The following is a 144179-nucleotide window of genomic DNA, read 5'->3' on the forward strand; positions in this document are numbered from 1 at the left end:
TTGGTACAACGCTATGACAAAAGTCTAAGTCAGAACGGCGACTACGTAGAGTACTAGCTGAAAGGTGTAGCTAATTGTTACAAGTAAAACATTTCTGATGTTCACTGTGGTTTCAATTTGGCAATCAATCGGAGCTTACTTTCTGAACAGGCCTCGTATTTGTATGGAGTGTATGACTGATGACCTCAGAAGTTAAGTCGCATAGTGCTCAGAGCCATTTTTTGTAGCCATGTATGGAAGTGAAACATGGACGATAAATAGTTTGGACAAGAAGAGAATAGAAGCTTTTGAAATGTGGTGCTACAGAAGAATGCTGAAGATTAGATGGGTAGATCACATAACTATTGAATAGAATTGGGGAGAAGAGGAGTTTGTGGCACAACTTGACAAGAAGAAGGGACATGTTGGTAGGACATGTTCTGAGGCATCAGGGGATCACAGATTTAGCATTGGAGGGCAGCGTGGAGGGTAAAAATCGTAGAGGGAGACCAAGAGATGAATACACTAAGCAGATTCAGAAGGATGTAGGTTGCAGTAAGTACTGGGAGATGAAGAAGCTTGTACAGGATAGAGTAGCGTGGAGAGCTGCATCAAACCAGTCTCAGGACTGAAGACCACAACAACAACAATATCGTCGAGTAGACATCTATTTTAGAAGTTAAGCATTTTGATTACTACTTCACAGTATACAGCGTCTTCATAAATTAGTTATACGCAAGTAACCCTATAAATTATTTCAGTATCATTTCAGAACAGCCTTTTATTGCACTACTCTCCACCTTACACAATATAGTGGCTTGCAGAGTATATATGTTCATGCAGAAGTAGATGAAAGCTAAGATAAGAGGTAACTCCTACACCAGTCCCACAATACCGTCCACTCGACCGGCCGGCGCGTCATCCCCTGCCGCATGACGACAGCATTTTTGTGAACCAAATCGAATTAAAAACACAAGTTTAAAGACGCTGGCATTTCAGTGTCTAAGGCCTAGTTATCTACCGCAGCACCACAAAATCACTTGAAAATGCCTTAGAAGGCTGAAACTAGTTGTGAACAAATAAAAACAACAAACGTGGCAAATGACAATTTTTTTAATAAATGAAGAAAATTATCTACTTTTGTAAAATTTAATCTAAAAATCAGAACCTAACTTGAATGAGCACAGACCACTCTATGTCCAGAAAAAAAAAAGAAGCCAATGAAATTCTTACCAGTTCTTTAATAGCGTAGTGCAGACAACAACTTTCAATAATTGTATAATTATCCAATTTTCCTTATTGTACAATTTTTCCTTTTTACTCTTTCCACTCGATTTCTTCTCTTTGTGTTTGCCACATGTAACTTTCATGAAATAAATACGAGAAGATTATAAGAATGTGACAGTACACAGATTTTACTTGTCAAGAAAGTGTATAAGGTCATATCACCGTGTGGTGAATGTAATGTATCGCCTTCAAAATAAAATAAGAAATGTGACTGAAATATAATGAATGTACTTAATTGCTCTGAAAACTAATTGTTCGGAATCTGGATACATCACAGCGACTGCAGTAGGAGCAGAACAAGGAAAGAGGTCGCATAATGAGTTCAATTTTGATTAAGCTATCATAGTGTTGGCCAAAATAAAACTCCTCCGTAACCTGATTTCGTAAGGGTTAAAGAGTCGTTGTTGGGGAGCAGATGAGCTTGATGACGACGAACTATGATAATATGAAGGAAGTATGATCAGTGGGGGATTTAAAACTCTCTCTTAGGCACACCATAATACAAGCGCCCCTCCAAAAATATGTTTTAAATAAAAATTATATAGTTTTTAAATCACAGTGAGTGTGGTCTAAGTTGTTAATAAAAATTACATAATAACCGGAATTTTTTAAAACTAATATGCACGCGCGTATTGACCGAAAAAGTATGAGAGAAAGGCAAGAACCTGGTCATTGTATTCCGGGATATACAAAAAGCCTATGATAGTTTTATAAGAGATAAGATCTGGGAATGCCTGAGGAAAAACAATGTGCCTGAAAGACTAATAAGAAAAATTCAGATGTTGTGCAAAGACTGTACTAGCTGTGTACAAATAGGGGATGGACGATCATCATTGTTTGAGACCAAGAGTGGAGTTCAGCGAGGAAGTGCACTGTCCCCACTACTATTCATCACTGTTATGGATACTATAATGAAGAACGTCAAGGAGAAGTCAGGTGAACTGAATGCATTTGCCTTTGATGATGACATCATGATATAGGGTGAAACTGAAGAGGAAGTACAGATCAGACTTGATGAATGGAAATCTCAGTTCCAGAAATATTACGTCAACATCAGCAAGACAAAAACAGTGGTGATAGCAGTCAGCAAAGATGGACGACTAACAAGTGTAAAACTGGGAGACCACCAACTAGATTGTGTGGACAGTTTTCCTTGCCTTGGAAGTGTCATCTCCAGTGATAATTTAGTCAGAAACGAAATCACCAACAGAGTCCAAAAAGGATCTGAATTCTACCAACAAGTAAGATCACTTTTATAGGATGACTTGATTCCAAAACCCGGCCAAACTGATCATGTTTAATAGCTATTTCATACCAATATTGACCTATGGTATTGAAACATGCGCCCTCACAAAAAGAGAATCATCAAGGCTGCAAGCATCAGAGATGAAATTTCTTAGATCCGCCATCCAGAAGACTTGTTAAGGGATGACAAGTTGAGGAAAGAAACCGGAATAAAGACTTTCCTATTGCCGCATCTAGACTTCGATGGCACGGGTATGTGATGAGAATGAAGCGAACTAGAGCAGCCAAAAGAAATTTGGAAAGACAGGTGGATGGGAAAAGACCTCAAGGAAGACATCGAACCCAATGGATGTACTTGATTAAGGCTGATCTAGTGACCAGAGGATGGACAGTGGATGATGTTCTGTGTGAACGGGTGTGACAGGACAAAGTGGAAGTGGCTCATTACCAGTACCTGGGCAACTGGAACTGTTAAATGACGATGAGAAGGAAAGTTGCTACACACCATGTAGCTGAGATGCTGAGTCGCAGATAGGCACAACAAAAAGACTCTCACAATTATAGCTTTTGGCCATTATGGCCTTCATCAACAATAGATGACAAACACACGACTGCAGTCTCAGGTAACTGAAACCACACTGCGAGCAGCAGCACCAGTGCATGATGGGAATGGTGACTTGGTGGGGGTGAGGAGGAGTTGGGGATGGGATTGGGGGGGGGGGGGGCGAATAGCAGAAAGAGAGAAATAAAAAGACTGCGTTTGGTGGTGGAATGACAGCTTCTAAAAGTCCTGTGTCTTATATTGATATTCATGACATGCTCTACAAATTGTTTATGTAATGACGAGTGTAATGTTGTGGCTTAAACAATTTTAACCCTTATCAGTGAAGATGGTCCATGACTAAAACCGGTCGATATTTGGGTTTAAAATAAAAGCAGCTGATGGTCAAACAAGCATTATATACATTACTTGACGGCTGTTGTAGTCACCTTCCAGAAATGTTCGCAAATAATTTTTATCGTTTATAGTCATCGAATTACGGCATCCACTTTGTCTTTTCCTAATGGAACTATATACTTTTTTTGTGGCATTTGAAAGAAGCTTCTGAGAGAATTTCAACGACACAATACACGTATGTATGGCGCTTGATCGAATAGTATTAACATAACGGCACCACAAACATTGTCTCGCCGTCAGGAAAAGAGGTTCACAAACGTCTGCATTGTTATACCAAATGTAAGGAAACACGTAACGCAGGTATGGTTCATATGTTTATTATCACGGCTGTCAAACTAAGTCCTCAAAATGATGACCTTGACCATGCTACAAGCTGTAAAGTGATTCTGGAGGAACAATACTGCATGTTGAATTTCATGACGAGTTAATGGCAGCACAGGCCCGAGTTACAAGGCATTTCATGTCTTCAGGAATAATCGATGTTTCCTAATACACGTCTTGTATTAATTTTCGCCATAGATAAAAGTATAGAATTGTTAAGTTTGGTGAGGGTACAGAACATTTTGCGTTTCCTGAACGGCCGTTCCAATGCTCTCCAGTAGACTCCCATTCGGGAGGACGATGGTTCAGACCCGCGTCCGGCCATCGAGATTTAGGTTTTCCGTGATTTCATAAAACACTCCAGGCCAGCGTCGGAATGGTTCCTCTGAAAGGGCACGGCCGATTTCCTTCCACCGTCTTGGCAGGAAAAGTACTTGTGCCCTATTTCTAATAACGTCAATGTCGACGAAACTAACTCAATCTTGCTTCCTTCCTTACTTTTTTTTTTTCAATGCTCTCCAAATATTCTCTTAAGACGCTCTGCCATTACGTGGTACCACACTGACTGCCGAAAGTCCAGTGACATGTCTTCCAATAACTGCAACAGAAGAGCTCTGTTTTTATCCACTTCCTTGAGTATGCGTGTATTCTAGACTGACGATTACTGTATATTGGGAAGATTAACTTGACCATAGTTTGTAAACGAAGCTTCTTCCTTAACCAACATTTTGCATATACAGGGTGGTCCATTGATAGTGACCGGGCCAAATATCTCATGAAATAAGCATCAAACGAAAATACTACAAAGAACGAAACTTGTCTAGCCTGAAGGGGAAACCAGATGGCGCTATGGTTGGTCCGTTAGACGGCGCCGCCATAGGTCAAATGGAATCAACGGCTTTTTTTTTTTTTTTAAATAGGAACCCCCATTTTTATTACATATTCGTGTAGTACGTAAAGAAATATGAATGTTTTAGTTGGACCACTTTTTTCGCTTTGTGATAGATGGCGCTGTAATAGTCAAAAAAATGGTTCAAATGGCTCTGAGCACTATGGGACTCAACTGCTGTGGTCATAAGTCCCATAGAACTTAGAACTACTTAAACCTAACTAACCTAAGGACGTCACACAACACCCAGTCATCACGAGGCAGAGAAAATCGCTGACCCCGCCGGGAATCGAACCCGGGCGCGGGAAGCGAGAACGCTACCGCACGACCACGAGCTGCGGATAGTTTACTAAAACCTATAAAAGAGTCTGACAGTATTTTATATCTTTCCTTCCTCCTCACTAATTCAGCGTACAAGTTGTCGAGGACTGGAAAAATGTTTCGACTCTGAGTTTCTCCCAACTACTCAGAAGAACTTCTTCCGTGTCTGCTTCTTCATCACCATGAAATTTGCATTTCCTTGATCTTTTTTAAGTGCATTCGTAGTCCATATCAATCATAATCCCCATGGATTAATTTTCATAATAGTCGAATATGCCACGAATAGCAATAAAATCTTGAAGTGATTCATATAATTAATGCACTATTTCAGTATCAGTATTTATACTTTTCAGTTTCACATTTACATTGTTAAATCTCTGGAGCATGTCCTTCCAAACTGTCATCATGATAACTGTTTCTAGTCTACTGAGTTGATGTACTAAAACTGAAGCTTCATTTCGGGCAAGTGGTTTCTCACGGGTGTATTGGTAACTTGCTGACCAACGCGTTTTTGATAAACGTTTAACTGTTTTGCTTCCTGGTTTCACGAAAGAAAGAAGTTGATCCCGGCGTTGTGTAGAACCAGAGAAAAAATTAAAAACATATTGCACTAAATCGAAAAATGAAGATACTTCCTAGCATCAACTTGCAGTATTAGTACCAACTAAATTCAAAGAATGTAGTAACATCAACGGAATTTGTAGACAGGACTTTCAAGACGGCCGCAGCAAGGTTTTCAGGCTTCTGTTCCTTGTTTGATAAAAACATAGAGAAACGTTCAACAGACTCACCATTCTCGTTCCCATATCTTAGTGCGAAAGATAATTGATCAATATGTGAAATGTTCGAAGTAGAATATGCTATTATACAAAAATATTTGGCCTGTTTCATATCACTTTCGGTAATTCTTTTTCTTCGTTCAGAAAGCGGCTCTATTATTTCATCACATATTATGAAAGACAGATAATTGAGTGTTCCTGTCCTGGATTTTCAAATCGTTCAGTGTGCTCTGGGACAAAAAGAGACATCATAAATTGTCCGTTATGTAATGAATGGAATTTTTCAACGTGTCCAACGAGGTATAATCCGCCACTTGTTAGCTTCTTCACTACTGCAAACATCCTTTTCAACACACTGCGTCAGTAAATTTTATTCTGTCTCAACGTACAATTCGAAAATGGTTTTCTACCGTTCCAAGACCCCCATGGACCTTGCCGTTGGTGGGGAGGCTTGCGTGCCTCAGCGATACAGACAGCCGTACCGTAGGTGCAACCACAACGGAGGGGTATCTGTTGAGAGGCCAGACAAACGTGTGGTTCCTGAAGAGGGGCAGCAGCCTTTTCAGTAGTTGCAAGGGCAACAGTCTGGATGATTGACTGATCTGGTCTTGGAACAATAACCAAAACAGCCTTGCTGTGCTGGTACTGCGAACGGCTGAAAGCAAGGGGAAACTACAGCCGTAATTTTTCCCAAGGGCATGCAGCTTTACTGTATGGTTAAATGATGATGGCGTCCTCTTGGGTAAAATATTCCGGAGGCAAAATAATCCCCCATTCGGATCTCAGGGGGGGGGGGGGGGGGGGACTACTCAAGAGGATGTCGTTATCAGGAGAAAGAAAACTGGCGTTCTACGGATCGGAGCGTGGAATGTCAGATCCCTTAATCGGGCAGGTAGGTTAGAAAATTTAAAAAGGGAAATGGATAGGTTAAAGTTAGATATAGTGGGAATTAGTGAAGTTCGGTGGCAAGAGGAACAAGACTTCTGGTCAGGTGACTACAGGGTTATAAACACAAAATCAAATAAGGGTCATGCAGGAGTAGGTTTAATAATGAATAGGAAAATAGGAATGCGGGTAAGCTACTACAAACAGCATAGTGAACGCATTATTGTGGCCAAGATAGATACGAAGCCCACACCTACTACAGTAGTACAAGTTTATATGCCAACTAGCTCTGCAGATGACGAAGAAATTGAAGAAATGTATGATGAAATGAAATAAATTATTCAGATAGTGAAGGGTGATGAAAATTTAATAGTCATGGGTGACGGGAATTCGGTAGCAGGAAAAGGGAGAGAAGGAAACGTAGTACGTGAATATGGATTGGGGCTAAGAAATGAAAGAGGAAGCCGCCTGGTAGAATTTTGCACAGAGCATAACTTAATCATAGCTAACACTTGGTTCAAGAATCAAGAAAGAAGGTTGTATACTTGGAAGAAGCCTGAAGATACTGGAAGGTTTCAGATTGTATAATGGTAAGACAGAGATTTAGGAAACAGGTTTTAAATTGTAAGACATTTGCAGTGGCAGATATGGACTCTGACCACAATCTATTGGTTGTGAACCGTAGATTAAAACTGAAGAAACTGCAAAGAGGTGGGAATTTAAAGAGATGGGACCTGGATAAACTGAAAGAACCAGAGGTTGTACAGAGTTTCAGGGAGAGCATAAGGGAACAATTGACAGGAATGGGGGAAAGAAATGCAATAGAAGAAGAATGGGTAGCTCTGAGGGATGAAGTAGTGAAGGCAGCAGAGGATCAAGTAGGTAAAAAGACGAGGGCTAGTAGAAATCCTTGGGTAACAGAAGAAATATTGAATTTAATTGATGAAAGGAGAAAATATAAAAATGCAGTAAATGAAGCAGGCAAAAAGGAATACAAACGTCTCAAAAATGAGATCGACAGGAAATGCAAAATGGCTAAGCAGAGATGGCTAGAGGACAAATGTAAGGATGTAGAGGCTTATCTCACTAGGGGTAAGATAGATACTGCCTACAGGAAAATTAAAGAGACCTTTGGAGATAAGAGAACCACTTGCATGATCATCAAGAGCTCAGATGGAAACCCAGTTCTAAGCAAAGAAGGGAAAACAGAAAGGTGGAAGGAGTATATAGAGGGTCTATACAAGGGCGATGTACTTGAAGATAATATTATGGAAATGGAAGAGGATGTAGATGAAGATGAAATGGGAGATACGATACTGCGTGAAGAGTTTGACAGAGCACTGAAAGACCTGAGTCGAAACAAGGCCCCCGGAGTAGACAACATTCCATTGGAACTACTCACGGCCTTGGGAGAGCCAGTCCTGACAAAACTCTACCATCTGGTGAGCAAGATGTATGAAACAGGGGAAATACCCTCAGACTTCAAGAAGAATATAATAATTCCAATCCCAAAGAAAGCAGGTGTTGACAGATGTGAAAATTACCGAACAATCAGTTTAATAAGCCACAGCTGCAAAATACTAACACGAATTCTTTACAGACGAATGGAAAAACTAGTAGAAGCCGACCTCGGGGAAGATCAGTTTGGATTCCGTAGAAATACTGGAACACGAGAGCAATACTGACCTTACGACTTATCTTAGAAGAAAGATTAAGGAAAGGCAAACCTACGTTTCTAGCATTTGTAGACTTAGAGAAAGCTTTTGACAATGTTGACTGGAATACTCTCTTTCAAATTCTAAAGGTGGCAGGGGTAAAATACAGGGAGCGAAAGGCTATTTACAATTTGTACAGAAACCAGAGGGCAGTTATAAGAGTCGAGGGACATGAAAGGGAAGCAGTGGTTGGAAAGGGAGTAAGACAGGATTGTAGCCTCACCCCTATGTTATTCAATCTGTATATTGAGCAAGCAGTAAAGGAAACAAAAGAAAAATTCGGAGTAGGAATTAAAATCCATGGAGAAGAAATAAAAACTTTGAGGTTCGCCGATGACATTGTAATTCTGTCAGAGACAGCAAACGACTTGGAAGAGCAGTTGAATGGAATGGACAGTGTCTTGAAAGGAGGATATAAGATGAACATCAACAAAAGCAAAACGAGGATAATGGAATGTAGTCGAATTAAGTCGGGTGATGCTGAGGGAATTAGATTAGGAAATGAGACACTTAAAGTAGTAAAGGAGTTTTGCTATTTGGGGAGCAAAATAACTGATGATGGTCGAAGTAGAGAGGATATAAAATGTAGACTGGCAATGGCAAGGAAAACGTTTCTGAAGAAGAGAAATTTGTTTACATCGAGTATAGATTTAAGTGTCAGGAAGTCATTTTTGAAAGTATTTGTATGGAGTGTAGCCGTGTATGGAAGTGAAACATGGACGATAAATAGTTTGGACAAGAAGAGAATAGAAGCTTTCGAAATGTGGTGCTACAGAAGAATGCTGAAGATTAGATGGGTAGATCACATAACTAATGAGGAAGTATTGAATAGGATTGGGGAGAAGTTTGTGGCACAACTTGACCAGAAGAAGGGATATGTTGGTAGGACATGTTCTGAGGCATCAGGGGATCACCAATTTAGTATTGGAGGGCAGCGTAGAGGGTAAAAATCGTAGAGGGAGACCAAGAGATGAATACACTAAGCAGATTCAGAAGGATGTAGATTGCAGTAGGTACTGGGAGATGAAGAAGCTTGCACAGGATAGAGTAGCATGGAGAGCTGCATCAAACCAGTCTCAGGACTGAAGACCACAACAACAACAACAACCATTCCAAGCGATTTTTTTCCTTGTTAAATGTGGTAACTCAAAATTTTAGTGTTCAATTGTATTTTCATGATGAGATAAAATACGAGAAATATTTATCCAATGTGAAATACCAATAGTAGTAATTGCGGTCTTCCATCTGAACAACTTACATTATACACAAAAAATAGCACCAGTGCTACAGGATTATACTAAGTAAATACTATTTAGTTAACGATAAAATAAGATTTTGTTTACGCATCTGCTTTTAACACCTATTGACCTTCGTGAACTAGAAAACTCACCGTTACAATTTTGATTAATGCCATGGCGTAAAAGAAAGTCGATTGTTTATTCATTAACACACCATTCCGCAAGATCATCACTAACCTTTTTTTTTGTAATATCTGATTTGATATCTCGGTTTTTGTGAGACCCCAACTCAGGAACAATTTGTTTCTCTTCATTTTTAAATTTACTTCTTTACTTCTTTTATAACTGTAGTGCTAGACTCATCATCAACACTTACTTGAAATCGAAATCGAACCAGCAACACCGTTTTTTGAAGAATATGTCTACTCTACCAAGTGTTTTTAGAACATTAGCTTCTCGTTCTCGTTTTTGCTCCGCTAATTTCCGATAGACCACCCCACTTAATTTTCCAATTTTGTGTTTGTCACTATTATACATTTTAAAGATACTTAAAGAACCTGGCAACCAACACAAAAGAAAATAAGTTTGTAAATAAAAAGCATCGAGTACAAAATCATACCACACGTCACAAGAGTACAAAGCTTTTTACTTTAAACACGACAGTGATCAACTGACTAACTTAGATTACTTGACCGAACTGAGCTACGAAATGAAATCGTAGAGAAGACCAACAATGCAGAATAATTTAATTTCATTGTCACCTCTTTCTCTGTTCTCGATGAACAGATATTAGAAGCCGACTGCATTCTCAAAGCTCGTATTGTCATCCTGATAGCTAACTTTGAAACATTACTCAGTAATTTCACAAACACGACTCCATCCGGAAACTGAATTTTCAATTTCCATTCAGTGTCCAAGTAGACCAATAACACTTCATAGCTTGTATTGCCAATTGTCGTTCTCAGGGCTTGTTTAAACTACCAAGACATTTCACAATATTAATGATTTTTATCATTTGTAAATGCAGTTATCTTAAAACGTAGAATAAATAGAGTGCAAGAAATGCCGCCCTCTAAAGCTGCATCCCCTAAGCCCTTAACTAGTGGGCCCATATGTTACTCCGCCTCTGAACATAATATGAAAAAAGTTTTGCATTGTCAAAAAACATTGATCGGACCTTGTGACAAAAAATTTACACTGCAAGTTTCGACTTACGGAATCTGCGTATAATGGTGCGCGGAGCGGATGGCGTGCATATCGACACATCACCAAACCAATCGCTTCACAGCGTTATTAGAAACTGAAAGAGAGAAAAATTTCTGGACGTAGCATTAGTTACAGGAACTGTATTCGATGGTTATGAAATAAAATATAAATTCATTAATATATGATCAGTATTACTGTCGTAATTACATATAACAAGAAAGAGTGCCCTTACAGGAGGCTATATAGGCCTTGGTTATTCTTTAATTGGAAATTTGTGGTAAGATCTTATGGGATCAAACTGCTGAGGTCATCGGTCTCTAAGCCTACACACTATTTGATGTAACTTAAAGTAACTTACGGTAAAGACAACACACACACACCCATGCCCGAGGCAGGACTCGAACCTCCGACGGGGGAGCCGCGAGGACCGTGACAAGGCGCCTCTGACCGCGCGGTTGGTTATTCAAAAAAATGGTTCAAATGGCTCTGAGCACTATGCGACTTAACTTCTGAGGTCATCAGTCGCCTAGAACTTAGAACTAATTAAACCTAACTAACCTAAGGACATCACACACATCCATGCCCGAGACAGGATTCGAAGCTGCGACCGTAGCGGTCACGCGGTTCCAGACTGAAGCGCCTTTAACCGCACGGCCACACCGGCCGGCGGTTATTCTTTAAGTCGAAGATCGAAAATATTGAGTGATCACAGACATGTATGTAATGTATGTTTGTGAGTGAAACAGGTATAATGTACAGTTTTATCTTTGAAATATAACAACAAATTAATTAATTACAAATCGCTTTATCTCTTGCATGTAGTGCCTGCGTTTGCTAAGATACCGCTACCTCTTTACGTTTGAGCGTAGAATCTGTTCTAAGAATCTGCAGCAGAGGGATGTCAGTTCTATTTTGTTGGTCGCTTCTACTACTCTTCTTGTACATATGTGTGACCCGTGCTTTCTTACAGCCTCTGAGTACAGTTTTTTTAATCGTGGGACCTACGATGTACTGTGGTTCTAATGGGAGTTAACTCAGCTGCAAATTATGTAGTGTCTGACTGGGATTCCATTGGGCCCTGGAGTCCTGTTTAATCCTAGCGATTTCAGCTGTTTCTCAGTACCAGTGTGCACTAAAGCCACTAATGCCTATGTCGTTGAACTCTGTAGTGATACGAGAATTAATCTAGAGCACAACCTCTGAAACTCTGTAAAGGAACATTTGAAAACGGAGATTAGCATTTCTCCCCTTGTTTTGGTTTGTGTATCATCCATGCTTCTGACAATATTATTAGAACTTCGAAGGGTTTCATGGGGTCTTTTGATAATAATTTGCTAATCATTGAAAGCATTTCACTTTAGACAATCAAACATGTTTCGTTTAGTTTCTCTATATGCTCTGTTTTACAGCTATTGTGCAGTACGCGATTTTTTTTTTTAAGATTGTAGTCCATGAAAGATCTCATCCATCGTGAACTGTTCACCATGAGAATGAATGACATCTGGTGGCATTGTGTGCACACTGGACATGATGTTGTAAGGAAAATACAGGTTACAATAATTATAAGGTTCATGAAATATTTTTGAAAACTGGTATAAGTAAATGGCTAAACGCAACATAACAAATGATATCAAATGTGCAAGACAAGCTCTCAAAGATTTTGTTTCTTTAATGTGTTGCTGGCAAATTAGTTCAGAAAACTACCGAAAAGGATGCCGCCAACCTAAGTTGCTGAAAATGGCGGCGAGCCAGGTTAGAGTAAGCATTTTGTTGGGAGCAGCTAGAGACACATTCAGAGCTTGGTGTGAAGTGATGTAAAAATGACATGTCGCTTGATCCGACTATGAAACTTGATAGCAGTCGACAGGTGCAGAACTTTGTGCACGCCATATTGAATTTCGCCGTATATCAGGTATTATACCTCCATGTTTCTGACAGTATGCCATTCCCAGAAAACAGTGCATTGAAGATTTATCGCAAAGTTCTCTCTCATGAGGAACTGTTCTATAGGTTCAAACACTGATGAACCAAGACATTGTTACACCTAAAAGTCAGTTAATGACGCATCAATGGTAAAAGACTTCCGGAGATCCTAACATCAAACACACTGTTGCCAAAAGTTGTATACGTTCACACAGTCCAAAGTTCTGCCCAACAGGGCTGCCCCATATCAACGATACTGTTTGTCATTTGTTTAGAACCATTTACTCATACAATCAGCACCTGAATACCAGGTTAAATATCGTTGCACAGCGATTCATCGTGAACGCCCGTGCTGATGACGTTACCATTATAATTACAGAATCCTAAGAAACTGCAAAAGTACCAGAAATAACGGCCTATTGTAAATAAGCTGCAGGGGAAACGATAAACAACAAAGCTCTTGTAGCTAAATGGAAGTACTCATCCCATTCCACATCCCTTCTCTGAAGTGTTGAAATGGAAGTGTTAGAGCGAAATTGAGAAAAACAAAAAATGAGTTAACTGATGTCAGTTCCAAAGGAATAGTAGAAAAAGAGTGAATGTGTAAACATACTGGTCCTATCCAAATTGTGTTATGTTGCACACATTATACCTGTCAATAGAAAATATATCACACAAATCAAAAAGTCCATTGGCTGGTTTATTCAGAAAGTTGTGTTGTTTCAGGTAACCAGAGATCAAAACAAGTGCTGTATTTCTAGACTTAACATCTGCATATGATACTGTTTGGAGAGATGGAATAATTTACAAACTCTTAAGAGTGATTCCTTGCCAGACTTTAACATCCTTAATACGTAATATGCTGAGTAACAGAACCTTCCAGGTCACCGTAAACGGAAAGACAAGCAAAACAAAACCTATTAATAACGGGCTTCCGCAAGGCTCCGTATTGGCCCCTCTTCTGTTTAACCTCTATATAGCAGATCTCCCAAACACAAAGTCAAGAAAATTTTGCTATGCGGATGACATAGCACTGGCTACCAGAGACAAGTATCTCTTCAATACAGAGGTAGTCCTTAATAATGACGTCCAAATACTATACAATTATTTCAAGAAATGGAGACTCAAGCCAAACCCTAACAAAACTGAAGTATCTACATTCCATCTTAATAACAAAATGGCAAATGAAATTATCAACATAAAACTCGGAAACACCAACCTCAAATATAATAAGTTTCCAAAGTATTTAGGTATAACATTGGATCGCACTCTTTCTTACCGAAAACATCTGGAGAACACCACTGCAAAAATTGGAACACGGAATAACATCATTCCAAAACTTAGCGGTACTACTTGGGGAGCTAACGCAAAAACATTACGCACCTCATCTGTCGCCTTAGTGTCCTCTGTGGCTGAGTACTGCGCTCCAGTCTGGATAAATAGCTCTCACACCAAACTTATTGACAGGCAATTAAATAACACAATGAGGTTGATTTCTGGAACTGTTAAATCAACGCCCAAATACTGGTTACCGGTGCTATGTAATATCCTGCCCCCGGACCTGCGTAGAAAAGCGGCCCTACTGCACAAATTCAGAAAGATTGAGACAAAACCAGAACTACCAATTAAAGAAGAATTCTCACAACTGCGACACACTCGATTGAAATCAAGAAAGCCACCCATACACACAGCTGAGCAGCTTCAAAATAATAACTGTGACCACATGAAGCAATGGAGACTAGATTGGAACCAAGAGACAAATGACCAACTACAGACCTGGTTTGAGAGCTGTAACTGCAACATCTCTGGAATGGATCTAAGACGGAAAACATGGTCCGCATTAAATCGAATACGTACTGGACATGGCAGATGTGCGGATTCACTACACAAATGGGGAAGAGCGATGTCACCAGAATGCGACTGCGGTGCCCCTAGACAGACGATCCAACACATCCATGGTGAATGCTCCTTGCGAGCATATGCAGGGAACTGGTCCGACTTCCTGGAGGCATCCCCACCGGCGCTAGAATGGATCTCAAACCTCGATATAACCTTTTAACTGACCAATATAAACATAAATTATATTCATGATTGTTATAAGATTTTAATATCTAACACTTGATGTATTAATGTTGCATGTATAGCCATACGCTAAATAAAATAAAAAAACCAGAGATCAACTGACAAAACCACGTATCGAAGGTGGCATAACCTTAACAGGTTGTGAGGTAAAATGTTCAACCCTCATAGCGAAAAATCTCATTAATATCTTCAAATCAGCAGTTGGACTTACTAAAGGCTGGGTAGAGTATTCTGGCAGCAAATATAGCTAACATGAGTATGCCAGCAAGCTGCAACGTATATTTTAGAGAAGACAACCAAGTAAGATTCTACACAATGAAGAAAATAATCGAAATCACTTGGGAGAAAAACTCCATGTCCCTCAGTAAATAAGATTAAATACAAAAACTTAAGCTAGAAAATAGTCTGGTCTAGTTTTGCAGATACATCCATAAGTTCAAGGTTGCATTCAGCTACCTACATTTTTATTAATGATATAATCCCAACAGCTGCATGACACCATAATAATACAGTAAAGCTGACTTGTCATCCATAGTGTGAAATGGTTCATACTGCCATACACCAAACAGTAGGCCTAGGTTGCTCGAAAATTACAGGTATGTGAAACAGATAAGATTTAAATCAGCAAGTTTGCCATCAGTGACTGTCAACAAAAGAAACAACAAGAAAATAATGTACATGGTTGTCAAAGCATTCCCAGCATCCAAGACAATAACACTTGTATGATTCAGATATTGTTTTATAAACTACTTCTTCAGTGAGGGAGGACACACTATAAATGACTTTGACATGTTGACTGCCATGGTCTGGTGGCGAAGCATCCCTCACTGAGCATGTGGCAGTGAGTGTGTTGAACACCACATGATGAATGAAAAGGAAAAAATCATCAACGATAAATGCAAAAGGCAAAAGATTTTACCAATTATACATCTTACTTAAATTCTGGGTTTAAAATTAATGTTGTTCTGTTTAAGAGGCACTTTCAAGGGCTAAACAATGAGTTGCGAACAATGGACTCATTTGACTGTGCACAGCATGCTGGACTTTTACACAAATCGGAGCATTGTGGAATAGCTGGCAAACGGGAGGCTACCCTCTATCTTCAGCTAGGAAAGAGGTTTGAATCTGATTGGGGTTCTGTAGAGTAGTGGGACACGGGTGTGCCACATGGTCCTGTTTTAGGTCCACCAAGTTTCTTAATACATAAGGGGCAATCAAATGAAAATGAGACAGATGGAAAAGTCTTTCTTTTTTTATATGTCAGTCAATGACTCAAAGCCTCTGCTATTCAGTGAGTGGTGTCTTTTTACAAGACGTGAGATGTAATGAAGATTATTTAGCAAATAGGGTAGTGTATAACATAAGCTTGTAATTTACAGAGAACAGATTTTTTGCTCAAAAGCAATCAAATGCAGTACATGCACAGAACAACAAAATATTCACTAAAGTCACACTTTTTAAATTCTAAACGTTCCAATTTGGTAGTTTCCATTCTTATGTCTAGTTTTTGAGCAGTAGTTTTTGTGGAGAGCTGGCACAGAAAGGTAGAGCTTTATTTAAACTCCTCCAGTGTAGGGATTATTTGTCAAAAGAACAATTAAATTTTCAAGAAATACTAAAAGTACACTGATCAGCTAGAGGTTATGACCACTGACCTACTATCAATACAAACCCATCCAGGTGATAACGGCATCTGCTAGTCACACACATACCTGGTGCATGAAGTGTCAGTGAGCTTGCTTTCCATGTATAGAATAGGGATGGCGCACAATCAATCTGTCTGACTAAGAGCAGAGTGTGATGGCCCCAAAGCTTGGTACAAGCATTTCAGAAACTGCATGACTTGTCAGTTGTTTGAGGAGTGCTGTGGTGAGTGTCTTCAACACCTGGTGAAACCATATCCAGACATCATGAGGTTGGGCAGCCAACCCTCATTACTGGTACTGGAAGTTGTAGGCTGGGCTGACTGGTGGAACAGGACAGGCAGCGAACTGTGTGGAACTAACATCAGACCTTATTGCTGCACAGTTCACAAGTGCTTCTGAACACACAGTGCACCGAACAGTCCTAGCGATAGGCCTCCACAGCCGATAAAAGATGCACGTGCCAATGTTAACACCATGACATCAGCAACTATGGCAAAAATGGGCGCTTGACCATCAGCACTGGGTGTTGGCACGGTGGCAGAGCATTGCGTGGGATGAATACCAATACTTTCTTCATCATGCTGATGGAGGGTGCGACTCCATTGTCCTCCAGGGGGACAGCTCCTTGACACATGTATGATGGGACGGAGACAAGTTGGCATGGGCTCCATTATGCTCTGGGGAATATTCACGTATGACGATCACATTTCCTGATAGGAGCTGCATTTTTCAACAAGACAATGCACCATGGCAGGTGGACACCACCAGCTGTTAGGTAGGCGGTCATAAAGTTCCGAGTGATTACATTTAAGACATCAATTAACTTTCAGTGTGGTGTAATTTGATGTAATCTTCAAAACAAAATCCTACATTGCAAACTTTTCCCGAGAGTTTCCAGTAGTTCCGTTACAAGAGACTGCCTGAAATTTATGTACACCATCCTTTGTCTTTTCAGTGACTGACACAATGTGCCGGAATTATTAGCGGCATGTATGATACAAGCTCAAGGGGTTTGTGGTGCCCACCATCATCGAACATGTAAAGATTGATTGTAACAAGAACTACTGTGATGGACTTCATGATTATCTTTGACTCACAAGGGGAGGCCGCCAATTGCGAAATTCAGATTCGATTCATACTGCGCATAATAAAAGCTCATGGCCAGAGGTGTAATGTGGCAAAGCACCAGGATGCACTTCTCAGCCGTTGTCGAGAAAATCGACAGTTAAAAGAAACCGTTGCAGTGAAATACTCTCTACGACTATTAATTCCACGACAAACGACTTTCAACAACTTATTATATGCATAATTGTTGCAACTGATTGCCGGGAATTATATATATATTTGAATTATAAAAAACAAATACTAAAAAAAAAAGTTGTATAGCGCGAGAGATTCGATCCGGCGACCTTCGGATTACGAACCCGAGCGCTTACTGCTGCACCACGACGCTGTAGAATATTACTAATCGTCGAGAGTATTTCACCACAACGGTTTCTTTTAACTGTCGATTTTCTCGACAACGGCTGAGAAGTGCATCTTGATGCTTTGCCACATTACACCTCTAGCCATGAGCTTTTATTATGCGCAGTATGAATCGAATCCGAATTTCACAATTGGCGGCCTCCCCTTGTCAGTCTGGTTTCAACCAGCACTTTATGTGTATGTTATACCACTTATTGTAATGTGCTAACTTCAATAAAAGTGCTTTCTCTGTACATTGGCTCTTCACTTGGTGATCATTCTCCATCAGTTCGCCATGGGAACAGGAATAGCCACATTAGTGACCACTGATGCATTCCGTTGAACTGTGTTTGTGTGTGACACATTTGCATTTTCACGCCAAATCCTGCACAATGGACAGGCACCAGTATTATGACTTGGATTCCGCTGTGGGTGCGCAGACAGTGTTTTTAATAGTGACACTCCTACCTTTCAACGTATACAAATTCCGCACTCATGTGTGCCTACCAGCTCGCATCGGATGTGAATGTGAACTCTAACCTCTCCAGCTTGCAGCCACGTTGGCACGAACTGCACACAGGACATGTGCACTTTTACAATGTGCCGCAATATCCTGACTTGCAACACCATTGACCAGTAAAATGTGCATGCAGCTCTTGTTGTGACTATAAACTGAAGGTAATGGACCAGTGTGTCTTGAGCAGACTTGCAGGGTGCCTCGCAGATGTATACGCAAACCATTCCATCAAATTAGTGACTTTGAAAGAGGGCACATTTATGGCATGAGAGAATGTGATGCATCCATCTGGGAAATTGCTGCTCGTGCAAGACGAAGTGTTTTGGTAGTGCAACAAGTGTGTATAGATTTTTCACATAATGCTGTAGAACATGACAAGATGGGTCAGATCGATACCTCCTCCTAATGGCATTGCAGGATAGATCTGCATTCTCCTCTTAGTCCTGGCACAACAGTGGAACAGTATAACACATCGTACACTATCAGGGGTGATAGTCCGTGGCCATTTATTGTGGCACTGGTTACATGCACATCGGCCACTTCTCCACCCACTTCTGACAAATATGGAGAAACATGCTAGACGACAATGATGTATGGAAGGATGTCACTGTGGACAGGAATAGCATCAGATAGTGTTTTCGGATGAATCCAGGTTCTGTTTGTTTGAAAATAATGGCCACATTTTGGTTAGCCACAGACAGGGGAAACAGCATCAGAGTGACTGTATTTGCAAAAGACATACAGTGCCAACTAGAGGCTTTATGGTGTGGGGTGCTATTGGGTACAACCATAAATCACAGTTGGTGCATGTCCGGGACACGGTGACCGGTGTGACCTACATGACATCCTGCAATCCGTAGCCATACCCTTTCTCTACAACACCCCAGACGTCATCTTTCAGCAAGCCAATGCACGATCACATGTTGCCGTATGAACACATGCCTTCTTGGTGTCACAGGATGTGAGTCTTTTGCCCTGGTCCATCAGATCACCAGACTTGTCGCCGATCAAAAATGTTTGGGATATGGTGAAACAACAGGTGCAGCACTGTGGCCCAATGCCGGCCACCATAAATGAATTTTGGAACCAAGTGATACAGAATGGGTAGCTATGCTACAGGACGCTATCTGTGCCTTATACGTGTTGGTGCCATCACACATGTACTTTGTGCCTACTAGGCAACAGGGTGCATGCTGAACTGAGGTGACAAGAATGCTATCATTTCTGCAGCACATACATTTCCTGTTAATATGAATGTCCTGTCTCTAGTTATTCAAGGTGTTCTGTTTTTTTTTCTGAAAGTGAGTGTAATTGGTTCATCTTTGACAGGGCATTGTTTGCAATATACAGGGTGGTCCGTCACTTTCATGAGGACATAGAAGGTCGATCTGTAATTATCACAAAATACTTGCGGATGCCATCCGTAATCCTGCTGAGTTGACAGCCAGCTACTTTCATAGCATGTACCTCATTTGCCAATATACCACTGATGTCTGTTGTATGAAAGGAACAAATAATGTCATCACTGATTACATGTTGCTTGTACACACCGTTTCTTCACTTTTGGACTTGAATGAACTGGTGTGCCTGTAACAAGGTAATCTGGATATCTGCCATTTGCAACAAGATGATGCTACCACACTGACTACCAAGCCATGCCATCTCCTTTGTGCCCTACGCTATGTAACACCTCCACAGCTACCCTCCACCCCCTGTTCCACAAAGTCTTCTCGGCAGTTCAGACCTCCCTCATTCAGGCCTAAAGGCTGCTACTCACCTTGTCACTAATGCTTCATTTGGATAGGGGTTAAGTCAGGCTGTTGCTCCTGGATGTGCACATGCTTACCATGTCAATGTTGTAAAGTTTGATGCCATGCACAACCTCCACTGGGTCAATTCAACATCCCCAAAGGACAGTTCCAACATGTTTATCTCGACTTCAATGGTCCACTTTCACCTTAGATGGTTGAAAATACATACTTCTATTATCAACTGCATCGGCAGATGGGTCGTGGTTGTGCTGCTCCCAGACATTATCACTGACACTGTCTCTCATGCATTTTGTCACTTCTTGAACTGCTTGCTTCAGTTGCACATACTGGAAGCAAGATTTACATGCATTGATGTGTTGATACTCTTCTAGATTATATGGGCCAGAGTGGGTTTCATTACAATGACATTATTGTTGCAAGAAAAATATGAAAAAAAGGACAGATCTGAACTGTCACACCTAATCAGTAGTGATATACAAGAGGCATGGGCTAAAATCTTGTCTCACTCCCTTCTGAAGCACTTCTTCCCTTTCATGCCCCTCAACTCTTGTAACTGGAGTCTGGTTTCTGTACGTGTTCTACACTGCCAGGAAAGAAATGCGACACCCTCAAGGACAAGATCATTTTATGGACAAGAGATGCCATGCAGTTCATAACTGTAATAGTAAATGATAAATTCAGACCAAATGAAACACACATCACAGTAAAGGGTACCCAATCAGTTCACAATGTATGCCTCTCTGGTGGCAATGCAGGCATGTATTCTTGTATGTAAATGATGATAAAGGTGCCGAATGGAATCCAGCAGTAGACTGTCCCAAGCATCTTGCGTCTTTTGTTGCAGTTTGGCAATGATCCTTACAGATCGTGGAGAATGAGTCAGTTTCCACTTCACCATGTCCCATATATGCTCAGCTGATAGATCTGGTGGTCTTGCTGGGCAGGGCAGGGCAGTCGTACACCCTGAAGAGCACAATGTGCTGGAGGAGTCATATGTGGATGTGCATCATCCTGCTAAAAAAGCACATCACCTTCCTGTTGAAGAACCAGCAATTGCAATGGGATAAAAGCCTGTACAGTGTAGCGGGCACTGGTTACTTTGTCCTACATAAACACCAAATGTGACTGCGAGTTGTAAACTGATTGCCCTCCACGCCATGCAAGCCTGGGGTGGTATCCGAGTGTCAAGAAGAAATGCACTCCAAAATTCACCAGGTCTATGCCATATACGAGTATTCCATCATTTGTATACAGAAAGCACTTACTTATTTTCATCACTGAAGACAACGGGCCACCATTCCACTCTGCAGTCAACTCTTACATCTGTTTAACTTCCCGCAAGACCAGTATGCTCCCATTCATATGGTTGAAGCTGTTCAACAGAAGCATGTACTCATCTGTGGGGGCCTGGTTGTATCACAGAATGAATAATACAAACACTGTTTGCCTCTAAACTCAGAACAGTTACTGCCTTCAGAATTGATATGCAGACAGACAGGCCTCCTGAGCACCATGTGACTGACAGTGACCATGACAAATGAAAAGAGGAGAGGATGATGAATGGGTTTAACATCCCGTTGACATCAAGGTTGTTACATAAGGAGCACAAGCTTGCATTGTGTCAAGGATAGGGAAGGAAAACGGCTGTGCCCATTCAAAGGAACCATCTTGGCATTTGCCTGGAATGATTTACGGAAATCACAGAAAACAGATCTGCATGACTGGACTTGTGTTTGAACTGTTATCCTCCCAAATGTGACAAATGGATCACTAACACTACAACCAGGCGCGGCTCGTGGTTTCTATACTGGGGAAGGCTGTGGCATTTATCAATCGGAGCCAATATAGACCTCTGGTTACGTTACAGATTAGTCTGGCATAAACAACTAAGAATTCAGATGGAGGGGGGTGGGCAGATCACTCTCTACCCATAATTTTACGTACTGTATCTTCTATAATCAGGTATTAAATATCATTAGAAGCTAACTTCGAGTTAAAATCTTTGGTTAGTGTTTTTATACGTCATCATTACATTTTCTGACACTTTGCAGCAAATCATATGAAAAGACGCGTTTCGGAGAGGTCTTTAATGCGATGAATGTTAAGTTTGCAGCTGCTTAATATTTTTGGTGTTTTCAGTTCTAAATTTAAGGCGTTTATTGTAGTTTACCTCAAAAGCTCGAAGTTAAATGTTTTTCGCTGGGATTATGTTTTTTCACCTTTGCGTGAAAATTATTTAAGTCAGTGATATCAGTTTCAGTCCAGGCACTATCAGTACTATTTGTACGAAGACAGGTGAAACAGAAAAATGCATTTTTCACTTCACAATCACTCAGCTGCATCGTACATTGCTCTATTAAAACTGAGTTTGTATCCTCGCCTAGATTTGCACTGTTTCTGTTCTTGATTGATCGTTAGATTGGGTCTGGGTGCACCAAGTTATTTCACTTGCATCCTATGGCCGTGTTCCAAGTTTTTACCTATTAAATTGCACGCTGAATTCATATTGCGCTGGTTTCACACTTGCGGTATGTCGCAGATATTCACAAGCAAGTAAAACTCACTAAAATCTTGCAAAATACACTCCGAAAAAGAAACTTGCTAATATCACACGATATCAACAAAACCAGTCAGCATCAGCAAGCAAGGAAAGTAAAGTCACGGGACAAATTTCGCGCGCTTTGTCCTCTAATCACTTATGAAACTCTCGCTAGATGGCAGTACCGTTGTTACGGTTAGAGAGCCTGTAGTTACGGTAGTCTAGTGCACTCTGGCGGGATATTTGCAAACTTATTCTAAATGTGGATAAAATAGCCAATGGTAGAAACAAAACAACTATGTAAAACATTATCAAAACAATAATACTAAACGTCGATTAATGACGCATCCAAGTGTAGTAGAGATGTGCAGAGACAGAGATTGGATAGCGAAGTTTCGGCCACTCTTCATTCCTTCATTACATAGGTAGTGGAACGTGAAAAACGTGTGGTGGTTGGTATGACACCCTTAGGCTGCAAGCTCTGAGCCTTCGGGTCGCCCATAAAGAGCAGTACTATGTAGAAGCCACGCCCCCAAACCGCTACTACATGCAGCTTACGGACGTTCCAAGGCGCAGCCTAAACACTACTAACCATTCGGAAAACATCTATCGATACAAACAGTTCCAAAAACGTTGACCGTCGTTATTTTAATGGGAATGGGAAATGTGCGAAATTCGTCCTGATAATTTAAATTTTGTAATATGTTCTTGCGAAATTTACTTTAACATATATTTTGGGGCGGCTCCGCCTCAGAGCCTTTAATTACGAGCCGCGCCTGACTACAACCCTTCATTATGCACGTTATACTCTGATACCACTGGATGGTCCTTGTGGATCTTGCATTTATTTTTCTACCGGCAGTGCATATAACCTTTCACTCCCTGTATTTTACCCTTGCTATCTTCAGAATTTCGAAGTTTGTATTCCAGTCAACATTCTCATAAGCTTTTTCTAAGTCACTGGATCATTATTGCCTCACACATTCCAAAGTTTCCCCAGAAGCCAAACTAGTCCTCCCCAAGGTCAGCTTCTACCAGTTTTTACTCTTCTGTAAGTAACGTGTTAGCATTTTGCCACCATGACTTGTTCAACTAATAATTCGCTAACATTCACACTTGTTTTATTTGGAATTATTACATTCTTCTTAAAGTCTGAGGGTATTTCCCACCTCATATCTTGCTTATCAGATGTAGTATTTCTGTCATGTCTGTCTCTCTCTCAAGGATATCAGCAGTTCTGAGGGTCTTGTTTCAGCTTAAATCTTTCTGTGCTCTGCCAAATTCCACTCAGATACAACAACAAAAATGATCAATTATTAACAAAATTATTTAATTACAGATAAAAAAATCTACTCAAAGGTGCTGGCAGAAAACACAAACAAAATATGGTTTTAATTGGCAACCTTCAGAGCCAGTAGCTCCTCCTCCAGGCCGAAGGGGGAGGAAGAAGGGTGAAAGAAAAGGACTGGAAAGCCTTTCCTTCTCATTCTGTACAATAGGTCTCACCTGACCTGCGGTTCTGGGTGACTTTCCCGAAATTTATCCCTTTCCATACACTTTTCCAGTTCTTTCTCTTCCCCTTCAAACCTTCTGCCTGAAGGAGCCATTGGCTCCAAAAGCTTGCCAATTACAACAGTCTTTTATGGGTGTGTTCTACCGCCGCTTGGTGAATAGACTTTTTATCTATCTAATTAAATAAATTCCTCTCACAGTATCATATCTCCCATCTACATCTACTTCTCTCCCCTTTCTACAATATTGCCTTCAACCGCATTTCCCATGTATAGCCACTCTATACATTCCTTCCACTTTTCCCTTCTTTGCTTGCTACTATCATTTTCCATCAGAGCTGTTATTCAAAATCATACACCGGCTTCTGTCTTCTCCTAATGTCTCTCTAATTTTCCTACAGATAGCATCTTTCTTTCTCCTAGTCACACACAATTCTATAGACTTGTATTCATCCTCTTATCTTTTCCTGCTTACCAGCTTTGCACATCCTGTCAATCCATTTTTTAGATATCTGTATTCCTTTTCGCCTGCTTCATTTTTATGTTTTCCTCTTTCCTCAATTAAATTCAGTATTTCTTGTGATCTCCAAGGACCATCCCTTTATCTTTCTAATCATCTGTTGCCTTCACTATTTCATTCTCTCAAGGCGAACCAATCGTCTTCTACTGTACTCCTTTCCCCTGTTTCAGTCAATTGTTGCTTAAGGCTTCCTTCCAAATTTCCAACTTACCCACATCCCATCTCCTTAATTTCCTAACCTTTTTGCAAATTCTTCAGTTTTAATCTACAGTTCATAATCAAAAAATTATGATCGGAGTCCACAGCTGCCCATGTGAATGTGTTACAGTCTAAAATCTGGTTCCGAAATGTGTGTCTTGCCCTTATAAAGGGTCTTTCATGTAGTACACAATTTTTAAAGAGAGTGGTAAAATTTTGTTTTCAAGTTTACAGCACTGTATTAATTACTTTTAATATCAACTGTTATTCTAACTACTTGATCAATTGTTGTTTGCGTATTCCATGATCTGTTGCCATGGAGCGGTTCACAAAGGAGGAACATGTTATCGTGAAAACCCATCACAGAACTGGCAAATGCTATGCACAGAATGTTTGTAGACTTTGAGGGATCTTTGCACGTAATAATGCTCCTACAGCATCGAGAGAGCTGAGACTGATAACGTAATCAAGGAAACTGGGTCCATTGCAACCATAAAATCGCCTGGATAAAACCATACACTTCATATGGAACAAAACATTGCATTGGTGCAGGGTAGTGTGCTGTGAGCCTCAAAGAACTTTGAAAAAGGATCTTCATATACACCCGTACAAGATTTGGCTGACTGGGTATCTTAAACCTATAAATTATTCGAAACAGAAAAATTTCAACAAGTAGATTGTCACAAAACAAGAAGAGGACAACAATTTTTGAAGAAGAATAATCTTCAGTGACATATTTTCATCTGTGTGGGCTCATTAACCGACAAAATTGCTGTATATGGGGCCAAGAAACCCTAGGATGATCCAAGAAACGACGACAGCCACATGTATCCACTGTGAACCACAGTTTGGTGTGGCTTATAAGCAGGTGGTGTGAATGGCCTCTTCTTTCTTGAAAATTTCGACATTAGATAATGCAGCAAATGTTAACAGTGAAATGGTCAGAAACAATTTCTGGCCTGCTCTGGATGAAGGTGATACAGGCAGTATGTGGTTTCAGTAGGACTGGGCTACATGTCGCACATCCTGCTAGACAATAACTCTAGTCCATGAAAAATTCCCTCAGTCTGTTATCTCACTTCATGGCGACCTGGAATGGCCTCCCAGATCTTGTGACCTTACTCCATGTGATTTCTTTTTATGGAGTTGTGTGAATTCCAAGGTCTACCAGAACACACCACAAACCGTTCTTTAACTTAACATGTCATTAATGACCACAAGACACACGTCCGTGGGAGAGTCATCACAAACTTCATAGACCAAATAACTGCCTGCCAAGACAGTGGAGGTGGACATATTCCTGATATAATTTTCCTCACTTAAATGGGAATGTATGTAGACGAAAGTAAAAAAAAAAATATATTTTGATGTACTTTTGAATTAATTATTGCATTTTTTTTAAATTGTGTAATATACGAAAGACCCTATACATCAAGTCGAAATCTTATAGTATCTCTTCCACATATACAGCTTTCTTTCATTATTCTTAAACCAAGTGTTAGCAATAGGGAAGGGTAGACACGAACGAAAAATTACTATAAATATAAATTTTAATGTACAAGAAATTTACAATTTTCACACAAAATATTAAAAAAAGTATCACGTCGCACTTCATAGTGTCCATAAATAGGCAGTCAAGTATCAGACAACTGTGCACATTGTCTTTGCTATCGACGCTCCTTTGGCCGATCTTCAACACCACGCGATGAATGTCTACTGCGTGATTTTCCACTAGAATAATACCTGTCATAATTTTCACCACGGCGACTTTCATGGCTTCGAGAACGTGAACGATGTCTCGTCTTCTCCCTGCAACAAATACTATCATTAAGTTCCTTATGAATAGATAATAGGTGATAGTTAGTGTATCTGTTAGATTAGCTTTATCATAATCTAAATCAAAACAAATTTGTAAATACTGAACTGAACCCATCCTCTTTTGTCTTTCTATCAAGTCAGTGTCAGATCTCTCTGCTGCTATCTCCTGGGCAAAACGGAGAGTTACACACTACTATATCGTCGTTGTTGTTGTTGTTTGTGGTATTCAGTCCAGAGACTGGTTTGATGCAGCACTCCACGCTACTCTATCCTGTGCTAGCTGCTTCATCACTCAGTACCTACTGCAACCTACATCCATCTGGATCTGTTTAGTGTCTTGGTCTCCCTCTAAAATTTTCACCCTCCGTGCTGCTTTCCAATACTAAATTGGTGATCCCTTGATGCCTCAGGACATGTTCTAGAAACTGATCCCTTCTTCTAGTCAAGTTGTGCCACAAATTTCTCTTCTCCCCAATTCTATTCAATACCTCCTCATTAGTTATCTGATCTATCTATCTAATCTTCAGCATTCTTCTGTAGCACCACATTTTGAAAGGTTAATACTATTCCTGTCTAAACAATTTATCATCCACGTTTCACTTCCATACATGGCTATACTCCACACAAATACTTTCAGAAAGGTCTTCCTGACATTTAAATCTATACTCGATGTTAACAAATTTCTCTTCTTCAGAAACACTTTCCTCGCCATTGCCAGTCTACATTTTATATCCTCTCTATTTCGACCATCATCAGTTACTTTGCTCCCCAAACAGCAAAACTCCTTTACTACTTCAAGTGTCTCACACCCTAATGTAATTCCCTCAGCATCACCCAATTTAATTCCACTATATTCCATTATCCTCGTTTTGCTTTTGTTGATGTCCATCTTATACCCTCCTTTCAAGACACAGCCATATCGTTCAACTACAGGCCCTTTGCTGTCTCTGGCAGAATTACAATGTCATCAGTGGACCTCTAAGTTTTTATTTCTTCTCCATGGATTTTAATTCCTACTCTGAATTTTTCTTTTGTTTCCTTTACTGCTTGCTCAATATACAGATTGAATAACATCGAGGATAGGCTACAACCCGGTCTCACTCCCTTCCCAACCACTGCTTCCCTTTCATCTCCCTCTACTCTTATAACTGCCATCTGGTTTCTGTACAAATTGTAAATAACATTTTGCTCCCTGTATTTTACCCCTGCCACCTTCAGAATTTAAAAGAGAATGTTCCAGTCAGCATTGTCAAAAGCTTCCTCCAAGTCTACAAATGCTAGAAACGTAGGTTTGCCTTTCCTTAATCCCCATGTTCCAACATTTCTACGGAATCCAAACTCATCTTCCCCGAGGTCGGCTTCTACCAGTTTTTCCATTCGTCTGTTAAGATTTTGTGTCAATATTTTGTAGCCGTGACTTATTCAACTGATAGTTCATAATTTTCACATCTGTCAACACCTGCTTTCTTTGGGATTGGAATTATTATATTCTTCTTGAAGTCTGAGGGTATTTCGCCTGGCTCATACATCTTGCTTACCAGAAGGTAAAATTTTGTCAGGGCTGGCTCCTCCAAGGCTATAAGTAGTTCTAATTGAATGTTGTCTACTCCCGGGGCCTTGTTTCGACCTAGATCTTTCGGTGTTCTGCCAAACTCTTCATGCAGTATCGTATCTCCCATTTCATCTTTATCTACAAGCTCTTCCATTTCCATAATACTTTCCTCAAATGCATCGCCCTTGTATAGATCCTCTATATACTCCTTCAATATTTCTGCTTTCCCTTCTTTGCTTAGAACTGGGTATCCATCTGAGCTCTTAATACTCATACAAGTGGTTCTCTTTTCTCCAAAGGTCTCTCTATTTTTCCTGTAGGCAGTATCTATCTTATCCCTAGTGATATATGCCTCTACATCATTACATTTGTCCTCTAGCTATGCCTGCTTAGCCATTTTCCACTTCCTGTCGATCTCATTTTTGAGACATTTGTATTCCTTTTTGCCTGTTTCATTTACTGAATTTTTATATTTCCTTCTTTTATCAATTAAATTCAATATTTCTTCTGTTACCCAAGGATTACTAATAGCCCTTGTTTTTGTACCTACTTGATCCACTGCTGCCATCACTATTTCATCTCTCAAAGCTACCCATTCTTCATCTTCTGTATTTCTTTCCCCCATTCTTGTCAATCATTCCCTAATGCTCTCCCTGAAACTCTCTACAACCTCTGGTTCTGTCAGTTTATCCAGGTCCCATCTCCTTAAATTCCCACCTCTTTGCAGTTTCTTCAGTTTTAATCTACGGTTCACAACCAATAGATTGTGGTCAGAGTCATTATCTGCCACTGGAAATGTCTTACAATTTAAAACCTGTTTCCTAAATCTCTCTCTTACCATTATACAATCTGAAACCTTCCAGTATCTTCAGGCCTCTTCCATGTATACAACCTTCTTTCTTGATTCTTGAACCAAGTGTTAGCTATGATTAAGTTATGCTCTGTACAAAATTCTACCAGGCGGCTTCCTCTTTCATTCCTTACCCCCATTCCATATTCACCTACTACGTTTCCTTCTTTTCCTTTTCCTACTATTGAATTCCACTTATCCATGACTATTAAATTTTCATCTCCCGTCACTATCTGATGAAATGTATGATGAGATAAAAGAAATTACTCAATCTCTTCATCATCTGCAGAACTAATTGGCATGTAAACTTGTACTACTGTGGTGGGCGTGGGCTTCATATCTATCTTGGCCACAATATTGCGGTCACTATGCTGTTTGTAGTAGCTTACCCACAATCCTATTTTTTTATTCATTATTAAACATACTCCTGCATTACCTCTATTTGATTTTGCATTTATAACCCTGTATTCACCTGACCAGAAGTCTTGTTTCTCCTACCACTCAACTTCACTAATTCCCACCATATCTAACCTATCCATTTCCCTTTTTAAATTTTCTAACCTAACTGCTCGATTAAGGGATCTGACATTCCACGCTCCTATCCATAGAACGCCAGTTTTCGACGTCCTCCTGAGTAGTCTCCGCCCAGAGATCCGAATGGGGAACTATTTTACCTCCGGAATATTTTACCCAAGAGGACGCCATCATTTAACCATACAGTAAAGCCGCATGCCCTCTTTCCCCTTGCTTTCAGCCATTCGCAATACCAGCACAGCAAGACCCTTTTGGTTAGTGTTACAACGCCAGATCAGTCAATCATCCAGACTGTTACCTATGCAACTACTGAGAAGGCTGCTGCCCCTCTTCAGGAACCACACTTTTGTCTGGCCTCTGAACAAATATCCTTCATATCACTGAAGCATGCAAGCCTACCCACAAATGGCAAGGTCTATGGGTCTATGGGGGGGCATAAATAAGTAGGTTTGTCTAATTCAACCACCTGAGAGGATACACTTTCTGTATGTCTCTCATATGTCCAACTCTCATATTATGGCTCAAAAATTGTGAGCAACACAAAATACTTAATTTCATCTCTCTCTCATTATCTGTTTTCTTTCCAGTCTCTTTGGGACATACGCACTTGTGCCTCCCATATACAGCAAGTGCTGGTAACATTCCACATGTAAAAACAAAGAGGGAGAGACTATGACGACTTCAATAGGATGACAAAAAAAATTGTGCAAATACAAGCTGTTCCATGGATGCAACGAAGGTATGGTCCCCTTAGCTCACTCACAGGTTATCCGCCACGTGGCCATATTAACCCCTGAATATAAGAACCCCTGCCCCCTTTCTCTAAGAGCCTTGATGACAAAAATTTATTTTTAAAATAGTCTGATTAATCAAAATTAAAAAAAAAAAAAAGTTTTACTGACAAAGTATCTGCCTAAATAGCAAATGTTATACCTATTCTAAATTAACGCAATTTACTGATTTCTACACTTCGATAACACAAAGAGAAATTTCTTCAGAGAAACATTGGATTTTGCTTCTATACTGGCTTGAAAATGTTACTGTCTCTCTTGCTTTCAAACTCATCTGCCTGCCACTCTCTCACTGGCTATATAGAATCAGCATTGGCCACACCCCCCTCTTGTTTCCATCATATGGCACGGATGGCAATGACGACACTGCAGCACAGAATGTGTCAGATGCCTTCGGCTCCTATCTAGCCTCTTACTATCTCTTGCAGACACGAATATTATTTTTGAGTATTTGTCCAACTTAAAAGTTGGTTCAATTCCTACTACAAATGGATCCACTCGAACTGTGGTTAAAAACATGATAGATGTTCCTAGAGTGCCAAGGTACATGGTACTGATTCCCACGGTTGGCAATACCACTTCATTTGCTGCCCCGTCTCTACTCCCCCCTTCCCCTCCTCCTGCCCTCATTCTAGTTCTCAGTCAAGGGGTGTCATTGTTTCATATGTAACAATAGCAACTAATATATGAATAAAATATCGCAAAAAAGTTCAGTCCAATTCTTGAGCTTCTGCTTGCCTCGTAATGTACCGACCTCTGTTGGTACTAAATTAGAATTATAATAATAGTAAGTATCTGTTGGTACTGTCTCCACAGCGGGTCTCGCCATCTTAATTTATTCTCATGATAACAATCAGTTTAATATTTGTTTTAGTTGTTAGACAGTTCATTCTGAATCTGTATCACCATCATGTGCTAAGGCTGATAAAAACCTGGGAACGTTTTTACCTGATATTCTAATACGTGAACAGGGACTGAATTTCTCATCTGTGACCCATTTAGTAAATGATTACGGTCTCTTCTAATCAAATAAAATATCAATCTAGGTTCGGAATCAAGTAATGTTTTTTCATGGACAGTATTTTCACAACTGAATGTTACCTTTACTTAAAAACCAACATTAATGTTTGCATGTGGTATCTATACAAGTATGAGAACTTTTATAGCAAACATGTTCAAATGCAACTAAAGGTTGCAAGATGACAGGTTTTAATACTATTTCCTCCTGCATTTCACAAAACTGTCCAATTTTAAACAGAGCAACAGATTTGTTGTACTGCAGTTTCTCGCGATCCCTTGCACTAATGTTGCGCTAGTCAAATCTCATGTTGTTGTTTGAGCGACACTGATTCTGCATCAAGCACTTCAGAATATCAGACAATCTTGGGCCTGTTCGAATGCAAGTATTGTCTATCCATAACAGCCCTTCCAAATTCGAAATAAATTTTCACGTAGGATTTAATGTCCTGTTGAGGGCACAGTCACTGGGGATTGAGTACAAACCCAGGTTGGTGGAAGAAATGAGCTATTGCCTTTCAAAGAAACCATTTGCCTCAAGCAATTTAGGGAAATCATGGAGAAATTGCATCTGCATGGCTAATAGAGAATTTGAACTACTGTCCTCCCGAATACATATCCAGTACCTTATTACTGCACCACCTCACTCTGTAACAACTGTTTACATATACAGAGTGAGGCAGCTGAAGTCATAACACCCTTAGTATCTCCCCAACCGTAATAGACACAAAGGTGCCGTTTGGACAGTGAATTGCAGGGACAGGGGCTACTCGAATACATCACAATTCATGTTTGTGCTATTTTTTATTACAGAGATATGAGGCCATCTTTGGTTTTTTTTTTTTAAATGGAACCCTATGTTAAATTTTTGCATAACATGATGGGCTTGAAAAGACGAATAGGTGAATAGTTTTTGAGACACAGATAAGTTCTCGTATTGTGTTTGTCCTTCGAAGTGGCGTTGTCCAATGCGACCTTTCCTGTTGTGTAGAGTACACGGTAAACGTCACGAGTCGATCCTTACACAAACACGCCCATTTACCTGACAATAGTAATACATACTGCGATATTTTGTGCAAAAATTAACTGAGGATGTCGCGCAAATATTATTCAGTTATTTGACACCTGTGATACCAAAATAGTAGACAACATACAGTATTAAAATACAACAAGATGTTAATACGTTTTAAGTAACAGAAATAGAAATACAAATGTAAATGAGGAGGCCCTTATTGGTCACAATTATTTTGTGCGTATTTTTTTTTTAATCTGAAAATATTTACTATTGATCACAATACGAAGCAAATACACACAAAGATGCTAAATACATACTATACATGACATAAAACTTTACTGGAGCATGTGCTCAAAATGCTTCCCCTCTGCTGCAATGCACATTTGTAGTCGGCGTTTGAATGATTTGTGAACGGCTGCGAGGCATATTATGCAAATTCACATTATCGTGGTTGGTGAAAGTCGCTTCATCAGTAAAAAGCACCTGTTGAAAAAACGTTGGATCATCTTGTAGGCACTGCAGAGCAAACCGGCAAAATTACTGGCGCCGTTCGAAATCCACACCGGAGTGTGCTTGATGTATTGAGAGGTGAAACGGGTGAAATCTATGCGGGTGCAATATGCGTAGATCACTTCTCTGTCTTATATCACATTCCGAGGCGATATGTCGCGACGAAACAGTAGGGTCGTTATGCGCAAATACTAGAACGCCCTCTTCATGTACCTCGCCAGCTGCAGTTTTCTGCCTTGTCCTCTGCATGGCGTTCCATATCCCGATTCACGTAGTTTCTTGCAAATATGTGCACGAAGCTGACGTCTAGGACGCTCCCAATCAGGATACAGCTCTCCATATCGCTTTATTGCTCTAACAGCATTTTTTCTGCTTTCACCATACACTAGAAGCATATCTAACTTTTCATCGTTGGTGCACATGTCTGTTCCAAGAAACTGCGATGGAAATGCAATGTCTCATTACCCCAGCAGCACATGTATACCCTTCTCTCCAGATACTAGTGCATCACCTTGCGGTGTTATCGAGAGGCAGGAAAACAACGCCTTCCTCGTTAAGTTCCTCAGTGTTCAACAGGAAAGGTTGCATTGGACAACACCGCTTCGAAAGACGAACACGATACAAGAACATATCTGATCTGTGTCTCAAAAACCTTTGCCTAAATATTATGATATACACATATTTGAAACAGTCTTTTTAAGCCCACCATGTTACGCTAAAATTTAACATAGGGTTCCTATTACGGTTGGGGAGGGAGATACAAGGGGTGTTATGACTTAGCTGTCTCACCCTGTAGAAGACTGTTGCGCAAAAAGTTACGAACTCGGAGGGAATACTTTTTTATGTGGTAGGTTAGCACAGACCAGTCTTAAAACAAAAGTCTTTAGGTGTTATTGCTCCAAATTACAAAGTTAATTGGTCCTTGTGCACTTTTTCCATGAAAATCAACTCAATACAGTACACGTGAATGAACAGCAAGTTCTTCGATTATACAGAAATGGTACCACATTCTGCTTGGTTAACTGTTATGCACTTGAGGCCAGAATAAATGGTAATGCTGAACTATTATGCATGGTTTGTACATTAATATAGAAATGGGAGTATTATAAATCTATTACCTGGTTGCTTTTCGTGACTTGTGTGGTGAAAGACTTGGAGAACGAGAGTAGCTGCGCCGACTTTTTGTCCACTTACGATTCTTCCTCTCATGGGAACGCGACCGAGACCGAGATCTTGATCGAGACAGAGATCGTGTCCTGCAACGGAAGGAAAAGTATTTTTTGTAAATCAGCGAAACAGCGTAATTTTCTGAGTCAACAATTTCCCCACAATTCTGATAGCTTATATCCTGTAATTCAAAGAAGTGAAAAAAGGAAAACAGTTTATTGCTAACTGTTTCTTATTAAAATTTTAACACATTTTGACTCCGTTAAGGATAATAGTAACAAAAAAACTGATAACTTCAGTAATATGCAAATGGCAATTAATAACTAAAATGTGGTTTCTAAATAAAGGTAGAGAGAAACTGGTAATTTGGAAGTAAAGTGGCATCTAATTTTTACTGGTTTTTCAATAACTGCTCAAAAATACATGAGAATAGGAGTTTAGCGAACAGATCATAAATGCTTCATCAATAAGGAAATCCAATGACGGACAGAACAATGTCCATTGTGAGAAACACAAAAGTAAGTTAGTCCATCCTCTGGAAGATGAACTGCACAAGGATCAACAGTTCACTATGAGACTTCTGTCTGTGCACTTTTCAAACATTTTTCAGTCACTGCGACATGAAACTGACTCCCCTTGAAATAGACACAGCATTCCCTGAAGTAGATGCACACACCAGCACAAAGCAACATGAATGACAGCCCAATTCTGATGACTCAATCTACTACTGTGCGTGGTGTTTTAGGGCTGAGAATATGTACCAAGTACAATTCAAAGAAGTGTTGTGGAGCACAGAGGGTAGCATTTTCATGTTTGACAATGATCGGCTGACATAGTCACTGCAGTACAACAGCTCATTTGAAACTGGTGGTAAACACTTCTCATACCCATAAAGTCATACCCCACCTCGTCTGATTCTCACGTTTTTGTACCTGAATATTTTATTTCTTTCAATGGATATGCAAGATGAGAAACACCAATTATAACTCTGTTGTTTTAACAAACAAATGGTAATGATGTTAGAACAAACTTCAATATACATACAAGAAAGTTTACATTTTGTGTCATCTCAATTGACCAACAGTACTTACTTTCCTGGCACATGAGTTCTAAACCCGATCTCATCAAGGTAAGTATATACTACACTCCATGACTGCAACCAATGAGTTCCTGATCTCACAAAATAAGTAATATTAAACAAAAGTAAAAACTCAACCTTCTGGAAACCTGTCATCATAAGACAAAAGTTCATTTTTGATCTGGTAATGATCCTCAAATGCTTGAATTTTAATTTTGATTTGAAGCAAATTATAAATGGAGGACTCAACACCGATTGAAGTTTACATTCCTCTTAAAAGCGCCATTATTTTAATAAATGGCAAACAAATTTAATTATACACTGTATTCCCAATTATTTGTGGGCGGATCATTCACCCTTAAAAAAAAAAGGGGGGGGGGGGGGGGGGGCCACAAATGCCGCACATACGGGGACCATCAGCAGCGGAAGATTACTCCGCTGAATGGTGTCTGGGTGCACACAGACGTTTGCCACTGATGCTGCTGCTGCTCCTGCTATTACCCATCCACTACCACTGTTCAGAACATGCACTTGAAAATATCTCAATTACTCACGCATCTTGTTCCCCACATTACCCTGAATAAATGGGAATATACAGTATTTATGCACATCAACATTTTCCAGGTATAATCTTCAATGCAAAGTACATACAAGGTTACACACAAATAGGCTGTATCAATGTGTCCTAAGGCCTACTGAAGTTTCTCCCAATTTGCTCTAAAGTTCCTACTGAAAGAGTTTCTCGCTGACTGACAGACCGCACGATGTTGCTGAGTGGCACTTGTTTCCTTTCAGTTTTCTTTTGAGACAACAGTTGATTAATTATTAATCTTTTACAATGCACTATAGAGAAAACAGAATCCTCTGCCTCTTGATATAGAATCAATCTTTGAAAATCCAAAGGTGTTTCAAAAAGAATGATCCAATTTTGGACAGTAATTATTACCAAACATGGGACTACCTGCAAGTAAATAAGTGTTCTTTGAGTGGGTGTGGCCTGGAGTTTAGAAAATTGTCCCTAGATCTCAGTCAATGCATCTTCCAAGTTTGCAATCACAAGTAAGATAGTGTCCACTCAACAGAAGGTATTTTGTGCACTATAATTTGGAAAGAGTCAGTCAGTGATTTCAGTCCAGTGAGCTACTAGTTGGCATTGATCTGCGTGCAGCCCCCCCCTCCCCCCCCCCCCCCCGCCGCCCCAAAAAAAAATCATTCATTGTTGGTATCGCCAATTTGAAGAGACTGGATGCCTGTGCAAAGGTAGGAGTCCAGTTTGAGCTCACACTTCTGATGACACGGTGGAAAGAATTCAGCAAACATTTGAGCAGACTCCACAGAAGTCTACTCCCCCGCAAGCAGAGGACTGGCAGGGCCTCATATGATTGTGGTGAGTGTTAAGGCATCATTTGGTCTATCAACCATACAGACTACAATTACTGCAAGCACTTCGGGTTCGTGATAAAAAAAAATAAATAAATAAATAAAATAAAATAAAAATAAAAAAAATAAAAAATAAATATAAAAAGACGGGTTGACTTCATCGATGCTCTGCCAGAGGACATGGAAGACAATAAATTTTTACCATGGCTAATTTTCAGTGATGAAGCAACATTTCATGTTAGCAGTAAGTGAACTGACATAGCGTGCGCATATGGGGATTCCATAATCCTCACAAAATTACTGAATATGAAGGGAGAGGCACCTGAAGTGAAGGTTTCTTGTGCCATTCTCATGAACAAGCGTACATCCTTGCTTTTTTGAGGAAAACACAGTAATTGGAATGAGCTACCTTTAAATGTTACAGAACTGGCTTTTTGCACAACTTCAGGAGGGCTCCGATGACTTAAATTTACAACAGGATGGAGCTCCACCACACAGGCACAACATACATTATTTTTTCAATGACACTCCACCTCAATGCTGGGATAGGGCGCACGGGACGCTGAGACACTGCCTTGCATTCTTGGCCTCCCAAGATCGCCAGGCCACGACCCTATGTGATTTTTTTCTTGGGGGAATACGTGAAGGAAAGCACATTCACCCCCTTTTACCTCATGACATAGAAGAAGTGGAGAACAGAATAACAGCCACCATAACTTCTCTAAAATCAGATTGTGAAGAGTTTATGAGAAATTTAGCTATCTGCTAGATGATGTTCATGCTGGTGGTGGTGAACACACAGAGCATTTGTAATAGCATACCTAAAACTATTATAGTTTTTTTTTAGTATTTTGCAATTTATCCCATGTTAGTAGTATGTTTTTATCAATAAATATAGAGTTTTGAAATCAGGTCGTTCTTTTTTAAACACCCTGTGTAATGTAAATGGATGAATAAAAACCTATCTCACCAAGCAGCAGCAGGAGAACACACATACAAAGGTAAAGAAATATGCAAGCTTTCGGAACCAGTGGCTCTTCCTCTGGCAGAAGAGCAACTCAACCCTTCTGCCAGTGGCTCACTGGCTCTGAAACCTTGCAAATTTCTAAACCTTGATGTCTGTTCTTCCGCCACTACGCAAGTAAATTTTTTGTACACCCAATTATGTTACTTTCCAATGTAAGGTACTAAACATTAAAACACTTAAATTCTAATTATGTACTTAATGTGTCCCCTACCTGCTGGCTTTTGACTTTTTATGTTTCACTGGTGGCGGTGAATGACTGGGAGATCTCGTACGGCTTCTGCTCCTGTGTTTGTCTGAACTGTGATTACTGCGGCTGGAATAAAGACAAAACCCTGCAGTTCAAGCAATATAACATTTATTTAGTTCTCTCTCTCTCTCTCTCTCTCTCTCTCTCTCTCTCTCTCTCTCTCACACACACACACACACACACACACACACACACACAGAGAGAGAGAGAGAGAGAGAGAGAGAGAGAGAGAGAGAGAGAGAGAGAACATCCGCAAGTTATCAGACATAATACTTATTTTTAGGGCCAAAAGAGAGAGAACGACGGCAAACTTAATGGTCAGCCAACAACTCAGACTATTAACATCAAAGCTGCGAGTACGAGGGTAAATCAAATATAAACAGGAACTTAGTTCCCGTAGTTGTTAGGGCTGAGCCTACGCTTCTATTGTGCTAGGGTTAAGTCCTCAGGAGTGGAGAGAACAGGACTTCTACATTCCCAAATAATTCGTCACTAACACTCATTGTGTCTGAGCAAACATTGCACCCCTCCACTGTGCAACACATAATTATGAAATTTATTACTCTTGCAAGAGTTCAAGAGATGGAAATTTTTCAGAGATTAACTGCACAGTTTGGGGACCAAATGTCAAAGAGTCGTGTGTGTGTGTGTGTGTGTGTGTGTGTGTGTGCCTCTGAAACAAATACTTCAAGGAAGGACAACAACAAATGGAAAATCAGGAACATGATCACAATCCTTAGACCAGCACTACAAATGAAAACATTTGTGCAGTTAGAGACATTCTTTAACATGATCGACAGGTGAGAGTATCAGAAATTGCATTGGCCTAACAGGCCAGATTAATTTAATGGAGCTGGAAACTGATCATCACAAAAGTGTGATTCAAGAGACCACCTTCCTTCACGACAACACCAGGACGCATACTTCAGCTCTCATGGTCTCAAAACTACAAGAAATACACATTGCCTCATTGTCAGCTAACAGTAGAGGCATCATTCAAACAGAATTTGTACATCCAGGCAGAATAATAAATTTGCAGTACTGAAACACTTCCTTATTTCAAACCAATTAGTTTCCCTTGACCTCATCAGCTTTTCATAATTTTTTTTTTTTTTTTTTTTCCCCCCCTCTCAATACAACAACACTATAGCAAATGCAGTAACCGTGTCGTCCTGCTTCTCTCTAAAAAGCCTGACTCAATGTTTGAACAACCTCCAAATTTTCCAGGTTTGTAATGTATCCTCAAAACCGAACACACACCTGAAGCGTGCAACATTCGATTTGATTTAAAAAACCCTTAAGATTTGACTCACTCAAGATCATGAGCCCATTTTCTGTAAATAAAGGTAGAACCAGTAACCCTACATTAATGCCTTAGTCAGAGAACTTATAATAGATGGATACTGTTCATAAGAGGTAAACATCATCTAAATGTAGATGATGTTCAATTTTGACTCACCTTGTTTTTTTGGACTTTTTGCTGTGCTTTGAAGGTGGTGGGCTATGGCTTGGAGATCTTGTTCTACTTCGACTCCTGTGTTTTTCAGAGTTGTGATTATTTCGGCTGTAAATAAATGAAATAAAATGGAAAGAGCCACAAAAATGTACAGCTGTACTTGGGTCACAAAAATAACATTATATTTTACATGTGTTTGAAATTGATGTCAGTGATTCAGCTGACAGATATATAGAAATAAAGTATTTCAATCAAAATATACCTGATAAAGCCACCCCATCGTGGAGAAGTATGTCGAGCTCGTGAAGGTGAGCCAGGGCTATTGCTCCCTGCACCACCTCCAGTACCTGTACTATTTGTACCTCGAGCTTTTAATCGCGCTTCTTGGTACTGTTTCCTAAGCTCCTCCACACGCCTCTCCAACTCTTCAGAATTTGGCTGCAATTAAGTATCTTCAATTATAATCAACAATTTTGTAATTTATCAGATGACTCTTGAAAATACATGGATAAAATATTTCTCAAATATTAACACAGTAAAACATTATACGCAATATAAGCACACAAACGAATTTCATAACTTAATTTCTGTGACCAACGTCATCCATTTACGTTACAATTGCCTGTTCTTATCCCTTAGCCTCCACTGTGAATTATCAAGTTACTATTTTTAACCTGTAGATCTGTTGACATTTTTTGATTCTCCTCTTCTGCTGAGAACACTTAGCTGATCACATGTAGAAATTTCAAAACAGTATTTTGGCCTAAAACTAATAATTCATGTTACTGCATTTCGTTAGCAGTCACTACTCACTGCATTAAATGAACAGGCTGCATGGGCATTAGTCTGAATAAACAATCACACAAGACAATATTTATCTCAAGTTGTGTTTCTTTTTACAATGCAAGTGGTATGTCCTCTAGAACAACACCAACCATCAACGATAACTGTTGCCATGAAGGCTCTTGTTTACTACAGCAGTGAACACAAGCACCTACAGAAACTGAGGGTACAGTAAACTGTTAACTTCATCTTCAAGTTTTTAACATTAACTTCCATATGGTATCATGAAAGTCTCAAGCTAAACTTCTGGCTGCCGCATTTTGTGACAACAGGACTATGTCAACATTGTTCTTGTGCACTCTCTACTGTGTGGAACAACAAGACGACGGAGTTGCATCACAAATATGTAAGATACAGTCACTTATAATATGAGGTGCCTCTGCAGGTAAGCAATCTCAGTATTATGATTCTTTCCTGAGATTAACTATATCAAATGAAGAAGGATGAGGCACGAAAGTAGCCTTGTCTTATTTAAAAAATAACCCCAGCATTTGTCATAAGTAATACCTGCATCTACAGCCATGCACTGCTAACCACACTGTGCAGTGCACGACAGAGGGTATTTTCTATTGTACCCATAATTAGAACACCTTCTTTTTCCTTTTTAAGTATGGAATATGGGAATAATAATTGCTTAACTGCTCCTATGTGCACTGTGATAGGTCGAAACTTGACTTTGCGATCCCTACAGGGGCAATACATAGTGTCTGTAGTATATCCCTAAATTCATAACTTAAAGTTGTCTTTAGGAAGTTTTTGTCTACCTTTAAGCATTTGCCAGTTCAGTTTTTCAGTATCACTGTGATGCTCTACCCCCAAGTCAAATAAACCTGCAATCATGCATGCTGCCCTTCTTTCCATATAGTGAATTCAACATCTCAGTGTCCTCATTGTATCGCCTTATAGACAAAAGGGGCACTCCCAATTGTACTGATTACAGCATATAGTCTACAATGTACAGAGACATGGCCAGATTCCACATTTGAATGCACTGGTACTCAGAAAAACTGACAACCTTAGAACACAAAGTTTGCAGAAGCCCATTTATACAGCATTCCAGCTATCACTGACAGTACTTGTGAGTCATATCCACTGTTTTGTATTTTATAGACAGTAGTCACATTGTTTTCGTATGCTTGTTAATAATCTCACTGTTAACATCAAGTCATCACCACTTTCAGTGAAGATATTTTCTTTTTTTGTTTCGATGATCAACTACTTAATTACAGCATGCATAAACTTGTACCTGACCTGCATATGGCTGCACCTTGACATATGATCAAGTTTTGTTCCCACAACTGCTGGAGCAACACTTGTCTTTGTTGAATACTGTAACTGCATGCTGTAGAAACTGAATTATCTGTTCCCTGCGAGCTAATAATAAATAGGAGCAGCAGACCATTGAAAGCCCCAGACTATGACACTTCAAAGGGACTTGCACACTACAGTGCTGTCACTTTATCCAATGATTTTTAATTAATGTATGAGGTGTGCAAAAAAAAGTAATGAGACAAACAACACTGAGCGATCTGGCAACACTGTGTTGTTCTACTTTTGTAGATTGGTGTGTTCATCCCTTCCAGATAATCAGTCTGCTTTTCAGCTCTATACAGCCATCATGTGATTTCTGAGTGTGCAATCAGTGAAGTTGTGCTTTTTTTGTGTTACAAAAATGGAACAGCAGAATTTAGAGCAATGTTATGCAATCAAGATTTGTGTTGAACTTGGAACATACTTGAGTGTGTCCTTTTGAAAAACAAACAAGTCTACAGGAAATATTCCTTATCAAGAGACAAGTTTTTCACTGGCACATATCATTTCTGGAAGGCTGATAACATGTCTAAAGATGGACCACACTGAGGGGGACCTTCAACTTCAGAAACATACAAAGATGTTGAACGCATTATGTTTTCTCTTTTGAGATCCGACTGACGTTAGGAAGATTTTCAGCATACATTAAACTTTGACCAAAGTTTTGCAAAAAATTTGTGCCATAAAACCTCACAACCGAGCAGTACGCTCTAAGTAGCAAGTGCACTTATCTAGAAAGGATTTCCAATGACCTCGAGTGGCAAGGTCATGTAATCACAGGCGATTTTTGGTTATGATCCTGGGACAAAGCAATAAAGTGAGGAGTGGTACACTGAAACATCTCCTCGGCAAATAAAAAGCCAGGATCAGCTAGTCAAAACAACACAGATTTGGTTTTTTTGGTAGTAGGTGTACCAAGCATAAAGAAGTTGTTCCCCCTGGACAAACTGTCAACCAAGTATTTTACAAAGATATCCTTGAAAGGCTCAGGAAAAGGATGAATCAAGTGAGACCGAACACTGTAGACACGTGGATGCTGCATCATGAAAATTCCCCATGTCACATGGCCACTTCCATCAATTTTTGACCTCTAAAGGCATTCCTGTTGTTCCACAACCCCCTTCCCCCCATTTACCTGATCTGAGTCCTTGTGACTTTTTTTTTTCCCAAAACTGAAAAATGTCTCAAACAGACGTCTTGGGATTCTGGAGAACATTTGAAAGGATGTGACTGACATTTTAAAGGCCCTCTCAGTTGGAGCCTTTCAGTGCTGCTACCGAGACTGGCAACAACTACTCTGCCAATGTATAGCTGCTGAAGGAAACTACTTTGAAAGCAACAATATTGTTGATTGGTAAAAAATTTATCTCATTTTCTCACACACCTTGCATGTTTGTGACTGTGTTCTTGGGGAAAAAAGCTGTTCTCAAACTATGCCCCAGTGAGATATGGAAACTCAACGTAATTAACAGGCAAAAACTAATTCACATGATAAAAGACCTCCCAAGACACCTAAAACATTGTACAATTAAATAGAGGAAGTCTGACTGTCAGATAGGTGGCACAGAATCAAACATGTAGATACAAAATGACCATCTTAGTGACAAAAATCAAATACAAAGAATAAATAAAATTTTTAGGAAGTTGCAAGAACTATACTTCAATCAAAATAACAAAGTGATTGATAGTAGAGCATGGGAGGGGGCGATGTTAGTTAATATTTGTCTGTATACACAATATAACTGTGCCAGCAACACACTGGAAACACAATGTCCATCAACATATAGTATTGGGTTTACTTAGAAGGTGGAAAAAGTCCTAACACTCCTCTGTGCACTTGCACAACTAGTTTAGGGCACTCTGTTGAGCAGAATACTCATCATACATAAACCACACAAACCAGAAAAAGCAACACCACTGTTATATTACCGCTCATAAGCACTGTCTGCAACAAACTATGGCAACTGGTACCTGATTAGCAGAACAATATTGAAACAATGAGCATAACAGGAGGTGTGACCACAATTGTTCTCTGATTGCTTGTTAATTGGTAGCTGTCCTGTATGATACCCGCTACCATTCACTTTGTAATTCTGATCTGGGTATAACACCATATATCACCACATGAAACTGCTTAAACGTAACTGAAGCAAAGTTTAATAAAAAGCAGAGGTAAATCGAAATCAATTTATACTACAGGTAGTACTACTGGTCATCTATTTTCGTTTTGTTTATACCTTCTTGCGGGCATAGAGGCGTAAAATGCGCATACACACATCTTGAATGTCTTTTTCTTCAACACGGAACAGGCTGTACCAGGCTGGGGATTTTGGAAGTGGAATACCTAGTCGACGGGATGTTAGGTAAATGCAAGCACAAGCAACTGTCTCTGGCTGATACCGTACAAAGACATCAGTCCGCAAAGAATCATTCATGTAATTCCTGCAAAGAAACAATGGTGTGATCCTTTTTAGTATTCTGTAACAGTAACAAATTTAATAATAGATTAATATAACTCTATGAAAATGTGTGACAAGATATTCTTACCATGCCAACTGCATGAGAGTTTGGTGTTTTTCGAAGCACAGAACTTGCAGGTACATTACTATTAACTGAAAGAAGAAAAATATTTCATTATTTATACAATTAATGATGAAATATACCAATAATAATATTGAAAATCTTAAACTTTTACTATCACTTTCTAACCTTGTGAGGATGTTTTACATGAACACAGAAACCAAGCTCTTTTAACACTCTCCTTTCTGCCTTAATGACCTGAGTTTTGAGAGCTATATAATTCTGGTCCAGTATCATTGGCTGGATAGTCCTGTAACATACAAAAGCAACCAAACTCTAAGCAATAAATATTCCGAACTATAGCATGACAGCAACAGTTAAACAAAAAATTCTTTTCTCCAAAATAACATGAACACTTCTTCTGGTCTGTAGTAGGTTGTAACACACACATTGTGTAGTTGGATGAAATGCTTCAAATGTGCTGTAAACAGAACAGTGATTAATCATTATTAACTGGCATAGGACTTTAATGATGTGTAAATGCCAAATCTTAAATACTTACACATAACCTATAACCTAACAAAATCTTCTCTTTTGCTTGAAACAATAGGCTTTATACCATTAACTTTTTTGTGACAGCGACACCAAGGACAGTAATTAACTTACACAACAGTGTCAGAACTAAAAATTAATAAACAGAACAGTTTCCATCCACAAGGTGCTTTGCACAATTCTCTTTGAAAATCCAGAGCAAGTCCCCTAGCATGTTTCCTTCTGTACACAAACAGTACTTTACTGACAATAGTATTCCTCTGAGCCAACACCTTACCAAGTCTTAAGTTTCGTTATAATTGCTGCACACTTCCACTGAATTTCTTCTTTCTTCATTGTTGAACACTCAGACAACTTTTCTTGAAAAAACTCCAAAAGTACGCCAGTGAAGTACTGCATCACATCCATCAATAAATCAGCGGCTGATGTGGGAAAAGTTGAAAATTCACTCCCATAAATCGGCTTCTGATTGAGAAAGTCAAAACTTCACAGCGATGAATCAGTTTCTGACTGGGAAACAGTCAAAACTTCACAAGTCAATGTTTCTCTTAAATGTCAACAGCTTATGTTTAAGTTTCACAACATACCTAGTTCTACATACCTTTCACAAAAACCATCACACGCACCTTTGTTACCTGGTTTTGCACTATACACAAACTGATTTCCATTTTCCAAAAAGGAACTTTCATGTTCATTCAGAATATTCACTGCACTCTGTGGAATCTATTGGAAACTAGCTGTGGATAAAAGGTTAGCCCTCAATACTTACCAAAATAATTTCCACATGTATGGAATTACTGCTAAAACTACATTTTGCAATTTGAAGTGATTAACACAAACTTACATGTAGACTCAAAGTATTTTTTTTTTTTAAATAATTAGCAAAATTCTCAGAAGGAATCTTAACAACAGAGAAATTGTTAAACAGGGCAATACATTTTCATGTAGATCTTTCCTTACACTGGTGTTAAGTAACAAATACATACATTCTGGTGTACACTGTGGCCTTCTTTTGGAGACTTTTAGTGCCCTTTTCATTGCACATAGCAACTAATTTGCAGAATGTGACATTCAAACCCATTATTGTTCTGGGGAAACAATAACCAAGCCAACAGGTTTAAAGAGAAATCCACTGCAAGACAATGTGAGATATAAAGCTAATAGAAATATGTAAACACACAAAAAGTTAACAACTTATAACACTTCTTATAGTTAAATATGTTTTCAAATGTGATAAAAAATGTAGAGAAAATGATGGCAAAAGGAGAAAGAGCAAGTTTGAGGGGAAAGGAAGGGGGGGGGGGGGGGGAGGGGAAGAAAACATACAAACACATTTCATTTCTGTGGCTTACATTTGCACATTATGTCTTCCACAAGCATGGTTTGACCTATAATGTATACTTACCAACAGATCAGTTATTTTGTTTCAAAGAGCCACAATTTCCATAAAATGATGAAGGAATCGACTAAAAAATTCATTCTTTTCATTACATCACTCACTGTAATCAGTTTCTGTGACATTTTTGAACAATAATGGCAGCAAAGTGTTTGAACAGTTAATGAGTACACAGTTAAGAGTATTGTAGTACCACTTTATTTTAACCGTATAATAACTAAGACGATGATGATGATGAATTTGATCTGGCCCACTTGCAATCTCTCTAGTAGTCCACTTATGACACTATGTTGAAATGAAACAAAAGTTAGTGCACAACACGCATTATATGATTACAATGAAAATATGTACTTTGTAATGATACTAAAAGCAAAACAGACTACATCCTTACTGTTTGAACATCTTCCTGTAACATTAGACTGATTCACCTACATTCTTTTCTGGGTACACAATGGTACCTTTTTTTGCTTTTTAAAACTCCCAATGAGATAAGATCATTGAATTGCTGCAGTAACAGCAAAACTATTACATAACTCTAAGTGGGAGAAGATTAAGATTTTAGTGAATCTTTTAACGCTGTTTCTCATAATACTTATCCCTCTTCTAATTGAACCAAACTTATGGTTTTTTCCCCTTAGAATGCTTATCATACAATTATTTCATATATTTCTACATTCATGAACATTTGACAAATTTTGTTACTGGTAATTCAATAGTGTTTTTGTTTACCGTTGGCTGCCATGATCAAAAAGAAATGGAGCTCATTAGAGAGGGAGCACAAGCTCATATTTATTAAGTGAATCACCTGTGTACTTTACAAAGAAATCCTGATAACAACTGGCTAAGGCGATTTGTCGAAGTCATGGGAAACCTAGCTCCTGATGGCTGGACAATAATTTCTTGTGGTTCTCCCAACGAAAGTCTAGTGTTTTACCACCTAACCAATACCAGCAATAATTAAAAATTCCTGTATGGAGTCAGTACATACTCAAATAAAACCACATGGTTCCAGAGACTGTACCAAGTGTCAAATAGCTGTGATGCACATATGCAGACTGAACGGACATCGCTTCGGTCTGCATATCTACATCATAAATGTTTAACACTTGGTAAAGCCTCTGGAACCATATTGTTTTATTTGATCAAAGTACCTAGAACTGGATTTCAGGCAGGATCCCCTGTTTTGTTCAATGCTGATGTGCTATTCCAATATAGCTGGAGAGCCTCTGCAATGCTGTTCGAGTTTAGTGGGACTACGAAGCTGGCTGAGGCATAAATGGGAATTAAGATCAAGTCTGGGCTAGTCTGTGCAATCCTGTGCAATCGCGCAAAGCTACTCGGTCAGGGTAGAGTAGTGGTTAGAGTGTATCTGCCTAGCGAGCAGCTGACCCATGTTTGAATCCCGGTCATAGTATAAATTTTCATTCGTCACTTCAGTCTGCATATACAGGGTGTACATAAAGTCTGGGAACACTCAATTATTTATTGCACAAGAACCAAACACAATATATATAATTGCAATCCCAAAGAAAGCAAGTGTTGACAGATGTGAAAATTACCGAACTATCAGTTTAATAAGTCACAGCTGCAAAATACTAACGCGAATTCTTTACAGACAAATGGAAAAACTGGTAGAAGCGGACCTCGGGGAAGATCAGTTTGGATTCCGTAGAAATGTTGGAACACGTGAGGCAATACTAACCTTACGACTTATCTTAGAAGAACGATTAAGGAAAGGCAAACCTACGTTTCTAGCATTTGTAGACTTAGAGAAAGCTTTTGACAATGTTAACTGGAATACTCTCTTTCAAATTCTGAAGGTGGTAGGGGTAAAACACAGGGAGCGAAAGGCTATTTACAATTTGTACAGAAACCAGATGGCAGTTGTAAGCGTATAGGGGCATGAAATGGAAGCAGTGGTTGGGAAAGGAGTGAGACAGGGTTGTACCCTCTCCCCGATGTTATTCAATCTGTATATTGAGCGAGCTGAAAAGGAAACAAAAGAAAAATTCGGATTAGGCATTAAAATTCATGGAGAAGAAGTAAAAACTTTGAGGTTCGCCTATGACATTGTAATTCTGTCAGGGACAGCAAAAGACTTGGAAGAGCAGTTGAACGGAATGGACAGTGTCTTGAAAGGAGGATATAAGATGAACATCAACAAAAGCAAAACGAGGATAATGGAATGTCGTCAAATTAAATCGGGTGATGCTGAAGGAATTAGATTAGGAAATGAGACACTTAAAGTAGTAAAGGAGTTTTGCTATTTAGGGAGTAAAATAACTGATGATGGTCGAAGAAGAGAGGATATAAAATGTAGACTGGCAATGGCAAGGAAAGCGTTTCTGAAGAAGAGAAATTTGTTAACATCGAGTATAGATTTAAGTGTCAGGAAGTCGTTTCTGAAAGTATTTGTATGGAGTGTAGCCATGTATGGAAGTGAAACATGGACGATAACTAGTGTGGACAAGAAGAGAATAGAAGCTTTCGAAATGTGGTGCTACAGAAGAATGCTGAAGATAAGGTGGGTAGATCACGTAACTAATGAGAAGTTATTGAATAGGATTGGGGAGAAGAGAAGTTTGTGGCACAACTTGACTAGAAGAAGGGATTGGTTGGTAGGACACGTTTTGAGGCCTCAAGGTATCACAAATTTAGCATTGTGAGGGCAGCTTGGAGGGTAAAAATAGTAGAGGGAGACCAAGAGATGAATACACTACGCAGATTCAGAAGGATGTAGGTTGCAGTAGGTACTGGGAGATGAAGAAGCTTGCACAGGATAGAGTAGCATGGAGAGCTGCATCAAACCAGTCTCAGGACTGAAGACCACAACATATATATATATATATATATATATATATATATATATATAATAGAGGGAAACATTCCACGTGGGAAAAATCTCTTTCCTGATGAGGCAACAGTTTGTTGCGAAAGCTTGAATTTTGTGTGTATGTTTGTGTTTGTTTGTGTGTCTGTCGACCTGCCAGCACTTTCATTTGGTAAGTCACATCATCTTTGTTTTTAGATATATATATCCTACGTGGAATGTTTCCCCTATTATAACCACCCACACACACACACACACACACACACACACACACACACACACACACACACACACACACACACATATATATATATATATATATATATATATATATATATATATATATCATTTTGACGAGAAATCTTAAAAAGTTTTTTTTCATGTATGCCGCCACAGTGTAGTTTGGAAATTTGCCGATAGTCAGCGCTAGTCGCAAACATGGTGAGTTCAGGTGCAGAGCGAGCTGTTTCATGAAATGGCCTCCCCGATCACCAGATCCCACTCCGTGTGACTTTTTTCTGTAGGGACACATTGAAGATCTGATGTATGTACCGCCTCTACCATGTGATGTGGCAGAGCTCTGGGAGAGAATACGGAAAGCGACTGCTACAGTCGACAATGTCATCTAGGACGGGTATGGCAAGAATTTGATTACCGTATTGACATAAAAAAAATAAAAAATAAAAAAAAACTTTCCGAGTTTCTCTTCAAAATGCAATATGTATGACATTTGTACAATGTTTAGTTCTCGTGCAATAAATAATTTAAATAATTGAAATTGGTTGGTTGGTTGGTTGGTTTGGGAAAGGAGACCAGACAGCGTGGTCATCGGTCTCATCGGATTAGGGAAGGATGGGGAAGGAAGTCGGCCGTGCCCTTTCAGAGGAACCATCCCGGCATTTGCCTGGAGTGATTTAGGGAAATCACGGAAAACCTAAATCAGGATGGCCGGACGCGGGATTGAACCGTCGTCCTTCCGAATGCGAGTCCAGTGTCTATTGAAATTGGTCCCGGACTTTATGCACACCCTGTATATACACCAATATCTACTACCCCATTTCTTCTGTACTGAACACTGGTAATAGTCACTGAAACATGTAAGTAGCATGTCACAACAGTTTATGTGCTGCTCTTTGCGTGATGCACTGAAAGCAAATGTACACTGTTTAATAAAAGAATGTGTACTGATCAATTAGTTCTTGCATTAGTATTGGGATTTTCATTAACATTTCTATAACAACTTAGTGAAACCTCATGCCAACACTGACAAAATAATGGGTATATAGAAATATTTCTTAAGTAACAATGTATCTCAATCACCTTAAAAAGTTATATATATCTATGATTATATGTGTGTAAAGTACTCATGGAAATTATGAGAGTTGAAGGGGACCCAGATACAATTAGATACTCAGTTGGTACCATAGACACCTGTATAGTGATTCTAGTGGATGTGGAACACGGCAGAAGAACAAAAGTATGTAACTTATAAAAAATAGCTGATATGCTGATGTTTCTTGAGGGTGCTACATTCCATGGATTCAAGTTCATCTGAGGTGTTTGGAACATACTATTGTGCAAATGGCCATGCTTTTACAGGAATATCTGACAATTCATTATAGCTGCTGCAATAGACTGTAGACAACATTCACGGTAAGATTCTGAGTGTAAATAACATGGGTAGTGGAATAGGAAAAGGCAAGGAGATGCTATACTCCAATATTAAAACGCATTTTTCAGTACACAATTTTAGCCAAAAATAGAATAGCATTCTCTGCAACATGGGACAAAAAAATTAAAGTCAAATTTTGTAACACTGTATAATGCAGCACTTTTAAGAGATCTTCAAAAAGGTTAGTTATCAAATATAAACAATGGCAGGATGAAGCAGTATACTGAGTAACACTGTGGCATATTCATGCAACATAATCGTGCATCTTAATGCAGGAAGGTGATTCACGTTTCACAACTACCAGGGTGACACAGATAAGTGGTCACTCTCTGGTAACTACAGCTGTTAGGTCTCAAGGTACTTTATAGCAACGGTAATGAAATGGATATGCAAACTGATTTGAATACCATAACAAATGGCATTAAGTAACTAAAGGAAATGTCTCGACAGCCTCTGCTAATAAGCTGAATCCCTTTTTGCAATGTTACAAACTCCATAAGCAAATTAGTTTCAAATTCCTTTACTTTTTATTTAACTTTTTAGGGTCCACTTTATATTACACACAAAATACCTGGAAATCATACACATGTGCATATGACTAGTGTGAAGCCGCAAACATGACAGGTTCCCTTTTTCCACTTCACATTACTATTTATCAGATACATAACAGAAAGACAGTAACAGGTTCCCCTTATATCCTATACATTATTCTTTATCTGATATATTACACTGAAGCAGGAAACCTGAATGTGACAAACTGCAACACAGAAGTTCCTAAATTGTAAGGCACATTAAATGGAAAGCAAATGGATTATAATTATCATGTTGATTTCACAACTTTCAATACAGCCTTTTTCAGAAGTTCACATATCATATTTCTACAAAAATTCTGTAATGTGAGAAATTTGTCATACCAGTCATCACAGTAGTATCACATTGAAATCGGGTTCACCTGGCTATCAGACGAAAAAATTTCTAGCAATGTAGTAAGCACAAAAAGTCTAAGTACCGATCACCTAGCTTGAGGGCAAGGAATTTTTCACATCTACTTCAGAATAACATGATTTAATTTGCTTTGAAGCATCCCATTGCAGAGAGGCAGTACAGCAACCAGAAAGACATGTTACAGACAATAATTTCCAGTAAATTCTTCTGTAAAATAGCTGCCTTCTTCAGTAAGTTGAGGAAATGTGAAGTTCAACCCAACAGATACAAATATTCCATGGTTTAGTCTCGTGAGTATGCATGCAATTATCTTACTAATGAGTAATGGAAGCTAAAAAATGGATCTGAGCACTATGCGACTTAACTTCTGAGGTCATCAGTCACCTAGAACTTAGAACTAATTAAACCTAACTAACCTAAGGACATCACACACATCCATGCCCAAGGCAGGATTCGAACCTCCAACCATAGCGGTCGCTTGGTTCTAGACTGTAGTGCCTAGAACCGCACGGCCACTAGGGCCAGCTAATGGAGGCTACATCAACACAACAGAAATAATGTAAAAATCAAAATGTTACTGAGATGGGACAATTAAAGAGTCAGAAACTTCCCTTAAAGATCAGTCTTCAATGTGTATAGTTTTAAATATCATTTACAAAAGGGTATAAAGCAAATATCGAATCAAACTTACTCTGAAAACCTAAATTTGGAAATTTACACCCCATAAGAGTACAGATGAATCAAATGTGATTGGTTAAATGAGAACTACTCATAGTTTAAATAAATACAAATGTTTCTGCGACAACAGATAGTTACAAGCACTGGAACAAACAGGTGAAAATGTGGAGGAAGTGATAAGGCTGGAATACGACGTTTTGGTTAATACTGTTCTGGATGGCAATACTTCTTACAACATACAGGATTCACTACTCTTGGTTGAAGTAAGTCGTTAAGTACCTATAAACTTTACCACATATCAAACCATTTTTAGCTACAATACATCCGTGATGAATAGTAGATCATAAAACAATGATTGCGGAAAAGGAGGCTCAAAAGGACAATCTAAAAAGTATATTTTAACAACGATATAATATTTATAAAATCAGTTCATATTTAACTACCTGTCAGCTGCATTATGAAAAACCACTTTTGTTATACGAGTTACAATGAAGTACTTTTTCACCAAGTTTGATTACATCAGAACAGTTGTGCACAGCAACTGTGGTATATTTCAAAAAAAGGAAAAGGAATATCAGCAATCAGCTGCAAATCTGATCTGTATTTTATTGCAGACCTTCATTTCAGCAACTGAGTAGCTACCTAGCTACCTTCAGTATGTTAAAATCGAGTCACGTACACTTGTCAAGTTTGTGATAACTCGTTACTACTAACAGGTACAGAGACAGACTGTAATTCAATCTGTCTACATACCTTTTGGAGTCTTATAGTAACGTGTTGTCACAAGCTTGATTAGTCTGTACGAGTTGGTCTTCACGCACTGAAGATTGCTACCCAATAGCTGAAATCTACATCTGCAATACAAAGCACATTTGCGACTGACTTCCAAATGCCTTCTCCTTCTTGAAGCATTTTTTCCTCTCTGTTCTTCCACAGTCATCAACTGGTATCAATCATCAGAAGTTTCATAAAGGGAGAGCGCATGCAAATGCATGAAATTTATTAAAGTAAAGAGTAAGTCAAAAAGTAAAGACAATTTTTTGAAAAGAAATTTTTTATTGGAAAAAGAAATTGCAACCAACAGAACTTCTCAGCATAATCTCCCCCAACCACTATGTATTTTGCTCATCCCTTGAAAGACACTCTAATTATAGCCTAGAAGCAGCTTTGTGGCACTGTGCACAACCACTTATGTACTGCCTCCACAACCACGTCATCTGACAAACATATGGATTCACACAGGTGATCCCACGCCGGACCAAAAAGGTGGAAATCGATTACAGCTAGGCCAGTAGTGTAAGGTCTTGTTTCAGCAGCTTAAAACCGTAATTTTATATGCACTTTATTGTTTCTCAAGCTGAAGCAAAATCAAAATTACAACTTTTGAAAGCCTTTGTTCGAATTGTGGGTTTCATATCTCACTGTAGCTGCCAATCTTCTCTGTTTGCCCCTAGCAGAGTAAGTACTCAGCAATGGGCCATTTACATAACACAATGCTGTCATTATCAACAATCTTACAGAAACTTTGCTTTTCGTAATTTTTTTCTGTAGGTGGTGAAGAAATCTTGCTCTGTGGTTTATAGTGATGGAGCCACATCTCACCAACGGTTACTATGTGACTGAGGAAGTCTCCTCTTCCGTCTTTGAAACATCTTAAATGTAATTTCAATATTTCCGTATGTTCCTGTGTGAGAGTCAGTTGACATGGTTCCCAACAAGCACAACTCTGTGACTGTTTAGAAATTCATAGACAGTTGTAGCTTTGACTCAGTTGCTTCACTGGTCCTATGTTTTCAAAACGCTAACCGGCCTGAACACTTTTCATTGCAATACACACATATGTCCATATTTAAAGCATTTCAGCTACCCATAAATTTTTCATTCACTAAAACAGCTACCACCATACTGCAGTCGCATCTGTGAATACGTTTCTAAGCTGTAGTTCCTTCCCCATAAATAAATTTAATCACTTCCGTCATGGGGCACTATTAAAAAAAATGTTCTGAAATCACCATGAATAGAGCAACTCACTGAAGCAACACAGCTATTACAAAAAAACAACAGTGTGATTAAGATAAGGCATGCTATTGTTGAATCAGTCATGTCCACTTATGAGGTAGGAAAAAATTGCCTTTACTTACCGACTTGCTCTCGTATCTTCTGACATGTCTGATTTAGAGAAATCACACAACTGACTAAATTTTTAAAATGTAGTATATACATATCAACCATTCCAGCATTACATTTACAATGTAATGCACGCATGCAGTGCGTGCCGCTCACATGCGCGCACGCAAAACACAGTTTACTATCTCTATCTTAAGGCTAATCTTGGGACCCGCTACAAGAATTTTGTTACAGTTTTGGTTAGAACACTGACTGATTTACAAGGAAGGTTTGTGTAAATAATCTATGCCAGACATGTCATCTGGCCATAGATACTTCATGATCCCACGCAAAACTGGTATGGGTCGATCGATGGCTCAGTCTACAATAGAAGTAGTTAGGCCTGCAAGAGTAGTACGTCAACTGAAAAGTATTTGTTGCATAGGTTAAGAGGAAAATAAATCAAATAAAAGGTTGGCAGTTTCAATGGGAAAGACAATGCATTGATTTCAGAAGGTCAAAATTAGAGAATGTGAAGCTGGACTACTTCAGTGAATAATTAGATTTTCCTACATGGCAAGCAGTGTGAACAGTAGATGCTCCAATCACCTGAAACACTTATGTTCTTGGCACTTTCACACAAAATTTAAGCAAGCTATTGAACACAATCAAGCAGTTACTTGACACCACACTAAATACTAACCACAATTGGCAACGAAAAATGCAGAAATGTGCAACATTTTGAAGCTCCAATTTAAAAACTAAACTGACATCAGCTTTGTGAAGAGTATTTTCAAGGGGTTATAAACAAGATGCAATAACATTTTTTCCCCCCTACACCACACAATCTGCCTCCCCATTGCAAATTTGTCTATTTCATATACTCTATTACAGTGTGTTCTCTTCTATACACACATTAAAACTAATTCACTGATTTTTTGATTTCAGGGAAGTTATTTCATGGTACCCAATTAACTATATTTGAAATTTGTTCAAATACAAAAGAAGTGTGAGCTCTCAGAACTCACAACCTTGTGAGAGGTGTATGAAGCTTTACTCATATGAACAATGAGCCTACACCACACGTGTGCCATAATTAAGATTAAATTAAAAACATGTTCAGTGATTTCATGTTTCCTCTCATATTTAAAAAGCTTTTAAAATGAATTCAACTGGCTATGATGTTTAATAACTGCATGTCAAACACTATAGAAGCTGACCAGATACTTCATTCCTAATAGTAATGTTTCCTAGTATCGTCATATTCCTGTTCTAGTAACAATATAAAAATAAGATGTCTGAGCAGTTTGAAGTCTACTTTTCTAAACTTTCTATTAATATCATGGAATACATATTCTCAGTCTTCTGCAGCTCCATCTATGCCCCCCTCCCCCCTTTTTGACAGGACCAGATCCTATTATCCCTCCAACAATGAAAATCTGAATGTGCTATGGAAAATAATCGTGAACAGACAACACACCGAATAACCTGGGAAAGTGGTTGGTGGAATTGTAGGAGCGCTCTACTCATCTGCCACAGTGGTTCATTTTACACTAAAAAATTAGCTGGTTGTAATAAATTCACTAAATTAGAAGCTTTGTTGTTGTAAGGTGGAAGGTTGGTGTAGAGAAGTACTAAAAAACAAGACTTAATACTGTTCTTAAAATTTTTGGCCAACTTTTGGAACTGTAGGATTCCCATTTTGTAAACTGCCAAACAACTTCATCTGAAAACGAAGATCAAACTTTTCTAAAAATTCTGTGTATTTTGTGAATATACTAAATAATATCTGAAGATAATGATGTGCTTTTGCCTGAAGCAGCAACTCAATTATGATACCACAGAATGAAAGTGTAATGAAAACATCTGAGGCATTGTTAATAATCCACACAGACAGAGTTATATTATACAGTAAACTGGATAATGCACAAAGAAAATTATTAGAAGGTATTAGATGAGCATTAATACAATGTGCCGAGTATGAAGAGTAATTTGGGAAGATCAAACACTGATCTGCAATAGAATGAATAAGAAATACAAGAATATTGAATCAGAAAGCATAAAAGAAGAAAGCAGGGAAGAAAAATGTTCCAAAAGAGCTACAGTAACCAAATCATAATTAAATGACTGAAAAGTTAAAAATATAGTGAAACTCACTGCTATGAAAAATGTTTATTTCAAATGAATCTCTAATGAAACTAAAATATTTGTAACAGAGATTAAGGAAAAAAAATGAAGAAGACAAGATATAGTGGGATTACAACAGTCCTCATAAGTATTCATTAATTAATTGGATAGATAAAAAATCTACCCACCATGCAGCAGCAGAACACACATATAAAAGATGGCTGTAATTGGCAAGCTTCTTCAGGATAAAGGGTTGAAGGGGAAGGAAGAGAGGTGAAGCAAAAGGACTGAAGAGGTCTAGGAAAAGGGGTACGTTTCGGAAAAGTCGTCCAGAACAGCAGGTCAAGGGAGTTCTCAGGTTCTAAAATCTCGTCCGAAGCGGTCCCCAACAATCAGTCTTTCCTTCTCGTCCCATACGGAAAGTCTCCCCAAGCCGCCGTTCTGGGAGAGTTTCCTAAAATCTATCCTTTTCCTACACGTCTCCAGTCCTTTTCCTTCACCCCTCTTCCTTCCCCTTCTGCCAATTACAACCATCTTTCGTGTGTGTTCTGCCACCACTTGGTGAGTAGATTTTTTATCTATCCAGTTAAATTGGTCAATAATTGATTGTTTTCACTGTTATAAGTATTCATTAAACAACATCAGAAAATCTGTTTTCATATCACAACTGTCAAATATTAGCTTTTAAAGAATCTAGTGTGATTTAAAAGCATCGAAGTGTGTATGCACCTATTTCGTTATCACTCCATTATAGACACACACTAGTGACTATACAGAAAACGAATAATTAACATTAAATTATACATGCATCATAAATGAAGTTCATATTAAATTCTCAAAATCATTAACATGAGATCACAAAATTTAATTATTGATCACACTGTGAGCTGTACTTGGTATGTACAGTGCATTATGTGCATTCAATAAACATTGTCATGCATTAACTTTATAAAGGTCATTATCTTGCAGCAGACTTACTTACACTCAACCTGTTGGCACAACTACATAAACTTATTTCAACATCATAAATTTAATGACTAAGCTTCATGCTGAAATTCTCTGCCACCTTTTTTCCTTACAATATTACAGACTAAATATTACATAAAAGCAGCAGAGATGAACTAGCCATTCTTGAATGATTCAGATTATTAAATTGAGATCCTTTTCTTACATTGGATCAAGCATAATGAAGCATCACTACAAACCTAATCACCAGGCAACTTCTCACTGACAGAGTAGTAAGCGTTAACGTCTATATCATTATTATTTTTGTTATGCTACTGATGATTTAACATCATGTGCACACAAACTAATGTTAAAATTGGAATGCCCATTTTCTATAATGGGTTATCAAAATAAGAGAACAAAACATTCTTGTTGAATATCTATTGATTACCCACTCACGTTAAAGATCAAAAATTTCCTAGATAAAGCCATGTTGCTCTCAAGAAATTGCCAGAAAGCAAAATGAATAAAACACACAACAGCTCCTAACTTCCTATTTTAATTCTAGTATTTGATTTTCCTCCATGTACTAGGAAAGAGGAGGGGGGCCATCAAAGTAATGTACAAGATTTTACCATAACCTCACTCAAGATATGCACTTTTAACAGAAATATTCCAAATGTTATGGCAGTTTCTAACTATAACCCAAACCAAATACAAAACCACAGGTGTAGTGGGCAAAACATCAAATGTCATTTCATAGCAACCTGAGTACTACAGAGCATAGTAATAATCAATATAACTTCATGAACTGATGATAATGTGCACTTTTGACATAACATTAACGTCAAATTCTGTCCAAGTCATTCTTAGCTTCCCTGCTATCATACAACAATGACGCTTCTGCAAATTGTGTGTGTGTGTGTGTGTGTGTGTGTGTGTGTGTGTGTGTGTGTCTGAATGATATTTACATCTGCTGAGAAGACAATATGACAATATTTTCCTTTATTACATCTCACAATTACCAGAATAAAATGTCGAGTCATAAAGTGACAATACTGACTGGAAGAAGCAGTAAGAATATTAAGATAAGGGAGGGCCAAATGTATGCTTAAAACCACTGTGATGAGCGGGTGGAATGGTGAGATAATAATTAATTCAATAAGAACAAGTATTCCTTCCCTTGTTCAAAGATATATGTAGTTACTGAAGATGAATTCTCCATTAGATCTTCTCTCGAAAACCAAATGCTACTGCCATTCGGTGAGTGGCCTCCTTTGCTCTTAAACTATTTATACTCTTCCAGAACTCTCATTATTATTACTCATGAATTTCATATATTGCTTAGGCCCATTGTCACGTAAACCTAGCTTCTATATTTAATATTTTGCCAACCATGTTATGCGATTCTTCTTCCAGTTACGTCTTTTTGCTCTGTGATACGAAAAATTGAGCAAGTACTTTACTGAAAGAATAAAAAGATACAGCAAGTCACACATAGACATCACTGAGCAGTGAGATGGAAAAGCCTGGGTCAGTCCAAAAGTGTCACTACTAAGAACATTTAATATCACTTCTCGAAGTGAGCAACAAGTAAAGAATATAAAGTGATAAAACAGCTCATCATTGCTATAGAGCAGGACATGGAAGCAAGATGATTAGGGTTTCCGAAGAATAACGGGTTGTCAAGGGATGAAGTGTAAGTTCATCCACTGGACAAGGATACAGAAGAAAATTGTCTGTCATGACATTCTACAGTGACTCAAGGAGAACAGTGAAAACTCCAATCTGGATAACGTAACCATTGAATTATTTCACTAGAGAACAATTGGACTTTGGAAGCAAGATGACTCATCTGGGGAGGAAAATGTGCTGTAACAGACATTCTTTCAAAAAAAAAAAAAAAAAAAAAAAAAAAAAAAAAAAAAAAAAAAAAAGTGTGGTTGCAATTTCTGAAACTGCAAATCTCTCTTATTACATAACAGAAATGTGCAACTGTTTGACTGAATTAGTTCTCAAATCAAATGCTAAAAATTGTTACTCCTAGCAATTTTTTCATCATTCTATCTTCTGGAAGCACTCCACAGTTATTATTATTTTTGCACTAAAGGAGACAAATATTTTGGTTATCAGAAATCAGAAAGAAAATTTTCAACCTTTCACTTATTCAACAAGTAACTAGAATACTACTTACCATTAAGAAGACATGTTAAGTTGCAGACAGGCACAATTAAGAGACACTTACATATAGCTTTCAGTAACAGCCTTCATCAATAAAAAAGAGACACACACCATTCACACCACATGTGCACACAATCACCAACTCCAGCATCTCAGGTCAGAATGCAATATCACGAGGGATGGAAGCAGCAATCTGGAGGCCATGGAGAGGGGATGGTGGGGAGAGAGACGAATGCTGTCTGGTGGAGTGTGCAGGGATTAGGATGTCAACAGAGACAGTCACGGGGTTGTGAGACAGGGATGTGGAGTAAAAAGGAGCACAAAAGGAGAGGAGCGAGGAAGACAGGTGGATGCATTGGCAGACAGCTGCAAATAAACTGGGTGGGTGACAAGAATGGGGATAGAGGGATTGGAGGCTGTTGGATGGAGGGTGTGGGGACAGTATGTTACCGTAGTTTGAGGCCAGAATAATTACAGGAGGGAGAATGTGCTGTAAAGTTAACTCCCATCTGTGCAGTTCAGAAAATCTGTTGGTGGAGGGAAGGATTCAGATGGCTTAGGTAGTGAAGCAGCCATTGAAATCAAATATGTTGTTTTCAGCTGCATGCTGTGCCACAAGGTGGTCTACTTTGCTCTTGGCCACAGTTTGGCAATAGCTGTTCATCCTGGTGGATAGCTGGTTGGTAGCCATACCAATATAAAAAGCTATGCAATGATTGCAGCAGGGCTGATAAATGACATGGCTGCTTTCACAAATGACCTGGCCCCTGATAGAGTAGGATAAACCTGTGACAGGACTGGAACAGGAAGTGCTGGGTGGCTGGATTGGGAAGGTTTTGCACCTGGGTCTTACACAAGAACATGATCCTTGTGTCAAGGATTGGGAGTGGCATAGGGATGGACTATGATGTCTTTGGGTGGGCAGTGGAACACCACTTTAGGAGGGCTGGGGACATCCATAACATCCTAGCCCATCCCTATGCCATTCCCAATGCCAACCCCTTGCCATAAAGACCAAATCCTTTAGGAAGAGCCAGGTGCAAAACCTGCCCAATCCACCCAATCAGCACTTCCTATTCAAGTCCTGTCACATGTTTATCCTACCCCATCAGGGGATGGGCCACCTGTGAAAGCAGCCATCTTTTTATGTTGGTATGACTACCAATCAACTGTCCACTAGAATGAATCGCCACCACCAAACTGTGGCTAAGAGCAAAGTAGTACAACATGCAGTTGAACACAACACATTTGATTTCAATGGCTGCTTCACTACCTGAACCATCTGGATTCTTCCCTCCACTAACAGCTTTTCTGAACTGTGCAGATGGGAGTTATCCTTACAACACATTCTCCACTCCTGCAATTATCCCGGTCTCAATCTATGGTAACATGCTGTCCCCACACTCACCACCCAACAGTTCCCAACCCCTCTACCCCCAATCTCATCTCCCACCGTGTTTATTTGCAGCCCTACGCCAATGCATCTGCCTGTATTTCCCTGCTCCCCTTCTTTTCTCGTTACCTCCCTGCCTCCCAACTCTTCGCCTGTTGACATTCTAGTCCCTGCACACTCCACCAGACAGCATTCGTCTCTCTCCCCACCCGTAAACCATCCCTTCCCTTCCTTTCCCTGCCCCCTCCAGATTGCTGCTTGCATCCCGCATGACGTTGCATTCCAGCCCGAGATGCTGGAATTGGCAGTTGTGTGTGCATAATGTTTGCTTGCTTGCATGTGTGAAAGGTGTGTGTGTGTGTGTGTGTGTGTGTGTGTGTGTGTGTGTGTGTGCGTGTGCGCGCGTTTTACTTATGACTGTGACCGAAAGCTATATGTTCGTGCCTTAATTGTGCCTATCTGCAACTTGACGTGTCTTCTTTACAGTAAGTAGCAACCTGCCATTTCCTAAATTCTTGATATGCACACCTGGAACTTCCATTGTTAGGAGTAAATAGAGTACATTTACAAAGATGAAGTCCAGTGACACTGCAAGCAAGTAAATTTTGTGTTCTCCATATCTTAACTTCGAAGAACAGTTTTCTTTGGAATTTCTGAAGATGACACAACTACACCTATGCACTTAAAACACTGAGTGTTACAACATCACTCATTACATGGATTAGTAGTCATAGTTATGTATTGATATTTGCACAGTATTTGTTGTAGGTAGTCACTATCATATTAATGACTTTCACAAGCCAAGCTTTCATCATTTGATTTTCTTAACTTCTCAATCCTCAGTTTATGGATGATTTTGACTATACACCTGTATTCAACTGAAGAAATCATTTATACAGTCCTCCTCCAGTTACTGCTAGTCACACAAAGCAATAGGTGCTATTTACATGTCTCTATAGCAAACTTCAATTAAAATGCTATTATTTGCACTTGTAATTATTCTTGTTTGGTATGAGTAGTCAACACATTTTAATCACACACTTGTCCATCTCCGTAGATGGAATGGTAGTAGCTACAGTAACCTGGGTAAGGAGCACCAATGTTCAATCTTTGCACTGAATTGATTTAGTCCTTCCACTACATGTTTTGTAATACAACTTCAGGTGTCTATTCACAAAAATGAAGACCACATAACTATTTGCCAATCAAGAATCAATTGGGATTTAAAAAGGTCACTTATGTTTCCAAGAATGCAATGCTGAAGTGTGTACTTTGAGCCTGCAATACAGATACATAATTCAAGACAACGATAATCACAAAACTTTTTAAGAAACAGCAATTTAAATTAAAAATTAACCATACAGAAGTTAATAAAATAGAAATCAAAACCTTAGACACACAAATCTACAGCAGTCCATATGGAATGTTGAAGATTCATATTTCTAAGATTATGATTGCAATTTCTATTTTGTTTGAAAGAAGTTTTGTTATTGTTATTGACTTAAATGATCTATTTATGGCAAGTTTAAAAATACTGCCATTAGCAACATACCTTGGCAGTACATTCAAGCTTGTAACCTAAAAATTTCTCTTACATGCAAGTGGCTCTTTTATATCCTAAATGATTCTTTATTGAGAACCATATAGTTATGTTGTCTTAGTCTTGTGAACAGATACGTGAAGACTTAAGACATGTTCTGAAATGTGTAGTGAGAGGAATAAATTAATTCAGTGATTACAGTCAAACATTTTACTACCGCCCACAACATTTTACGTTAATCCTCTCACCCATCTCCAAAACGTACACACATAAAATTATCTTAGCAGATGAGATAGCCACTGGAAACATTAACAATAAATACACACACCATTACAAACCTGATTGCCCAACTCCGTCTATCAAGTTGCCTGGAGATTTAGAATTTGTAGTGTTTATTTTTTGTAAATCAACAAAACAATATTAGATGTAGATTGAGAGAGAAAGATCGAGAGATTAAGATTAGCAGAGCGCTTGATTCTCTCGTTGTGGACCACTGGGGGTGCAGAACTGAAGAGCCAGCAGGCGTGGCCCTAGCCAAACACCCCCGCTACCTGGGGTGGGCGCGCCAACTCACCAGCAGACCAACATCTGTGGAAACGAAGTACAAAAACACTCTGAGCAAAGGTATGGTTCTTGCGGCTTTTAGTGGTCCCCCCTCCCTTCCCATCTACATAACCAGTTGTGCCAACCACTCAAATATAAGAGGTCTACTGGTATAAGATTTCTTCCTTCCAAATAAAAAAACTGAGAGAAAATTTGTTCAAATAAAATTGATGATAGTAATATCAGTAATTTGATCTAGTAGCAGGAAGGAAATAATGTGGGACGATATCTTTCACTATGTAGATTCAGTGAAAATTCTGCTATTCATTACAAGCAATACTCAATGCATCACAAATATTAAACCTACAGTATGTGATTGGCACCACTGTTTCTGGTATGATGAAAGGGGAAATAACTGATTGTGAAGAAAGAACCCAAGGCAATTCATACTTCACATAGAAATTACATTACTTTTAAGATATTGGTATTTTCCAATCCTAAAAAAATTAACAATAACCTTACAATCATTTCATTGTACCTCACTTGGAACACCATTACTCTTGAAATCATTTTGTGTACCAACAGTGCCATAACAAAGGAATGAAATTTGTCCGACAATAATATCATGGATGAAAGCTTCAAATCAAATCATCCCACAACACTTTTCTCTCCTCTCATTGCCTTTGTTTTACATTTTTAATGAAAATACCAATATCCAAACATGAAATATGAAGGCTCTTATACTTTTAAGACACCTAACTGCTAGAATTTAAAGTATTTCTTTATGTACAGAAAACATATGATACATTAATACACAGTAAAAAAAAAAGACTGCAAAATGTTATTGCCATATTATTTGGGGTCATCTGCTATATGAATGATCACTAAACTAATTAGAGATTTAAACAAATATTGATTAAATACAACTATTATAATAATTCATTAAGTGTTGACTAAGTCTACACTAATATTAACAAAATAATGGTATTATGAGTGTGCAAACACAATTCTGTAACAACAAAATAAGATGTTATGATGCAGTGAAGTATGTTTACAATGCAACCAAATGGCGAAATATGCAGAGATATTTCTTATGAAAAAAGGCAGTTACGGAATTACTCTGGAATTAAATTTAACAGAAATACTGTAATTTCGAAAGTGATGCAGAGGATCACATATCCACTGATTTCACATCTGTTCACATGTAACTGCGCTGTGTGTGGAAATCCACTGAACACTGGTGTCATGTGCAGCTACATTCTTTCATGGATGGTGTACTGAAGAGACAACTGACACTACAATGACAATTACACCCCCAAGGTTTACAACTAGGTGCTTGCAATGTGCACGAGGGAGTTTCAAACCCCTCAGATCATCTCTTAACTAAACAGTGTAAATTAACGAAAGGGAGGAAAGTGGACACAAACTATGCAAATTTCACTGTTTTACAACTTGTAGCACTTGGCAACAGAAAATTGCACCACATTTGTACATTACTACGAAAGAGACAAATTTAGTGCAGTTTATATTACAATATCTTATAATCCGAATACTTTATATCTCGAGAGCAAATCATTAAAGGCAATTTTAATTATGTTTCTGCACAGTTAAAATGTACTGGCCTGGCAAGATGAGACAACTTCCAAAGCACATTAAGCATTTGAGCCAACTATTAGAACACAAAAGAGCAATAACTTCATATTTTAAAGTAAAAATATTTCAAACAATAACAGTGAGACTGCTGAGAACTATAAAGACATTTCCTCGTGAGGGCACTGCCAAAAATTAGGAAAAAGATGTAATATAAAGCTAACTGTGCCTGCAGAAAATGAACAATAAGTGAGAAACAACATAGCAACATAGATGTTGCTATTTATCCCCTTATATTCAAACTGCCCATAACTGAATATAAGTTTATGTAATCAATAAGAATATTTTTATATGAAGATTTCCACATTCTGCTAAAATGTTACCGAAGTTGACACATTTCTATGCGGTCAATCTCAACCTGTCTGCTTCATAAATCACATTAAAGTCTCCATGTTTTATCAGTCTAACCTGAATCTGTATTTCAGTTAGCAAAAATTTTCATTCCTTGTAACACATCAACTGTTTTATATCTTTGCAAACACCCTCTGCATCATGACTTCTTCACATAACCAATATATCCCGACATTTGATATGAATTCCTGCATAAAGATCTTCTCCAAACCCGTCCCATGTATTACAGTCCTTAGCTATCTATACACATACATGTTGCTCCTTCACATTTTCAAAAGACCTCTCAGTTGTGTCATTGTCTCTGTCTTCTCTTGTCTGGAGAAAAAACTAATTTGCTTGACAATAGCACTCCAAGTCATCTTCTTGTTTCAACTATTTATTTTGCTGTACATCTAGCCACTGCTAAATAAAAAAAGAATCTTCAACTGGTTCTCTAACTAAATTGTAAATTTTTACAATTTTGTTCCTGAGCTGTCAATTAAATGTTACTTTTGTTTTATTACAACTAATTATCAGGTCCACTTTCAATGCCAGCAGTTAATGTACATGATACACGTATATCCCACTTGCATTTACTTCTCATTTTGCTCCGTTTAGGAATCTAAAGGCTTACTCCAGAAAAGTTGCAAATTTTGTGATGTGGAATCCTTGCTTGACCCTGCCCTCAGTTTATCACTATTCTGATGAAGTCTAATGAGAGCTGTAGTTCTAACATTCAGATTATTATCATAAGCTGAATTGATGCCTTCTTTTTCAAGAACTGCAAGTGCAACTATTCTTAAAACTGAGTAAAACGCTCTCTCATCCTCTACGAATCTCATACAAAGTGGTAATCCATACTTCTCCTCAACTTTATAATTTCATTCACAATAAGCATGTGGTTCATTTCACTATAGCCATTCTAATGCCAGTTTCTCCCTTTACCTTATTAACATATGTTTCTCTAGCCATTTGGGCCCATTTTAGTAAATAACCTGTAACACAGAGAACGCTGATATGTCGATAGTTATAATCTCATTTTGCTCTTATCACACAGAAGTATAGAAGTTATGGGGTACTATTTTCTTCCACAGTCATTCTGTGAACAATTTTGAAAGTTCCTTTTGTTTTACTTGGATGTCAACTTTAATCATTTCTATTGCCTTCCTTGTTTTAATCTCTCAAAATGTTCTGTACATCTCATCTGGTATTATTCCCTTATTTCCCTTATTAACTATATGTGCTTCAGGTTTACCTTGAACTATAAAACCGCTTACAAATATCTCAGAATATTTTTAAAATTTTCTCTCAGTTATTTACCCTGCTATCGCATTTGATGAAATGTGGTGTCCAAGCGTCCATTTACACATTCCTTTTCGCACATACAAGAGTCTGCAGAGTTGTGTCTACTGTAAAAATTAGCTACCTCACAATGCACCCAACCAAAGAAAAGTCTACATCTGTGACAAAGTGCCAGCAATGACATACAAATGTTGCCAACAGAAGCTGCTTTCATGTGGTGATGGTAGCTGCAGCTGCTCACTTCACAGCTCCTGCAGCACATTGACAAAGTGATTTTGAGAAGGCGGAATACGACTTATTGCAAAATCTGAGCATATTTTACATCACTACACTATTAAGTTGCTAAATCAACACTTAACTTCCTGTTAAAAATTATATTTCCTGACAACTGCAGTTTGAAATGCAAAAGCAAATAAAATTTTCACAACAAATTATCAGTCGATTTTAGCAACCTAATAAAGCAGTGTTATGAGATGTGCTCAGAGTTCACATAATGCTCACAGGTCTCCTGTGTAGCTTGTATCACATTTTAAGCCACTTGGTGCAAAGAACATGAGCATGTCTTAACTGAATAATATGAACTGAAACCCTGTCTTGACAGCAGAAGTAAAGATTATAACAAGAAAATGTGTGATACAACATTTAAAAAAAAGTATACTTCAAATTACAATAATGTAGGAAACAACAATGGATGAAATTTTAAAAAAAACGTGAATTCACAGTATTGTCAAAAAAGAGAAATCACTGACACCTCGAAGAGCAGTGTTACTGGCACTGACGTTTTGGTGAACTTCCATTCACCAGTTCCATGGAATCTTTGACTAGCCAATAACTTCTAAGAAAAAGCAACTGCTTTTCTCATCACAGGGTCTTATGTTAATTTCTGTTGTACAAGGCCCAATAGTAATTGATAACTACCCTTGCTCACTGACAATTTCAAACTGAGTATTCGTCCCCTAAGAGAAATTATTTTCAAAGAAATGTCATGTTTCCCCTCTTCCCTGCCTGTTCATCTATATTTTCAGCCATAACAACTGTTTTCTTCTTAAAATGTTTTCACTGCTATGGCATGTAACGCAGCAGCCCCAGAGAAAGCAAAAATAACTGATTTCCTTTAAGTGCTCGACACCTCTATACCTTGCTCTAAGTGTATGCAACAGGCTCCACTGATGTGCACTTTGAGGAGTGTGTAGCCACATCCAACTTTTATTGTTTATTTTAGTGCACACTTCAAGGAGTATGTAATTAATGTGCACTAACGTAAGAGTGGGTCAGCGGCTAAATGTCAGGTGACTAATCCAAAAGTTTAGGCTTCAGTTCTCAGTTGTTCATAAGTTGTGGTTTTTTTTTTTTTTTTACACCTCAGGCAATGATATGTTAATGATAAAGTACAAAATCAGAAAATGGAGAACCACAATTGAATGATGGCAACATTACGAAAAGGACAGATTCCTCCTCCTCACAATAAGGACGGCATATTAAATTGCAGACTGGCATAACAAAATGACTGCCATACATTTGAGCTTTCAGCGAAAATGCCTCCTTCTAAAGTACAAAACACACACACACACACACACACACACACACACACACACACACACAAACCACTATCTCTTGCCAATGCACCTGATGTGAGAAGCAATCTGTGGGTGGTGGGGACAAAGAGGAGGTTGTGGTGGTGAAGGGGCAGGGATAGCGGGGTAGGGGTAGGGGTAGGGGTAGGGGAGGTTGTAGTGCTGCTTCTGGGAGCATGAAGGGACATGTCGGGGACAGGAATAAAAGGCTGTGTATTGCACTACGGGGAACAAGGAAGGGGACTGGCAGGTGAAGAACAGGGACAAGCGAAGGTTGAGGCCAGGGGGAGGGGGGTTAGGGACTGCAGGATATATTGCAGGGAGAGTTCCCACCTGTGCAATTCAGAATGTATGAAGGATCCACATGACTCGGGCTGTAATAGTCACTGAAGCGAAGCACATTGTGTTGGGCATCATGTTCAGCAACTGGATGGGCCATCTGTATCTTAACCACCATTTGTTGGTGGCCATTCATGCGGACAGACAGCTTGTTGCTTGTTATACTGACACAGAGAGCAGCACAGTCGTTACAGCTTAGTTTATCACACAACTGCTTTCACAGGTGTGTCTGCCTTTGATGGGATAGGTGATGACTGACCAGACTGGAATAGATGGTGGCAGGTTGTAATGTGTGTGCCTCACTGCTTTTTTTTCTTTAACTAATTTGTGCCTGATTTTATTCTGAGAAGCTCAGTAATGTATGTAAATACCGTAAATGTAAATGTGATTCAAAAAGTACTTGAAGTGAAGTGAAGCGCAGCTGGACAGCAAGAAACTCTTTAGCGCGCAATCCCCGCAATGATAGTATTAGAGAATCTTTGAGTATGGACTCTGAAAAGACAATTGATTTTATTAAAAAAAGACTGTTAACCTGTATCCTGTGGAAAAAGGACATGTCGCTAGGCCGTTGCTCAGAATGTATTGTTACATTTAATGAAAATTGATATTTTAGTGATAAAACCGAGTGAGGTATGTGTATGAGTTGCCAAACATTTATGTATACAAATTTTCTGGTAGTGAAGAATAGAAATATCTTGTTCCTGGAAAAGCAGGTGAACTTCATTGTCGCCGTCTAGCAATCGACAGAATTGCAAGGGTACAAAGTTCACTAAAATACAGGAAAAGAAATGCATTCTCTGAAGTTTTCATTCAATAAGTAACAACCTCTTGTAATTTCTTAATTACAGTAACTGGATTATGTTCTTGTACAATAGTATGGTGCTGAACTCCACTGACCAATTTTGCTGTAGCAGGACGTGTAGTTTGAAGGAATGTGTGTGCCAAGCAATCTCCTTTTTTCACAGAAAGCAGATTGCTGTTTGATCTTTCTTACTTACAACAGTGGTCCCTTAGGTATGAAAAGCTACGAAAACTTGGGCTCAAAGCTATCCGCAATACGGCCAAGTAACTAACAGAGTCGTATTTTAAACCTTAAAGAACAATAACTTCCTCCAAATTGCAATACGTCAATAACTGGTGCAGAAGCTGATCATTCAAGGAGGCAGCAACCAAAATTCAGGTACCAGTTACGACAAAGTAAAAATCTCAATCATAAATCAACCTACCTACCCCCCCCCCCTTCCTCTCTCTCTCTCTCTCTCCAAACACATATGTCATTTTTATAAGGTGGATGTATGGGACAGGTCTTTCATTCAAGTCTATTGCAGGGATACAGAGCATGAAGCGAGGGCTTGGGAGCAGGGGTGGCATAGGTTTGGTGGGCGGCAGAATACCACTGTGGGGATGATAGTGGTAGGGCATTCTACATTTCAGGGCATGATGAGAGGTCATCAAAACCATGGCGGTGATTCAGTTGCTCCAATCCTGTGTGGCACTAAGTCACGAAGTGAGTGCTCCTTTGTGGCCACACGGTTGGAATGTGGGAGATGGTAGGTGACTGGAGTAATAAGGCACAGGAGATCTGTTTCTGTACAAGACTGAGAGCGTAAGTTTGGTCTGTGAAGGCCTAAATGGAACCCTTGGTATATCTGGACACACATAGCTCACCACTACAGATGCGATGGGTGCAGGTGGCTAGGTGGTATGGAAGGGACTTCCTAGTATGGAGGTCTTAAGTCCCACAGAATTTATCAGTCCTTTCCAAAAGCCTTGTACCTTTTGCCCCTCTCTCAAATTCAATCATGTTGGATTCCTTTAAGGAATCCTTCTCCTGCCCCTACAGTGAAGACACTTTTGCCACTGCCTCAACCCAAAGCAATGTTGAACCCTACTTGACTGTTCACTCCTCCATCCAACCGTGATGCAACCCCACTGTTTCCAAATCATCTCCTGTTAATGTTACAGAATTTATTAACCTCAAACCTTGCCTCAACATCATTCACAAAATCCCTCTACATGGAAGAAAACCTTAAATTCACAGGAAGAACTGCAACCCATCACCTGAAAACTGATCCTGACCTTATAGTACTACCTGCCAACAAAGGCTCCACCACTTTGATTTAGAACAGCATTACCTGATGGAAGGATTTCGCCAGCTGTCAGATTCACTGACCTCCAAACCATGCCACAGTGACTCCATTCCAGAAATCAAACGATTTCCCATCTCTCCTCAAATACTCAGCCCCATCCCAGAACCTCTCCCCTCTCTCTCACTCCCTCCCCCAATACTCCCTGCACTCCTACCTTCTACATGCTTCCAAAGTCCATCAACCCAACCACTTTATTTGCTTCACCTGGCCCTTCTCAATCCAACACACCACCTTCCTTGATGCTGATCTCCACTTTAAAGACATCTGCTGCATCAGTACCTCCAGCTATAACAAACCTACCAACCACCAGCAATTCCTCCACTGTAATAGCTGTCACCTCTTCCAAACTAAGAAGTCCCCTTCATATTGCCTAGCCACTCACATGCCCACCACGTCTGTCCATCTCTAAATATACAGTGTCTCACTGCGGCCTTCACAGACTGAAGTTACCCTACCAACCTTGTACAGAAACATATCTCTCATGCCTTGTCTCTAAAGTCACCTACCATCTCCCACATTCCCACCATCCAGCCACAAAGGAGCACTCCCATCATTACTCAGTACCACTCAGGACTGGAGCAAATGCCCTGTTCAATGAGGGACATCCTACTCACTACCCTTTCCACAGTGGTATTCTGCCACCCACTGAACATACACAATATCCTTGTCCATCGTTACTCCATCCCTGCTCCTAACCCCTTGCCTCGTACCTCATATCCCTGCTATACACCATGGTTCAAGGCCAGTCCTGAACGTCCTTCCACCATTACCTGCTCAAGTTCGGTCACAAGGATCACCTATCCTACCAAAGGCAGAGCTACAGTCACTTTACTTACAAACTAAGCGCAACCACTGTGTTGCTTTTGGCCACTGACAAACGGTCGTTAAGAGACAGCTGGACCATCCAGTTGCTGAACATGCTGCCCGACACAATGTGTTTCACTTCAGAGACTATATCACAGCCTGAGCCATCTGGATCTTTCATACAAATACCAGATTTTCTGAATTGCACAGGTGGGAACACTCCTTGCGGTGTATCTTGTGTTCCCGTGAACCCCTGGCCTCAACCTTTATTATTCCCTGTCCTTCATCCACAATATCCCCTTCCCTGTTCCCACACGAATGGAACCACTAGCCTTTTCCCCCTCCTCTACTACTCTCCTTTTCCGCAACCCCCCCCCCCCCCCCAAATCTCAAACCTCCCAATTGCAACTAGCAGCCCCACCCTGTCCCCACCAAGTACCTCCATGCTCCCACAGGCAACACTAAACCCTCCCCAACCCAGTTTCCTCCTTTCCCCACCACGCACTGATTGCTTATCCCATGAGGCGCAGTTGCTTGCAGTCTGACCTCAGTGGAAAGAGACCGTGGTAATGTATATCTGACTTGTGCTTGCATGAATGTGTATTTTTTCTACTCTAGACAAAGGTCTTTTGGCTGAAAGCGCAAATGTATAACTGTCTTTTTGTTGTGCGTCTGAGACTATATGTTTCTATATGTTGAGTATCAGTCTATCCATTTCATAGTATTGCAGTTGCAAAATACAAAAAGTTTTATTTGTCTACATCAGAAATTTATACAACGTTATGAGCAGGACACTAAAAATTGGCCATACCAGTGTATAAATTTGTGATCTACACAAGTAACTTTTATACTGAAAGCTAAGATCAATATTCAACACACCTCCCTATGTCAAGTGATATGTATGTATAAACACCAAGCTGCGCCTTTGTTTATAGCCCATACAGGGTCCACTATAACTGGATGTTTAAATCTGTAGCAAAGATTAAAGGAAAGGAAAGTTGGATCACCATGTTCAGTAAAGGACTGGGCTATAACTTCCAAAGTTATCTTTTGACAAGCTAGAGCAAAAGTCCAGCTGAATCACATAGTGGCTTAGGTGTGTGTGTGTGTGTGTGTGTGTGTGTGTGTGTGTGTGTTTAGCTCAGCAAAGGATAACTCCGAAAGCTAGCAGGTTTTCTTTCTTTTGTGTGTGCCTATTTACAGCTCAACAGTCCTGCTTTTCGGGGAGTGGTCTCCATTAATCCACCAGTTTCATTTTAGTCATACTTAAATTGTTTTTAACTGTTTCTCTGGTCAAATTCTCCTATCATCAAACAGTTTTCTTCAATTCAGCATACACTATCATGTTCCTATTAATGGTTGTTTGAAACTGTCCCCTTCTCTCTAACTACTGCCTTGCACTCTTACAGAATTTCCTCCCTCTGGTTTCTTCATGTATGCAACATATTTTGTTGTTTGCAAAAGAGATACAAATGATCACAGTTTCAGTAAAATTGGATGATTTATTCAAGAGAAAGTGCTTCACAAATTGAGCAGGTCAATAATGTGATGGACCACCTTTGCCCCTTATGCAAGCAGTTATTCAGTTTGGCAATGACTAATATGGAGTTGTTGAATGTCCTCCACAGGAATATCATGCCAGAGTCTGTTCAACTGATGCTTTAGATTGTCAAAATCCCAAGCTGACTGCAGGGCCCTGCACATAATGTTCTAAACATTCTTAACTGGGAGAGATCCAGCTACCTTGCTGACCAACGTAGGGTTTGGCAAGCATGAAGACAAGCAGTTGAAACTCTTGCGATGTGCAGGCAGGGATTTCTCACAGCATGAATGATCAGGATTGTTTGTCCAGAAACAACAAAATGAAGCATAGATTATTGTGACTATGCTGTCAACAACACCACAGATGAAATGAAATGGCACCCCAGACTGTCACTCCGGGTTGTTGGGCCGTATGATTGGTTGGTATTCCATCGCTGTCCTGGGTGTCTCCAGACACCTCTTAGGTCTGGAATATCATTGGGAGGATATGATATGTCTTCAGTTATAAGGTACTGCTTTGAACTGAGCCCCGGTGACTAGTGAATATGTGTCTGGAGATGCACTGGACAGCAACAGGACACCAACCTAATTATCACCCACCATACGGCCTGATAACCAGAAGTAATGGTCTGGGATGACATTTATTTTCAGAGAAGGATCTCTTTGATTGTCATTTATGCCATCCTTATGGCAAAGTGAAAGGTTGAGGATATTCTACACCCCCTTTTGTTGCCCTTCATAGCAAGTCATCCTGGCTTTACATTTCAGTGACATAATGCCCACCTGCAAATGACCGGAGTTTCTGCTGCTTGTCTTCGCGCTTGACAAACCCTACCTTTATCAATCATTGCAAAGCCAAATAAATGCTTGCAAGAGGTGGTCCGACACATTACTGACACGCTCAATTTGTGAAGCTCTCTCTCTTTAATAAATCATCCAATTATAATCATTTGTTTGTCTGTACATGTACATCACATTTACCATTTCTGTCCCATCTGGGTAATTCTTTCATGGAGCATATATTTTCTTCGAGCGTATACTAAATTTTACTTGCAAAAGAAGAAAATGTAAAATCTCAGCAAATTAATCGGGCAAAGGGAAATAGTGTCATATAAAGAATGAGACTGACAAATGCAAAATTGAAAGCAGGAATGACTAGAAGATAAATGCTAGACTGTGCAAACATGCATGACTAAGGTGAAGACAGATGCAGCCAATAGGAAAATTAGAGAAACCTTTTGAGGGAAAAGAAGAAGCTGCTTGAATATTACGAGCTTAAATGGTAAGCCCATATTAAGCTAAAAATGCAGGCAGAAAAGAAGAGGCAATATGCAGAAGGGCTATAAGAGGGAAATGGAACTTCAAGGCAATATTATAGAGAAAATGGAAGATTCTAAAAAGAGAAGTGGAAGCACATGAAGATGAGATGGGAGATGTGATACTGCAAAAAGAACGTGACAAAGTCAAAAAAAGACACATGGGTTAGATGACATTCCCTGAGAACTTCTGAGATCCTTGACAGAACATACCATTTCACCTGACATCCATGATACATGAGACAGGCAAAATAACCTCTCATAAATGTAATAATAATTCCAAAGAGGCAGGTCCTGACAGGTGTGAATATTACAGAACTATCGGGTTATTAAGTCATGGTTAATACTGGCATAAATGTGTTACAGGAGACTAGAAAAACCTAAATCAATTATAGTTCTACAGAAATGGAGAAACACATGACACAATACTGATCATACGACTTATCTATGATAATTGACAGGAATGGGGGAAAGAAATACAGTAGAAGAAGAATGGGTAGCTTTGAGGAATGAAATAGTGAAGGCAGCAGAGGTTCAAGTAGGTAAAAATACGAGGGCTAGTAGAAATCCCTGGGTAACAGAAGAGATACTGAATTTAACTGATGAAAGGAGAAAATGCAAAAATGCAGCAAGTGAAGCAGGCAAAAAGGAATACAAACGTCTCAAAAATGAGATCGACAGGAAGTGCAAAATGGCTAAGCAGGGATGGCTAGAGAACAAATGTAAGGATGTAGAGGCTTATCTCATGAGGGGTAAGATACATACTGCCTACAGGAAAATTAAAAAGAGGCCTTTGGAGAAATTGATGAAATGTATGATGAGATAAAAGAAATTATTCAGATAGTGAAGCGAGACGAAAATTTAATAGTCACGGGTGACTGGAATTCGAGAGTAGGAAAAGGGAGAGAAGGAAACATAGTGGGTGAATATGGATTGGGGGAGAGAAATGAAAGAGGAAGCCGTCTGGTAGAATTTTGCACAAAGCATAACTTAATCATAGCTAACACTTGGTTCAAGAATCATAAAAGAAGGTTGTATACATGGAAGAATCCTGGAGATACTAGAAGGTATCAGATAGATTATATAATGGTAAGACAGAGATTTAGGAACCAGGTTTTAAATTGTAAGACATTTCCAGGGGCAGATGTGGACTCTGACCACAGTCTATTGGTTATGAACTGTAGATTAAAACTGAAGAAACTGCAAAAAGGTGGGAATTTAAGGAGATGGGACCTGGATAAACTGACTAAACCAGAGGTTGTACAGAGTTTCAGGGAGAGCATAAGGGAACAATTGACAGGAATGGGAGAAAGCAATACAGTAGAAGAAGAATGGGTAGCTCTAAGGGATGAAGTAGTGAAGGCAGCAGAGGATCAAGTACGTAAAAAGACGAGGCCTAGTAGAAATCCTTGGGTAACAGAAGAAATAATGAATTTAATTGATGAAAGGAGAAAATATAAAAATGCAGTAAATGAAGCAGACAAAAAGGAATACAAACGTCTCAAAAATGAGATCGGCAGGAAGTGCAAAATGGCTAAGCCGGGATGGCTAGAGGACAAATGTAAGGATGTAGAGGCTTATCTCACTAGGGGTAAGATAGATACTGCCTGCAGGTAAATTAAAGAGACCTTTGGAGAAAAGAGAACCACTTGTATGAATATCAAGAGCTCAGATGGAAACCCAGTTCTAAGCAAAGAAGGGAAAGCAGAAAGGTGGAAGGAGTATATAGAGGGTATATACAAGGGCGATGTTCTTGAGGACAATATTATGGAAATGGAAGAGGAGGTAGATGAAGATGAAATGGGAGATATGATACTGCGTGAAGAGTTTGACAGAGCACTGAAAGACCAAAGTCGAAACAAGCCCCTGGGAGTAGACAACATTCCATTTGAATTACTGACAGCCTTGGGAGAGCCAGTTCTGACAAAACTCTACCATCTGGTGAGCAAGATGTATGAGACAGGCGAAATTCCTTCAGACTTCAAGAAGAATATAATAATTCCAATCCCAAAGAAAGCAGGTGTTGACAGATGTGAAAATTACCGAACTATCAGTTTAATAAGTCACAGCTGCAAAATACTAACGTGAATTCTTTACAGACGAATGGAAAAACTGGTAGAAGCTGACCTCGGGGAAGATCAGTTTGGATTCCGTAGAAATGTTGGAACACATGAGACAATACTGACCCTACGACTTATCTTAGAAGAAAGATTAAGGAAAGGCAAACCTACGTTTCTAGCATTTCTAGACTTAGAGAAAGCTTTTGACAATGTTGACTGGAATACTCTCTTTCAAATTCTGAAGGTGGCAGGGGTAAAATACAGGGAAGGAAAGGCTATTTACAACTTGTACACAAACCAGATGGCAGTTATAAGAGTCGAGGGACATGAAAGGGAAGCAGTGGTTGGGAAGGGAGTGAGTCATGGTTGTAGCCTCTCCCCGATGCTATTCTATCTGTATATTCAGCAAGCAGTAAAGGAAATGAAAGAATAGTTTGGAGTACATATTAAAATCCATGGAGAAGAAATAAAAACTTTGAGGTTCGCCAATGACATTGTAAGTCTGTCAGAGACAGCAAATGACTTGGAAGAGCAGTTGAACAGAATGGACAGTGTCTTGAAAGGAGTGTATAAGATGAACATCAACAAAAGCAAAATGAGGATAATGGAATGTAGTCGAATTAAGTCGGGTGATGCTGAGGGAATTAGATTAGGAAATGAGACACTTAAAGTAGTAAAGGAGTTTTGCTATTTGGGGAGCAAAATAACTGACGATGGTCGAAGTAGAGAGGATATAAAATGTAGACTGGCAATGGCAAGGAAAGCGTTTCTGAAGAAGAGAAATTTGTTAACATCGAGTATAGATTTAAGTGTCAGGAAGTCATTTCTGAAAGTATTCGTATGGAGTGTAGCCATGTATGGAAGTGAAACATGGACAATAAATAGTTTAGACAGGAAGAGAATAGAAGCTTTCGAAATGTGATGCTACAGAAGAGTGCTGAAGATTAGATGGGTAGATCACATAACTAATGAGTAGGTATTGAATAGAATTGGGGAGAAGAGGAGTTTGTGGCACAACTTGACTAGAAGAAGGGATCGGTTGGTAGGACATGTTCTGAGGCATCACGGGACCACCAATTTAGTACTGGAGGGCAGCGTGGAATGAAAAAATCGTAGAGGTAGACCAAGAAATGAGTACACTAAGCAGATTCAGAAGGATGTAGGCTGCAGTAGGTACTGGGAGATGAAGAAGCTTGTACAGGACAGAGTACAATGGAGAGCTACATCAAACCAATCTCAGGACTGAAGACCACAACAACATGATAAAGGGCTGAAGAAAAGCAATGTTAACAGGATGCACTCTTTGAAATTCCGGAGGTAGGAGGAATAAAACACAGAAATCGCAGACTGCAGTTAAGAGTCAAAGGAAACAAAAGAGAAACAGTAGCTGAGAAGGGAATGAGACAGTTGTAGCTTATTCCCATTGTTATTCAATCTTTACATCGAGCAAGCTACAAAGGAAACCAAGGGGAAAGTTAGATAGGGAAATAAAGTTCAGAGGGAACAAATTAAAACTCTCAAGGTATTCTGATGACGTTAGCAGACCTCATACGTACAGTTTTAAACATGCAACTGAGTGGCGCACATCTTCATCCACACAGAACCATGGTGCCCAGTTCTTACCCATGTGCAAGTCTGTGTTCAGAAGTGCCACACACACGCATCTGCATGTAAATTGTAAAATCTACTCGTAGATATGTGTGCAAATGTGAGGTATGGAGTTTCTTCAGTTTTAATATCTCACATGGCTTGTGTGCGGCAAGGTCATTACTTGCAGCCGTTTTGCGTGAGAAAGCAGATCAAACAGACATCATCATCACTAATACATCATTACGTGCAGCAGCTATCAACATGAACACGAATCAAAGAAAACATGGTTTTGATTGAACGCTTTGGAGTCCAGCCACTTACAAGAATGATGGGCCTAGGAAACAATTTTTTATGCCACTACTTGTCGCGTTACTGGCTGATATGTAATTCATATGTCTTCACGAGTAATACATACTAAAAAAGGACTAAGCTTCGAAGATTTATTTTTCATTACTTTGATAGATTCAGTCTTTTGACAGATTACAAATTTTAAAATAACAACAAAGTACAATTATCCTCCCAAAGAAAAATAATTGAGCAACTTCTCTCTTGAACTTCCAAAATTTCTTGCTCTCACAACAAAAGTAACTTATTTGTAGTAGAATTACAGAAAACTGTGAAACCTATTACGTACAGTCATGAAATTACATCAAAGCAATCATATTGACCCACTCATTCACCACTCCAGCTGTTATGTTCGCTAATGTTTCTTTCGAAATAATTCACGTCGAGAAAATCGCAGTCCGACCTATACTCGGGCTTCGTCTCTAAATTGTTAAGAATAAAATACCATCACAATCATACTTCTTTGATTACAGTGATGCGAGATGACGACCAAAACGGTTAAAGAATGACAGTGGAAAACTAGATACGTCGTCGAGGACAAACTCGGCTAGAACATACTGCGATGAGGAAGAGCATTTCTGCAGAGGAAAATCTTTTATTTATGAAACTCCTGAAAATAACTTGGAGAAAAGTCACACAGACAGCCACGTACTTTTTTTAGCAGCATCACTGGTCAAGAATGAGATAAAGGAACTGCCACTGTTACTATCCTACTCTATCCTACTGTCACATAATTACCATATTGGATGTAAAATGTGTTAAGGGAAGTATTGTCTTGATCTGGAAAACAAGTGAGAAACCTTGCAAATGAAGGAGACAAAGGAGAAAAAGAGTATTGAAGCACGGGACAGGGCTGATAGTAGCCTGACTTTAACACATATTTTTGTCACACAAATTAGTCTCTGTAGTTGAAGCTTTTAGCAAACCTTGGCAGCTTTTGATCTACAGCAAATAAAAGAAAGTCGTAGTACCACGAAGTTCGTACATAAATGGAATCGAGAAGTCTGACGCTAAGCTTGCTGTCACAAACTTCCTTGAATTCCTTTCTAAATAAGCCCTGTAAGCTTTGTACTCTCCCCCCCCCCCTCAACCACCCCCCTCGACAAAGTTCTGATTTGTTTGAGGAAAACTGGTTTGCACAACGCAATCTTCAGTCTTTAAATTTTTATTTATACAATATTTGGATCTCACTTTCCACAAGCACTGTTGCTCTTTGTGCATTTTATAAAGCCTGCCAAAAAGTTCTTGATCCAAAAATGGGAATTCACCATGTGCTTAGTTTCTGGCAAAAATCTGTGAAAGAATGCACAACAATCCTATCTTGTACTGTACTGTAGGCAACTGACTGAAGAATCCTTGACGGAGCACACAATCTGTGAGAGAACACCACGCGCCAGGCACATAGGTCTAAACATGCTGGTGAGCATGTAGGAGGTATAGTGTTCATCTGACCAGCTGCTTAACTGCACACTTGCCTCTTTAATGAAACTGCATTCACACAGACGTACTTGTGCACAGGTCTGCATGGGTCACCCCAAATCAATCAGTTAGGAGTGAGTGTGTGAGTACCCCTATTGCAATTGTGTGTGAAACAGCAAAGGACTTGGAAGAGCAGTTGGATGGAATGAATAATAGCTTGAAAGGATGATACAAGATGATCTTCATCAACAGTAAAACAAAGGTAATAGAAAACAGTAAAATTAAAATAGGTGATTCTGAGGAAATTCAATTAGAATGGATTTTGCTACTTGGGGAGCAAAAGAAGTGATAATACTCAGTAAAGAAGAAAAGCTGTAAAAGGAAAAAAACTGTTTCTGTAAAAAGGTGAATTTTGACGACATGAAATTTAGTTGTTAGTCTTCTTGGAGCATAGCCTTGTACGGATATGAAACACTTACGCGCTATTCGGACAAGTAGAGAACAGAAGCTTTCGAAATGTAATATTATACTATGAATGTAAAAAAACTGGATGGTTAGATCAGACAGCTGAGAAGGCACTGAATTTATCTGGAAGAAAAATGTATAGCACAACTTGAGTAAAAGAAGGGATCAGCTGATAAGAGCACATCCTGAGGCATCAAGAGACTGCCAATGTAATAAAGGCGAGGGAGGGAGGGAGGGAGGGAGGGAGGGAGGGAGGGAGGGAGGGAGCAAGGGGCAGTGAGGGGAGGGGGGGGGGAGGGTGTAAAAATTTTACAAGTAATTTCTTTCTAGCTTGGTAATTGTTTTACTCTGCATTTTAACTGTTTAAAAGTTCGTATGTGGTTTAAGACCATCACATCCAGTACAATTTCTTTATTATCTGTTAAAATATAGACTATAAAATTTTTTGTTTCATTTTGTCCCTCCAAATCCATTTTTATTTCTGGATAAATATGTTAAAAACAACCACTGCATTTCCCCAGCAAATTCCAATAACAAATGAAATTTCTGATACGAGAACTGAAGTGTTTCACTGAATAATCATTCATTACTTTTACCATTCTGTCACTCTGAATTAAAATCCCTCTATCATCTTCTAACAGTATTTGCCGTAATTTATCAGCTCCCGTAACTCCTCACAGAGGTCGTCATCGTCATCACCGTCGTCGTCAATATTCAAATGACCATAAACCAATCAAAGACACTGTACACTTTAAATGAGAGTTAAACTTTTCAACAATTTATTACATAAAAATAGGCACAAATTCCAGATGAAATTCCAACAAACTTCAGGAAACTGATGTTTGTACAGACACCTGTGTAGATAGCCATGCATTATCACGCCGCTTCCGAGGTTTGAGCAGGTGCGCTGGAACTGGGTTCAAATCTGCCAGATGGACTAATGATGAGGACCAGAGTGCCGGTCAGTCTGGATGTGGTTTTAAACTTCTTTTCTCACAGCCGAATAGGTGAATACTGAACTGGTATCCACAATCTGCTTCACTTACACAATTCGCAAACATTTAATGTTCTCACACAATATAACATGCAGACAGTCGGGATAGATATTCAGTCACGCAGATAAAGGAGTGGTGACAGAAGGGCATTCAGGCACTCTCCCCAACACTGACAATGCTAAATCCATCAATAACCAGGGTCTGGGAAGAAGTCAAAAGAAGAAGTGGTATCTTTGTATAGACATGACTGTTTCACTTCAACATCCAAAGACTGACATCATAATGAGAGATTTCAACAATGTTTGTGTATATTCTTTCTGAATACAACTACTTGAAAATTCACTGTGTAAGTACAGTCACTGGACTATACATCTTTATAAAGAAGACAACAGTTTATACTAATTTGTTTTCCCTTTCTTGGGATAAGTCATGCATGGATAATTTCACCAACAGTAAATTAGTAATATGAGAAATAGGAGGCAGATGGAAAAATGAAAGGAAATAATTCTGCATTATCAGATATACCACATCACAGAAGAAAAAATTAACTTCATATCTCTGCAATATTTCAGCATTTCGTAGCAAGGAGTTTTTACAATGTCGATGTGTGTTCATCTAATACAGATACATATTACATTAAGTTATCTAAGTCAAATACAAAATGTTTATTACAGCAAATGTCAGTTGGTCCACTGGTGGCGCTGTCATTAATTTTGTTATCTCATAACAAACCAGAAGGTAAAGGTTATGTTTATTTCTTTGCGTTCAGCAATGTCAAATGGATCTAAAGCTATTATTCAATGTCCTGTTAAAATTATTTATCTAAACTAGTTTAGAAGTTCTGTAAAAAACTGTGTGAACTATGGAATAATTATGTCCTGAAAACAACTACTATCAGCATTCTTTGGATTCATACTGATCAACCACATTATGAAACATCAGCTACCACACTGAAACAACAGCTAAAAATACACAGCTTAGATTCTTTTGTGTTCTTAACTAGTAATGTGGTTACAGTTGGATTCATTGATCTAACAAAGTTACTCTTCTTACCCACAGGTAAAAGAATGTTTGAAATAAGAATAATATCCATGACCTAACAAACTATTCTGATTTAAACATGGAGACCATAATGGATACAGCAAATGTAATACAGCTGCCAATAACAGAAAGTAGATACCAAATTTCAAAAAATGGTTCAAATGGCTCTGAGCACTATGGGACTTAACATCTATGGTCATGAGTCCCTTAGAACTTAGAACTACTTAAACCTAACTAACCTAAGGACATCACACAACACCCAGTCATCACGAGGCAGAGAAAATCCCTGAACCCGGGGGCGGGAAGCGAGAACGCTACCGCACGACCACAAGCTGCAGACACCAAACTTCAAATTCACACAGCTAGGCAAAATTGATTCACAGCTACGAGAATAAGAGGAATGAAGCAGAACGCTGATTTTCTCATGTCTTCCGTCCATCTTGACTTTGCTTGTTACTGACTCTTCATTTTATTTCCATAGCCTTTTAAATATTTCTTCTGTACTCTAGCTCCCAAATGTAAAAATTTGGTATCCACAATCTGTCTTGCAGTCAGCTTGGTTTTAAGTCAAACAACTACCTACATAGTCCTGAAGTATTAATTATACACTGCAATTGGGACTGTTTAATACAAAACTCACTGATAAATGGCCCTGTGTACTTTGAATGTGAGTATATATTAATTATCTTGTGGTGCAGTTCTTCTTCTTGTCTCCATGCTTGCTAAGAAAATGGGATGAGAAGTTCCGTCTTATGCAAGACACCTTTTTTCTTTTGTTTCACCCATACATGTTTCAGCACTTTTGTGCTATCATCAGTGGGTTCTATTTTTATTTTTTATTTTTAACTGTAAATTTGTTGTTAACATATTAACATTTTCGTCGTTTACAACATTATGTAAAAGTTGCATTTATAACTTAATTGGCGAAAAGGAACATACCTTACATTATATTATTGTCCTCTTGTTTTGGTAGCTGTTATGCTACACAATATGTTAACAACAAATTTACATGATAGCACAAAAGTGCTGAAACATGTATGGGTGAAACAAAAGGAAAAAAGGTGTCTTGCATAAGGCGGAACTTCTCATCCCATTGAGTATATATTTGTGAATATACTGACAAATGAACATGACATTCTCAAATCTGTGAAACAGATACTTCTTTTTCACATTAAAACACATTGCACTGTATGTAACATGCCAAAAAACCATATACTTTTTGAATGGTTATTTAATGTACTTCAATGTCCTTATTTATTTTTTCCATTGTGAAGTAAATAGAAATAAAGTGCTGCACTCTTATGGTCTCCAGTTTGCAGGTATACTGACATCAAATACCATACACTTTAACACAAAAAGTAAGTAAACAAATGACGCATCAACATCAAAATGTCAATCAACAGGAGGTTAAACTGTTGGAGCATTTATTAAATGCCTAAAGGGAAAGAGTAAATATTACCACTCACCATATAGTTGTGCTGAGTAGCCGACAGCCACAGAAACAAGACAAAAACTTTGCTGAGCTTTCAGCGAATGTCCTTCAATATTAACTAAAGAGAGTACACATACACAACAACATTCTGCACTGTTACAGATGACTAAACTGTAATGGCACTACTGACATTGTTTGAAAGCTCAGCAACATTTTTAGTCTTGCTTGAATGTCTATCAACCACTCAATGCCTCAATTATACAGTGTGTGGCTCCTCTGTTCCTTCCATTATTTGTATTTCACCCACGACAGTCCATATCAAAGCTAAAAACAGTAGTGACATGCTCACAGGCAACAGAAGATAATTATTTATACTGTATCATTCTTTTAACCAGTTACAGATAAAATAAAAAAATAAATCACTGAAAAATAAGATAAATATTAGTGATTATGCCTAACATTGTGCAATGTGTGCATGACAACTAGGCAGTAAACAATTTTAAAAGTAGCAAAGAGATCCAAGACACTTTACAAATGACATGCACCCCCCCCCCCCCAGCCCCAACACACATAACAAAAGACCAATTCACTTCTTCTAATAACAACACCAAAAAACTAAAAGTAGTATGTAAAACTGACAAGCTGAAGGAAGACACACAACAATGAATGAACTTTTATTCAATGAGGGTGTGCGTCCAGGTGTTTTGCGGAGTTGATGTTTCCAGGAACTCAGCAGAAAGCAAGGCGGTACACCAAGAAAACCTGAGACGTCACATTTATTATACGTGTAATTGAATAAGTATAGGCAATAACTCATCAAATAGTATAGGTGTTGAGCCATCAAAAGGCACATAAACAAAATGAATTTTGTGTGTGTGTGTGTGTGTCCGTAAAGGGAATTGTTGGAAAATTTCCTCATTCTTCATTATGTGCTTTCAATAACTCAATGCTCCAACTACTTAGTAAATCATTATCTTTACTCCTTAAAATATTTTACGTTTCAACAGGACTCTACATACCCGTACTTATACATCTTTATTTTCAAAAGATATGACCCAATTATTTCTTATTAATGGTACAATATACTAACATCAAAACTGTTCAGTTCGCCCACAACTTGAACGAGGCTCATCTCTGTATTAAATGATAAAAGCTGTATTTTAAATACCTTAAATATATGAAGTAGCATGCACAATAAATACTTGCATAACGATAATCTGGCTCAACTGGCTTTTCTCTTTACGTGATTCATGTGAAAGATGCTGCATCCTTCTAGGAGTACACAGTTCATAACTGTTATTAGTTTACTTTGCATAGGGAAGTGGTAATTCCAGCAATTAACACCCCAAGAACCAAATTTAAAATGCAGAGTGCTTTCTTCAGCCAGATAGGTGCCCCTCAGAAAAAAGTCTTAACAGCTAATTTAGTTAAGTACTAAGCCTCTTTTACTTTTTCTAGAAAGTTTAAAACTAATTATTTGTTACAACCAATTCCTCGAAGTTTCCTTATTAGATGGAAATTGTCACAAGCCTGTGGAAGGAAAACTGAGGAAGGGAACAATCGACAAGTATCTTTTACCAATGCCTCATGGCAAATATTGACTTTGTTCAAACATTACTGATACTTCCATGTAGGCTTTCACGGCCGGCGTCTTTATCAGTAAACTCTTCCAGGCTAAGTTGCCGTGGTCGATCTGTAGAACTTCTTCTCCCTGACGTTTCGTTCTCAACTGCGGAGAACATCTTCCGAGGTGAGTCGACGACTCACCTCGGAAGATGTTCTCCGCAGTTGAGAACGAAACGTCAGGGAGAAGAAGTTCTACAGATCGACCACGGCAACTTAGCCCGGAAGAGTTTACTGATAATTACTGATACTGTCCAGTTGGGCAACAAAATTATTATTACCAATTCAACTACTGGAACATGAAGCCAATGCTATATTAATACTTCGAAACCAATAGATAATCTAATTATAATGCAAGATTTCTGCAACTAAAGTCAGTCATCATTTAAATGTGATGCTTTGTATTTCTAGGTTGTGAAATGATACTTCAGATGTGGGCTAGCTAAAGCAATAAATCTGAGCACAAAATTCAAGTTATGGTGACAGACTGATATGTAACAAAGCCCAAGATCACAGTCAGGTTGACAGTTTTACTTGCCGCCAGTAAGAAAAGTTGTGTGATCAAAATGAAAATACAAATTTCTAGAATTATGATAGCTGAAAATTACTATAGGCCCACATGATGTATTAGCTTACTTCCTGTTGTACAAATTTGTCCCACCAGACAAAATTTTCCCCACCAATTTACTTGGTGTCAGGCTTACAGTTTTGAGGCTGTCATGTTAGAAACTATACTTTTGCAAAAGTTACTACGCACACACTCGATAAGGAGACTCTCAGCAGCGTGATTGATGGGATTTATGAAACCAAACAATAACAACTGCTTTCTGCTTGTTACCAACATTTGATGAAATTTTGTATGTACAGATTTGAATAACCCATAGTTGTTGACATGTTAGAGGCATTAAATACTGAGTTTTCTATTAAGTTAACAGTAATCCGAGAGCATCCAATAACAAACAACGAATTTCAGTGTCTATCAACTGAGCTACTCCCATCACCCACATTGCTCACAGTACTTGTATAGTGGATGTAGAGTAGAACAGGACAACGCCTAGCGAGGGCCACTTTCTCCTCTGTGTGCAGGCTGAGAATTCAGCTGTTTCACACAGCCAACTGGGAGGATAAGTTTAGAAAACTAGTAACAGATAAAAAAAGCAGCAACAGAATGATATTCATCACAGGTTATTTGTGGCTATGTTTAGTCCTAAATGACTGCCTTAAATTTCCACAGCTTTCCAATTGTTCTCTCTTTTTGGAGTGCATGTTGTTGTGGCACACTGTTCTGCAATGTAGCTAGAGATCTGCATTAGAATGGAAGGATATAGTTTAACTGCCCATTGTTGAAGAAAGTGAATAGGAGAACATGAGAAAATGCTTGGCTACAGTTACTGAGAAGTTTCAGCAGCAAATCATGTACTGTACCATGAACTTACTTTTATTGTTATAGCCAACACATCATGAACTTATTGGATTACAACTGCTGTTATTCCAAATACACTGTGCATTCATTCAGTAGTCGTATAAATAAATGGCACAAATGCTTCAACTCACTGCTCTAAAATGTCACCCATCTGGTTTTCTCACACTGCATACTGGCAACCACCTGTTGACACACACCACACATGCATTCCCATCACACCTAATTTTGTGAAACACATGAAAGCAGTGCCCCTAATATCAATGCTTCTTGTTAACTTTCCCCACAATCTGAAGATCCCATGATCAACTCACATCATACACCACCAAGATACATCTACAGAATATTCATGAACAGTCCCCTGTTAGCTTTTACACAATCGTCTACATCATGATTAAAAAATATTTTTTAAACACGCCAATACAAATAATTTTAAATAGTGCCAGGAAATCTGTTTTGCTAAACTAACAGTTTCTAAACATGATACTATGATGTCAAAATGGTTTTACCTTATAGGTGCAAAACAATAATCCCAAAAGAAAGTTTTACTGGAAGGGGAAATTGTATTTTCCAAATCTAAAAAAGGACAAAAAATAGATGCAAAAAGAGCTGAACTTCTACTTCCCAGGGTTTCTTAAGTTGCACTCTAGCATAAAAATTGCTCACAAACTTCCCAACTATTCAAAAACAAAAAAGGTAAAAACTATTTCCACAACTATCAAACTGGTAATAGTATCTAGTCTGCTGAGGAAGAATAATGGATAGTAAAGTTAAGGGTAGGCCAACTTAGGGTTAATAAATCGTCAGCAAAATGGACAAAACACCCCCACCCAAGTGCCCAGATATGGTGGCCATGTGTGTGAGCTGTGTGAATTTTGTGTGCGTGTTTTAATTCGGGAGTACTATTGGCTCAAAATTTTAGACATTTAGCAGTCCTTTTCTTTGTGCTCGTCTTCAACTTAATGGTTTCTCTATATGCTGAGCAGTAGCCTATCCTTTTAACATTACTGTTGTCCCATGTTCTCATATACTTGTTGCCCCTATTCACACTACATGAAAGATCTTAATACACTATACATGGTGTCTCATTGAAACATGCCTGGGAGGGATCCACGGGGCACGCAGTGCATTTGCCGGCTGCTGCTGCTGGTGTTTCTGCCGGTTCTCTCAAATGCCAATACTCAACGCACACCCCCATACACTGAGTGTACCGGTTTTTCTTTTGAGTTGCCTATTGCCAAGTTAAATTTGCTTCAAATATTGTTGCTAGGCATCATTATTGCAACTGCACCGAGTCTGGGGCTGTCCCTGCCCATCTGTCGCTGGGCCTCGTCCTCAAGACAGTAACACAGCGTGCATATCTTCTTTACTGTGTGACAAATGTTCGGATGTTTTGAGTTTCCTGTCAAGTTTGAATTTGGTATGGTACACACCAAGGATCAACAAGTGTTTCGTGTGCTGAACTACGCAAAAACAGAATGAAATGATGATTAAATAGACACCTTAGCTGCAAACAGGCGTTGATATACTTCACTGGGGACATGTTGAAAATGTGTGCCCCGACCGGGACTCTAACCCGGGATCTCCTGCTTACATGGCAGACGCTCTATCTATTCATTTCTAGCAAAGCTGCATGGTCATCCACGGTATGTGTTCTTCCGAGAACAGATACTACCGTCATATATAGCAAAAACAGAATCATGTGGAATGTCAACTTGAATTCATACGAATATTTCCCAGTGTGCATTTTCCCAATGATTTGGTGGTAAGCAGATTAGTGGAGAAATTTCAAGAGACTGGATGTGTGTTACACAACCAAAGGCCTCGAGAACCTAGTGTTTCATCTGAAAATAAATTATATGAGATAGGGGAGGCATTGGAAAGAAGTTTGAGAAAATCTCTGTGCCATTTGGCACTGCAGTCTGGTGTTATGAGTAGAGACCGGATTATATGAATCATAAAAACATTAAAATATGAGATTTTCACTCTGCACTCCGCTGCAGAGTGAAAATCTCATTCTGGAAACATCCCCCAGGCTGTGGCTAAGCCATGTCTCCACAGTATCCTTTCTTTCAGGAGTGTTAGTTCTGCAAGGTTCGCAGGAGAGCTTCTGTAAACTTTGGAAGGTAGGAGATGAGAGACTGGCAGAAGTAAAGCTGTGAGTACCGGGCGTGAGTCGTGCTTCGGTAGCTCAGATGGTAGAGCACTTGCCCGCGAAAGGCAACGGTCCCGAGTTCGAGTCTCGGTCGGGCACACAGTTTTAATATGCCAGGAAGTTTCACCTTAAAATATGCTGAAAAATTCTTAAAAATGCAAGACAAGTGTCGAAATATGCAAGGTCAAATAATAAGAAAAACATGGTAGTTACTAGGTACATTATATCTCAAAGTCCAACTTGTGCATATCAATTATGAGGAAGGGCGTCGGCCAAGCATAAAATCAGTACAATTAGAAAACCGATATTTTCTGAATACTTTCTAGCAGAGGTTACGAAGGGGCCTTTCTGGGATTATTTTCTAAAAATTTGCAAAATGGAGACACATGCCGTGTTTCAAGAACTGTTCCTTCTTTGCTATTGTTGTAGGTAACAATCAGATGTGATGCGAGTGGGTCGCAGTGAAAGAATCAATTCGCACAGGACCAATTTCAAGATATGTCGCACCAGAGCGGCACGCTCAAAAACAACATATAATCATGAATTTTTTTAACAGTATTATCTTTTAATTAATACTATTGGACCAAAGCATCATTTATGATTTATTTTATGTTTTCCTACTACTGTAAACATAAACGAACCAGTACTTTCCCAAATGTTCAGTAGTAAGACTGTGTCTTCGATCACTCAAAACATTTCTATAAGCACAAAAGGACCATTCTACATCAAATGAGGTAACTGGGCAATATTTGAATTTGGGTGCTATGTTGGCACTTATCGTTTCTGGTAAAAGTTCACCCATCCCATTAATAAAACTATCAATATGGCACAAGGGTTCAAAATGTGGTTTATTGCTTAAAATGTTTTCAAACTTTTTTTTTTTTAAGTTTTCTTAAGAATACCTCCGGTAATGAGGAGTTCACTAGAATAATTTTATTCATTAACTGAATAGATTCCCTTAACGCCAAACCTTTAGTTTAAAGCTTCCTAATACTTGCAGATATGTGGGAAAAATGAGTGCCAATCACAAAAATGTCTTTTTTAATACTGGAATCATTAAAAGCGTCCTTGCACTGGCAAAATACCAAAGCCTCTGCACTATCGAAGTCATTTACTACCCCTCTAATGGCCTCGAAATGTTCATTGTAAAATAACACAGCTTTTACCCATGTACCCCAGTGAGTTACCACTGGTGCGAGCAGGAGCCTTTAGAAATACTTTCTTTGTGGATTAAATCAGTTTATTTACATTCACAAAAGTGGAATGTATTACTTCAGTAATACAATGTACTCCATGAACAAAGCATGTCACATGAATCAAACTGGTATAAAATACTCGGAGGGCTTTTCCTGCTTTGATCATACAGGGAGCAGCTTCTAAAATGAACACAAACACCCTTTCCTCTTCGGAAGATTCTGGAAATCTTTTTCTGATACCCCCATCCACAAATCTGGCGATCATAGAACGATTTACTTTTTCCAAGTTCTCCGCAGGCCGGTAAATAGGAAGAAAGAGGCTCTTCTTTTAACGCACCAACAATTAAATTTGCAATGTAACAACCACAAGTGTCTGTAGTTTCGTCAACTGAAATCCAGATAATGCTGTCCTTGAGTTCATAGCGTATTTCCTCCAGAACATTTATGTAAATTGTCGGTACATGATTTTTATGCAATGTTGATTTATGTGGTATATTTTGATTTAAGCAATATTTGCGCAGCAAGCCTCTGAGTATAGGGTTTGTAAGTTCGTGAGAAGGAATTTTGCTTGCGATGAAGTCTTCACACAGATCCATGTTAAACAGACTTCTTTTGTTAACTTTGGACAAATCCCTGCTAGTGCAAGTTGCTGTTTTCAGAAGTTGTTGTCATGGTCCTTTCTTCTGCATTCCTACGATATGAATACTTGTCTTGATGTGTTGACATATTCAACACTTTTTTTTTGTACGATCCTTTCTCTCGCAAACTTGACAATATGAAACAATTCCGTCATGTTAATGTTCCAGAGTGATCAGCTATCCACGAAATGATGTTTCCTTTTTCGGGTGGCATGGCGCCCAACACGTTACACACTACACATCGTAAACACATTCAACTGTGTACAAGTAAATAAAAAGCTAAGTGAAACAATGGACAAGTAACTAGAAGCTTGCATAGTTTGATTTAATTGTTGCTGACGCGTACGGTGTGACAGCGAAGGGGATTAACGGGGGGTGTGCTGCACACAGGGGCAATGACTCTGTCTGCCTGTTCCTCTTCTTTAATGATTTCACTAGGCAGTTGCCTCCCGGTTAGTGACTGCATGCAGTTCTAGGTAGCGGTCAATCTGTGAGACATCAAAACTAGATCGAGCTAGAGACTGCTCATCTAACTTTTTTTAAATATTGTAAACATAGAGCGAAAACATGCATTGTCACTTGTTTTTAGTAAAATATGCAATAACCGGTGAAAAGGAGTCAAATATGCAAATGTATATAAGCCAATTTCTAGCCACGAGCATCTGCTCACAGAGCTGTGCACAAACTGAAATTGAAACCATACAAAATACAGCAGTGCATCAACTGAGGAACTGAAATACTGTTGCTCGATGTCATTACTGCAACTGGCTGTTACAGTCTGTGCACAATGGGGAAGTTGACCCTAAGATGCCTTTTTTCCTGATGAATCATGGCTCCATTTGTCAGGGTATGTAAATTCTCAGAACAATTAACACTGGAGCTCCGAAAATACCCACGAATTACATCAACAACTTCTGCATAACATGAAAACAGGAGTGTGGTGTGCAATTAGTGCAAGCTGAATTATTGGACCAATCTTTTTCCACAAAACAATACAGTCTGACAGGTATGTGAACAATACACAAGACCACACATCGCCTGTGACAGCAATACAAAATGTTTTGGATGATAGGATAGTTGACTGGCCTCCTCATTCTCCAAATCTAAATCTATGTGATTTTTATGCTTGGGGAATGTTGAAAGACGAGATATATGCAACCAACGCTCCCACACTTGAAGAGTTGGAAGGCAGTGTTCGGCTAGTCAGGCCCAAGATTTCAGCAGCCGTAATTTGTCAAGTGTTTGCTAATGTGTTCAGGAGATGTCAGGCTGCTCTTACCACAGAGAGATATAATTTTGGGCACATACTGTAAATAAAGGTAAGCTTAAGTAGGTAAAATGGCAATAAGGTTTACACTTAACTCAGAGAAACCACATGTGCTGCCGACCACCCGCAGATTGGTGTCCAAAAGCTGGGTGCAGTGGTGGGCTGCGACCAAACTGTGTGACCTGTAGACCCCTCCCACGTGTCTTTCGTGAGACACTGTACTTGACTACAGTTTAATGTCACAGTATTACCATAATAACTGGTTTCATTCAGCTACAAAACATCTACTTATCTTCATGTTTCCAAGACCATTCTAAACCAAAGGACCACTTCCCGAAAAGTATTGTGACACCGACAGAACAGCCTGATTCACTTAACATAAATGATTTCTAATTATGGGCGAAACACGGTTCAAGGGCTATTGTTAGTAATTATTGACACTGGTCTGAAATGATTTGGAAACACACAAGATTAGAAGATATTCTGCAACAGAACGAAGCCAGCTATCATTGTGAATAGATGACATCCTCTAACAGAAAAAAGCACTATCCCAATTTGAACTGTGAGAGTTTTCATTACATCATCATAAAACCGGAATTTTTCAAGTTATTAAAAGGCGGGCTGCAAAGATTAAACATACAAAATTAAGACTAGCAGCACAATTTCTTTTTTCCATGATAAAATCATTTCATGTGTGTGTTAAATGAACCCAACTCAAATTACCCTTGTTGTCAACATGGATATGACAACTCAAAAGTCAGATTAATGAAAAATAAACATTCTGACCATTTTTGGCGTCAGGAAAATGAGTAACCATAAAAATCATCCAAAAGAAAAGAAAAACATTTGCCAGAATACTTGGCCTAAACATTTTTTGCTATAGTTTTTTCAAGGGTACCACTCTACTAATCTGAAACTGCCAATTGCTAATATTTGAACTTTGTAACTACACACGTTACACTAAACGGACAACACTTTCGGAAGTGTACACTTCACTCACTTATGTACGAAAAGAAAACAGTACTTACCCGATCAAAGAATTACTTTATTATGATCTGTACATCCTCTTCTGAAGAAAATAAGAAAATTGAAAGTTATAATATACAATCTGTGCCAATTAATGAGATAAAAATCAATCTCATTTGTTCCCAGCGGCTCCACTTTGTTTTTATTAATAATGATCTGTCATAATAGTTATTTTCAACTAACTGCATCACTAACATGTGCATTAAAGTGCACATGTAACAAAATAATTAATGATGCAAGTGTAGAAGCAATTACTCACTCTAAAGTGTTTGGCCTTTTGTTTCAATGCAATCTCGTTAAAATTCCACAGGTGCTTGGGGTCCTGGGAATATAAAGCACCATTTTACATCTAGTCACACCAACCCTTTTAAAAATATTTGCCCCAATCAAGGGCAGAAACTAAAAGCACACATTGCACAATGTTGAAAATATGCTTTAATATATTACCAAAAGAGTGAAAAATACTTACTTCTGCCCCTTTACTTGTTTGATGTGATGGAATACATTAATCACATCACGTATTCTCCTTGGAGCTTCCTCTATTTTGGATGCTAGGCAAATGCAGCCCATAGCAGTAGTTTCCATTGCATGGCGTACAAAAGAAGTTGAATAATAAAATCGTTGAAACAGAACTTGTCCTGTAGCCATTGCTACCTAGAAAGCAAGTACAAAGTGATCATTTTCTGTGAACAGTTGAACAGCACAATTGAAACCTTTGCTCTGGTTACAGAAAAAAAGCTTTAAACACCAACTGTTTGCTGCATAACACAGGGAAGAGAAACAAATAAAACAGAACAAAAGTATTAAAGACTGAGGCTGACAAAAATAATATTATCAACTCTCTTTCAAATACTGAGTAAGTAGAGTAGCCACCCGAATAACAGGTGTAAAAGAACAACAGACTTAGTAATGGGAAAAAAATCTGCTTCATCTGCTTGCTTGGTGGAAAACTTTACGATTACTGTCATGCATGCAAAAACATTAACAAATAACTTCTGTGGAAAATAGTTTAAAATTTTTTTACAGTATTAAAGTTATCAATAATTCATAATTATGGAGCCTTCCCAAGCATTTTTAAAGAAACACTCTTGACAAATCAAGAATACAAACACACTAGCGCAGTTCAGTGGAATTTACAATTACACTCATAAAAACATTATTTAAATTTACAATGTATATCCATAACAGTTGTCCAAAAATAATCTTCGATAATTCTTTTTAATTAGTTATGCACCAGTATTAAGACACTGTTGACCACTAACAAGACGCAGGGCTTAATATTAATGGAAATAAACCAATAAAATAAAAGTATTTACCAACTTGTTCACAATTGAATGTAATACTTCACAGAAAACAGAAAGCTATTTGCTTTGCAACAACTTCTAAATTTCTGCATTTTTTAAAAGGTGATTGTACAGCAACACTGAATGAAAACTTGCTCAGAAGTAACTGACAAAGGGAAATCTGATAAAATAAGGAAGCAATTTCTCACAAACTGCTTTTAAAAGGATTGTAAAGGTCAGACATTTCTTTAAAGGAACAGAAACAGATTTTCAAGCCACACTTCGGTGAATGCTGGGATGGCTCCTTTGATTAGGCCATGGCTGATTCCCTGCCTTATCCCCCTGTTATGATATCCTATTAGGCTATGTTAATGTTTTATACATACAAATTATTTATGCATGTTTCTCGCATAACCAATACTACTGTACAAGTATTTTGATGACTATGACACACAAACTGTGCCAAACGCTATGGGTGCCCACTACGTAACTTTTACCGAATTATCTCCTTCTAAGCTAACATAGACTTCGGCTAGGCCTACCTTCAGATCAGTCTTGTCACCACAGTGAATAATTAGGGGGTGGACAAACAAACAAGCACTACACAATCTCCACAAGTTTAGGCTATGTTGTTTTTGCTCACTGATCTGATATTGCATTAAGTAAGCCCTAGTTATTAAATTCTTACTAACTGGAGATAACTTTATCCTCAAACACAAATTGACAAGCCTTTCACTCTTCTATGACATCACAACCACCACAGCAAGAGCAAAAAATAAAGCAAACTGGAAAAAAAAATCCTGGTAGTAAGTAGTAGCATCCCACTTAATTTTTCTATGGCTGCACTTTATTTATTATGTAATATGTGACAAAAATAGACTGCAGTGATGAATTTTATAAGATGCAAGTTTTTCAGTCACTACACATATGAAGACATTGGGCAGCTAGAGCAATGTATCAAGTTACTGCCAACAATTTCGTTAAGAGTTGGCAAAGACAACAAATGTGGATGCAAAATAAGGCTTGAACTGTGTGTAGCCAGATGTTTTCAGTCGCACCAGATTTAATACAGCTTTAATTATAAAAGCTAAAACTACAAAGCACACTCAGAAACACTGTATTACACAGTGCGCAAGTACCTGACAAGTATTTTGATGACTATGACACACAAACTGTGCCAAACGCTATGGGTGCCCACTACGTAACTTTTACCGAATTATCTCCTTCTAAGCTAACATAGACTTCGGCTAGGCCTACCTTCAGATCAGTCTTGTCACCACAGTGAATAATTAGGGGGTGGACCACTTTCACTCCAGTTGGCTATCCAACAGAAACGGAACACAGCCTATGTTTTTTTAGCATTGCAAAAAAGTCAGTGAAGTGAATGCTGTGTCCACCATTGTAGTTGGTTCATAATAACTAGTATCTACTGCCAATACTGATCATAAAAAATGATTCATAGTGTTCTTTACCACTGTGTTATCTCCCTTTTTTACAGATACATACTCTCACTCAAAGCACATTAAAACTTGCAACACTACCGTTTTTCTTTGACCAATAGCATTTAATTTCATGAAATAACAATTTAAAAGGTGCATGTGGTTACAGACTGATTCGGAGTGCTCCCCAAGCATAGGTTAGGCTGGAAGACGATAGTTTGGTGGTGAAAGTGTCACAAAACCAGGTTTTTCAATATTTAGTTGTGGTGATCGACTAATCTGCAGCAGTGTAGCCCGAGTCACATGTTACTGTTCATTGTGATAGTCTGAAAGTTTCATGAATTTTTATTAACTCACATGGAGCATTTCGTAAATACATTTGCGTCACCATTAAAATTTTAGGCAAGTACTGCGTGGAGCAATAAATTTGTACAACGGTTACGTAACATTAAGTCGACAATTTCTTGAATTCTCCGATTAAAAAAGAAATATTCAAACCGTCAAACTTGCGAGACATAACTTCTTTAAGGCCTAGCCTACTTATCACACTGCTATGAAAAATTTAATACTTCACAAGACGTTACAATAACGCTATCGATAAAATGGACTACGTAAAATTGGCGCTGACACAAGTTCTATTACAGACGTCATTCAGATTTTTTTACCTTTAAGGAACTCACATTTTGGGCAACATTTAACATTTGGCATACAACAAAAAAAACAGTAAAATTCCAACGTTTATTATCGAAACGAACAGGTTTTCTATTATTTTAAATGCACAGAGCCGTCGTCTCATCACAAGAGCGATATTTTCAAATTGTGCTGGTCACCCAACATCTACCCTTTTCACATAGTTTACAAGATTTACAACGCTATAAGAAGAAATGTACAACACATCCGTATGAAGATTTAGGTCCAAGCCATTCGCAAAACAAGGTCGTCGCAAGGATGAACCAAAACTATGATACATTAAGAAGAAATAATGTTGTAATATAGTAAAAACAATACTCACTTGAGGTAGTTTGAGCAAAATCCCCGCTGTCTGGATTAATTCACAGCCTAATATCCTCAAATCAGTTTCTGTTTCAGCATCAAGTCCATCCAACTGAGAGGGGGTTGGCACGAGTTTCTCGTCGGGTAATAAACAGTTCTTCAGAGTTAAAACTATTTTACCGTACGGTTTTTTCACTGAATTCGAAACGGTAGCACTATCCTGTTTTGGTGTACCCATTGTTTTTGTACTTTAAAACAAAGTATCACAAATAAATTACAACCTTCGTAATAAAACAAAATGTCCGACCATTGCACATTTCAGATCCACTTCCACTCATTCGCGTGACCTCTATCGACAACAGGTCTACCAACCGAACTAAAGTGTCGTCAGAGATAAATGTTAACAGCATCAAACACCCAGAAAGGGCGAAAGTAGTATTGCATTATGTTATTTTTGAGTTCAATCATGTATTGCCCTATTAGTTTTCTTTGGATGTTGATGAACTTCTCAAAGCAGGTTCGGCTGCATTGCCTTCATCCACAGTAAGTACAAAAATATTGGTTTTACAAATGCAACCACCATTTCTCTCGCTACAATCTCTTTAATTTGCTCGAGACGCGTTTCGTATTTTACATTCCTACATCTTCAGTGGACTTAATAATTATTCGTTTTTCTGGCCGACGTCTGCGTTTCATCTCATCTCTATTTTTTGATCATAGGTAAGAGATCGCACTGTCACTAGAGTTGCAAAATATCGACACATTTTCACGTCAAGGTCTTTTTGTTCCATAGTTTGCATTCATACTTCGTAAGTTCGTAAGCAAACTGCTATTAAACAGGACTACCAGTCTGGCGGTAACTTCCAGATTTTCTTACGAGAACTGTGTATGATTTCTGTCGTAACTGTGTGCTCGCCTGATCGGAGATATAATGCACAAAAAATTGGCAGGTCAATAGCAATAAAATAAGAATTCACGTGAAACATAAAAAAATGGCACGACACAAATAGGAACAAAAAATCACAACAAGCACGGATATCGCAGTTCTCTGGTAATGAGAGAGTAAAAAGTGACGGTCAGGATTCAGTTAACACTTTGATTCACCGTAGGTCAGAAGAAAATCCACGGGTGGTGTGTGCTATGGGGCTGCAGTGCCAACCCCTCCCTAGCAGAACTACGCTTGTTACTTGTTTTCTTTTTTAAAAAAAAAAAAAAAAAAAAAAAAAAAGATTTCTTGGGACGTTGCTTTCAGTCTTAACAGTCTCGAAAATTTTCTCGCGATTGTAGTTGGTTTTGTAACAGATTAAGGAAAACACCTTCGTTTACGGCAGAGAACCTGAGACAGAATGGCGAAAAAAAAGTTACGTGAACTCAGCCTACCCTCCCGAAACCAGAATCTTTGCTGTTGCTAAAAAAAGGGTCATATATTCATGTAGGGTATATAAAAATTCAATGTCCAGACTGACGGATATGATAATGGAGAAAAAACAAACATACTTCGTTACACAACGAGATGTCAAGTACTGAATCACTGTGGAGGTTCCTGGTGAATCAGTGGCTGTGAGTGAGAATAAAACAATGTCAAACGTGTTTCAGTCCTTTAATGTTCTTATCAATGCTACAGCGAATGTTCAAAATGTGAACATTTAATTTCACCCCAAGGCCAGTACTGACTTAGCAGGGCGTCCTCTGTTCCATGAAACATGAGGTGCGTGTGTTACACATGTGTGTCTGCGACAAGAATCTTGCAAATAATTCCTTCTCCGAGTCCACAGGAGTAGAAAATACTTTGGTTTGCGTGCAGGCCTACCTCCAGAGAAAGATGTATAAAACGGCGAGGTCCGGGGACCTTGCAGGCCAAGCTACAGGTCCTCTCCAGCCGACACCCCATCTTCCGTAAGCATGGTTAATGACGCACGCACTGGCTCTGTAAAATTGGTCGGGCTGCTGGAACCACATCCTCTGTAATACATGGGGATACAATTCCAGTAACATCTACAGGTCCTCTTGCACATACAATCTGTATATTGGCCCCTTGATTTGAGGATGTAACATGTAGGGGCCAAGGCAGTAGTCAGCCTAAATACTGTCCCATTTGTTCACTGAAAATTGTCTCTGGCAACCTCGTACAACTGTTGCACATGGGTTTGCGTCTACCCATAAGTGAGATTTATGACAGTTGTCACACCCATGGTGTAGGGCTAGTGTCTTTGATTAGTAATTCGAATCCTGCCGCTGCTTAAATTTTGATTACTAATCAGCATTGGCGGCCGAAGGCTTCCAGCAAAAGAAGCCACTCTCATTCTGCCAATGGCCTTGTCAAGAGGGTGGAGGAGTGGACAGAGGTTCAGGGCATTCTCTTGTCCTAGGGATGGGAAACTGCCCCTAAAGGCGGAAGAATCAGCAATGACCAACAGCATGAGGATGCAGAAGGCAATGGAAACCATTGCATTAAAGACACATAACATATATCCACAGGACATGTGGCCTGTAATTGAAAAGTGTCGTGATGATCTCTCCATTGGCAAAAGATTCCGGAATAGTGCCCCATTCTGATCTCTGGGAGGGAACTGCCAGGGGGGAGGTGACCATGATAAAAGGACTGAATAATCAATGGAAGGATAACATTCTACGAGTCGGAGTCTGGAATGACAGAAGCCTGTCTGTGATAGGAAAACTAGAAAATCTGAAAAGGCTCAATCTAGATATAGTAGGGGGCAGTGAAGTGAAATGGAAAAAAGACAAGGATTTTTGGTCAGATAAGTATAGGGTGACATCAACAGCTGCAGAGAATGGTTATAACAGGAGTACGATTCGTTATGAATAGGGAGGTAGGTCAGAAAGTGTGTTACTGTGGCGGCCGGTGTGGCCGAGCGGATCTAGGCGCTTCAGTCTGGAACCGCGCGACCGCTCTGGTCGCAGGTTCGAATCCTGCCTCGGGCATGGATGTGTATGATGTCCTTAGGTTAGTTAGGTTTAAGTAGTTCTAAGTTCTAGGAGAGTGATGACCTCAGATGTTAAGTCCCATAGTGCTCAGAGCCATTTGAACCATTTTTTTGTGTTACTGTGAACAGCTCAGTGATAGAGCTGTTCTTATCAGAATCGACAGCAATCCAACACTGACAACAATAGTTCAGGTATACAAGCCGACGTCGCAAGCTGAAGATGAAGATATAGAGAAATTATATGAGGATATTGAAAGAGTAACACAGTATGTAAAGAAAGATGAAAATCTAATAGTCATGGGGAAGGAGTGGAAGCAAAGGCTACAGGAGTATATGGGCTTCGGACAAGGAATGAGAGAGGGGAAGGACTAATTGAGTTCTGTAATAAATTTCAGTTAGTCATAGTGAATACCCTGTTCAAGAATCATAACAGGAGGAGGTATACTTGGAAAAGGCCGGGTGATGCGGGAAGATTTCAGTTAGATTACGTAATGGTCGACAAAGATTCCGAAATCAGATACTGGATTGTAAGGTGTACCCAGGAGCAGATATAGACTCAGATCACAATGTAGTAGAGATGAAGAGTTGGTTGAAGTTTAAGACATTAGTCACGAAGAATTAATAAGTAAAGAACTGGGATACAGAAGTATAAGAAATGACGAGATACGCTTGAAGTTCTCTAAGACTATGGATATCGCAATAAAGAATAGCTTAGTAGACAGCACAGTTGAAGAGGAATGGACATCTTTTACAAGGGCGATCACGGAAGTTGGAAAGAAAACCACAGGTACAAAGAATGCAACTGCAAAGAAACCGTGGGTAACAGAGAAATACTTCTAGACAAAAATAGAAGTCGCTGAGGATTTGGTAAATAGGAAGTGCAGGGCGGCTAAGATGAAATGGCTGCACGAAAAATGTAAAGAATCGAAAAATGAATGATTGTTGGAAGGACAGACTCAGCAGATAGGCAAGTCAAAGAAACATTCGGTGACATTAAAAGCAAGAGTGCAACGAGAATTCCACTATCAAATGCAGAGGAGAGAGCGGATAGATGGAAAGAATACATTGAAAGGCTCTATGAAGCGGATGATTTGTCTGATGTAAAAGAAGAAGAAACAGGAGTCGATTTAGAAGAGATACGGGATCCTGTATTAGAATTTGAATTTAAAAGAGTTTTGGAGGATTTTAAGATCAAATAAGGCAGAAGAGATAGATAACATTCCATCAGCATTTGTAAATTAATTGCTGGAAGTGGCAACAAAACGGCTATTCACGTTGGTGTGTAGAATGTATGAGTCTGGCGACGCACCATCTGACTTTCATAAAAATATCATCCACACAATTCCGAAGACGGCAACAACTGATAACTGAGAGAATTATCGCACAGTCAGCTTAACAGCTCATACATCCAAGTTGCTTACAAGAATAATATACAGAAGAATGGGAAAGAGAATTGAGGATGCGCTAGATGACGATCAGTATGGCTTTAGAAAAGGTAAAGGCACGAGATAGGCTATTCTGACGTTGCAGTTGATAATGGAAGCAAGACTAAAGAAAAATCAACACACGTTCATAGGATTTGTCGATATGGAAAAAGCCTACAACAATGTGAAATGGTGTAAGATGTTCGAAATTCTGAGAAATATAGGGGTAAGCTATAGGGAGAGATGGGTATTATACAATATGTACAAGAGGCAAGAGGGAATAATAAGAGTGGACAACAAAGAACGATGTGCTCGGATCAAAAAGAGTGTAAGACAGGGACATAGTCTTTTGCACCTACCGTTCAATCTGCACATCGAAGAAGCAATGATGGAAATAAAAGAAAGGTTTCGGAATGGAATTAAAATTCAAGGTGAAAGGATATCAATGATACGATTCGCTGATGAAGTTTCTATCGTAAGTGAAAGTGGAAAAGAATTACATTATCTGCTGAATGGAATGAACAATCTAATGAGTACAGAATGTGGACTGAGAGTAAATCAAAGATAGACAAAAGTAATGAGAAGTAGCAGAAATAAGAACAGAGAGGGACTCAACATCAGGATTGATGGTAACGAAGTAGATGAAGCTAAGGAATTCTGCTACCTAGGCAGTAAAATAACTAGTGACAGATGGAGCAAGGAGGACATCAAAAGCAGACTAGCAATGGCAAAAAGGGCATTCCTGGCCAAGAGAAGTCTACTATTATCAAACATAGGCCTTAATTTGAGGAATAATTTCTGAGAATGTACATCTGGAGTACAGCATTGTATGGTAGTGAAACATGGAGCGGAAGAGAATCGAAGCATTTGAGACGTGGTGCTGCAGACGTATGTTGAAAACTAGGTGGTCTGGTAATATAAGGAATGAGGAGATTCTGCGCAGAATCAGAGAGGAAAGGAATATGTGGAAAACACTGATAAGGAGAAGGGACAGAATGATAGAACATCTGTTAAGACTCAGGGAATGACTTCGATGGTACTAGTAGGAGCTGTAGACGGCAAAAACTGTAGAGGAAGACAGATATTGGAATACATCCAGCAAATAATTGAAGATGTAGGTTGCAAGTGCTACTCTGAGATGAAGAGGTTAGCACAGGAGAGAAACCAGTGGCGGGCCACATCAACCCAGTCAGAAGACTGATGACTCCCCCCCCCCCCCCCCAAAAAAAAAAAGAAAAATCGTGCCTTCACAAGTACACCGATCCTCATTTGTAAGCAGAAATGGGCGTACTTGTGCATGCTAGGAGCTCATTCAACACGTGTTTCTCATACACGGTCAACTAACGAAGTGTATTTGATACTGGGTCCATCATATATTCCCAGCAAAGAATATTTAATTATTCACTGGTATCGGACACACGTGCATATCATCAGCGGCATCTTATACAGGGGTATTACAAATGAATGAAGCGATTTCATAAATTCACTGTAGCTCCATTCATTGACATATGGTCACGAAACACTACAGATACGTAGAAAAACTCATAAAGTTTTGTTCGGCTGAAGCCGCACTTCAGGTTTCTGCCGCCAGAGCGCTCGAGAGCGCAGTGAGACAAAATGGCGACAGGAGCCGAGAAAGCGTATGTCGTGCTTGAAATGCACTCACATCAGTCAGCTATAACAGTGCAACGACACTTCAGGACGAAGTTCAACAGAGATCCACCAACTGCTAACTCCATTCGGCGATGGTATGCGCAGTTTAAGGCTTCTGGATGCCTCTGTAAGGGGAAATCAACGGGTCGGCCTGCAGTGAGCGAAGAAACGGTTGAACGCGTGCGGGCAAGTTTCACGCGTAGCCCGCGGAAGTCGACGAATAAAGCAAGCAGGGAGCTAAACGTACCACAGCCGACGGTTTGGAAAATCTTACGGAAAAGGCTAAAGCAGAAGCCTCACCGTTTACAATTGCTACAAGCCCTGACACCCGATGACAAAGTCAAACGCTTTGAATTTTCGGCGTGGTTGCAACAGCTCATGGAAGAGGATGCGTTCAGTGCGAAACTTGTTTTCAGTGATGAAGCAACATTTTTTCTTAATGGTGAAGTGAACAGACACAATGTGCGAATCTGGGCGGTAGAGAATCCTCATGCATTCGTGCAGCAAATTCGCAATTCACCAAAAGTTAACGTGTTTTGTGCAATCTCACGGTTTAAAGTTTATGGCCCCTTTTTCTTCTGCGAAAAAAACGTTACAGGACACGTGTATCTGGACATGGTGGAAAACTTGATTTTCGGCTTGATGTCTGTCGATTCACTAAAGGGGCACATATCGAACATTTGTGAATGCGTAAAAAAACTTTTTGAGTTTTTGTATGTGTGTGCAAAGCATTGTGAAAATATCTCAAATTATTATTGTAGAGCTGTGAAATCGCTTCAATCATTTGTAATAACCCTGTATATACTTTTTTCTTAGCACATGCCAAGACTGTTACCAACAACACACGCCTCTTAGGTATATACTAAGAAAGTGCCACAAACAAGGTCTCCCTGCCAAGAGTCGTTCGGCGCATTTTCTTTGATGTTTCGGCGGATATTTGCAATTTCGCTTTATCAGAGTGTAGCTAGAATCAGCTCAAAGAAATACTGCTCATCACGTCATTCATACAATGCTTAGTATCGATGGAAAGCGTAGATTCGTTTTCCATTACAAAACACAGTTATTTTGAAAATCGAATTTTACTTGCCTATTAGATAGAGCGTTGCCACATTAGTTTAATGCGAAATTTTTTCATCGATGTACAATAAAAGAGATACCAAAACACGAAAAATATCCTGTACTCCAGCGCTGCTGCACGGCGGTAGCGGTCAGCACGGGCCAGGATGGTGCTGATGTACTGGTTATTATTCGTGTTTTACTGTCCCCGTAAACACATATCGGTTAAACGAATATCACACTAGACTAATACTTGGAGCTGGACATGCAAAATTCCGGTTAAAATAGTTTTGTTTTAATGGGAAACAAACCAATGCTTTTCATTAACACTGAGTTTCACAAGAAAGACATGATTAGTATTAATCATCTTGTGGTGCAGTTCTTCTTGTCTCCGTGCTTGCTAAAAGAGTGGGATGAGAAGTTCCGCCTTATGCAAGACACCTTTTTTCTTTTGTTTCACCCATACATGTTTCAGCACTTTTGTGCTATCGTCAGTGGGTTCTATTTTTATTTTTAACTGTAAAGTTTTTGTTAACATATTAACATTTGCATCGTTTACAACATTATGTAAAAGTTGCATTTATAACTTAATTGGCGAAAAGTGGGTGTAATCATAAGTAACATACCTTACATGATGTTATTGTCCACTTGTTTTGGTAGCTGTTCTGCTACACAATATACAACTTGTCATCTGCAAACAGCAAAATGTAATTTACTTTCTGTTTGTTATGCATTTACGAACGGAAATAAGACTGTATCACGTTTCCTTTCTGTAACTTACAGTTTTGAAGTTGTGGTAAGTTTTCCTGTGTTGTTGGCGAAGTAAATAGGGTTACTTATTTGCCTGTGTTCGCGTGGCAATGCAGTTTTTCCGACTACTCAAAACATAGGCGGAGTTTTCGCTGCCATTGCGTGTTGTTGTGGCTGTGTGGCGTCCATTTGTTTCGTAGCGTGTTCTGCTGGGTGAGGCGCGCGAGTTTGAATTGTATTTGGTGTTAGTGGTGTGTGGTTTGTGTGGGTTTGCGTGTGTGTGATAAGTACTGGGGCAGAGAGAGAGAGAGAGAAAGAAAGAAAGAGATTGTGGCGAAGAGGGTTTTGTTGCACAGTGATGTGTATTCATTGAGTACTTTCTTTCCTTGGGCTATTGATTTTTGGATGTGGTATGTATGGGTGAAATAAAAGAAAAAAGGTGTCTTGCATAGGGCGGAACTTCTCATCCCAATGATAAGTATTATTTATTTGAGCAGACTCCAGCTACATATTGCACAAACGAAACACCACTTCTACAATACATTCAAGACACACCAAAGTGAGCATTTCATTTCAAAAATAAAGCCCCTAAAAACTGTGAAACTCATAAAATTGCTAAAAAGCGCTGAATTTTCCACTTTGTTAAAAAGAAAAGCAGCAAACTCCAGATCAATGGACTGGTGTGGTGGATCTGGGTAGGAACACTCCTAGCGAAATAACTAAGGCAGCTAATGTAGATATACACACTTCATTACTGGCCTCGCAATACCAACAAAGCCCCTGCCTGGCTCGCGATACCAACAAAAGCCCCTGCCCGTACAATTATTGTTCAGAGCGAACTGACTCAACAAAAAATATTTTTCTCACAGGCGCTCTCACCGCTGACCGGGGAGTCTCCTCCCTTGCTGTGGTTATTCATGGTGGAGTAGCCGCAGAGTGTGGAGTACTTTGGACATGTGGGGAGGGGGGAGGGGTGTCGTCAGAGTCTCTATTGAGAGACCGTTTCTTAGCGAGAGGGTGAATGAGAGTGTAACATAGTTATCCTCATCCCCCTTTCAGTACATATGCTATTGTGCAAGGTGGGAAGGAAATCGCTGGGCTCGGCCGTTGCATGACTTTTGGTCTTCCTTGGAGTAAGGGAGATAGGGCGAGGGTGGGGTTAGGTTCAAATGGCTCTGAGCACTGTGGGACTTAACAGCTGTGGTCATCAGTCCCCTAGAACTTAGAACTACTTAAACCTAACTAACCTAAGGACATCACACACATCCATGCCCGAGGCAGGATTCGAACCTGCGACCGTAGAAGTCGCGCGGTTCCGGACTGCACCTAGAACCGCGAGACCACCGCGGCCGGCGTGGGGTTAGGCAAAAGGGGTTGGAGGAGCCATAGTCACAGTTCTTCCAACCTCCACAACTGTGCACGCGAGTGGATGCTGCTTCTTAGTAGCAGTGAGTGTAAGGATTCCATCATCTGACAATCATGAGATGATCATTGTGAGTTCGACGTTATGGGGAAGTTGCAATTGCGAGTGAATTGTCTGGAGAGGAAGCTGTCATCAACCTGCCATTGCCTGTGCCATCCTTCGGCGCCGACGAAGTTGTCGACCAGTTTCATTGTCACGTCTTCTGGTTGAAACTGCTGTACATCGAGTTTCAGTACGAAAGTGTAGCTTTCGTTCGATGTGTCAGATATGCAAGCTTGGTCTCGAGACCTATGAGAACTGCCATGTGTGTGTGCTGTACCTTCGTTGGTTGTGCTGCTGGTATCCCTCAGTACCAATGAAAGTTTAAGACGGTTCACTGTAATAGTGGTCGGTTTCCGATGGAAGAAAATGTTGGAGGTGTTATTTCTGCGTTTTATGTCTCTGTGGGGGCCTGAAAATGGTGCCTGCAAAGCAGGGCAGATCGCATCAATCAAACAACATGGCGGTGTCACTGTCTTTTAGAGATGGATGTACAAAAATTTTAGGTGAGCCGTGTGCCTGCAGAGGAGGTATTCTGAGACGTGCTGTTTAACCCTGTGGCCTAGAGTAAGTAGTTTCTCATCTGTCAGCTGTTGTGTCGTAAGACAGTTGGCCAGGTGAGTGGCTCACCGTAGAGGATTTCCAATACTGAAGCCTGGTGGTCTTTCTTATACACAGAATGAACGCCTAAGAGTACGCACAGCAAGGATTCTTCCACTCGCCACCGTGGCACATGAGTGCTGTTTTTACTGTATTGTGCCAGCGCTCCATTAACCCACTGCTTTGAAAGTGATACGCTGTGATGCAGAAGCGCTGGATACCGCAAAGATTACAGAGGTCGGTAAATAATGCTGACTCTAATTGACGACGTTGGTCGGTCGTGATGGAGGCAGCGCACCCGAAACGTAACTGTACAAATGCTCTTGCCTTAGTTTCTGCCGTGATGTCAGACGGAGGTACGACTTTGACCCAGTGGGTGACTGTGTCAGCTGCATAGAGGATGAAACAGAAGCCTCCAGATCCTGGGAGGGGCGCTACTAGGTCATGGTGAACATGTTCAAAGCAGCCCTTAGGTATCGCAAACTAGCCATCTTATCTTATAGCAGTGGCAAGCTGTACAAGTTTGGGTCCAATTTTTTCAGTCTCGTTTGACTTTTGGCTATACGAAACGGTCAATTATTAGTTTATTATTAGTGGAGTGGAACAAGGAGTTCGTCATATTCCTCAAGAATCAGCGGATGACGTAAGGCTTGCTACTAGCCGCATTTTAGCGACATCCAAGCCGCCTAAGTCAAACATCAGCAGAGAGGAGAGACAAGGACTGGAATTGTTGCAGAAGTATGAAGACGGGAGGATAGCACATATCGGATTCTCAGACGGGATCCCACATTGGCACTCAGCAGGAAGACAAGGGAGCTACTAAAACACTCTGGCCTCTCCGACGAACAGGTGAAGAACTTACGGCCGAGAACACCCAAGCCACCAAGATTGTACGGTTTGCCAAAGGTTCATAAGGAGAACATCCCGTTGAGACCGATTGTTAGCGCTATTGGCTCTCCTACGTACAGGCTTGCAAAACACTTAACTAAATTGTTGGCGCCTATAGTTGGGCACTGCCCACATCATATTAAACATTCAAAAATGTTTGTTGATATCATAAAACAGATGAAGATAGGCCCAAATGATATCATGGTCAGCCTCGACGTGGTTTCTGCGTTCACCAAAGTACCTGTGGATGGCACATTACAACTGTTGGCTGCTCATTTTTCCTCAGAAATTTTGAAGTTGTCCCGGCATACCTTGACGACCACTTACTTTTTATACAGTGGACATTATTATGAAATGACGGATAGAACAGCCATGGGTTCGCCACTATCACCAGCAATAGCGAATTTTTTCGTGGAGGATTTTGAAGAACGAGCGTTGAGCAGTGCTCACCTCCGCCCATCATGCTTCTATAGATACGTCGACGACACCTTTTTAATCTGGCCACATGGCAGTGACACGCTGCAGCAGTTCGTCGAACATTTGAATGGTGTACATCCAAACATAAAATTTACAATGTAGGTAGAGAAGGAAGGGAAGTTACCTTTTTTAGATGTGTTGGTGGAGCGAAAACCGGATGGACGACTGGGCCATTCTGTGTACAGGAAGCCAACGCATACAGACTTATATCTGCATAGCCACAGCTTCCATCATCCGTCTCAGAAGAGAGCTATGCTGAATACTTTAGTACACAGAGCCAGGACTATTTCAGACAAGGACCACCTCGGCCCCCAGATTAAGCATTTGACGACTGTTTTCAAGAGGAATGGTTATTCTGCCGGTGAAATTAAGTCAGTATTGTCCAAGAAAGTAAGACACGATGCCGGTCATACACAAGAAGAGGACCAACACATAGCGCGGCTTCCATTTTGCGGTGCTACAACAAGCAGGATAGGCAGAGTCCTAAAGAGGCAAGGAGTAAAACCAGTTGTCCGACCACCTAGGAAAATTAAGGAAATGTTGAGACCAGTCAAAGATAGTCTCGGCTTAAGAGTGCCGGGAATTTATACTATTCATTGCGAATGCGGCAAGAATTAGGTGGGGCAGTCGGTAAGAACCGTTGCATCGAGTACCAGCGCCACCTGAAATACAGGTATTTGGAAAAATCAGCGGTGGCTAACTAACGTGACGAATTTTTTTTTTTTTTTTTTTTTTTTTTTGGTGGTGGTGCTGAAGTCTGATCAACTTCGTTGATTTTTACTTCTGTAGGGAATGGAAAGGGTAAAAATTTTCTCTTTATTTATTTATTTATTCTTCTTTCAAAAAAAAATGGTTCAAATGGCTCTGAGCACTATGGGACTCAACTGCTGAGGTCATTAGTCCCCTAGAACTTAGAACTAGTTAAACCTAACTAACCTAAGGACATCACAAACATCCATGCCCGAGGCAGGATTCGAACCTGCGACCGTAGCGGTCTTGCGGTTCCAGACTGCAGCGCCTTTAACCGCACGGCCACTTCGGCCGGCTATTCTTCTTTCAGCTTTAGTTTTGGCACACAGAAGGGTCCTTTAACTCGCTGCTTTTGGTGTGTGTTTGAAAACATGTGTGTAGAAGTGCTAAAGGACTATATGTCCTTAAATTATGGAGAATTACGTAGGGATATCATTTACGGAGGCTCAAATACTATCACCTTCGGTACTTTATATTTGTGGTTGCGTAAGGGTTCTACCGTACCTACTGTGGTGAGTTGTGGTGTACTGTCACGTATCATGTCCAACTTCCGAAATAAGGTTCGTGCCTTCTCCTTGACCTTGTCTGAGAGGTAAGATTCGCTTAAGGCTCGATGAATGTCATGATTCCGGATCCACCATTGGGCTCCAGTGATCCATCGTAGGCATCTGCTTTGTACAACCTCTAACTTCTTGTAGTTAGTGGCACACGTAGTACCCCAAGAGGTCGATCCGTACAAAATAGATGGTTCGACTGTGGCATGGTACAACTGGAGTTTCGTGCGTTGGCTGAGGTATGAGCTCTTCAGAAATGGGAGGAGAGCTCCCAGCATTTTGAGGCCAGACGTCTTCTTCTCCATAATGTGATGACTATACAACAGTTTGACAGTTTGGCGTCCAGATGCACTCACAGGTATTTTACAGTTGTTGCCCAGGGGAGTGGCTGGTCTGATATCCGTAGGCGTTCATTGACGATGAGTCTCATACGTGTGAAGACAATAACTTTGGTTTTCTCTGCATTGACCGTTATTTTGTTCCTGTGGGTCCAGTGGTCCACTAAATCTTGTTGGCGCTGCATCCGTGTGACGAGGTGGTCCATTCTGGTGCCTGCAGTCAGGAGCGCTGTGTCGCTGGCAGTAACATGTGGTACCGTCGGGAGGTCGTTAATATATAAATTAAACAGCAGTGGAGATATGACCGATCCTTGTGGAAGTCCTTCAAGGACAGGCAGTGTTGTTGAATTCTTGTCATCAATGCGAACACATAATCTGCGATCCTGAAGAAAATTGTCGAGAAGTTTTAAATAGCAGTCTGGTAGGGGAGTGGTACGTCGGAGCTTGACGATCAAGTTGCGTCGCCATACTTTATCGTAAGCCTTCTCTATATCGAGAAAGACTCCAATAGTATGTCGTTTCTTGTTGAAATTGTCTTGGATAGATTCCGTGATGTGCAGTAGTTGTAACTCAGCCGATAGCTTCGCGTGGAAGCCAAACTGCTCTGGGCGAATGATGTTGTGTGCCACAAGGATGTCCAGCATGCGTTTCAGTAGGACACGTTCCAGTACCTTTCCCAGCGTCGGCAGTAAACTCATGGGTCTGTAGCTGTCAGGGTGTGAGAGATCCTTGCCCGGTTTTGGTATTGCCACTATTCTGGCAATCTTCCATACCTCTGGGAAGTATCCAGTCCTGAGGCAGCTGTTCACTATCCGGGTGAGAAGCACAGTAGGCTTTCTCAGTAGGTGTTTCAATTCCGTATTGCTGATTCTATCTGTTCCAGGTGAGGTGTGTTTGCTATACTTGATAATCCTCCGAATTTCCTCCGGCGTTGTCAGCCGGGGCTTAGTGTTAGTCGGGGCGTCCCGAATAGCTTCCCATTCAGCCGCTGTGTCCTCCTCTGCACGGTGGAGTGCATCATCTCCATCCTCCGTGGGGTGCGTAGTCATCTGTTGTTGGTATGTATCCGCATACAGCTCCGCCTGCGCCAGTGAGTCGTACAAGAGGCCATGGGGTCCTCGAATTGCCCTTTTGGGGGGCTGTTGCTGTCTGAGACTTTTAATTATTCGCCATTCATCTTTGGTGCGTAATAGGAAGTTGTCCATTTTGAGTTCCCACGTGTGTTGCTTCCAGTCCTGAACCTTCCGTCGGAGTTCTCGGGTTAGTCTGTGAGTCTCCCGTCTATCATCCGGATGGTGGTAACGGACCCATCGTTTCCGAAATCGATTGCGCCTTGTTTTAAGTTCCTGCAGTGGTGGTGGAAACTCGTCATAATTGACTTCTGGTTGCAGGCGCTCCGTGAGTGCTCGTTGTTACGCACTGTTAGTCTTCTTCGTGAGTACTGCGACTGCCACATCAATCGCTTCTCTGGTGGTAACAACCTGGGTTGGTCGCACATTGTCGTTGAGGTACGTTTGGAACTACTGCCAGTTCTAAGTTATTGTCGTCGGCAGTGGGAGTTGCAAAGTAGCCCTCTCTATGAGTCATAACTCCGGTCTGTGGCCCGACGAAAGATCATCCAGCGTCTGCAGATGGAGATTCGGGTTGATGTTCTTGATTATGGCGATGTCTAGAACATCAGGGTCTTGTGTTTGGACGTAAGGTATCCTCGTCGGTTCCCGTGGTCCATGGACGGAAACATGTAAATTCTCAGCCAGTGCAAACAACATATGTCCTTTTGGGTTAGTCTTACGGGAGTTCCAGGCAACATGTTTACTATTAAGATCCCCTCCAAGGAGGATCTTGTCGTAAGCCTCTGTAACGGCGTAAAGATCTTCTGGGTGGAGAGGCTTCTTTGGGCTAAGGTAAGACGCAATACGGGTAATGTTTCCGAGCGTCGTGTGGATTGTTACTGCCGTGGCCTCTAAAGTCTGGAGTTGGGGTAAACGTTCTTGGTGGTGACGAATACATTTTTTGATCAGAACTGCGGTCCCTCCACCCCGTTGGTCCCGTCTGTCCGTCCGGTAGATGTGCATGTTCCTCAAGCGGAGGTCGGTTGACTCGCGGAGATGTGTTTCGGAGACAAATGCTACGTCTATCTTGTGGCGATGTAAGAAGTCCGTGAATTCTATTTTCTTCAGTTTCAGGCCGTTGGCATTCCAAATGCATAAGTTAAGATTCCTCGTGTGATGCCGTCTATCCATTTAGGGTGTTTGAAAAGCCGTCAGTACGCTTTCTACAGGCGAGAGGATAGACGTCAGCTTCTGCTGGAGGGCGGTGAGTAGTTGAAAAGCGGTGGCTGAGCATAGCCTGCTTAACAAGCATAATATTTTATTTGAAGAAACGAGAGAAATAGCCCACGCATCGAATTACTGGGACTCTGTGATCCGGGAAGCAGTCGAAATTAGACTTAGCGATAATAACTTTAACAGAGACAACGGTTATGCACAAAGCAACACCTGGAAGAGTGCACTGGATAAAGAAAAATCGCAGAGGAAAACTTCCCGCACTTTACCTCCTGATTCAAGGGATAGCGCTGCAAGCAACGCGGGATAGAAACTATATCTATGGAAGTAGAGGGCACCACTTCACTACGCGCCATATCGCTGTTGCTATCACGTATTCCAGCCAATCAGAAGCCGTCCTTTGCGTATAAAAGTGGGAGCCTCGCCAATTCACGACAGTCAGTTTTAGCCCTGACGACGACCATGGAGGTAGTGGTCGAAAGCTTGGAGTTTCGTCCTGAATTGACGCGGCATGTACACCGAGAGACTTTTACATATACGCCGAGAGACTTTTATTCAATTATTAGTTCAGTTGTGGGATGACAGCCCGTGTAGTCGGTTGAAAACAGCCTTCCACATGTTGAGTGGGAGAGGGATCTCATGCGGTTTTGTGACTCGTCACACAAAACTTGCAGACAGGCGCCAGTCACAGTGCGGCGAACTATTTTCAACTCAGTCATGGTTTTATCTAGGAAACTGCATATTTGTTCGTCTACTGTTGTGCTTCGGCTAGCTCACTGTATTCGATATCCACTCAGAGAACGTTTATCTGGGAGAGGTAGTCTGTAACAATGATGTCTGCCCCGTGGAGGTTCTAGACGTCGGTCGTAAATTGTGCGATACAGTGCAAGTGTGGAAAACACCGTGGGCAGCAGTCTTTCGATGTGTTACGAATGGAATCCGCTATAGTTCAATTCTTTTATCTTGGCGGCTCGCGCATGCCCGTCCACACGCGGGAGATTGCTGCGTTGCCAGTTGCACACGACGCACGTGTCAAGAGAAGCAGCGCCCTGGTATAGCATAGTTCGCAAATTTACGTTTAGGGGGGAGCGCGCAGTTCATGAAGTAAAGCCACCAAGGCCGCGTTAACCCTTTCGCTGCTACGGAGACGTGCTCCGTGCATTCCACGCTGTGCGCGATTTTGTCACTGCACTGCTCGCCTGTGCAGACACATACTGTTCTCACTGCTTTGACACACTTATCATTCGATTTCACAAAAACTATTTGGCCCAAAAATTTGATTTTTACACATCTTCTTGACTGATACCTTCCCCTCATAAATGACTAAATTTTGTTTCGATGTTCAACGCAGTTATTGTGCAGCATTAAATGTAGTAAACCATTGCACGAAATTTTGAAGAGTTTGCAGAGGTAAAAGTCCATAGCGTATACATTCCGTATGGTCGATTTTAGTTGCCACAATGTTGAGAATGAAATGTGGACAAGATACCTAAATTTCATATAAAATTTACTGTATAACAATATCTCATTTAATTTAAGTACCACATAGGTGTCGTATGTAATATTGAGAAATTACAAAATCGCGCACATCGCGGAATGGGGAGAGCAAGTATCTGCAGCAGCGAAAGGGTTAATGAAGAGGCAAAGCACTAGAAATTTCAAAAAACTGCATTCAAACGAATAAAATTCGTGAAGTAAGACACTTCGATATTGTTTTTAAATAAAGAAAATATTATGCACTGCACAAGGTTTGAACTCGTAACCTTTCGCTTTGTAGCCCAATACCTTAGCCATGACGCTAACGTTGGCTGTGATATTCCATGAAGACTCTAACACGTCACGCAAAATACTGACAAACACTTGGTATGGCTATGAATTACTCATGCTTCGTCGAAGTGCAATAGGAAATAAACAATTACCGCTGTTCTTTATTGCGAAAAAGCAGTTCGTAAGATTCATACAAACACCTTTCCTTGCTATCGCCTGAGTTAGGAGTCTTATTGCTTGTTTGGTTTAAGTAATTAATAGAATATGAAGCAACTGGTATAAAGAATGCTTTTTCCAAACTTTCTATAAAAGAAAGTCTGCTATCAAGACATTGCTTTTGTCCTATTACTTTATTTATGACTGAGCGTTTCTAAAACTGGAGACACTCGTCCCTGCTCAGCACTGCAGTCGAGATCTGGCAACGTCGTTCTCTGTTCATTGGCTGACTGGGTTTTGTGACGTCAGCTGCACAGAACGAACCTAAACTCGGCCACCAACATAAATGACGCGAACTTTAGTGACCGGTGATCACTATAAATGGTAAGTTCTCTGCCCTCTAAGTCATCTTTGAAATGATGCACAATTGCATGTACTATCACATCCCCTGTTGTATGCTGACCACTAGCTCTGGGGCTCAAATAGTTTCTGTATAACAAAAATTGTAGCGGTTGCTGCATTCTTGCTACTGGTATCGTCTGCTGAAGCACTGCTCAGATTGCCGTATTGCTTGTGTCAGATATGATTGACAGTGGAACTGTTGCAGCTGGTCTGCCAACATCGTAGCATGGGGTAGGTTATCTTTAATCTGATTAAACACTTGTTGCATTTGCAGCGTCCATATAAGATTTATTTGCCACATACAGTGCACAGTGCATTCGTCAATGGAGGCTAATGGCAACTGCAAGGGGTAAGTGCTGTCAATTTACACTACTGGCCATTAATATTCCTACACCATGAAGATGACCTGCTACAGACACGAAATTTAGCCGACAGGAAGAAGATGCTGTGATATGCAAATGATTAGCTTTTCACAGCATTCACACAAGGTTGGCGCCGGTGGCGACACCTACAACGTGCTGACATGAGGAAAGTTTCCAACCGATTTCTCATACACAAACAGCAGCTGACCGGCGTTGCCTGGTGAAACGTTGTTGTGATGCCTCGTGTAAGGAGGAGAAATGCGTACCATCACGTTTCCGACTTTGATAAAGATCGGATTGTAGCCTATCGCGATTTCGGTTTATCGTATCGCGACATTGCTGCTCGCGTTGGTCGAGATCCAATGACTGTTAGCAGAATATGGAATCGGTGTGTTCTGGAGGGTAATACGGAACACCGTGCTGGACCCCAACGGCCTCGTATCACTAGCAGTCGAGATGACAGGCATCTTATCTGCATGGCTGTAACGGATCGTGCAATCACGTCTCGATCCCTGAGTCAACAGTTGGGGACGTTTGCAAGAGAACAGCCATCTGCACGAACAGTTCGATGACCTTTGCAGCAGCATGGACTATCAGCTCGGAGACCGTGGCTGCGGTTACCCTTGACGCTGCATCACAGGCAGGAGCGCCTGCTATGGTGTACTCAACGACGAACCTGGGTGCACGAATGGTAAAACGTCATTTTTTCGGATGAATCCAGGTTCTGTTTACAGCATCATGATGGTCGCATCCGTGTTTGGCGACATCGCGGTGAACGCAAATTGGAAGCGTGTATTCGTCATCGCCATACACGTCTCAGTCACCTCTTGTTCGCACTGACGGCACTTTGGACAGTGGACGTTACATTTCAGGTGTGTTACGACCCGTGGCTCCACCCTTCAATCGATCCCTGCGAAACCCTCCATTTCAGCAGGATAATGCACGACCGCATGTTGCAGGTCCTGTGCGGGCCTTTCTAGATACAGAAAACGTTCGACTGCCGCCCTGGCCAGCACATTCTCCAGATCTCGCACGAATTGAAAACGTCTGGTCAATGGTGGACGAGCAACTCGCTCATTACAATACGCCAGTCACTACTCTTGATGAACTGTGGTATCGTGTTGAAGCTGCATGGGCAGCTGTATCTGTACACGCCATCCAAGCTCTGTTTGACTCAATGCCCAGCCGTTATTACAGCCAGAAGTGGTTGTTCTGGGTACTGATTTCTCAGGATCCATGCACCCAAACTGCGTGAAAATGTAATCACATGTCAGTTCTAGTATAATATAATTGTCCAATCAATACCCGTTTCTCATCTGCATTTCTTCTTAGTGTAGCAATTTTAATGGCCAGTAGTGTATTTCACCGTGCCGGGGAATCGGAGTTATTCGTTGTAGTTCTGGGGCTGTGGCGGTTGGCTGATGAGTTTCGTGCGTCGTGTTGTTGGTCGGACACCGTCATTACTAATGGGTTGGCCAAGAAATGTCACTCTGAATTTTCGCAGTTGGCGTTTGCCGTCGCTGATCACAACACCGAAGTCTTTCAATGCTGCGAAAATGATTGTGAGATGTTCCTCATGTTCATGAGGGAAGTAGAAAAGACTAAAATATTGTCCAGGAATGCAAAGCAGATGGAGAGCTCGAAGAGAATATTGTCTACGGAAAAGATGGCAGGTTTGCCCAAATTTTTCAGGCTGTAGGGCATGAACAGAAATTCATAAGCCCAAATGGGTTTATGATCACTGCCTTGGGTATGTCCTCCTTGTCCATAGATATCTGGAGGTAAGCTTTTCTACCATCTAAAACACTGAACACTGAAGCACTTGCTAATGTTCGTGATTCTCTTTGTGTAGACTGATTACCACTTTTCTGAATTTTTCATAGCGCTGCGAGATCTGTCGTAACTATGACTCCATTGTAGGGCAGTCATGGAGCAGTTGCAGGTGGATATTGCGAGCAGTGTAAGGGTTTGATGCCTGCGGGTTGGTATCTGTCGGTGGGTGGGGCACCTTGTGCTGGTGTGTGAGGATCCGATGTATCAGAGCCGGAAAGAGATGGAAGTGGCGAAGAGAGTCTACCCCCAGGATAGGTTCTGTGATGTCTGCGACCAAAAACTGCCATGGGAACGTGTAACGCATTCCCAGGTCGACCGTTCGAGTGTTAATTACGTTAATTGTAATAGGGAACCACTAGCAGCAGTAACTTGGATACTCCAGTCTATTGGAGGGTTCTACTCACTTATGAATCAGTGTCGACGAAAAGGAATTGGCTAGTCGAGCGATCCAGTACACAGAAGCTGTCGCATGGAATTGGGGCGAAATTAGTTTGGCCCACGTGCAGCGATTGTAAGCGACTTGGACGAAAGCTACGATCCAGGGCGCCTACTGCAGATAGTGTTTCAACTTTGAATGACTACATGTTGGCAAGCAGTTGCGTGATTTGGCGCTGGAATGTGCATGAAACCGACAATGGCGGGGTCAGACCGGCTTACTAGGCGTAGAATGTTGTTGAAGGCCAGAGGAGAATTTGTTTTGACTGGTTGTAGGTCACCGTTCTCACGGTGGTTGCTAGCTGCATCATGCTCGCTAGCGTCCATCAACATGCAGCCCCATCACGTGGCATGATTCTCAGCTGTACTGCTGGCTCTCATTCCTGTATCGGAAATCCATGTACTGTCGACCAAAATTACACTACTGGCCATTACAATTGCTACACCAAGAACAAATGCAGATGATAAACGGCTATTCATTGGACAAATATATTATACTAGAACTGACATATGATTACATTTTCACGCAGTTTGGGTGCATGGATCCTGAGAAATCAGTACCCAGAACAACCACCTCTGGCCGTAATAACGGCTGGGCATTGAGTCAAACAGAGCTTGGATGGCGTGTACAGGTACAGCTGCCCATGCAGCTTCAACACGATACCACAGTTCATCAAGAGTAGTGACTGGCGTATTGTGATGAGCGAGTTGCTCGTCCACCATTGACCAGACGTTTTCAATTCGTGCGAGATCTGGAGAATGTGCTGGCCAGGGCGGCAGTCGAACATTTTCTGTATCTAGCAAGGCCCGCGCAGGACCTACAACATGCGGTCGTCCATTATCCTGCTGAAATGGAGGGTTTCGCAGGGATCGATTGAAGGGTGGAGCCACGGGTCGTAGCACATCTGAAATGTAACGTCCACTGTTCAAAGTGCCGCCAATGCGAACAAGAGGTGACCGAGACGTGTTACCAATGGCACCCCATACCATCACGCCGGGTGATACGCCAGTACGGCGATAACAAATACACGCTTCCAATGTGCGTTCAGCGCGATGTCGCCAAACACGGATGCGACCATCATGATGCTGTAAACAGAACGTGGATTCATCCGAAAAAATTGCGTTTTGCCATTCGTGGTCGAGTACAGGTACGTCGTCGAGTACACCATCGCAGGCGCTCCTGTCTGTGATGCAACGTCACGGGTAATCACAGCCACGGTCTCCGAGCTGATAGTCCGTGCTGCTGCAAACGTCGTCGAACTGTTCGTGCAGATGGCTGTTCTCTTGCAAACGTCCCCATCTGTTGACTCAGGGATCGGGACGTGGCTGCACGATCCGTTACAGCCATGCGAATAAGATGCCTGTCATCTCGACTGCTAGTGATACGAGGCCGTTGGGATCCAGCACGGCGTTCCGTATTACCTTCCTGAACCCACCGATTCCATATTCTGCTAATAGTCATTGGATCTTGACCAATGCGAGCAGCAATGTCGCGATACGATAAACCGCAATCGCGATAGGCTACAATCCGACCTTTATCGAAGTCGGAAACGTGATGGTACGCATTGCTCCTCCTTACACGAGGCATTACAACGACGTTACACCAGGCAACGCCGGTCAACTGCCGATTGTGTATGAGAAATCGGTTGGAAACTTTCCTCATGGCAGCACGTTGTAGATGTCGCAACCGGCGCCAACTTTGTGTGAATGCTCTGAAAAGCTACTCATTTGCACATCACAGCATCTTCTTCCTATCGGTTAAGTTTCGCGTCTGTTGCACGTCATCTTCGTGGTGTAGCAATTTTAATGGCAAGTAGTGTAATTGCATTGCATGGTTTCGTTCTTGTGTGAATTCTTGGCCGTTTCTATCTGTAGCAGCAGCTTGATGAGCCACAGCATCCACAGCACGTTTTTTGTGTCGAGTCAATTAATTTGTGGAGGTGCTTCCAAAGTCGGAAGGGCGTCTTGGTGCCCAATCGTCCATTGCAAATAACTTGACTTAGTTATTGTCTAGGTCTCATGGCTAGCCAGTGAAGCAACGCTGCCTTTGCCAAGTAAGATTTGACATTAGCTGGGGTGTGTGTATGATATCACTGATGATGTCGATGCGGTCCCTGTATACGGTTCAAGAGAGCAACAGACTTGGAGCTGTCGTCAAAAATGTCGTAGTTCTGCAGGATGCACTCGATTATCACGAGCCACATCGCTGGTTTGGGTGAGGTCCCGGTTGAATAAATGCTCCACAGCAACTATGTCGTAGATGTGATGGTACATTAGTTTGGAGAGCGATGGTGGACGTGAAAAAAAGTCCGAGAATCTTCTTGCGTAGCCCAGCCAGCTGGCCCCCATATGATGCGACGATTGAGCGTGACTGGAATGTTCCCAATGTGACTGGCCCGAGTAAATCGAACGCTGTGCATATAAGTACACTGAATTTTGCTGGTAGAGCTAACCATCAGCATCTCGGTCTAACTTTTGGCACCAACTTGCAACTAGAAGTAATCTTGACTAGTGGCAATCTTGAAGTGAAGACTGGTGCCCAGGTGCCCATCGCTTATAACACTGTCTTGGCAGTCTTCATTGTTCAGTGACCTGGAATTTCTTCATTGATGGCAGGAATCTTTGAGGTACCAGCTCACGACCTTCGCGTAGTGATGATTGCTGCAGAAAGCGATGAGGAGACAGGAGCTGAAGCTGTGGCTGGTGCTGAGCTTCTGTCCATGCCCTAGCATTCGCCCTGACACCATCCTGAACGTCAGCTGAGAAATCAGACGGAGGCGTGCCCCTGCGTCTGGTGAAGGTGCGAGGTCTTCTGGTGGTCGACCTGCAGTGGTGTCTTGGTGTGGCGACCCCTGGATAGCCATGGATTGAAGGGGACAAACATCAGTGGACGTCTGCTGCCCGTTTGGCAACGGATGAGGTGTAGGGTCTAGTCCTATCGGTTCAGGGCCAGGTGCTGGCGACGCCGGACCCCAGATAGCCAGAGAGGATGCAGGCTGCATCACCTGAGCAGGTAGTGAATCTGGTAACAGAGCTGTAATCTTCTCTGTTTGCGATTCCCTGCCAAACCATGTGCAATTTCAATGAGCTAATTGTTTGGTGAAAACCATGCCCCAGTGACCCTCATGAAGCAAATTAAGAACCTGTCTGAAGAGAACCTTTGGAATCACCACACGTGATTGTTCAGAGTCAATGCGTTGTAATAGGACACCTTGTAGCACAGACAAGTCATGCCAATGTGCTAAGTATCGACGAACATCTGGGCTAACGATTTGTTTCACAGTGCAAGGCCAACCAGTGCAGATGTAGTGCAACAGAATCATCGTGTCGAGATTCGCTGCCGTGGCCAGGGCGATCTTCCGGTGATCTAACTGCAATTGGTCCTGTGCGTCTGAATCCTGTGCATCAATGTGGTAACAAGATGCTTCTGATGTATCACAGCCCACATCTGATCTCAAGGGAAAACGCGAAAGCATGTCATCATACACATGCTTGGATGTGCGCCTGTGCATTATCTGCGAGTTGCCGGGGTGGAGAAGAGCTTATACCTCTTTAATTCTGACAGATTTTGCATGAGAACTGGACATGCCCTCGATACCCTCCTTACATACCACCTAATTAATTATGTGCGCAAAGGTAACGCAAGAAAATGATGGTGGACCCTGCTGGTTGGTAAAATAAGGAGTGCACTCTCACAATAATTTAATAAAAATCGTAAGCTACTCAGAAAAAAGAGAACTTCATCAAAATAAACAACATTAAATGGGATTCTGCATATATATATATATATATATATATATATATATATATATATATATATATATACGAAATGATATGCGGATTAAATATTACAAGAAGATTTATTATACATCACAACATAAATGTACATGATTATCGATATAAACAGTGGCTTAAAGGACAGGGTATACTGAAATACGAGGTGCATTCAAGTTCTAAGGCCTCCGATTTTTTTTCTAATTAACTACTCACCCGAAATCGATGAAACTGACGTTACTTCTCGACGTAATCGCCCTGCAGACGTACATATTTTTCACAACGCTGACGCCATGAATCCATGGCAGCGGCGAAGGCTTCTTTAGGAGTCTGTTTTGACCACTTGAAAATTGCTGAGGCAATAGCAGCACGGCTGGTGAATGTGCGGCCACGGAGAGTGTCTTTCATTGTTGGAGAAAGACAAAAGTCACTAGGAGCCAGGTCAGGTGAGTAGGGAGCATGAGGAATCACTTCAAAGTTGTTATCACGAAGAAACTGTTGCGTAATGTTAGCTCGATGTGCGGGTGCGTTGTCTTGGTGAAACAGCACACGCGCAGCCCTTCCCGTACGTTTTTGTTGCAGTGCAGGAAGGAATTTGTTCTTCAAAACATTTTCATAGGATGCACCTGTTACCGTAGTGCTCTTTGGAACGCAATGGGTAAGGATTACGCCCTCTCTGTCCCAGAACACGGACACCATCATTTTTTCAGCACTGGCGGTTACCCGAAATTTTTTTGGTGGCGGTGAATCTGTGTGCTCCCATTGAGCTGACTGGCGCTTTGTTTCTGGATTGAAAAATGGCATCCACGTCTCATCCATTGTCACAACCGACGAAAAGGAAGTCCCATTCATGCTGTCGTTGCACGTCAACATTGCTTGGCAACATGCCACACGGGCAGCCATGTGGTCGTCCGTCAGCATTCGTGGCACCCATCTGGATGACACATTTTGCATTTTCAGGTCGTCATGCAGGATTGTGTGCACAGAACCCACAGAAATGCCAACTCTGGAGGCGATCTGTTCTACAGTCATTCGGCGATCCCCCAAAACAATTCTCTCCACTTTCTCGATCATGTCGTCAGACCGGCTTGTGCGAGCCCGAGGTTGTTTCGGTTTGTTGTCACACGATGTTCTGCCTTCATTAAACTGTCGCACCCACGAACGCACTTTCGACACACCCGTAACTCCATCACCACATGTCTCCTTCAAGTGTCGATGAATTTCAATTGGTTTCACACCACGCAAATTCAGAAAACGAATGATTGCGCGCTGTTCAAGTATGGAAAACGTCGCCATTTTAAGTATTTAAAACAGTTCTCATTCTGGCCGCTGGCGGTAAAATTCCATCTGCCATACGGTGCTGCCATCTCTGGGACGTATTGACAGTGAACGCGGCCTCATTTTAAAACAATGCGCATGTTTCTATCTCTTTCCAGTCCAGAGAAAAAAAATCGGAGGCCTTAGAACTTGAATGCACCTCGTATTATGAGAACAAAGAGCTCCTACTCTCTGTGATGCAAACGAGTGACGATAATGACTGGAGACCCTAATGAATCAAATATTAATCTCCCGACTATATAGCAGTATCGCAATTAGTAGTGAGAGCTCAAATGGGATCACATGGAGAAACAAGCAAGGTGGACTTGTACCAAAGCGAGCGCATGTGCTGCTGAGGGATTCAGTATAAAATTGATAAGGTCCTACAAAGCCGGAGCCGCAAAATACTGTACCAGTACTGAAATCTGCAGCACGTCGTCGGTAGGCAGCGTCCTGATGATGTAGGCGCCGACTTCTGCCGTGCAGCGAATCTGTGTCAACCCCTGGCCATGATGGCTGTCCGAGAATTCAAAGTTCTTCCGAAAACGAGCGACCACATCGCAAGACCGTCCGACTCCGAGGAAGATCAGACCCGGAATCACTCTGCCCGCGCAACGCAAGAGCGAAGCCAACATTGCTCTACTCGCTACTCTCCTCGAAAAACTGCGAATCAGCATTCAGTTCTGATTCCAAAATTCCACCACACTGTCTCAGAACATCATTCGCCAATAGCGACCGTTCCCTCCAATTTCTAGCAGGGCTTTACGACGTCAACTAGCCTCAGTTTAAGTTGACCAATCATGCCTCTGTTATTCAGCTGAGGGCACTGAACTTGCCGTTTGACCGGCTACGGAAACAACCTGCCTAGACCACCGGCCATCCGGAGCCAGGCAGTCGCCCCCAGTCGGGCACAGTCCACAAGTATTCTCAGAATCGAGAGGACAATGCAGTCAGTCGGTGCTGGGAATCTTCGTTCTGGACGCGCCGGAACGGTAAACACGTAAACTGTGGCGACACTCAGACGTCTCGCAGGTCGTTTCGCCCTGCATACAACAGGCGAAACTCGACCGACGTCAGTCGTTCCAAATGGTTCAAATGGCTCTGAGCACTATGCGACTTAACTTCTGAGGTCATCAGTCGCCTAGAACTTAGAACTAATTAAACCTAACTAACCTAAGGACATCACACACATCCATGCCCGAGGCAGGATTCGAACCTGCGACCGTGGCGGTCGCTCGGTTCCAGACTGTAGCGCCTAGAACCGCACGGCCACTCCGGCCGGCTCAGTCGTTCCTCCAGGCGCTTAAGCCTATTGTACGAATCCCTCAGAAATTCAGGGAAGTGCAGTCTCCAACCGGAAATGCCGTGTGCCGCGTCTTCCGATGCTTGCCTCGCACAAACCACCCAAGGAACTAAACCAACATGCATGGGAATCAGGTGAAAAGTAGTTTTTGAGCTCTCAGTACAAATACTCTCATGACAATAACCTTATTCGGTCTGTTATTGCCGTGCAATGACATAGAACATTAATAAAAATTGATAAAAATGAGAGGAGACATGCAAAAGAGGGCGTGGAACCTCTCAATCTCATATTTGTCATGCAATAAGATGAGAGCCCAACGTTGTAATATCTACTCTGTGCGATGCGAAATGGTGAAAAGTGACTGCAAAGCCTTGTGGTCGGTGACCAACTAGAGCTTTCATCAGTACAAATTCTGATAAAATTTAGTCACTCCATAGATGATGGCAAGAGCCTCCTCCTCTATTTGCGAATAATTGGTCTGAGCTTTGTTAAGCAGTTTGGAGGCGAAGGCTACTGATCAGTCAGCAGAACGAATACTATTTGAGAATACAGCACCAGTGTCATATGAAACGGCATCCACTACTAAGACTACAGCTTTGGAAGGATCAAAATGAACTAAGCAACGATCACAGAGCAAAGCGTCTTTGAGTCGTCGAAAAACAATGTTACATTTCTGCGCCACACAAAAGGTACATTCTTGCGGCGGAGGCGGTACAACGGTCCAGCAACCTGAGCTGCATTCAGAATGAAGCAGATGTAACACGCCAGCTGCCCTAGCACTAACTGTACTTCAGTATCGTTCCTTGGAGGTCTGAGGTCACAAATGGCCCGCCAGTGCAACTGCATCGGATGAACAACCTGAAAATTAATTGCGTGCCCCAAGTACTCACTCTCAGTTTGAAAGAAGATACACTTGTCTCTGTTGCACTTAAGGTCTGCCTCTGATAACACTTGGAACAAGGTGCGCAAATTACTAACGTGGTCGTCTGCTGTGCGACGTAATACCACTATATCAAGTAACAAAATTGTTCATGAAGGCACAGATGCAGTTAACTGTTCCAAATAGCTCTGAAAGCTGGGAAGGCAAAAGAAGAAATCTGAAGAGTTCCATGTGCGTATTAATGACAAACACTTCTTGTGAGTGTTCATCTAAAGGGAACTGGAGACAGGCATCACGTAAATCAGTCTTAGTGAAGTAACGGCCAAATCGCAAACGGTCGCTAAGTCCCTCAGGTTGACGCAAACGAAATAAATCAGCCATTTTTTGGAGTGTCACTATAACCTTAAAGTCTGATTGTAAAAGGTAAACTCTCACGGCCGGAAATGTAAAAAAAAAAATAAAATGTTCTGGGTTATTATGCTGCGCTCGAATGGATTTCACATTAAAACCCAACGTTTCGTTCCCATCTGCGGAGGACATTTTTAAGGGCGATCGTAGCTTCTTTGAATGCCCGAGTCACACCCCGGCTCGCTACTGACAGCAACAAAATATTGCTCTTCCGCGTTCTTGTGTGCAGTGGATAGTCACATGTTTTGAATACTCGAGCGCAATTTGCCGTTGTGGACTGCCGTGGAAACTCCGAACAAGAAGCCAAATATTTGGTTCTGGTACGTGGATGATACGTTCGTTTCGTGGCGGCATGACAGAGAGGAACTAGATCATTTTCACAAACATCTCAACGGGATCAACCAGAAGATTCAGTTCATCACGGAGAAGGGAGCAGGCGGAAGTTTAAATTTTCTCGATGCGCTAGTTTTCAAACGGGATTCGAACCACCACCCACAACAAAGCGAGGCATCAAAAAACGTTGGCGGATAGAGCAAGGAACATCTGAGAACCAGAGCTGTTTGACACAGAATTGAAATATCTCACCATTGTATTTCTCAAGAATGGCTATTCGTTCGCTGATGGTTCAAATGGCTCTGAGCACTATAAAACTTAACATTTGAGGTCATCAGTCCCCTAGAACTTAGAACTACTTAAACCTAACTAGCCTAAGGGCATCACACACATCCACGCCCGAGGCAGGATTCGAGCCTGCGACCGTAGCAGTCCTGCGGTTCTGGACTGAAGCGCCTAGAACCGCTCGGTCACCGTGGCCGGCGAGCGTTTGGATCACCGCGTAGAAATCATAGCGATGCTCAAGCGCCGGTGAAATGGAAAGTTGTCCTGCCTTTCATTAAGGACGCTACTCACGACACATGAAAACTCTTGTAAAAGCGGAACATCGCGGTAACCTACAAACCCACAAGGAAGATACAAAATCACCTAAAATCGGCCAACTGCGTGTAAAAGCTGGAATTCATACGATTCCATGTAGTTGTGGCGGGTTGTACGTGGGTACTGCAAAAAGAACGGTCAAAAAATGACCAGTAGAGCACAACGGAAATTGCAGATGAGAGGAGATTGGCAGATCAGCCGTTGTGGAACATGTTTTGCAACCCAGAGACCGCCATATACATGTTGATAGGACTCAAGTACTGACAGCCATTAGCGGATACCACGAAGGGTTGTACAGAGAGGCCATAGAGATCGTAAAACACGTCAGGAATTTCAGCAGTAAGGAGGAGGGCGTGGAACTGAATGACATCTGGACTCTGGTGCTGAAAAAGATGTGTACCAGTCTTCCTGCCCGCATCTCGTGGTCGTGCGGTAGCGTTCTCGCTTCCCACGCCCGGGTTCCCGGGTTCGATTCCCGGCGGGGTCAGGGATTTTCTCCGCCTCGTGATGGGTGGGTGTTGTGTGATGTTCTTAGGTTAGTTAGGTTTAAGTAGTTCTAAGTTCTAGGGGACTGATGACCATAGATGTTAAGTCCCATAGTGCTCAGAGCCATTTGAACCATTTTTGAACCAGTCTTCCATCATGGGGTGATAGCAACAGTGGACGACGGCAGTCGACAACGGCCAGTATGAAATGTTTCTTCTTATGTGTAAATAAATTTAAGCCTCAAAACTAAAATAATTTATGTAAACCTACGTAAGAAACGCTGTATTCTTGTGTTAATTCCGGTACTGTCTTTAAATTGTCTTACAATGCAAAATTGTAATTAATTCTTAAATGTGAGAGAGCATACAGATGTTAAAATCAGCGAAAGAGAGCGATTTTTTTTTCAATTGGCAAATAATGCATCAGACGCAGCGCAATCGGCGTCAACAATCAAATTTCATGCGATCAGCCGCGCCGGAAAGGAGTGCAGCGCAGTCTCCCGAACATTTTTCCACGCATGAGGCTTCCAAAAGAGCAAGAGACTGAGGAAAAAGTAAAGTAAAGTGCCCTCAGTTGTCTACTTGTATATAAACACAAGCGACGTCTGGCTCTCTCTCTCTCTCTCTCTCTCTCTCTCTCTCTCTCGATATCTCTCTCTCTCTCTCTCTCTCTCTCTCTCTCTCTCTCTCTCTCCTGATACCCGCTCTCTATTGATCGCTCTCTCTCTTAATGATCGCTCTGTCGAATGATTTTGTAAAAGGCAGTTGTACCTGAAAGATATTTTCAAGGTGTGTAAAGCATTTGTCTATGTAAAAACATCTGCAGTATATGAATAACTGTTATTGTTTACTAATGTTTTATTTCAACAACATTAACCTTGCCTGCTAACTTTTCTATGTTTCAGCTAGGAGAACTGCAATACTGCTGGCATCATTTGCTGGCAATTTCTGAACATCATTGATGTTCGAATTTTTAGCAGCCGATCATGTTTCCCTGAGATTTGTTAAGCCGATCTGTAAATGCAGTTTCCGAGCAGCACTTCTGTGCGTAAAGCATAATATTAATGATCGGCATACGGCCAACAAACTATGTGCGAGGTCAGTCCACTCCACGCTATCAAAGCAGGTTGGACAAAACCTTGAATTGTTAATTTTCTCTCTCTTAGTGTTAAATTTACCTGTGCCGTGTGATAATTTAAACTTATCATTTTTTTACTTGGCTGCTTCTTTAAATTAATGCCACTCCAGCTAATTGCTCCTTATCAAAATTTATTTTTCATTTACCTCCAAAGAGCGCCACACAGAATAGCGAAAACTTTCTTTTTTAAAATAATAATTCAAGTTGCGCTCACGCATTCAAAACATGTGACGTCACATCACTGCGCGGAAGCCGAAATTTCCTGTATTCAGTAGCGAGCCAGTGTGTGAATCGGACATTTAAAAGAAGCTACGATCCCCCTTGAAAATGCCCACCGCAAATGGGGACTAAACGTTGGGTTTTAATGTGAAATCCATTCGACCACGGCATAATAATCCAGAACATCTGTTAAATGTGAACCTTAAAGTCTGCACAAATACGCAAATCGCCCGAAAGCTTCTTGACGAGTACTGACGGAGATGCACACTGACTGGCTGTGAAGGTTGCAATAAAGCCACAGTCCTGCAACTGTGAAAGTTACTGAGGAATCTGTTCGCGGAGCGTGTGTGGTACGGCGCAAGCCGTGAAGAAGCGAGACAGTACATTGTCTTTCATAGTCACATACACAACAAAATTAGACGCTTTGCCTAAGGCAATAACAAACAAGTCTTCGAATTCAGCACGTCACTGAGCAACACTATCCTTCGAAGCAAAGGGAATAACTGACAACACCGTCTACTACACGGAACCCAAACGAATCAGACAAAATTGCTACACTAAGAAGAAATGCAGATGATAAACGGGTATTCATTGGACAACTATATTATACTAGAAATGACATGTCATTACATTTTCACGCAATTTGGGTGCAGAGATCCTGAGAAATCAGTACCCAGAACAACCACCTCTGGCCGAGGTACAGCTGCCCATGCAGCTTCAACACGATACGACAGTTCATCAAGAGTAGTGACTGGCGTATTGTGACGAGCCAGTTGCTCGGCCACCATTGACCAGACGTTTTCAATTGCTGAGAGATCTGAAGAATGTGCTGGCCAGGGCAGCAGTCGAACATTTTCTGTATCCAGAAAGGCTCGTACAGGACCTGCAACATGCGGTCGTGCGTTATCCTGCTAATCTGTATGGTTTCGCAGGGATCGAATGAAGGGTAGAGCCACGGGTCGTAACACATCTGAAATGTAACGTCCACTGTTCAAAGTACCGTCAATGCGATCAAGAGGTGACCGTGACGTGTAACCAATGGCACCCCATACCATCACGCCAGGTGATACGCCAGCATGGCGATGACGAATACACGCTTCCAATGTGCGTTCACCATGATGTCGCCAAACACGGATGTGATCCTCATGATGCTGTGAACAGGACCTGGATTCATCCGAAAAAAAATACGTTTTGCCATTTGAGCACCCAGGTTCGTCGTTGAGTACACCATCGCAGGCGCTCCTGTCTGTGATGCAGCGTCAAGGGTAACTGCAGCCATGGTCTCCGAGCTGATACTCCATGCTGCTGCAACGTCGTCGAACTGTTCGTGCAGATGGTTTTGTCTTGCAAACGTCCCCATCTGTTGACTCAGGGATCGAGACGTGGCTGCACGATCCGTTACAGCCGTGCGGATAAGATGCCTGTCATCTCGACTGCTAGTGATACGAGGCCGTTGGGATCCAGCACGGCGTTCCGTATTACCCTCCTGAACCCACTGATTCCATATTCTGCTAACAGTCATTGGATCTCGACCAACGCGATCAGCAATGTCGCGATACGATAAACCACAATCGCGATAGGCTCCAATCCGAGCTTTATCAAAGTCGGAAACGTGATGGTACGCATTTCTCCTCGTAACACGAGGCATCTCAACAACGTTTCACCAGGCAACGCCGGTCAACTGCTGTTTGTGTATGAGAAATAGGTTGGAAACTTTCTTCATGTGAGCACGTTGTAGGTGTCACTACCGGCGCCAACCTTGTGAGAAATGCTCTGAAAAGCTAATCTTTTGCATATCACAACATCTTCTTCCTGTCGGTTAAATTTCGCGTCTGTAGCACGTCATCTTCGTGGTGTAGCAATTTTAATGGCCAGTGGTGTACATTTACTCTGTTCCGTGATCGCAAAATCTGAAATATCACAGTCTTTCGCAAATTCTGTATACGGGAGGAAGACAGTAAGACCCGAGCACTTGAATGTTTTGTCCGTTATTTGCTGTAAACGTAGTGTGTCGTTTCTGCAGCTTGGGCTTACCAAGATCACAAGTATTAAGACTGAGCGATGAAACTGAGGAAACGAATCTAACAGTTTCTTAGAATGGCATTGCACCGAAGAAGAGGCTACTGATTTCTTTAACTGCGAACTACCACACTTCTGATCCAAACTAGAAGCTCTGTTTGGTTCACAGTACACAACATATATGCAGCAAAATTTGATTTCTGTAGGCGTTTACTAGGAGAGGGAGCCGTCTTCTTCTCCAAGCATACCGCTTGAACATGTCCGTTCTTGTCGTGTGAAAACCAAGTCTCATTTCGTGATGTGCATAAGTAAGGCTTATGCGCTGAGAACTGGAGAAGACGTCACGGCGTTACCTTGCTGGCCTGGCTGTTTACGTGGCTGGCTACGCTGAGCCCGAGTGAGCGCTGGGCGCTCGACATTCCTTTATATTTTTTTATTTGGCGTTTGGCCATCGCCGTACAGCCATCCATCCTTTCGCTCGACTTGGAAGCTGTCTGTTTATGCAGCCGCGCAATGCTATTGCTATGCGCTACAATGCAAATGATGGCTGATCGATAACTAATGGTTCAAATGGCTCTGAGCACTATGGGACTTAACATCTGTGGTCATCAGTCCCCTAGAATTTAAAACTACTTAAACCTAACTAACCTAAGGACATCACACACATCCATGCCCGAGGCAGGATTCAAACCTGCGACCGTAGCGGTCACGCCTAGAACCGCACGGCCACACCGGCCGGCGATTGATAACTGTCTACGGCACTGTCAGGAGAGTCATGATAGTCAATAATTTGCAAATTTTGCTGCAGGGAAGTGTCGGGATACTTGAGAATCTATTCCCTTATTCTACAAGGCGTGTTTTTTAAGTAAGTACCATTATGAAATTAAAAAAAGACTTGCTAAGGTGTCTCAATAATTTTATTTTTACATGAAAGCCTGTACCTCAACCTACGCACGGACGCCATTACAGTCTGATTCCTCCTTGTTTACGTTGTGTACTGAGTGTTTAAGATGCCTCCGATAATCGTGAGTCCCGCCGACTGTGAAGTACGGCCTGTTATAAGATTTCTTAGTGCTAAAGGCCTAAAAGCGATCGATATTCATCGTGAGATCTGTGCAGTTTACGGAGAAAACATTATGAGCGATGGAATGGTAAGAAAGTGGGTGAGAGCATTTAAAGATGGCCGCACAAATGTGCATGATGAACAATGGAGTGGGCGTCCTTCGGTCTTTAATGAAAGTTTGGTGCAGGAAGTGTACAATAAGGTGAGAGAAAACAGACGCTTTACGATTTCCTCCTTGCGGGGTGACTTTCGTAATGTTTCTCGTAGTGTTTTGTATGGCATTGTGACCGAGCACTTGAATTACCGAAAATTGTGCGCACGTTGGGTACCGAAAATGTTTACGGATGTGCACAAAACCAAACGTTTAGACAGTGCACTGACTTTCCTTGAGCGGTACCACAACGACGGTGATGATTTCTTAAGCCAAATTGTTACGGGCGATGAAATACGGGTGGGCTACGTCACACCAGAATCAAAGCAACAGTCCATGGAAGTTGAGCAAGGGCATCATTTTGCTGCAAGACAATGCCCGTCCGCATGTGGCGAATCAGACCAAAGATCTCATCACATCTTTTCGATGGGAAACTCTAGATCATCCTTCATACAGCCCTGATCTTGCGTCCAGTGACTACCATCTGTTCCTGCACTTGAAGAAACACCTGGGCGGTCAGCGTCTTCAAGACCATGACGAAGTCAAAACAGTGGTGATGCAGTGGTTAACAAGTCAGGCGGCAGACTCCTATGAGGAAGGTATTCAAAAACTGGTACAACGGTATGACAAGTGCCTCAATATTGACGAAAATTGTGTAGAAAAGTAGACTAAGGTACAGGCTTTCATATAAAAATAAAATTATTGAGATATCTTAGCACGTCTTTTTCTAATTTCAAAACGGCACATGCTTAAAAAACACGCCTCGTATTATCAGCCACATTCTGAGTAATGGCGTCACGTATCATGTGCTCACTACAATACTTGTCACACTCGCATTTAAACATACACTGCCTACTAAGCCCTTGTAGGTTTGTCACCCACTGTCTACAAGTTTGTCGTGACTGCTTCTTTAGTTTCTAAAATTTAAACCCGGCAGTCGCCACATGGACTTCCTCGTCATAGTATCTATTCAAAGCCTGGATTAATTCTTCATATATCACAAGCTCTGCCTGCGAAGTGGGTAATAATTTGTAGCACGTTCTATGCACTGACACATCGGTCGTCGATAAGATAAAGAGATTATTTAACAATACTCGCTACTTGGTGTGCAGATAGATGGGCTTCAAACTGGGCCAAGTTCTCAATCCAGTCCTCTTTGTCCTCTTCAAATGGGCGAAACGGAGACACTAATGACGACTGCCTAAGCTATGGCGCTGCCGTGGCTGCTGGTGTCTGTGATTCTCATTGGCTGCCATCTGCGTTTAAATAAAGTCTCTCCTCATTTCAGAAAGCTACGTCATTTGTTACGTCTGCAACTGAGGAAGCTATGTTAGATCGACCCTTGTTGCCAAAGGCGCTTGCGATTGTGGCGCCGCTAAGTGCTAGGCGGGCATGCGTGGCGTTTGAGGTGGTAGGGTAGCCATGGCAAAGCAAAAATTAATAAAGTAAACTGAACAAAAATGGCAAACACCGTTCTGAAACAGAAATATTCACAATCACAAACGGTATAAGAGCGCAACAGAAACGTCCAGAAGCGATTTAAAAAATAGGCGACAAATGAAGTAAAACGATTTAGCGACGTAGATTCGACAAGGTTCCTCGCTAGATGTCACGTTATGATTCGGTAACCATTATGTTCCGAGGAGCCAAATGTTACGGGCGGCCGCGGTGGTCTCGCGGTTCTAGGCGCCCAGTCCGGAGCCGTGCGACTGCTGCGGTCGCAGGTTCGAATCCTGCCTCGGGCATGGATGTGTGTGATGTCCTTAGGTTAGTTAGGTTTAATTAGTTCTAAGTTCTATGCGACTGATGACCTCAGAAGTTAAGTCGCATAGTGCTCAGAGCTATTTGAACCATTTTGAACCAAATGTTATGTCCTCGCTTCTAATGATAAATGGGTGGAAGTTGGCCAAAGGGATCCGTCGCCATAGGAATCTGGACAGGCAAGCAAATGATTAGTTGACACAAGTGCACTGTAAATAAATATATTGTACTCAACTTGTGGGTGGAGAAATGCTACACTGTAGACAACATGTGACAGACGCACCTAGCAATAAGCAGAGGCACGACACCGGCGTGCGTCTATGTACACTGAATGTTTGCCGGTATAGCTAACTATCAGCAACTCGGTGTAACGTTCGGCACCAACTAGCAACTACAACTAAATCTAGACTTGCAGCAGTCTTGAACTAGAAGACTGGCGCCCAGGTGCCAACCGCTTATACTCTACTGCCCATCAAAATTGCTACACCAAGAAGAAATGCAGATGATAAACGAGTATTCATTGGACACATATATTATACTAGAACTCACATGTGCTTGCATTTTCTCGCAATTTCGGTGCATAGATCCTGAGAAATCAGTACCCAGAACAACCACCTCTGGCCGCAATAACGGCCTTGATACGCCTGGGCATTGAGTCAAACAGAGCTTGGACGGCGTGTACAGGTACAGCTGCCCATGCAGCTTCAACACGATACCACAGTTTATCAAGAGTAGTGACTGGCGTATTGTGACTAGCCAGTTGTTCGGCCAACATTGACCAAACGTTTTCAATTGGTGACAGAACTGGAGATTGTGCAGGCCAGGGCAGCAGTCGAACATTTTCTGTATCCAGAAAGGCCCGCACAAGACCTGCAACATTAACCAATGGCACCCCATATCATCACGCTGGTGATACGCCAGCACGGCGATGACGAATAACGAATACACGCTTCCAATGTGCGTTCACCGTGATATCGCCAAACATGGATGCGACCATCATGACGCTGTAAACAGGACCTGGATTCACCCGAAAAAATGACGTTTTGCCATTCGTGCGCCCAGGTTCGTAGTTGAGTACACCATCGCAGGCGCTCCTGTCTGTGATGCAGAGTCAAGGGTAACCGCAGCCATGGTCTCCGAGCTGATAGTCCATGCTGCTGCAAACGTCGTCGAACTGTTCGTGCAGATGGTTGTTGTCTTGCAAACGTCCCCATCTGCTGACTCAGGGATCGAGGTGTGGCTGCACGATCCGTTACAGCCACGCGGATAAGATGCCTGTCATATCGACTGCTAGTGATACGAGGCCTTTGGGATGCAGCACGGCGTTCCATATTACCCTACTGTACCCAACGATTCCATATTCTGCTAACAGTCATTGGATCTCGACCAACGCGAGCAGCAATGTCGCGATACGATAAACCGCAATCGCGATAGGCTAAAATCCGACCTTTATCAAAGTCGGAAACGTGATGGTACGCATTTCTCCTCCTTACACGAAGCGTCACAACAACGTTTCACTAGACAACGCCGGTCAACTGCTGTTTGTGTATGAGAAATCGGTTGGACACTTTCCTCATGTCAGCACGTCGTAGGTGTCGCCACCGGCGCCAACCTTGTGTGAATGCTCTGAAAAGCTAATCATTTGCATATCACAGCATATTCTTCTTGTCGGTTAAATTTCGCGTCTGTAGCACGTCATCTTCGTGGTGTAGCAATTTTAATGGCCAGTAGTGCAACATTGCCTGGCGGTCTTCATTGGTCGGCGGCCTGGAAGTTCTTCATTAGTAGCGATGTTCAAAACGCCACTCGTGGTGCTCGCAGGAATCTTCAAAGCGCCGGCCCCGGCAGTATTGACAGGGTAAGATACTAAACTAACGTCAATGATGACGCGAAGTACTGTGAGTGAGGGAAGCTTCTTTGACGTTAGCCGCGGCGTTACCGGATGGGTGGATCCCGGTATGAATACTCGTAGCGTAGTAACTAAGGCGCTGGTGTAGATAATATGCACTTTATTACCGGTACCGCGATAAAGAGAAAAGCTCGTGCACGCACAACACAACTACACTACTGGCCATTAAAATTGCTACACCACGAAGATGACGTGCTACAGACGTGAAATTTAACCGACAGGAAGAAGATGCTGTGATATGCGAATGAATAGCTTTACAGAGTATTCAAACAAGGTTGGCGCCGGTGGCGACACCTACAACGTGCTGACATGAGGAAAGTTTCCAACCGATTTCTCATACACAAACAGCAGTTGCCGGCGTTGCCTGGTGAAACGTTGTTGTGATGCCTCGTGTAAGGAGGAGAAATGCGTACCATCACGTTTCCGACTCTGATAAAGATCGGATTGTAGTCTATCGCGATTGCGGTTTATCGTATCGCGACATTGCTGCTCGCGTTGGTCGAGATCCAATGATTGTTAGCAGAATATGGAATCGGTGGGTTCAGGAGGGTAATACGGAACGCCGTGCTGGGTCCCAACGGCCTCGTATCACTAGCAGTCGATATGACAGGCATCTTATCCGCATGGCTGTAACGGATCGTGCAACCACGCCTCGATCGCTGAGTCAAGAGATGGGGACGTTTGCAAGACAACAACCATCTGCACGAACAGTTCGACGACGTTTGCAGCAGCATGGACTATCAGCTCGGAGACCATGGCTGCGGTTACCCTTGACTCTGCATCACAGACAGGAGCGCCTGCGATGGTGTACTCAACGACAAGCCTGGGTGTACGAATGGCAAAACGTCATTTTTTCGGACGAATCCAGGTCCTGTTTACAGCATCATTATGGTCGCATCCGTTTTTCACGACATCACGCTGTACGCACATTGGAAGCGTGTATTCGTCATCGCCATACTGGCATATCACCCGGCGTGGTGGTATGGGGTGCCATTGGTTACACGTCTCGGCCACCTCTAGTTCGCATTGACGGTACTTTGAACAGTGGACGTTACATTTCAGACGTGTTACGACTCGTGGCTCTACCCTTCAGCCGGCCGGAGTGGCCGTGCGATTCTGGGCGCTGTATTCTGGAGCCGAGCGACCGCTACGGTCGCAGGTTCGAATCCTGTCTCGGGTATGGATGTGTGTGATGTCCTTAGGTTAGTTAGGTTTAATTAGTTCTAAGTTCTAGGCGACTGATGACCTCAGAAGTTAAGTCGCATAGTGCTCAGAGCAATTTGAATCTACCCTTCATTCGATCCCTGCGAAACCCTACATTTCAGCAGGATAACGCACGACCGCACGTTGCAGGTCCTGTACGGGCCTTTCTGGATACAGAAAATGTTCGACTGCTGTCCTGGCCAGCACATTCTCCAGATCTCTCACCATTTGAAAACGTCTGGTCAATGGTGGCCGAGCAACTGGCTCGTCACAATACGCCAGTCACTACTCTCGATGAACTGTCGTATCGTGTTGAAGCTGCATGGGCAGCTGTATCTGTACACGCCATCCAAGCTCTGTTTTCTTAATTCCCAGGCATATCAAGACCGTTGTTACGCCAGAGGTGGTTGTTCTGGGTAGTGATTTCTCAGGATCTATGCACCCAAATTGCGTGAAAATGTAATCAAATGTCAGTTCTAGTATAATATATTTGTCCAATGAATACTCGTTTCTCATCTGCATTTCGTCTTGGTGTAGCAATTTTAATGGCCAGTAGTGTATAGGCGGTTGGCACCTGGGCGCCAGTCTTCTAGTTCAAGACTGCTGCAAGTCTAGAGTTAATTCTAGTTGCCACACTTATCCCAGAAGAAGGAGGCCATCACCTTTCGACCTGCTGTTCGTGAAAGTCTTGGTTACTTCTTCTGAGAAGAACCCAGATGACGCCACTCCATGGATTGGGTTTTGCTCTCAGGTTCGGACAAAAACAACAATGTTTCATCCTGGTTAATGACGCCATCAAGATACTGTTTCCACTCTTCAGTAAAGATCTTCATGAGACCCTCGCGCACATTCTTCCTCATCGTTTTCATTTCTCTTGTCATAATGTAGGCACCCAACCTGCACAGATTTTTCTGTGCCCTAGTGACTGTACCAGTGATACCACACTACCCAATGACAAACGAGTCATGGATGATTTGATCAATGGTCTCCTTATTCACATCCCTCACTGCCGTCGATGGTCTACCGCATCGTGGATTGTCCAGTAGAGAGAAATCACCTTCTTTAAACCTCTGCGACCACTGCTGGATACTATTGCGATCCACTGTGTCCTCCCCATAAACAGGGAGCAACTTCCTGTGAATCGATGTGGCAGAGTCATCGCTGGTCTTGAAGAGCAACTCCATCACCGACCGTACTCGCAACCTGACGTTTACTTCACGGTCCATTATGGCTCACCTGGAAATAAAAGAAAATATTTTTATATACGAACTTACAGCTAAATGTTCCAAGTATGTTGACAAAAAATTTCATTCTCCTCCTGCAAAAAATAAAAAAAATAGAGACGATTGTGAAAAACTTTTTGAATGCCCTTTCTACTTATCAATTACTATCAGTAAACCAGTGATTCTTTAGGGAATCGAATTCCCCTGTATAAAACACCTCCAAAGTCCAACTACTTCGCAAATAGGTTAACATGTTAAATATTGGGCGTTGAGCACATGATCGGGAAATGGTTTGAAATTAAGTTTAAATGTACGAATGCATGCTTTCACGGCGACATCCGTTAGCAAAACATTCTCGGGTTTCAAGCTGCGTCAATTGGTTTACTGCCCACGAGCTTTCAGCACAGATCTCCTCTGACATTGTCAAGTGGGTGACTTGACAATGGCAGAGGAGATCTCTGCCGAAAGCTCGTGGGCAGTAAACCACTTGACGTGGCTTGAAACCCGAGAATGTTCTATTATTAAGCTTAAAGTTTGACAGAAGTCGCTAAGTGCTCTCATTATCGAGCACTGGACGAGTTTAGTTTGGATAATCTGAGCTCCATTTTCCGTAAAGCTAGTTTTTTTACGCATCTCAATGTTTCTGGCGTCATCTGTCCTGAGCTGTGTGTTGTACAGTTATACAGGGTGAACATTAATAAAACTGAGAAACTACTGGGACGAGTTCCTGATTGAAAATTGAGAAAAACAAGTCCTGTGAACATGTGTCCGGAAATGGACAGTGTGCGTGCAACAACAGCAGTACAGAGCCGCATCGCATCCATGTCACAACAGATATGACTACAATGCAGATTGATGATGCCATTTCTGGTAAAGTTTGCTCCATTGGTAAAGAAAACTGATGACAGAAATCCCATAATTGTGATGGTCTCTTGCAAAAACCATCGACAAAATCCTTCCCGTCGAGGAAATCCACTGCTGATAATCCCTCCACTCGTTGCAGGTTATAGAGATAGTAGCGGTTGTCATGCAGGATACACCATTCCGTACTTTGGCTTACACGACGTTGGCAGGCTACTTGCCTGGAGCTTGTACAAGCGCTCGTCTCAACATCCTGTAGAACCTGGTCCTCCGAATATGGTGTACGCACAGTACACTGCCTCCCCGCAATTTCGTCTGTCTGAAAGGACCCATGATCACACAACTGCACAAAAATGGTTCAAATGGTTCTGAGCAATATGGGACTTAACATCTGTGGTCATCAGTCCCCTAGAACTTAGAACTACTTAAACCTAACTAACCTAAGGACATCACACACATCCATGCCCGAGGCAGGATTCGAACTTGCGACCGTAGCAGTCGCGCGGTTCCGGACTGCGCGCCTAGAACCGCTAGACCACCGCGGCCGGCACAACTGCACAGAAAGGGCTTGAAATGTTGTGTGTGGTTGGTGTCTGTGGGCGTACTTGTTTTGGTATAGTCGTGCTGCCTCTTGACCGTTTCCATCTGCTTGGCCGTACACAGACATCATCTCGGCTTGTTCCTGACATGAATACTGGACCAGTTTACTTCTTGCAGTGTGCTACGTCAATCACACAGCCTGCAACACACAGGGAACATGCGCCATGTCCTCGGAGGAACTGTCATTCGTCAGTACCATCTACTGTGATAACAATGCATTTCAGGACACATGTTCATAGCACCTTTTTTGCTACATTCCCAGTCGGGAATCCGTCCGTGCAGTTTGTCGGTTTTATTCACCCTGTATAACTTTGCAGGTACGTTCAATGGTATGTGTGGCTACTACGTGCAGAAGAGTTTCGAATAGTGACGATAGCAAAGATGTAATAAATTAAAACGTAGTCCCTGATGCAGCAGTAAGCGATAAACTTTTTTCCTTTCATCATGTTGCAGGACGTGTCAGCAAGGAAAAGTTTCGTAACGATTTGAAACTACACTCCTGGAAATGGAAAAAAGAACACATTGACACCGGTGTGTCAGACCCACCATACTTGCTCCGGACACTGCGAGAGGGCTGTACAAGCAATGATCACACGCACGGCACAGCGAACACACCAGGAACCGCGGTGTTGGCCGTCGAATGGCGCTAGCTGCGCAGCATTTGTGCACCGCCGCCGTCAGTGTCAGCCAGTTTGCCGTGGCATAAGGAGCTCCATCGCAGTCTTTAACACTGGTAGCATGCCGCGACAGCGTGGACGTGAACCGTATGTGCAGTTGACGGACTTTGAGCGAGGGCGTATAGTGGGCATGCGGGAGGCCGGGTGGACGTACCGCCGAATTGCTCAACACGTGGGGCGTGAGGTCTCCACAGTACATCGATGTTGTCGCCAGTGGTCGGCGGAAGGTGCACGTGCCCGTCGACCTGGGACCGGACCGCAGCGACGCACGGATGCACGCCAAGACCGTAGGATCCTACGCAGTGCCGTAGGGGACCGCACCGCCACTTCCCAGCAAATTAGGGACACTGTTGCTCCTGGGGTATCGGCGAGGACCATTCGCAACCGTCTCCATGAAGCTGGGCTGCGGTCCCGCACACCGTTAGGCCGTCTTCCGCTCACGCCCCAACATCGTGCAGCCCGCCTCCAGTGGTGTCGCGACAGGCGTGAATGGAGGGACGAATGGAGACGTGTCGTCTTCAGCGATGAGAGTCGCTTCTGCCTTGGTGCCAATGATGGTCGTATGCGTGTTTGGCGCCGTGCAGGTGAGCGCCACAATCAGGACTGCATACGACCGAGGCACACAGGGCCAACACCCGGCATCATGGTGTGGGGAGCGATCTCCTACACTGGCCGTACACCACTGGTGATCGTCGAGGGGACACTGAATAGTGCACGGTACATCCAAACCGTCATCGAACCCATCATTCTACCATTCCTAGACCGGCAAGGGAACTTGCTGTTCCAACAGGACAATGCACGTCCGCATGTATCCCGTGCCACCCAACGTGCTCTAGAAGGTGTAAGTCAACTACCCTGGCCAGCAAGATCTCCGGATCTGTCCCCCATTGAGCATGTTTGGGACTGGATGAAGCGTCGTCTCACGCGGTCTGCACGTCCAGCACGAACGCTGGTCCAACTGAGGCGCCAGGTGGAAATGGCATGGCAAGCCGTTCCACAGGACTACATCCAGCATCTCTACGATCGTCTCCATGGGAGAATAGCAGCCTGCATTGCTGCGAAAGGTGGATATACACTGTACTAGTGCCGACATTGTGCATGCTCTGTTGCCTGTGTCTATGTGCCTGTGGTTCTGTCAGTGTGATCATGTGATGTATCTGACCCCAGGAATGTGTCAATAAAGTTTCCCCTTCCTGGGACAATGAATTCACGGTGTTCTTATTTCAATTTCCAGGAGTGTATGTGAAAAGTTTGTTGGAAGTGGCTAAGTGCCCTCAGTCTCAAGTACTGTAGTCTGGATATTCGCACGTGGTGAATCACACTAGCTCTTACTATGTTGAACACTTAACATAAGATTATATCTCTTAATGAGCAGATTTTGACAGCATTTAAAATTTGTAAGTTTGGTCAGTAATTATTTGAAATACTGAAAAGCAAAAGTTTATTGCCTCTGGAAGATGTTAGATAGGTAGCTTTCAACTGGTGCCTTGAACTGGGTTAGCCGTTTAGAAATATACTGAAAGGTGGCAGATATTTTACCACCCTACCTGTGATTCTCCACGAAAACCGATTCGATTGCTACGGCAGATGCCATACTTTGGATATAATTAGCTTATTTTGTATTATTAGGAGTGCAATGAGCAATGGCCACATAAGTGTTTTCGTGTACTCAGTATTCATAGTCCCTTTCCAATTTTCATGCAGAAAAATGCATACATTTTTATAGCAACATAGATCTGAAGTTAAAGGGGCCAGTCGCTCAGGTTAGGACGCAGAAGCGCGACATGAAAATCTACTTTAGGAAACATTAGCGAGGCACAACAAACCGACCCTTACCGCAGTGAGCCAATTTAAGACACCTTCCTAAGAGACAATCTCCACTCATTCCAAATTAATAATATAAGTGTAGACCAGATGTGGCTTAAATTCAAAGAAATAGTATCGGCACCATTGAGAGATGTATGCCAAATAAATTAACAAACGACGGAGCTGATCCTCCTTGGTAAACAAAACGGGTCAGAACACTGCTGCAGAAAAAACGACACAAACATGCCAAATTCAAACAGACGCAAAATCCCCAAGATTGGCGATCTTTTACAGAAGCTCGAAATTTAGCGTGGACTTCAATGCGAGATGCTTATAACAGTTTCCACAGCGAAACTTTGTCTCGAAACCTGGCAGAAAATCCAAAGAGTTTTGGTCGTGTGTGAAATATGTCAGCGGCAAGAAACAATCAATGCCTTCTCTACGTGATAGCAATGGAGATACTATCGAAGACAGTGATACCAAAGAAGAGTTACTAAACACAGCCTTCCAAAATGCCTTCACAAAATAAGACGAAGTAAATATTACAGAATGCGAATCGAGAACAGCTGCCAATATGAGTAACGTGGAAGTAAATATCCTCGGAGTGGTGAAGAAACTTAAATCACTTAATAAAAATAAGTCTTCTGGTCCAGACTGTATACCAATTAGGTTCCTTTCGGAGTATGCTGATGCATTAGCTGCATACTTAAGAATGATATACAACCGTTCGCTCGACATAAGATCCGTACCCAAAGACTGGAAAGTTGCACAGGTGACACCAATATTCAAGAAAAGTAGTAGGAGTAATCCACTAAATTACAGTCCCATATCGTTAACGTCGTTATGCAGCAGGATTGTTGAACATATATTGCCCGCGAAAGGCAAAGGTCCCGAGTTCGAGTCTCGGTCCGGCACGCAGTTTTAATCTGCCAGGAAGTTTCATTTATTGTGTTCGAACATCATGAATTACCTCGAAGAAAACGATCTATTAACACACAATCAACATGGGTTTAGAAAACATCGTTCTTGTGAAACACAATTAGCTCTTTATTCACCTGAAATGATGAGTGCTATTGACAAGTGAATTCAGATCGATTCCATATTTCTCGATTTCTGGAAGGCTTTTGACACTGTACCACACAAGAGTCTTGTAGTGAAATTGCGTGGTTACGTAATAACGTCTCAGTTATGTGACTCGATTTGCGATTTCCTGTCAGAGAGGTCACAGTTCGTAGTAATTGACGGAAAGTCATCGAGTAAAACAAAAGTGATTTCTGGCGTTCCCCGAGGTAGTGTTATAGGCCTTTGGCTGTTCCTTATCTATATAAACGATTTGGGAGACAATCTTAGCAGCCGTCTTAGGTTGTTTGCAGATGACGCTGTCGTTTATCGACTGATAAAGTCATCACAAGATCAAAACAAATTCCAAAACGATTTAGAAAACATATCTGAATGGTGCGAAAATTGGCAGTTGACCCTAAATAACGAAAAGTGTGAGGTCATCCAAGTGAGTGCTGAAAGGAATTCGTTAAACTTCGGTTACACGATAAATCAGTCAAATCTGAAGGCCGTAAATTCAACTACACTCCTGGAAATTGAAATAAGAACACCGTGAATTCATTGTCCCAGGAAGGGGAAACTTTATTGACACATTCCTGGGGTCAGATACATCACATGATCACACTGACAGAACCACAGGCACATAGACACAGGCAACAGAGCATGCACAATGTCGGCACTAGTACAGTGTATATCCACCTTTCGCAGCAATGCAGGCTGCTATTCTCCCATGGAGACGATCGTAGAGATGCTGGATGTAGTCCTGTGGAACGGCTTGCCATGCCATTTCCACCTGGCGCCTCAGTTGGACCAGCGTTCGTGCTGGACGTGCAGACCGCGTGAGATGACGCTTCATCCAGTCCCAAACATGCTCAATGGGGGACAGATCCGGAGATCTTGCTGGCCAGGGTAGTTGACTTACACCTTCTAGAGTACGTTGGGTGGCACGGGATACATGCGGACGTGCATTGTCCTGTTGGAACAGCAAGTTCCCTTGCCGGTCTAGGAATGGTAGAACGATGGGTTCGATGACGGTTTGGATGTACCGTGCACTATTCAGTGTCCCCTCGACGATCACCAGTGGTGTACGGCCAGTGTAGGAGATCGCTCCCCACACCATGATGCCGGGTGTTGGCCCTGTGTGCCTCGGTCGTATGCAGTCCTGATTGTGGCGCTCACCTGCACGGCGCCAAACACGCATACGACCATCATTGGCACCAAGGCAGAAGCGACTCTCATCGTTGAAGACGACACGTCTCCATTCGTCCCTCCATTCACGCCTGTCGCGACACCACTGGAGGCGGGCTGCACGATGTTGGGGCGTGAGCGGAAGACGGCCTAACGGTGTGCGGGACCGTAGCTCAACTTCATGGAGACGGTTGCGAATGGTCCTCGCCGATACCCCAGGAGCAACAGTGTCCCTAATTTGCTGGGAAGTGGCGGTACGGTCCCCTACGGCACTGCGTAGGATCCTGCGGTCTTGGCGTGCATCCGTGCGTCGCTGCGGTCCAGTCCCAGGTCGACGGGCACGTGCACCTTCCGCCGACCACTGGCGACAACATCGATGTACTGTGGAGACCTCACGCCCCACGTGTTGAGCAATTCGGCGGTACGCCCACCCGGCCTCCCGCATGCCCACTATACGCCCTCGCTCAAAGTCCGTCAACTGCACATACGGTTCACGTCCACGCTGTCGCGGCATGCTACCAGTGTTAAAGACTGCGATGGAGCTCCGTATGCCACGGCAAACTGGCTGACACTGACGGCGGCGGTGCACAAATGCTGCGCAGCTAGCGCCATTCGACGGCCAACACCGCGGTTCCTGGTGTGTCCGCTGTGCCGTGCGTGTGATCATTGCTTGTACAGCCCTCTCGCAGTGTCCGGAGCAAGTATGGTGGGTCTGACACACCGGTGTCAATGTGTTCTTTTTTCCATTTCCAGGAGTGTAAATACCTAGGAATTACAATTACGAACAACTTAAATTGGAAGGAACACATAGAAAATGTTGTGGGGAAGGCTAACCAAAGATTGCATTCTGTTGGCAGGACACTTAGAAAATGTAACAGATCTATAAGGAGACTGCCTACACTACGCTCGTCCGTCCTCTTTTAGAATACTGTTGCGCGGTGTGGTATCTTTACCGGATAGGACTGACGGAGTATATCGAAAACGTTCAAAGAGAGGCAGCACCTTTTGTATTATCGCGAAATATGGGAGAGAGTGTCACTGAAATAATACAGGATTTGGACTGGACATCATTAAAAGAAAGGCGTTTTTCCTTGCGACGAAATCTTCTCACCAATTTCCAATCACCAACTTTCTCCTCCGAATGCGAAAATATTTCGTTGACACCGACCTACATATGGAGAAACGACCACCACGATAAAATAAGGGAAATCAGAGCTCGTACGGCAAGATATAGGTGTTCGTTCTTTCCGCGCGCTATACGAGATTGGAATAATAGGGAATTGTGAAGGTGGTTCGAAAAACCCTTTGCCAGGCACTTAAATGTGATTTGCACGGTACCCATGTAGTTGTAGATGCAGATGTGCTCTGGGCCCTCGCCTCTGCACATTTCTAAGGCAGGTGGAAAAAACCCTCTTTGACACAGTTTTAGTAAACACTCGGATCGTATAATCCTGTCGTGAACAGCGCGTGGGCTTCACATGTAAAGACACCTTCCCGGCGAAACTTACACGCAATAACAAAAACTTGGACGCTGATTGATCCAAAGGAAGGTAAAGGAGGGAGACGACGACGTTATTGCGACGCAGAAGTTTACTAGGAAAGCTTTGATTGACTCGAACAAGCAAGTACGGAATATACTGACCACTCCCATT

General features: G+C 41.2%; 1 protein-coding gene across 2 annotated transcripts; it reads right to left on the reverse strand.

Moving 5' to 3' along the window:
• Positions 1 to 26527: 26527 nt before the first annotated feature.
• LOC126475146 (cyclin-L1) lies at positions 26528 to 96755 on the reverse strand. Of its 2 annotated transcripts, none has more exons than XM_050102760.1 (10): positions 96433 to 96755; positions 93168 to 93352; positions 44301 to 44421; positions 44139 to 44203; positions 43829 to 44033; positions 39700 to 39875; positions 39441 to 39545; positions 37946 to 38041; positions 34201 to 34338; positions 26528 to 26804 (listed from the first exon to the last, which is right to left on the reverse strand). In XM_050102760.1, the coding sequence occupies exons 1-10, from the start codon at positions 96649 to 96651 to the stop codon at positions 26663 to 26665; spliced, it is 1452 nt and encodes a 483-aa protein (XP_049958717.1). In that variant the 5' UTR covers positions 96652 to 96755; the 3' UTR covers positions 26528 to 26662. The 2 variants fall into 2 exon arrangements, with proteins under 2 accessions (XP_049958717.1, XP_049958716.1); XM_050102759.1 differs by having other exon boundaries at positions 37946 to 38047.
• Between the last annotated feature and the right edge of the window lie 47424 nt (positions 96756 to 144179).

Source organism: Schistocerca serialis, chromosome 4, assembly GCF_023864345.2.
Source record: "Schistocerca serialis cubense isolate TAMUIC-IGC-003099 chromosome 4, iqSchSeri2.2, whole genome shotgun sequence".
Taxonomy (NCBI): Eukaryota; Metazoa; Arthropoda; class Insecta; order Orthoptera; family Acrididae; genus Schistocerca; species Schistocerca serialis.

Coding starts and splice junctions, on each gene's coding strand:
- LOC126475146 (XM_050102759.1), bottom strand. CDS start 96,651: ATGGGTACACCAAAACAGGATAGTGCTACCGTTTCGAATTCAGTGAAA. Junction 44,034..44,138: donor ACTCTCATGCAGTTGGCATG/GTAAGAATATCT, acceptor GTTTCTTTGCAG/GAATTACATGAATGATTCTT. Junction 26,805..34,200: donor AAGTCACGAAAAGCAACCAG/GTAATAGATTTA, acceptor TATTTGTTGCAG/GGAGAAGACGAGACATCGTT.